The sequence below is a fragment of the Grampus griseus genome (genome assembly GCF_964374135.1).
Source record: "Grampus griseus genome assembly, chromosome: 19".
Classification (NCBI taxonomy): domain Eukaryota; kingdom Metazoa; phylum Chordata; class Mammalia; order Artiodactyla; family Delphinidae; genus Grampus; species Grampus griseus.
In genome coordinates this window covers 54199397-54342738 of record NC_139013.1, presented here as the reverse complement: position 1 = coordinate 54342738, position 143342 = coordinate 54199397, and the positions used below count along the sequence as shown (strand labels likewise).

The 143342-nt window shown below is 49.0% G+C and overlaps 2 protein-coding genes across 2 annotated transcripts; one reads left to right on the top strand and one right to left on the bottom strand.

The window, feature by feature from the left end:
* Window positions 1-11847: 11847 nt before the first annotated feature.
* MEAK7 (MTOR associated protein, eak-7 homolog) lies at window positions 11848-41013 on the top strand. The gene is made up of 8 exons (XM_082677977.1): window positions 11848-11878; window positions 19577-19754; window positions 22980-23210; window positions 23578-23722; window positions 33701-34123; window positions 38422-38540; window positions 40161-40340; window positions 40780-41013. Exons 2-8 carry the CDS (start codon window positions 19602-19604, stop codon window positions 40891-40893), a joined length of 1365 nt encoding a protein of 454 aa, XP_082534103.1. The 5' UTR covers window positions 11848-11878; window positions 19577-19601; the 3' UTR covers window positions 40894-41013.
* Window positions 41014-54849: 13836 nt separating this feature from the next.
* ATP2C2 (ATPase secretory pathway Ca2+ transporting 2) lies at window positions 54850-127929 on the bottom strand (the record flags this gene model as incomplete). The annotated part of the gene is made up of 27 exons (XM_082676385.1): window positions 54850-54991; window positions 56453-56594; window positions 56682-56780; window positions 58961-59108; window positions 60311-60427; window positions 60504-60572; window positions 61017-61183; window positions 62947-62997; window positions 63094-63191; window positions 63974-64144; window positions 65439-65595; window positions 67338-67439; window positions 68370-68459; window positions 69610-69711; window positions 70316-70413; window positions 70562-70686; window positions 76841-76907; window positions 81051-81126; window positions 81459-81527; window positions 81606-81755; window positions 86371-86479; window positions 90356-90417; window positions 90522-90557; window positions 91843-91932; window positions 98895-99011; window positions 100417-100527; window positions 127831-127929. 27 exons carry the CDS (start codon window positions 127927-127929, stop codon window positions 54873-54875), a joined length of 2841 nt encoding a protein of 946 aa, XP_082532511.1. The 3' UTR covers window positions 54850-54872.
* Between the last annotated feature and the right edge of the window lie 15413 nt (window positions 127930-143342).

The window sequence follows — 143342 nt, the reverse complement described above, 5'->3', positions numbered from 1 at the left end:
GGACCTGTGATGACACTGGGCCCACGTGGATAATGCAGGATCATCTCCCATCTCAAGATCCTTAATGTAATCACATCTGCAAAGTTCCCTTTGCCATGTCAGCTCACATATCCCCGCAGGGTCTGGGAATTAGGACCTGGACGTCTTTGAAGGCTGCTGTTCGGCGTCCCACGGGAAGCACGCTGGCTTCAGGTCATCTGGGCCTGGCCCATGTTTTGAGCTGACTTTGATCTCATGGTCACCTCTGCGCATCCTTGGGAGGCCTCCTTGGCCCCTGCAACTCCCCTGACTGGGCACTGCCTGCCCTGGGCTGGCTGATGCCCTGCAGCCTGTTGTCGTGGGGCCCTGGGGAGACTCAGTGTGATTCCAGGCGTCTGCGCCCAGGGTGTGTCCTGAATCCTGTCCCAGATCCTCTTCCTCTGACGGGCTGCTGGGTGGCAGGGTGGTGACCGCCGGGAGCAGAGCCCGCTCCGCTGCCCTCACACCTCAGCTGTGGCATGTGTGATGTGGCCATTGGCTGGAGCTCTCAGAGGGGCACTGTAGCCCCAAACCCCCAGGGCCTGAGGTCGGAGGCAGGCTCCCCCCTCTCCTTCCGGGGAAACAGACTCGGCCCTCCAACAAGTCTCTCCCCAGATCTCCCCTCATCTCCATGACATTGACCCTTTTACACCTTCCTGCTGTGAGGGGTTGAGCCTCCCTGCAGTGGAGATGTGAGCTCACGGGAGGGAAGAAAGAAGGCATGCCTGGTAACAGGAGAACGGCCGGTGAGCCTGGGAGAGATGCAGACTGGGCGGAACGTTCCAGAGAAAGCGGAAATACACAGGGGACCAGGGGGTTGAGGGTCCCCGGCCTGCAGGCCAACTTCATAGAGTGAAGAAGCTGCCTTTGCTGGGTCTGTGATGAGCTGAGGGCTCCCCAAACCAAGGTCACAGAAGGTCCCATTGTATCCATGTAATTTATGACTGTTGATGTCAGCTGTGATCATCTGCGTGCGGTAGCCTGGTCAGTTTCCTGCCCTGTATGGTTCACTCCGGTCTCCATTTCCATTCTGATCTCTCTGGAAGGAAGTCGCCGTGTGCAGCCCAGGCCCAAGGAGAGGGAGTCATGCTCTGCCTCCCCCACTTGGGAGCCTCTGCATAAATTACTGGGGTACTTTGGAAAGGGAGATGTACCTTCTCTTCCACATTTATTTAATCCATCACATATATATGAACAAGGTTTATTAGCTTTGCTTTCAAGATTGCTTTCATGAAGCAGCAGCAGCTGTATGAGTAGGGAAAGCCTTAAGCCTAAGGCTACGTGTGACAGAGATTCACCCAAATTGCATTACATGCTACAGTCCAGAAACTGAAAAGCCATTTATGCCTTGGTTCCTTTGGGATTTATTCTAAAGGCTTTAAGATTGTTCTGGAGTTGAGAATTTTTAAGCACAAAAAGTCCAAGTGGTCACGTAGAATGTCGGCACTGAAGTAGCCCAAGGCCTGTTTCTTGGTCATGCGCATCACCGTATTGATGATGTTTATTTCAAATCTATTCTTTCAATGCAGCGGGGGCTGGAGACCCAAACTGCACCCTGAGTGACCTCAGAAAATTCCAGGTGTTTCAAACTTGCTCTTGAGTTGAATGCCTGTAGCTGTATCCATGTGTGTTGGGGCCAGATCTATAACTGGGTGTTCTCCAAATAAACCCAGTGTTTTAAAAAAGTCTACTTTTTATTGAAGTATAGTTGATTTATAATATTGTGTTAGTTTCAGGTGTAAACTGATTCGCTTTTATATATATATGTGTATATGTGTAATGTTTTTCAGATTCTTTTCCATTATAGGTTATTACAACATATTGAATATAGTTCCCTGTGCTATACAGGAGGTCCTTGTTGTTTACTTTATACGTGGTGGTGTGTATCTGTTAAGCCCATGACCCTTTTTTCCCCTTTGGTAACCATAAATTTGTTTTCCTTGTCTGTGAGTCTGTTTTGTAAATAAGTTCATTTGTATCATTTTTTAAAGATGCCACATATAAGTGATATCATATATTTGTCTTTGTCTGACTTAATATGATAATCTCTAGATCCATCCATGTTGCTGCAAATGGCATTCTTTCATTCTTTTTATGGCTGAGTAATATTCCATTGTATATATGTACCACATCTTCTTTATCCATTCATCTGTTGATGGACACTTAGGTTGCTTCCGTGTCTTGGCTATTGTAAATAGTGCTGCTATAAACATAGGGGTGCGTGTATCTTTTCGAATTATAGTTTTGTCTGGGTTTATGCCCAGGAGTGGGATTGCTGGATCATGTGGCAACTCTATTTTTAATTTTTTGAGGAAACTTTGTACTGTTTTCCATAGTGGATGTACCAATTTACATTCCCACCAACAGTGTAGGGGGGTTCCCTATTCTCCATACCCTCTCCAGCATTTGTTATGTGTAGACTTTTTAACCATGGCCATTCTGACGGGTGTGAGGTGGTACCTCATTGTAGTTTTGATTTGCATTTCTCTAATAATCAGTGATGTTGAGCATCTTTCCATGTGCCTATTGGCCACCTGTATGTCTTCTTTGGAGAAATGTCTCTTTAGGTCTTGTGCCCATTTTTCGATTGGGTTGTTTGTTTTTTTGTTGTTGAATTGTATGAGCCATTTGTCTATTTTGGAAATTAAGCCCTCGTTAGTTGCATCGTCTGCAGAGATTTTTCTCCCATTCTGTAGGTTGTCCTTCCGTCTTGTTTATGGTTTCCTTCGCTGTGCAAAAGCTTGTAAGTTTGATGAGGTCCCAGTTTTTAATTTTCATTTTTATTTCTATTGCCTTGGGAGACTGACGTAAGAAAACAGTGGTACAATTTATGTCAGAGAATGTTTTGTCTGTGCTCTCTTCTAGGAGTTTTACGGTGACCTATCTTATGTTTAAGTCTTTAAGTAATTTTGAGTTTATTTTTGTGCATGGTGAGAGGATGTGTTCTATCTTCACTGATTTACATGTAGCTGTCCAGCTTTCCCAACATCACTTGCTGAAGAGACTGTCTTTTCTGCATTGTATATTCTTGCCTCCTTTATTGAAGATTTATTGACCATAGGTGTGTGGGCTTATTTCTGGGCTCTCTGTTCTGTTCCATTGATCCATATGTCTGTTTTTGTGCCGACACCACACTGTTTTGATTACTGTAGTATTGTCTGAAGTCTGGGAGGGTTATGCCTCTGGCTTGGTTCTTTTTCTTCAGGATGGCTTTGGCAGTTCTGGGTCTTCTGTGGTTCCATGTCAATTTTAGGATTATTTGTTCTAGTTCTGTGAAAAATGTCATGGGTAATTTGATAGGGATTGCATTATATCTATAGATTGCTTTGGGTAGTACACCATTTTAACGATATTAATTTGTCTGATCCAAGAGCATGGGTTATCTTTCCACTTCTTTGAATCATCTTCTATCTCCTTTATCAGTGTTTTATAGTTCTCAGTGTGTAGGTCTTTCATTTCGTTGGTTAGGTTTATTCCTAGGTATTTTATTATTTTTTTTGATGCAATTTTAAACAGGATTGGTAAACTCGGTTTTTAAAGAAATGTCATAAAAATGTACAGTTTGAAGCTTATGTAAATATTATAAATATACATGAAAATATATAAATAAAAAATATAAATATTATTAAAACATAAGCTTCTTCAAGCTCACTAATTCTTCCATATGGTCTGCTCTATTTCCAATGCTTTTTTTTTTTTTTTTTTTTTGCGGTATGTGGGCCTCTCCCTGTTGTGGCCTCTCCCATTGTGGAGCACAGGCTCCGGACGTGCAGGCTCAGCGGCCATGGCTCACGGGCCCAGCCGCTCTGCGGCATGTGGGATCTTCCCGGACCGGGGCACGAACCCGCGTCCCCTGCATCGTCAGGCGGACTCTCAACCACTGCGCCACCAGGGAAGCCCTGTTGGCACATTTGAAGTAGCAAACAGCTTTCTTCTTTGGGTAAAGTTTTTTTTTTTTTTTTTTTTTTAAATTCTAAGAATTCATCCTGCTAGTAAAAAATAAACCAACCAAACAAAAAAAACCGTAACAGTAACTGCAGTCCAGCCACTGTCTGCTTTTATATAGCCAGTGAGCTAAGAATGACTTTCATACTTTAAACAGTTGGAAACAAAATCAGAAGAATAATATTTTATGATGTGTGAAAATGATGTGAAATTCATATTTCTGTGTCCATAAATGTGTGACATAAACAGCCATGCCCAACTGTTCTTCTATTGCCTGTGGGTATTTTGGTGCCACAAGAGCTGTGAGTAGCTGTGACAGAGATGGTATGGCTTGAAAAATCAAAAATATTTACTGTCGGGCCCTTGACAGAAAAAGTCTGCCAACCCCTGGTTTTGTGCTTAGCCCAATAAAAGGCTTTTTCAGGGAGGAGAATGATGTCACTTGATGTTGCTTAGAATTGCTGGTGCTTGGGGATAAAAAGCAGACCGACTTTTAGTTGGTTTTATTGTCGGTATCTCTACAGCCGGGGGGCCCCCGCTGCCCCCCACTGCCTGCACCTGGGACCACCATAGCCCCCTGGCCCCCTGCCCTGGGCATGCTCCGGCCTCTAGGAAATTGCCTTTTTGCACAGAATGCCACCACCTCGGATATTCCTGAAAGTATACTCACGAGGTTTGCACGCATAAGTACAGGGGATCTTATCCTTCCACTCCCTTGGCTGCAGGCGGCAGAAACCTGAGCGAGCGGAGACGAAGAGCTGGGGTTACTCCCTCGTGCCCAGGAGGGTGAGGGCGCCTGGGCTGCGGAACACTTTGCTCCCACGGGACAGCCTCGGTGCTCAGACCCATCTCTCCACGAGGGCCTGTGCCTTGCGGGCCTGAAGCATCCAGGCAGTCCCCAGGCAGCAGGCGAGAAGGGGCTCTGGCCAGGAAGCACCCGATTGGCAGGAACGGCGGGGACGAGGGTGAACAGAAAGAGTCTGGAAGGCAGTAGTCCCTTGACACAAAAAAGGAAAATGTTCAGATGGCCTCTGAGTTTTTTTTTTTTTAATTGAAGTACAGTTGACTAAAATGTCGTGTTAGTTTCAGGTGTACAGCAAAGTGATTCAGATATATATATATATATTCTTTTGCAGATTCTTTTCCCTTATAGATTATTACAAAATATTGAGTATAGTTCCCTGTGCTATATCGTAGGTCCTTGTTGGTTTTCTATTTTATATATAGTGGTATATGTCTGTTAATCCCAAACTCCTAGTTTATCCCTCCCCTCCCTTCCCCTTTGGTAACCATAAGTTTGTTTTCTATGTCTGTGTGTCTATTTCTGTTTTGTAAATAAGTTCATTTGTACTTTTTTTTTTTTTTAAGATTCCACATATAAGCAATATCATATGATATCTGTCTTTCTCTGTCTGGCTTACTTCACTTAGTATGATAATCTCTAGGTCCATCCATGTTGCTGCAAATGGCATTATTTCATTCGTTTTGTGGCTTAGTAAATTCCATTGTATATGTATGTATATGTATATATGTACACTACATCTTCTTTATCCATTCCTCTGTTGATGGACACTTAGGTTGCTTCCATGTCTTGGCTATTGTAAATAGCGCCGTTATGAACGTAGGCATGCATGTATCTTCTCGAATTATAGTTTTCTATGGATATATGCCCAGGAGTGGGATTGCTGGATCACATGGCAACTCTACTTTTAGTTTTTTAAGGAACCTCCATACTGTTCTCCAGCTCTGAATTCTTTTTAAGCCTTGAAGTCTCTGTGTATTTTTTAATATCCCATCTATTTTCCCGCCGTAGCTTCTCACCGTCCTGGTTTTTCTCCCTCTTATCTTCCCCAGCCTCTCCTCTGCAGCCAGAAACCCGCCAACCATCCCCTCCCCTCAATTTAATCATGCTCCTCCCCACTCATTCAGCAGGTGGAACTGAATGATAAAGGACTAGAAGACTGAGGGCAGGGACTGTAATGCTCACTGCTGTATCACCAGGCCTGGCATGTGTATAGCAGGTGCTCAGTACGATCTGGGGACCTGTGACCAGCACTGCCCTTGCCCTTGGGACCTTACAGCTGTCCTAGCCCCACAGGCCCAGGACCACCAAGGTCAACCCGTAGTCTGACAAATCAGGCCTGTTCACCCAGCACACTGGGAGCCCTGGGCAGCTCAAACTGACAAAGGCAAAGACAGATTTCATAGGACTTTGTGGAAAGGTGGGGTTTGGGTGAAACTTAAGAGAAGCAGCGTTTCAACAGGCTCAGGGCCAAACAGGGCTGTGTGGGAAGCGGCCAGCATCTGGCCTGGGCTGCAGTGTAGACTCGGCTCCTGTCCCCTTGGGAACCACAGAGTTAGGAGGGCAATGGACCATCATGTCCAGAAACCATTTATATGGATCTGCACCTGGGTTGAAAATCCAGGCTGCTTCTCCATCAAAGTTGACTTAAATTCTCAGGCGGGAGCAGGAAGTTTCATTCTGAGTGATATAATTTCAGTGAAGTTTCTGCTCATCTATGATTTTACAGTTCAAAGTTCTTTTTGAGTAAAACAGTCACTACACAAAAAAGGGGGTGATTATGACACTTTACAGCTGCAGCTGAGTGTCCTTGAGAAATGTTGTTCCTCGTGAACTTGAGGACAGCAAAACCCACCAGCTGGTTTCATCTGTGTCTGTTACTCTGCTTGATCCTGTGCTGCCATTTCTCAGTCTTGGGGGCAGGAGGAAGGTTTCTGTGCTAACTGTTCCATTGGTTCTGGCTGGGAGATGGGTTGGAGGAGGCAAGGAGGCTGTTATTGGGGTCTGGCCCAGACAGGGGGCCCTGGGGACATGGAGGGAAGTGGGTGGATGCAGGCCAGATCTTGGGGGTAAAACAGATTTAGTAAGTAATGGAACATGGAGAGAGAAGGAGGAGGAAGCATCCAGGATGGTTCCAGTTCTCTGACTTGGGCCTGGAAGGTGGTGGACGGCCCTCAGGAAGGAAGTAAATAGGAGATGCAGTTTTGGAGGGAAGAGTTTGGATTTGGCTGGGCTGAGTTTGAGATGCAACCTGATGGGTGTTAAGGGTCAGAGTGCAGTCTAGACCACCAGGTGGACGTGCAGGTTTGGGGGTCAGCAGAGCAGACAGGTGGGAAGTGAAGTCACCAGGAAGACAGGAGGAAGGAATTAATCTCAGGGAGGATGCGTAGCGTGAAAACTACCAGGGAGGGAGGGGAGAAAAGCCAGGGCTGAGTGACCTAGATGCCCAGGAAGGAGAGTTTTAATAAGGCTGACTGTGAACCCCTGCATGTAAGGACTGAAAGTGCCCCATGGATTTAGTGACAGAGCCCCTGGGGCCAGGTTTCAGTGGTTTGGGGAGCGAATGGAAGGTTTATAAATCCGGACAACAGTCCTGAGACATTTTGGAGTGAAGCTGGGGTCGAGGGGTTGAGGATGGGATGGGAGAAGCTGGAGAAGGCCTGAGGGTCTAGGTGAGTTTATTTATCTAGACTGGACAGACTTAAGCACGTTGAAATGCCACTGGAAAGGACTGGGGGTCAGAGAACCAAGACAGAAGTGAGGGCTCCCAGGAAGAGAGAGGGGCTGGGCTGCGGAGGGGCAGAAGCGGGGGTGGGGGGTAGGCAGGAGCCCGGGCCCTGGGATGCGAGGCTGCGCCCAGATTATTTGGGGAAGGGAGAGGGGTGCCAGAGGAGGGTTGCCTGGGTCTTAATCCATGGAGGCCTCAGTAGTGGAGGGTCCCGCGGCTGGGTTACCTGCCTTTCTCGTCTCTCGCTGGGTCTCACTTAGGCCCGCTCTCCTCTCTCCCAGCTCCGTCCTCATCCCGGCCACACCCCGTACTCCCAAGGCCCAGCTACTTTACCCGAGGCCAGACAACCCCTCCCTCCCCGGGTGCTCCTCCCTGGCTCCTCCCATGAATCCTCAGCCACTCTCTTTCCCAGTTCCGCCTCTAGCGCCTTTTCCAGCTCCTCCCACGGCGGCTCCCCAGGAATCCCACCTCCTTCCTTCCTGCATCCGGCCCCGCCCACGGCCCCGCCCTTACCCTTCTGCGCCTGGCCGGCTCCCCATGAGGTGCATATCCATTGGCTGAATTCTTTATGAGGCTCCGCCCCTAGACTTCCGCTTCTGCGATTGGGGCAGATAGCCGTCCGTCAGCGCTGTCGCCTGGCAACGGGGTGGGCGGCTCTAGAGGAGCACCTGTGGACCGCAACCGGAAAGGCAGGTCGGGTCGGCTCTGGGGCTGAGGGTGACGGCTTCGGTGGGAGGAAGGGTGGGGGTGTGGGAGGGGGAAGGTCGTTGGTCAGGAGGCCTGGAGGGAGCAGCCTGGCCAACTTAGGGTTGGGGGCGATGACCCTGGTCCTGGGAACGAATGGTGCCAGAGTGGACCTGGGCCCTGCCCCTCCCTGGCAGCCCGTGCCTCTCTGCCCAGCGGCGGGGTGGGGAGTGGTGGGGGGGATAGCTGCGAGGGAGGAAGAGTCTCTCCGCGTGTTGGAGCACAGAATCACTCCTCACATTCTGCTTGCCGTGTGGTTGAGATCGGAGGGTTCCGGCAGATTCTTACCCGAGGGTTCTCAGGGTGGAGGCCCGCTGTCAGAAGGGAAAGCGAGAGAGAGCTGTAGAGACGCAGGAAGAACTGGGGAGCGTCGGCGGGAGGAGGCGAGGCAGGGGGCTGTACTGGAGTGTGTGCCGGGCTGGGGCGGTCTCTCTAATGACCACAGCCTACTCACTTTGTCCCCGGAGAGTGGAGCTGATGGCTAAATTTAGGGCAGAGGGGAGAGAAGAAAGTGCTCCTAGGCTGACACCCTGCAGATGAGCCACTGGGGCTCCCTGGAGGGAGGGAAGCCAGCACAGGGCAGGAGCGGGACAGGTCACCTTCTGGCTAGCAGGGACTCTGCACAGCTGGCGGCTGGCCCAGGCTCAAGCTGACCCTTCGCGGAAGGTTCTGGGATGTAAACAAAGCTTGAAGCAGATGAGGGGCTGGGAGTCTTCGCAGAAGGGGCGTACTGAGGGCCAGATTGCTGCTCCCAGGACTGTGGCCCCTTGGAGGTGGAGAGTCCAGGGTGTCCCTCGAGGACAGGAGTCCTCAGAGAGGCTCTGAAAAGAGGTGCCTGAGCCATGCTAGGATGCCAGCAGGAACTGCGGCCGATTCTGCAGAAAAACAGCTCCTGGCTCCCTCCCTAGCCCTGGGGAGTTTGTTCCTTCCAAGCTGGCCTGTTTTGTTCCAAGGCAAGAAACCTTCTGTTGCCTTGGGCTCATGTGTCTCCTCCTCTGGCCTCCAGAAAGCCGAATTATTGATAAATGCCCGATGCTGCCTCATTTAATCCTTTCCCCTCATTACAGGGCTGGTGGCACTGGCCCTGTTTTACTAGGGTTGGAAAAGCCTTCATAACTTGCCCTCAGTCTTAGCACCGACCAGTGTCAGAGCTTGGACTCGGATCTGTGCACCTTTGCTTACACCGCCTGGATACCAGCGCACTTCAGTGCCCACCCTCCCGCTCTGCCCCACGGCCCTGCATCTTTGGAAGCCAGTTTCTCATTCTCAGTCCTACTCACATTTGGGGCCAGGGACTTCTTTGTTCAGGGGGGGCTGTCCTGTGCGTTGTAGGGTATTTAGCAGCACCCCTGGTTGTTATCCTCTAGATGCCAGCAGCACCCCTCTCCCTGGTCGTGACAACCAGACATCATTGCCAGCTGTCCCCCCGGCAGACAGAACCGCCCCCAGTTGAGAACCGCTGGGGTTAGCAATCTTAAAGGAACACTGAGGCGCGTCCTCTTGAAAGAGAATGTGATATATGTAAACCTGCAGGAGACTCAGGCCAGCGTTGGGTTGTTTTATGCACAGCTTGCCCGGAAAAAAAAGCCTGTGGCACATATCGAGGTGCACCCAGGACAGTCCCGTGAGAAAACCATGGCCAGGGACTGAAAGAAAGTTCAGGAATATGCATCTGGGGAGAAGTAAGGACGCATCAAAGGCCTTCAGTTCCTCCCCAAAGTTGATTAAAGAGATTTCAGGCCTGATAAAACGATGGAGTCCAGGCTGGAGGAACTTGGGGACGCTGTACCACTGCCATTACTTCATCCCGCCGTGTGGAGCTCTTTAACAGGAGCGGGCTGTCCTTGGAGCTGTCTATAGATGTGTCCTCTTACCAGCGCCCTGCGGACACCGAGAATGGTGGGCCAGGGGCCTGGGGCATGGTCTGAGAGGCTGCCCTTCCTTCCACCTTTTGTTGGCTCCAGGCCGGTGGCTCCTGCTTGAGGGTGTAGCAGTTCCTCCTCCTAGAAGAAAAGCCAGTGTTGCCAGCTGCCCTGCTTCTGGGCCTTCCCTGGCATCTCTTCCAGGGGCCGCCCTGAGCCTACCGCATGCATGCCGATGGGCCGCACGTCTCCTGTGCATTTCTGCCCTATGGTCCTCCCTGTGGGCACCTCGCCCAGCTCTGGTCCTTTCTCGAAGGCATTTGGACCCTGAGGAGGCCAGGCTGCTGTTTCCAGACAACAGTGGAGGAGCCTGTTTCCGGTGGGACAGAGGAGGGGGCTGGGATGGGCTGGAAGTGAGTGGCTGGGTGGAGGCAGATGAGGCCGCCTTGCTCTGTAGACCCCTCTGGCTCCCTCCGCACACCAGACCTCGCCTGGACGATGTCGGTGTCACCCTGCACCTTTGTGTGCACTGTCCCTGCTTCCTGGGTGAACCACCTGTGGGTGCCGGAAAACCCAGCCAGAACATGTCCTTTGGGACATTTTCCACTCTCGCTCCATCCCTGCCGATCCCCGCAGCATTTGCTGGACGGGACGCTCCTGCAGGCCCTGGGCCTTTCTGAGGCTTCTGTCTGCTTTCCCTCTGACGGGGCCTGGCCTAGGAGACACTGAGTTATCTGTTGAAGGAATTAGATGCATGTGCTGATGTCAGGAAGGCCAGTGTGCTGGAGGGGGCAGGCCCCGTGACCTCTCAGTGCACTGCCCCTGGTCGCCCTGATTGCTCAGTCATGGAGCATCTGGGAATGACTGAGGAGAAGCATTTACGTGTTGGCAGCCTCTTAGCCCCAGACGTGCCCCTAAAAGAGGCTGGTATCCCCCGGTCGAGCGATTCCTTGGTTTTGAGAAGGAAGGATGTTTTCCCAGGATGTGGGGAGTTTGAGGTGCGGCATTTAGATGGAGCCCCTGTCCTTGCTGTGAGCTCTCCCTGGTGGCCCAGGCCTGGTGGGCCATGGGGTACAGAGGTGGGCAGGGGACTGGTCATGGGTGGTGGAGTGAGTGGCACTGATCCAAGGGGCCCTGAGTGCCTGGGGTCTGGGAGTGAGTCCCAGGGGGCCCGAACGTGAGGGACCCAGGCAAGGCCGACCTCCTGGAGTGAGCACACGGGATCTCACGAGCTGGTGAGAGAACAGGCCGTCCACCCGAGGGGTGGGTGGGGAACAACATAGCCGTTGGACCGGCACGTCCCCGTGCCTGCGTGTACCAGGCTGACTCAGGTGCTGGCCAGGTGGCCGTGCGGCCGTCTCTTTAATGGCATTCCGATTCTGCGGTGGGTGAGTCAGGCGTGCAGGTGTGGGTGCCGCGCAAGCAGAGTGGGTAAGGAGGGACCTGTGTCCCCGTCAGTTAAGGCAGCAGTCGGTTCTAGGAAAGTCAGGAATGCTGGGTAGTCGTGGAACCTGAGGCTGAGTAGATGATGAGGGCTGCAGAGGTGGACATGAGGGTCCTCTGAGCCAGACAACGGGCAGAAGGGAACTGTCCACAGAGACTGGTGTCTGACGTTCCGAGGGGACCACACGCATCCGCCAGGTCGGCCTTGGGAGCCCACCCGGGTGGGCACGGCTGTCACCGGCCTGGAGGGTCCAGCTCTGATATGAAGCTGTGCTGACATCTCAGAAACCTTTCCCCGCAGGTGTTCAAAAGGCCGCCATCTCTTCCAGAGTTGAGGTGAGTCAGGGGCCTTCTCATGTCACAAACCTTAAGGTTTTCTAGATGAAGTGAAAAAACGTGGTGATCTTTGCTAGGAAGACCCTGAGAACGAAATAGATTTCACTAGGGTACATTTTAATTCATTTACCATTTCCAGGATTTCAGCAGGATAACAAGGGAGGGACGCAGGGAGAGTTGTGTGACAGATCTTTTGGTGACTTGACAAATTAACACAGATTTTGAGAGAATCTTGAATTTCCCTGGTTGGAAGGGTATGACTCTAAAAATACTGTTGACTAAAGCTATCGTGATGTATCGCTAATGGAAGCAAAGCGGGGGTGAACCCAGTGAAAGCAAAATCATGCTGTGTAGACAGATCAGGTCACTGTGCGGGGTCCCAGGATAACCTGCGGCCTGCTTTCGGGTCCACAGAACAGTGCAGCGTCCTTCTTGATTATCACCCTAGCCCTTCTCTGTTCCTCCTGCATCCTCGATGAGAAGGATTAAGCTACCCAGTCACTGAATGGCATCAACCCCTTCTTTGAGCCTTCCAAGAAAGCAGCCCCCTTCACACTCTCACCGAGACCCCGCGCTTCCTCGCTGCCTTGGGTTGGAAATGCAGCTCTGACCACACGCGTACTCCTGCTTGTCGATAGCCAGGGGGCACCGACCTATTTTCTATTGTGATTTCTCTTAGGCGTGGCTTTCAGACACTTAATACTAAGAGCATGGCTTGGCAGTTGGCAGAATATATTAAATTAACTGCAGTGTCAGTGATGTTCGTACCTTCTTTCTGCCTTTGCTTGGCACTCTTTCCTACTCTCTTCCGGAAGTGGCAGGTACTTAAAAATCAAATGATGATGGCTCGTCTCCTCATCCAGTCCTACGTGATCAGGTTGTTTCTTGGGGCTCTTAGAAAAGTTGACAAACAAGACGGGTCTGCCTTGGTATGGCTGCTTGGGCTGTGCCCCCTGGAGGGGACCAGGCACCCGGTGGTGCCACTCGCTGTATCTTAGACATGAAGACAGCCTCACGCAGGCTGGACCTTGAGCCCCGGGCTGGAAGTTTTCCTTCTTGGCTCTTAGGCTGCTGAAAAACTTGAGAATTGGAACCAGTTAGATCAGGTGGCCTGTGAGTGATAGCCCCAAACTGGGCTGCACAAGCACCCGTTTCCAGCAGCCTTTGCAAGTGTGCTACAGCTCCTGTCCAAGGAGCCCTCTGCTGGACGCTTCCTGTTTGGGGCAGATGGGCACCCCTGCCAGGATGGCTGGATTAAAAAGCTGGAAAAATAGCAAGAATGTCAGAGAGGATATGGAGAAATCGGAACCCTCATGCTTTCCTGCTGGGAATATAAAACAAAATAGTTTGGCAATTCCTCAGAAAGTGAACATCAGATTATACAAGCCAGCAATTCCATTCCTAGATATAGCACCTGCCGCTCCCAAATTTGAAAGCAGGGACTCAGACAAGTACATGTACACATATGTTCACAGCAGCACTGTTCACAACACCCAAAGGATAGAAACAGCCCCCAATGTCCATCAGCAGACGAATGGATAAACCAAAGACGGCATCTCCATCTACCATAATTATTATTCACCCATAAGAAGGAGTGAAGTACTGATCGTGCCACCATGCAGATGAAATTTTAAAACATTATGCTGAGTGAAAAAAGCCAGACCCCAAAGACCATGTACTGGATGATTTCATTTACATGAAATGTTCGAAATAGGCAAATCCACAGAGAAAGCGCATTAGTGGTTGCCAGGGGCTGAGGGATCGGGGATGGGGAATAACCGCTCATGGGTGTGGGCTGTCTTTTGGGGTGATGGAAACGTTTTAGAGCTAGATAAAGGTGGTGGTCTCACAATGTTGTGAATGTCCCAAATGCCACTGAATTGTTCACTTTTTTTTTTGGTACCTGGAGTTTATTTTTTTTATCTTTTGATTTTATAAATAGATCTTTTGGGGGGAATAATCGCTTTACAATACAGTTTCTGTTGTACACCAAAGTGAATCAGCCATATGCATACATATGTCCCTATATCCCCTCCCTCTTGAGCCTCCCTCCCACCCTGCCTATCCCACCCCTGTAGGTCATCACAGAGCACCGAGCCCATCTCCCTGTGCTATGCTGCTGCTTCCCACTAGCTATTTTACATTTGGTAGTGTATATATGTCAATGCTACTCTCACTTTGCCCCAGCTTCCCTCTCCCACCCTGTGTCCTCAAGTCCATTCTCTATGTCTACCTCTTTATTCCTGCCATGCAGCTAGGTTCATCAGTACCATTTTTTTTTTTTTTTTAGATTCCATATATATGCGTTAGATTACAGTATTTGTTTTTCTCTTTCTGACTTACTTCACTCTATGACAGACTTTCGGTCCATCTACCTCACTACAAATATCTCAATTTCGTTTCTTTTTATGACTGACTAATATTGCATTGTATCTATGTGCCACATCTTCTTTATCCATTCTCTGTCGATGGACACTTAGGTTGCTTCCATGTCCTGGCTATTACAAATAGTGCTGCAGTGAACATTGTGGTACATGTCTCTTTCTGAATCATGGTTTTCTCAGGATATATGCCCAGTAGTGGGATTGCTGGGTCATATGGTAATACGATTTTTAGTTTTTTAAGGAACCTCCATACTGTTTTCCATAGTGGTTGTATCAATTTACATTCCCACCGACAGTGCAGGAGGGTTCCGTTTTCACCAAACCTTTCCCAGCATTTATTGTTTCTAAATTTTTTGTTAATAGCCATTCTGACCGGCGTGAGGTGATACCTCATTGTAGTTTTGATTTGCATTTCTCTAATAATTAGTGATGTTGAGCATCTTTTCACGTGCCTCTTGGCCATCTGTATGCCTTCCTTGGTGAAATGTCTGTTTAGGTTTTCCGTCCATTTTTTAATTGGATTGTTTGTTTTTTTGATATTGAGCTCCATGAGCTGTGTGTATATTTCGAGATTAATCCTTTGTCTGTTGTTTCATTTGCAAATATTTTCTCCCATTCTGAGGGTTGTCTTTTTGTCTTGTGTACTGTTTCCTTTGCTGTGTAAAAGCTTTTAAGTTTAATTAAGTCTCATTTGTTTATTTTTGTTTTTATTTCCATTTCTCTGGGAGGTGGGTCAAAAATGATCTTGCTGTGGTTTATGTCAAAGAGTGTTTTTCCTATGTTTCCCTCTAAGAGTTTTATAGTGTCTGGCCTTACATTTAGGTCTTTAATCCATTTGGAGTTTATTTTTGTGTATGGTGGTAGGGAGTGTATTTCATTCTTTTACATGTAGCTGTCCAATTTTCCCTGCACCACTTATTGAAGAGGCTGTCTTTTCTCCATTGTATGTTCTTGCCTCCTTTGTTGTAAATTAGGTGCCCATATGTGCGTGGGTTTATCTCTGGGCATTCTGTCGTGTACCATTGATCTATATTTCTGTTTTTGTGCCAGTACCATACTGTCTTGATTACTGTAGCTTTGTGGTATAGTTTGAAGTCGGGGAGCCTGATCCTTCCCACTCTGTTTTTCTTTCTCAATATTGCTTTGGCTATTCGGGGTCTTTTGTGTTTCCATACGAATTGTAATGGCATTCTAATTCTGTGAAGAATGCCACTGGTAGTTTGATAGGGATTGCATTGAATCTGTAGATTGCTTTGGGTAGTATAGTCATTTTCACAATATTGATTCTTTCAATCCAAGAACATGGTATATTTCTCCATCTGTTTATGTCATCTTTGATTTCTTTCGTCAGTGTTTTATAGTTTTCTGAGTACAAATCTTTCGCCTCTTTAGGCAGGTTTATTCCGAGGTATTTTATTCTTTTTGTTGAGATGGTAAATGGGATTGTTTCCTTAATTTCTCTTTCTGATTTTTCGTTGTTGGTGTATAGGAATGCCAGAGATTTCTGTGCATTAATTTTGTATCTTGCAACCTTACCAAATTCATTGATTAGCTCCAGTAGTTTTCTGGTAGCATCTTTAGGATTCTCTATGTATAGTATCATGTCATCTGCAAACAGTGACAGTTTTACTTCTTCTTTTCCAATTTGTATTCCTTTTATTTCTTTTTCTTCTCTGATTGCCGTGGCTAGGACTTCCAAAATATGTTGAATAAGAGTGGTGAGAGTGGACATCCTTGTCTTTTTCCTGATCTTAGAGGAAATGCTTTCAGTTTTTCATCATTGAGTATGATGCTTGCTGTGGGTCTGTCATATATGGCCTTTATTATGTTGAGGTAGGTTCCCTCTTTGCCCATTTTCTGGAGAGTTTTTATCATAAATGGGTGTTGAATTTTGTCAAAAACCTTTTCTACATCTGTTGAGATTATCATATGGTTTTTATTCCTTAATTTGTTAATGTGTGGTGTATCCCATTGATTGATTTGCATATATTGAAGAATCTTTGCATCTCTGGGATAAATCCCACTTAATCATAGTTTATGATCCTTTTAATGTGCTGTTGGATTCTGTTTGCTAGTATTTTGTTCAGGATTTTTGCATCTATATTCATCAGTGATATTGGTCTGTAATTTTCTTTTTTTGTGATATCTTTTCCTAGTTTTGGTATCAGGGTGAAGGTGGCTTCATAGAATGAATTTGGGAGTGTTTCCCCCTCTGCAATTTTTTGGAAGAGTTTGAGAATGATTAGGTGTTAGCTCTACTCTAAGTGTTTGATAGAATTTGCCTCTGAAGCCATCTGGTCCTGGACCTTTGTTTGGTGGAAGATTTTTAATTACAGTTAAAATTTCATTTCTTGTGATAGGTATATTTTTTATCAAAAATAGTTATGTTTTTTAAGATATATTTTCTAATTCTTCCTGGTTCAGTCTTGGAAAATTGTACCTTTCCAAGAATTTGTCCATTTCTTCGTGGTTGTCCATTTTATTGGCATATAGTTCTTTGTAGTAATCTCTTGTAATCCTTTGTATTTCTGCAGTATCAATTGTGATTTCTCCTTTTTCATTTCTAATTTTATTGATTTGCATCCTCTCCCTTTTTTCCTTGATGAGTGTGGCTAAGGGTTTATCAATTTTGTTTACCTTCTCCAAGAACCAGCTTTTAGTTTTATTGATCTTTGCTCTTTTGTTTGTTTCTATTTCATTTATTTCTCCTCTGATTTTTATGATTTCTTTCCTTCTACTGACTTTGGGTTTTCTTTGTTTTTCTTTCTCTAGTTGTTTGTTTTTTTTTATTAATTAATTAATTAATTAATTTAGGGCTGTGTTGGGTCTTCGTTTCTGTGCGAGGGCTTTCTCTAGTTGTGGCAAGCGGGGCCACTCTTCATCGCGGTGCGTGGGCCTCTCACTATCGGGGCCTCTCTTGTTGCAGAGCACAGGCTCCAGACGCGCAGGCTCAGTAGTTGTGGCTCACGGGCCCAGTTGCTCCACGGCATGTGGGATCTTCGCAGACCAGGGCTCGAACCCGTGTCCCCTGCATTGGCAGGCAGATTCTCAACCACTGTGCCACCAGGGAAGCCCCTCTCTAGTTGTTTTATGTGTAGGGTTAGATTGTTTATTTGAGATTTTTCTTGTTTCTTGAGGTGAGATTGAATTGCTATAGACTTCCCTGAACTGGTTTTGCTGTGTCCCATAGGTTTTGGGTCGTCATGTTTTCATTGTCATTTGTTTCTATGTTGTTTTTTTTTTTTATTTCTTCTTTGATTTCTTCAGTGATCTCTTGGTTATTTAGTAGCACACTGTTTAGTCTCCATGTATTTGTGTTTTTTACAGTTTTTTTCCTGTAATTGATTTCCAATCTCATAATGTTGTGGTTAGGAAAGATGCTTGATACGATTTCAATTTTCTTAAATTTTCTGAGGCTTGATTTGTGACCCAAGATGTGATCTATCCTGGAGACTGTTCCATGTGCACTTGAGAAAAAAGTGTATTCTGCCACTTTTGGGTAGAATGTTCTATAAATATCAGTTAAATCTAACTGTTCTATTGTGTCATTTAAAGCTTGTGTTTCCGTATTTATTTTCTGTTTGGATGATTTGTCCATTGGTGTAAGTGGCGTGTTAAAGTCCCCTACTATTATTGTGTTACTGTTGATTTCTGCTTTCATGGTTGTTAGCATTTGCCTTATGTATTGAGGTGCTCCTGTGTTGGGTGCGTAAACATTTATAGTTGTTATATCTTCTTCTTGGATTGATCCTTTGATCATTATGTAGTGTCCTTCCTTGTCTCTTGTAACAGTCTTTATGTTAAAGTCTATTTTATTGGATATGAGTATTGCTTCTCCAGCTTTCTTTTGATTTCCATTTGCAAGGAATATCCTTTTTCCATCCCTTCACCTTCAGTCTGTATGTGTCTCTAGGTCTGAAGTGGGTCTCTTGTAGACAGCATATATTTGGGTCTTGTTTTTGTATCCATTCAGCCAGTCTGTATCTTTTGGTTGGGGCATTTAATCCATTTACGCTCAAGGTTGTTATTGATATGTATGTTCCTATGACCATTTTCTTAATTGTTTTGGGTTTGTTTTTGTAGATCTTTTCTTCTCTTGTGTTTCCCTCCTAGAGAAGTTTCTTTAGCATTTGTGGTAAAGCTGGTTCGGTGGTGCTGAATTCTCTTAGCTTTTGCTTGTCTGAAAAGCTTTTGATTTCTCCCTTGAATCTGAATGAGATCCTTGCTGGGTAATCTTGGTTGTAGGTTTTTCTCTTTCATCACTTTAAGTATATCCTGCCACTCCCTTCTGGCCTGCAGAGTTTCGGCTGAAAAATCAGCTGATAACGTTATGGGAATTCCTTTGTATGTTATTTACTTCTTTATTTTTTAATAAATTAATGTTATTTATTTATTTTTGGCTGCATTGGGTCTTCGTTGCTGCATGCGGGCTTTCTCCAGTAGCGGCGAGTGGGGGCTACTGTTTGTTGTGGTGTGCGGGCTTCTCATTGTGGTGGCTTCTCTTTTTGTGGAGCATGGGCTCTAGGTGCACGGGCTTCAGTAGTTGTGGCATGGGGGCTCAGTAGTTGTGGCTCGTGGGCTCTAGAGCACAGGCTCAGTAGTTGTGGCGCACGGGCTTAGTTGCTCTGCGGCATGTGGGATCTTCCCGGACCAGGGCTCAAACCTGTGTCCGCTGCATTGGCAGGTGGGTTCTTAACCGCTGCGCCACCGGGGAAGCCCTGGTCTCACGGCTTTGGCCAACCATGATCACAGCCGCCTGAGGTTGGGCTGTGATCATTCCCATTTTACAAACGAGGAAACTGGGGCACAGAGAGTTTTGGTCGCTTGCCCAAGACCGTACCGCCAGCCAGGTGGAGCCAGGATCACAAAGGGAAAAACATGTCTAATAGCACGTCTGCTCTCTAGGTGACATTTGCAGGGTGTTGATTTGTTTAAAATGTGTGTGATCATCCAGCCTTATAGATTATTTTTTCAACTCAGACTTTTAAAAAATAAATATTTAGATTGAAATCCTGCTTCTTCTACATTCAGTTACATTAGCTTAGAAACTGTTTTCGAATAAGGACTTTTGGTGGCAATTATGAGCAGGCCTCAGGCAGTCAGAAGAATTAGAATTGGGTTTTCCCACTTTATTTGTGTCGACCATTAATTTCTGCCACACTGAAACAACATTACATAGCTCTGACGTGTTGTAGCTGCATTTTGCAAGGAGGTCAGTATTGATTACCTTGACCATGTAATTATCGATGCTTATTTTCTGTGATGATTACCTCTCGATTTCCCTGCTAACTGGGTGTGAACTTTCCTTCTGCAGAGACTCCTGCCAGCTACCAGGACAGATGGGGAATAGCAAGAGCCTCTCGGGGCAGAGTCTCTCCCCGCGGTTTCTTCCTGCGGAGCAGGCCGAGATCGACAGATTGTTTGATGCTCTGTCGTCGGCGGAACTCCGCTCCAGTACCTCGCCCAGATCCTTCTCTCTACAGGCACTGAAGGCAAGAGTAACAGTCAGAAGTTCATGTTGAGTTTGGGGAGGGGTCAGGCCAACATTGGCTGTCTGTTCCCATAAGACAGGTGTGGGAACACGGAGGGGTGTGTTTTCTAGAAAGGGAGAGATAGTACCTATTTTCAGCTTTGTGGGTTCCGTGGTCCGTGTTGTAGCTGCTCTGCTCAGCCTTCGTATCACAGTGTTTGGGGGACTTTTCCCACTTGAGGTTGACTAGAGGGGCTGGCCTCTTCCTGTCTCTTGAACCACTGTCACCGGTTTCCCTCCAGACGAGTGATAGGCTGCCCTTAGCTGTATTTGTGGGTCCAATAACTGCAAAGTTTCAAGTCCACCTTGGCCTTTAGGATTCGTAAGCGTTTGACGTCCTGGGAGTTTGGTGGTTTTCCTAACAAAATAACGAAGTTTCAGAGTCAAGATTCACCTGACAACGAGTGAGAACTGCCCATTTACCCATCTTTTGGCCCCGTTCCATGGGGCTCTTAGCCACGTGTTTGGGTGGTTTGGGTGCTCAGACAGAGCGAGACAACAGCAAAGAGACCTCATCAGCCCATCCCCCTGGGCAGTGGGGAGGCGGTGCAATGTGTGAAGACATTTCAGAGCCTCCTCTTTCAAATTTAGTTTTTTATCGAACTATAGTTGATTTACAACGTAGCGTTAATTTCTGCTGTACAGCAGAGTGACTCGGCTATACACATATACACATTCTTTTTTATATTCTTTTCCATTTTGGTTTCTCTCAGGATATTGAATATAGTTCCATGTACCATATAGTGGGACCTTGTTGTTTATCCATCCTATGTATAATAGTTGACATCTGCTAACCTCAAACTCCCACTCCATCCCTCCCTGACTCCCCCTCGGCCTTGGCAACCACAAGTATGACCTCTTATGTCTGTGAGTCTGTTTCTGTTTTGTAGATAGGTTCTTCTGTGCCATATTTTAGATTCCACATATAAGTGACATCGTATAGTATTTGTCTTTCTCTGTCTGACTTACTTCACTTAGTGTGATAATCTCTAGGTCCATCCATGTTGCTGCAAATGGCATTATTTCATTCTTTTTTATGGCTGAGTAGTATTCCATTGTGTATATGCACCACATCTTCTTTATCCATTCATCTGTCGATGGACACTTAGGTTGTTTCCATGTGTTGGCCATTGTCAGTAGTGCTGCTGTGAACATAGGGGTGCAGGTATCTTTCTGAGTTATAGTTTTGTCTGGATGTATGCCCAGAAGTAGGAGTGTGGGATCATATGGTAGCTCTATTTTTAGTTTTCTGAGGAGAGCCTCCTCTTTTAGGACATGCAGAATAGGAGCGGATGGCATTGGGGATCCCCCCAACATACTCACGTTATAGTTGAGGAAACTGGCCAGGGAGGTTATTGGGGTTACAGCGTGTGTGTGTGTGTGTGTGTGTGTGTGTGTGTGTGTGTGTGTGTGTGTGTGTGTGTGTGTGTGTGTGTGTGTGTGTGTGTGTGTGAGATGTGTATCTCCACTAGACCAAAAGCACCCCAGTCTGCTGGGTCACCCACTAAGCTGGAGCAGACGGAACAAGACAGGCCACTTAGGGACTTAACTGCTGAGTTCGTGACAACGTTCACAGGTGTTTATCAAGATAAATAGGGTGGGGCTTCCTTGGTGGCACAGTGGTTAAGAATCCTCCTGCCAGTGCAGGGGACACGGGTTTGAGCCCTGGTCCGGGAAGATCCCACATGCCGCAGAGCAGCTAAGCCCGTGCGCCACAACTACTGAGCCTGCGTTCTACAGCTCGTGAGCCACAACTACTGAGCCTGCATGCCACAACTACTGAAGCCTGCACGCCTAGAGCCCATGCTCCACAAGAGAAGCCACTGCAATGAGAAGCCCGCGCACCACAACGAAGAGTAGCCCCTGCTGGCTGCAACTAGAGAAAGCCTGCGCGCAGCAACGAAGACCCAATGCGGCAAAAAAAAAAAAAAAAAAAAAAGATAAATAGGGTGAAAAGTTGGTCAGAAAACCTTGGCAACCAAATAAAGGTTCGTTTGGGAACGAATTAGAGGTTTCTTTTTCAGTGGAACTCTGGAAACACCGACAGAAATAGGAAAACTCTTTTTGAGCAATGAGGGTGGGGACTGCTTTACAAGAAATACAGAATATTGATGTTGTCACAGACCGTGTAGACACGGGAAGTTGTTACAGGAGAGTTCCGTTTTCAGACCTCGCTGATTTAGTTCATGGTTTGCTTTCTCTCCCCCTGTATTTATGATCCCTGGACAAAATCAGATTTGATGCTGGAGTCAAAGAGAAGAGGATATTTACAGAACGTTACTGGCAAGACGATTAAGAACTAGATTTTTTTCTTTTAATTTTTTGGCCTTGCTGTGTGGCATGTAGGATCTTCGTTCCCTGACCAGAGATTGAACCCATGCCCCCTGCATTGGCAGCGTGGAGTCTTAACCACTGGACCGCCAGGGAAGTCCCAAGAACTAGAGTTTTAAAATTTTAAAAAATTTTTATTGGAGTGTAGTTGATTTACAGTGATGTGTTAGTTTCTGCTGTACAGCAAAGTGAATCAGTTACACATATATCCACTCTTTTTTAGCTTCTATTCCCATATAGGTCATTACAGAATTTTGAGTAGTTCCCTGTGCCATACAGTAGGACCTTATTCGTTATCTATTTTATATATGGTAGTATGTATATGTCACTCCCAATCTCCCAATTTATCCTCCCCCCCCCCCTTCCAATGCATACTGAGCACAAAGAACTCGGATTGATAACGCTAGCTAATATATTTGGAAGTCCATAGTATAGAGCATGCCAGTTTAGCACTACACAGACCGTATGTTCCATATGGAAATAAATTTAGACATGCAAATGACAGCTACTAGAATCTAGAATTGAGGAGATGTTGTAAGCAGAGTGAAGAGCAGACGATGGCCAGAGGCAGGAATGACACAGCCAGTCTGGGGAGACTGGGAAGTCTGGAGGGCAGGATGGGAACAGATGATGGAAGAGTCGGACGGCCAAGATGAGCCAAGAGCCAGGACGCGTTAGGTGTGTGGGTCCTGCGGTGTCATGATGCCCTTAGGTGGGGAGAGATGGTGCATTTGGGGATCTAGGAAGGTTATGTGCTGGTAGCAGCGGTTGGTCTTTCTCCCTTAGCTATATTTCCATCATCCTGCCTCATTTGACTGGCACCCTGTCTGACCTCTTCACCTACCTGTCCCCGCAGAGCCATGTGGGGGAAGCTCTTCCCCAAGAGATGGTCACCAGACTGTTTGAGGGCATGCGGAGGGTGGACGTGACTGGGAAGACCAAGGGGCCCAGTGAGCGCATCTCCCAGGAGCAGTTCACAGTGTCCATGTCCTACCTTTTGAAAGGAAATGCTGAGGAGAAGAGTCTCGTGATCCTGAAAATGATTTCTGCCACAGAAGGTCCCGTGAAAGCAAGAGAGGTCAAAAAGGTAAGAGGCCACCAGGCCCTTTGCAGCCATCCCAAGCAACCTTGGTATCCTTTGGTGGGGGACCTAGGACGATTAAGCAGCTGATGGAGGCATTGCGCACAAGTCCACCCCGGGGGGCGGGTACCTAGACCATGTCACTGGTTGAGGTCAGAACTCCTGGACAAAAAGGCACTGGCAATCTAGACCAGCCAAATGTGTCATTGGAAAAATGAGTAACTACCCAAGTTACATGATCTGTTCCAGATACATGATCTGTGGTCCATCACAGCTGGCCTTAAGGACATGAGACACCCTTCCCCATGTTGATATGATGTAGGTCATAGGTGACAACGGAAATGCGATTAATGGTAAAATTGCGGTCTTCAAGTTTACAGAGGACCTGGTTGGCTCTGTGGCACACGTGCTAAACTACAGACAGGAGCTGAGAGGCTGGACTCAGAAGCAAGGCCCAGGCTCCCTGTCCAGGGTGCAGGTGCTGGCTGCTCAGCTGTGCTCCGAGATGAAGCTTCAAGGCAAGTGCCCTGCCTCAGTCCTTAGACCTTGGCCTTGTAGAGTGGTACCACGCCGTCTCCATTACTGTAGGCTTGTACTGAACCTTTGAAGCCAGCAAATGTGGGTCTTCCAACTTTGGAGGACTATTTAGATTATTTAACCGTGGGCAGTCGTTCATAGTATTCCCTTATAATCCTTATTTCTGCAGGGTCAGTAGTGACGTCCCCACTTTCATTTCTGATGTTAGCCATTTGATTCTTCTCCTTTTTTCTTGGTCAGTCTAGCTAATGGTTTGTTCACTTTTTGTTATTTTCAAAGAGCCAACTTTTGGTTTTATGGGTTTTCTCTGTTGTCTAATCTCTATTTCATTTATCTTCATCCAAGTCTTTTATTTCTTTCTTCTGCTTCTTTTAGATTTAGTTTGGTTTTCTTTCCTTTTTTTAAAAAGAAATTTTATTGAAGTATAGTTGATTTACAATGTTGTGTCAATTTCTGCTGTACAGCAAAGGGACTCAGTTATATATATATATATATATATATATATATGAATATATACATTCTTACTCTTTTTAAAAAATATTTATTTACTTTTGGCTGCGTCGGGTCTTAGTTGCAGCATGCAGGATCTTTCATTGCAGTGTGCGGGCTTCTCTCTAGTTGTGGCACATGGGCTCAGTAGTTGTGGCACGTGGGCTTAGTTGCCCCACGGCATGTGGGTTCTTAGTTCCCTGACCAGGGATTGAACCAGAGTCACCTGCATTGCAAGACCTGCATTGCAAGTGATTCTTAATCACTGGACCACCAGGGAAGTCCCTATATTATTATTCTTTTCCATTATGGTTTGTCACAGGATATTAAATGTAGTTCCCTGTGCCATACAGTAGGACCTTGTTTATCCATCCTATATATACTAGTTTGCCTCTGCTAATCCCAAACTCCCAATCCTTCCCTCCCCTCCCCTACCTCCCCCTTGGCAACCACAAGTCTGTTCTCTATGTCTGTGAGTCTGTTTTTGTTTCATAGATATGTGTCATATTTTAGATTCCACATATAAGTGATATCATATGGTATTTGTCTTTCTCTTTCTGACTTACCTTTCTTAGTATGATAATCTCTAGGTCCCTCCATGTTGCTGCAAATGGCATTATTTCATTCTTTTTTATGGCTGAGTAATATTCCATTATATATATCTGCCACATCTCCTTTATCCATTCATCTGTCCATGGACATTTAGGTTGTTTCCATGTCCTGGCTCTTGTAAATAGTGCTGCGGTGAACACTGGGGTACATGTGTCTTTTTGAATTATGGTTTTCTCAGGGTGTATGCCCAGTAGGGGGATCACTGGGTCATATGGTAGTTCCATTTTTAGTTTTTTAAGGATCCTCCATACTGTTCTCCACAGTGGCTGTACAATTTACATTCCCATGAACAGTGCAAGAGGGTTCTCTTTTCTCCGCACCCTCTCCAGCATTTATTGATTTTAGATTTTCTGATGCTGGCCATTCTGACTGGTGTGAGGTGGTACCTCGTTGTAGTTTTGATTTGCATTTCTTTAATAATTAGCGACCTTGAGCATCTCTTCTCTTTTTGGCCATCTGTGTGTCTTCTTTGGAGAGATGTCTGTTTACGGCTTCTGCCCATTTATGAATTGGGTTGTTTGTTTTTTGTTGTTGTTGAGTTCTATGAGCCACTTGTATATTTTGGAAATTAAGCCCTTGTTGGTCATATCATTTGCAAATATTTTCTCCCAGTCTGTAGGTTGTCTTTTTGTTTTGTTTATGGTTTCCTTTGCTGTGGAAAAGCTTTTAAGTTTGATTAGGTCCCATTTGTTTATTTTGGCTTTTATTTCTATTGCCCTGGGAGCCTGACCTAAGAAAACATTGGTATGATTTATGTCAGAGAATGTTTTGCCTATGTTCTCTTCTAGGAGTTTTATGGTGTCGTGTCTTGTATTTAGGTCTTTAAGTAATTTTGAGTGTATTTTTGTGTGTGGTGAGAGGGTGTGTTCTAACTTCACTGATGTAAAATGCAGCTGTGCAGCTTTTCCAGCACCACTTGCTGAAGAGACTGTCTTTTCTCCATTGTATATTCTTGCCTGCTTTGTTGAAGATTCATTGGCCGTAGGTGTGTGGGCTTATTTCTGGGCTCTGTCTTCTGTTCCATTGATCTATATGCCTGTTTTTGTGCCAATATCATGCTGTTTTGATTACTGTAACTTGGTAATATTGTCTGAAGTCTGGGAGGGTTATGTCTCCAGCTTTGCTCTTTTTCCTCAGGATTCCTTTGACAATTCTGGGTCTTTTATGGTTCCATATAAATTTTATTATTATTTGTTCTATTTCTGTGCAAAATGTCATGGGTAATTTCATAGGTATTGCATTATACCTATAGATTGCTTTGGGTAGTATGGCCATTTAAACAATATTCTTCCAATCCAAGAGCATGGGATATCTTTCCATTTCTTTGAATCATCTTTTAAAAAATAAATAGTTAATTAATTTATGGCTGTGTTGGGTCTTTGTTGCTGCACACGGTCTTTCTCTAGTTGTGGCAAGCCAGGGCTGCTTTTCATTGTGGTGCATGGGCTTCTCATTGTGGTGGCTTCTCTTGTTGCAGAGCACGGGCTCTAGGCATGCGGGCTCAGTAGTTGTGGCCTGCGGGCTCAGTAGCTGTGGCTTGTGGGCTCTAGAGTTCTAGTAGTTTTTGTGTGGAGTCTTGAGGGTTTTCTATATATATTATCATGTCATCTGTGTATAATGATAATTTTACCTCCGCCCTACCAAGTTGAATACCCTTTATTTCTATTTCTTGTCTGATTGCTGTGGCTAGGATTTCCAATGCTATGTTGAAGAGAAGTGGTGAGAGTGGTCACCCTTGTCTTGTTCCAGATTTTAGCAGGAAGGCTTTCGGCTTTTCACCATTGAGTATTATGTTGGCTGTGGGTTTGTCATAAATAGCTTTTATTATGTTGAGATACGTTCCCTCTATACCCAATTTTGTAAGGGCTTTTATCATGCATGGGTGTTGAATTTCATCATATGCTTTTTATGCATCTATTAAGATGATCATGTAGTGTTTGTCCTTTCTTTTGTTGATGTGGTATATCATGTAGATTGATTTGAATATGTTGAACCATCCTGGTGATCCTGGGATGAATCCAACTTGGTTGTGGTGTATGACTTTTTTAATGTGTTGTTGGATTCGGTTTGCTAATAATTCGTTGAGAATTTTTGCATCTATATTCATCAAAGGTATTGGCCTGTAATTATCTTTTTTGGTAGTGTCTTTGCTTTTGGTATCAGGGTGATAGTGTCTTCATAGAATGTCTTTGGGAGTGTTCCTTCCTCTTCAGTTTTTTGGAAGAATTTGAGAAAGATCAGTATAAGTTCTTCTTTGTATGTTTGGTAGAATTTGCCTGTGAAGCCATATGGTCCTGGAATTTTATTTTAGGCAGGTTTTGTTTTGTTTGCTGTTTTTTTTTTTTTTTTTTAACAGGTTTGATTTCTTTTCTAGTGATTGGTCTGTTTAAGTTGTCTCTTTCTTTGTGATTCAGTTTTGATGGGTTATATGTTTCTAGAAAGTTGTCCGTTTCTTGGAGGTTGTCAGATTTGTTGGCATATAATTGTTCATAGTATTCACTCATGGTTTTTTGTATTTCTGTGGTATCTGTTGTGATTTCCCTTCTTTCATTTCTTATTTTGTTTATTTGGGTCTTCTCTCTCTTCTTTTTGGTGAGCCTGGCCAAAGGTTTGTCAATTTTGTTTACCCTTTCAAAGAAACAGCTCTTGGTTTTATTGATTTTTTTGTTTGTTTTTTAATCTCTCTTATATTTATTTCATTTCTGATTTTTATTATCTTTCCTTTGCTTTATTATCTTTTCCTTTAGGTTTTGTTTGTTCTTTTTCTAATTTTTTTAGGTAGTGTGTTAGGTTGTTTATTTGAGATATTTGTTGCTTTTTTAAAAAAATGTATTTATTTATTTAGTTTTGGCTATGCTGGGTTTTCATTGCTGCGCGCGGGCTTTCTCTAGTTGTGGCGAGCGGGGGCTACTCTTTGTTGCAGTGTGCAGGTTTCTCATTGCAGTGGCTTCTCTTTGTTGCGGAGCACAGGCTCTAGGCACGCGGGCTTCAGTAGTTGTGGCACACGGGCTCAGTATTTATGGCTCGCGGGCTGTAGTGCACAGACTTTGTAGTTGTGGCACACGGGCTTAGTTGCTCTGTGGCATGTGGGATCTTCCCGGACCAGGGCTCGAACCCGTGTCCCCTGCATTGGCTGGCAGACTCCCAACCACTGCACCACCAGGGAAGTCCCGAGATACTCGTTTCTTAAAGAAGGCCTGTATCACTATGAACTACCCTCTAAGAACTGCTTTTGCTACATCCCATAGTTCTTGTATGGTTGTGTTTTCATCGTCATTTGCTCAAGGTATTTTTTAATTTCTTCTTTGATTTCATCATTGACCCATTGGGTTTTTTAAATTATTTTTATTTTTGGCTGCATTGGGTCTTCGTTGCTGTGTGTACGCTTTCTCTAGTTGTCGTGAGTGGGGGCTACTCTTCGTTGCAGTGCACGGGCTTCTCATTATGGTGGCTTCTCTTGTTGTGGAGCAGGGCTCTAGGCTCGTGGGCTTCATTTGTGGCATGTGGGCTCAGTAGTTGTGGTGCATGGGCTTAGCTGCTCTGCAGCATGTGGGATCTTCCTGGACCAGGGCTCGAACCCATGTGTCCCCTGCCTTGGCAGGCAGATTCTTAACCACTGCGCCACCAGGGAAGCCTGACCCATTGTTTTTTTAGTAGCATGTTTAGCCTCTATGTAATTGTTTTTTTCTTGTTTCTTTTTCTGTGGTTGAGTTTTAGTTTCATGCTTTTGTGGTCAGAAAAGATGCTTGAAATAATTTCTTTACTCTTAAATTTGTTGAGGCTTGTTTTGTGCCCAAGTGTGTGGTCAATCCTAGAAAATGTTCTGTGTGCACTTGAAAAGAATGTATTTTTTTTAGATGTAATGTCCTGAAGATATCAATTAAGTCTAACTGTTCTAATGTATGATTTGGGACCTCTGTTGCCTTATTGATTTTCTGTCTCAAAGATCTATTCATTGATGTGAGTGCGGTGCTAAAGTCTCCTACTATTACTATATTCCTGTCAGTTTCTCCCTTTATGTCTGTTAGTATTTGTTTTCTGTATTTGGGTGCTCCTATATTGGGTGCATATATGTTGACAAATGTAATATCCTCTCCTTGTATTGATCCTTTTATTATACAGTGTCCTTCTTTATCTTTTTTTATAACCTTTGTTTTAAAGTCTTTTTTGTCTGATATGAGTATTGCGACCCCTGCTTTCTTTTCATTTCTGTTTGCATGCAGTATCTTTCTCCATCCCCTCACTTTTAATACACGTGTGTCCTTTGCCCTAAAGTGGGTCTCTTGTAGGCAGCATGTTGTAGACTCTTGTTTTTTATCCAATCTACCACTCAGTGTCTTTTGATGGGAGCATTTAGTCCATTGACATTAAGGTAATTATTGATATATATTTATTTCCATTTTAAACCTTGTTTTCCTGTTGATTTTATATTCTTTTGTCCCTTTTTTCTTTTTCCTTTTGTGCTTTGATTCTTTTCTTTTGTATTATGCTTATAGTTTTTTCTTTTTGATTTTTGTGAGTCTGTTGTATGTTTTTGATTTGTGGTTGCCCTGTTTTTCAAGTATGTTAACCCCTTCATTTATCTACTTGCTTTAGACTAGTAGTCACTTAGGCTCAAACACATTCTAGAAAAATAATTGTGACTTGCTCTTTCCTATAGCTTCTTACTACTTTTCTATTTAGAGAAGACCTTTCAATATTTCTTTTAGGATAGATTTAGTATTGCTGTATTTTTTTAGCTTGTGCTTGTCTGAGAAATTCTTTCTTTCTCCTTCTATTCTAAATGATCATCTTGCCGGGTAGTGTCCTAGGTTGCAGATATTTCCCTTTCAGGACTTTGGATATATCTTGCCACTCCCTTCTGGCCTGCGACGTTTCTGTAGAGAAATCAGCTGATAGCCTTATGGGGGTTCCCTTGTCGTTAACTCTGTGTTTCTCTCTTGCTGCCTTTAGAATCCTCTTTCTCATGTTTAACTTTTGATATTGGTGTAGGTCTTCCCGGGTTTGTCTCGTTCAGGACCCTCTGTGTTTCCTGTATCTGCATATCTGTTTCCTTCTTTAGCTTTGGGAAGTTTTAAGCCATAATTTCTTCAAATACGTTTTCAGTCCCCTTTTCTCTTTCTTCTCCTTCTGGGATCCCTATTATGTGTAGATGGGCATGCTTTACGTTCTCCCATAGGTCTCTTGTATTGCTTTCATGTTTTTCACTTGGCTTTCTGTCTGATGTCCTGATTGGATGATTTCCTTTACTGTATCTTCCAGATCACTTATTCGTTCTTCTGCATTATTTATTCTGCTATTCATAGCTTTGGTTCTGCTCTCATCTCAGCAAATGAATCTCCTAATGTTTCTTGACTCCTCCTTATAGTTTCTAGTTCCTTTTTTACAGTAATCTGCATTTCTATCGATAGCCTTTCTTAGTTCCTTCAGTATTTTCATTATCTCCTTTTTGAACTCGGTATCTATTAGACTGAAGAGGCCTGTTTCGTTGTTTGTTCTTTCAGGGGAATTCTCTTGATCTTTGCATTGGGAGTGGTCCCTCTGCTTCTTCATTTTACTTATATTTCTCTTGCTGTATGAGTTTAGGAGAAACAATTATCTACTGTGGTCTCGGAGGGCTATTTTTATGTGGGAGTGTCCCTGCGTAGCCTGCATGGGTTTAGTATTTTTTTGGTGCAAGGGCTGTTTTCAGTATGGATGCCTGCTGCCTCTTTCCTCAGTGTGTGCTGGCTGTTATCCCCTTGACAGGAGGTGTGACTCGTGTTGCGATGGCCAGAGCCAGCACTGGCCAGTGAGTGGGGACTCCTCTTCCCTCTGTGGTTATCACTGCCCTGTCCAGGGCAGGGTCTGCTCTCTAGCTGTTGGTGTAGAAGGCCCTAGCTCTGTTTCTGATCTGCAGTGCAAGAATAGGCGGGATTGGAGCGCTCCCACTGGGAGAGGAGCCACGGAGTATTGCTGTGCTGGAGCTGTTCCCCTGTGAGTGTGTCACCTTTCACCTGCTGTGCGGGCTCACAGAGTACACTGTTGTTGGCACTGCCCTCAGCCCCACCTCAGCTCTGGGCGTGCTGGCAGTCAGCCCTGGTGCCTCTCAGGCTCTGTTTTCACAAGGCTACCAGCGCAGATCCACTGAAGTCAGGTCCCAGGACTGCAGTCGTTACATACCTGGACCCACTGTGGGAGCTGTGGATGCAGCTCAGACCCTGGCCCAGCCCCGCCCCCGCGTGTACGCGCCCACAAAGCCCACAACTGCTAAGGCCAGACCCGTCCCAGCTGCGGGAGCACCAGCTGTCTGGTTGCTCCACAGGCACTGAATTTACAAAGTCGGCCGTGGAGGTATAGATCCAAGGTTCACGCAGCCGTGGGGAGAGATTTCAGCTCTGCTTCCTAAGTCACACGGCCCGTGGGCCTCAGCTGTGATTTCAGCCCCACCTGTGCGTGTGGGCAACCCACTGCCGTCTGCTTCTGGGGGCACAGGGCAGTGGCTGGGGCACACGAGCCTGCCCAGGCAGGAGGGGACCGGGGTGGCCGGGGTGTGTGACCTGCCTGGGCAGGAGCCTGTCCTGGAGCCTGCGTAGGCAGGAGCCGGCGGGTGGGGAAAGAGGCTGCGATGGCAGCCCCGCCTCTACCTTGGCCACTTAACAATGGCGCCCGGGGTTCTTCCGCAAACACTCCTGGTTGCTGCGCCCCACGCTCCAGCCCCTTCAGGCGTCTCTGCACAGCCAACAGCAGTCCTCTCCCTGGGTCTGTCCCCTAAACCCCGTATTACAGCCCCCAGCCCCCACCCATACCAGCGGACGTGCGTCTCAGGCTGGGGCACACAGGGCGGTGGCACAGCCATCCGTGTAGGTCTCTCTCTGTCCTGCCTGCCACTAACTGGCTGCTGTGCTCTCCTCCAAGCCGCTGAAGCTCCCTTTCTGTCCCGGCTGCTCTCCCCACCGGTGGGGCTTCCCTGGGTGCGGGAACCTCTCCTCTCCTTCAGCTCCACCCCCGCAGGGGCACAGGTCTCGTCCCACTTCCTCTATTGTTTTTTTCCTTTGTCCTGCCCAGTTACTTGGAGATCTTTCTTGTCCTTTGAGGTGTTTGAGGTCTTCTGCTAGTTTTCTGAGAGCATTGTTCCATTCATAGATGTATTCTTGATGTTTTTGTGGGAAGAGGTGAGTTCCACGTCCTACTACTGACCATCTTGATTCTGATCGCCAGTTTGATTTTCTTTTTTTCATTTCTCAAGTTAGAAGTTTAGGTTATTGATTTGAGATCTCTCTTCTTTTTCATATAGGCATTTATGACTATAAATTTCCCTCTAAGCACTGCTTTAGCTGAAGCCCATAAGTTTTGATATATTGTGTTTTTGTTTTCATTCATCTCAGTTTTTTCTTTCTTTTTTTTTAAAAAATATTTATTTATTTATTTATGTGGTCGTTCTGGGTCTTAGTTGTGGCAGGTGGGCTCCTTAGTTGAGGCTCGCTGGCTCCTTAGTTGTGGCCTGTGAACTCTTAGTTGTGGCATGCTTGTGGGATCTAGTTCCCTGACTAGGGATTGAACCTGTGTCCCCTGCATTGGGAGCGTGGAGTCTTATCCACTGCGCCATCAGGGAAGTCCCCATCTCAGTATTTTCTAACTTCCCTCGTGATTTCTTCTTTGGCCTGTTGGTTGTTTAGAGGTATAGTCTTTAATTTCTATGTGTTTGTGAAATTCCCAAATTGCCTTGTTACTGATTTGTAATTTCATTACGTTGTGGTTGAAGACCATACATTACATGATTTCAGTTCTTTTCAATTTATTGAGGCATGTTTTATGGCCTAACATATGGTCTGTTCTGGAGAATATTCCAGGTACACTTGAGAAGAATATATATTCTGCTGTTGTTGGCTGAGAAACAGTATATAATTAAATTTACTTGCGATTTAAAAATACCTTGTGGTGAATCTCTTTGCAAAGTAGATTCGTTTTATAAAAGTGTTACTGTTTTATTATAAAGTTGGATTTTTAAACACAGTTTGAAAAATTAAGTGAGGTATTTGGAACTTGGAAAGAATAATGACATAATATACTATATAATACTGTTATATATATATATACACACATATATATGTGTGTATATATATGTATATACATATATATGAATGAAGTACCGACAGCTCATCTCTTGGTATCACCTCCATGTCACCTCTGTTCTTAGTAGATAAGAGATGGAAATCAGAATGATGGGTGCTGGTCGGAAACAATTAAGTATAATTTGTAGTTAATGATATCCGTTCTCCCCAGATAAACTAGAGGGGTGCCCAGGAAGTAACCAACCACTACCCTGCCATAGCTGGAGGAGAGCACACTTTCTAAATCCTTTCCAAATGATTTTGTTAGGACTAGCGGCTTTTGGTGTAGCCCTCTCAGGAGGGATTGCTGGGGAGTCTTGGGGCCCTGGGGTGAGGGTGTAGCTGTCTCCTGTGTCTCTGAAATGCAGCTTGGAGCAGAGAGAAAAGATAAGAGTGTCGATATTGAATTGTTTAGATGAGCACTGTCCGATAGAGACAGAATGTGAACTCCGAAGCCAACCACATATGAAATTTTACATATTTCAGTAACCACATGGAAATACCAAAAAGAAACAAGCAAAATTAATCTTAAGAATATGTCCAAAGTATACTTTAACATTCGCAATCAATGTAAAAAAAAAATGAGATATTTTACGTTCATTTTCTTTTTCACGCCAAGCCTTTGACATGGGGTGTGCCTTTTACACTTATGTGCATCTCAATGCAGACAAACCACGCGTGCCTCCCCCGCTGGACAGAGCAGGTTTAGGTAAGTAGAGAAGAGGCGACGTCCTCACCCACTAATACTGTTTTCTCCTCCCCTAGGCGGTGAGAAGCCTCTGGGGCCTCAGCGGCTGGAATGTGACCGAACCACAATTGAGGACTGGGTGTTCAGGGCTCCCCACGTGGCCACGTTTCTGAGCGTGGTCATCCACCAAGGCTTCCTCCTCCTGGGCTCGTCCCTCGATCTGGCCACCCTGGTCCCCGAGCGCCAAGTCGACCAGGAACGGGAGTTTGCGAGCGTCCTGGATGTCCTGTCCGTCATCTACATCAACTCCCACCTGCCCAGGGAGCAGAGGAACCACTGGCGCCTGCTGTTCTCATCCGAGCTCCACGGGCACAGCTTCGCCCAGCTCTGCGGGCGCATCACACACTGCGGGCCCTGCGTGGTGCTGCTCGAGGACCACGACGGCCATGTGTTCGGTGGCTTTGCTTCCTGCTCCTGGGAGGTCAAACCTCAGTTTCAAGGTGAGTCTTGGCCACCAAAACCCCACATGGTAGCACCAGTGCTCGTTCTGGTCAGACGGCTGCTGTGTGGAGACCTCCGAGCCCCGCCAGGGGATGTGCGTGTTTCTTCCATCTCCTCCCGCAAGTGTTTTGCGAGACGTGTTTGGGAGGTTAGTGAAACGGGGTGTTTCTTTATGATGCTTTAACTTCATGGATTTCTCTATAGATTCTGGCTGCAGGGTCAGGTGAGCAGGACAGCTGTCCTCACCCCTGGCCTTCAGGTGAGGAAACAGCGGATCAGCATTAAACGATGCCAGGTCCTGACCGCGGGCGAGGCTGGGCCGTAGGTGCTGCATAGGGGACTGGGAGATACCGGCTCTTGCAGGTGGGGTGTGTTTTCTCGGAGGACCGTCTTCCTTTCCTGGAACCCCCTGTGTGGGTCTGCTTTGCTGCTTCTGCCCGTAGTTTTTCGGTTTTGTGATTTTGCTGGAGATTGGAAGCTCTTTGCTAGACCTTGAATGCCCTGGATCAAAGGCCCTGATGAAATACTTCCCTTCCTCAAAGAACTACTCTGATAAACGCTCTTAAAGGACTCTTTTTGAAAACGCTCATCTCCTGTCAGTGGGCTGTTCTCGTACTCAGAGGTGAACCTGTCTTCCCAGGATTGAAGTCACGGTGTGTCCCCTGGGACCTGCCCCGGGCTGCCCGAGTCTCTGTTCTCAGAAGGTCTCCTGGGGGCCAACAGCTGTGAGATGGAGGCCTTTTCCTAGTGGCTCTGAGCAGCCGGATACAGGCCTGTCCTCACTCCCCTCAGCTAAATGGGGCAGCCTGGCCGACGCAGTTCCGGGGAGAGTCCCTCCCAGTGAGGGGGCGAGGCTAACACCCTCCCTGGCTGGGTCAGTGGAAGGGAGAACCCAGGGTCTTGAGATGCGAAATACGGGGGAGAAAGGCCACGTGCTCCTCTGGGATGGGGGCTGCACATCGTAGCCAGACAGCTGTCAGCTGCATGCACTCTGCCTGCGTCCCCGCTCCCTCTTCTCTCCACCCCACGCTCACCTGCATTGCTGCGGGTGCCTTCTGCCTGGCCCTCGCCTCCTGGTCTCACCCGTCCAGTTCATTTGCCACATCCCGGCCCACCTGCCATGGTGCTTGTCCCCTGGAGACCCTTGGACGGACCCCCCGTGCACTCAGAATGGTGCATCCTTTATCTCCAGCCTGACGACCTCTCCTGTGCCCTGGGCCCTGGGCTCAGTCTCACTGAATTACCCAGAGTTTCCAGAACAGGCCGCGCTCTCATCTCAGGACTTGCCACATGCTGCTTTTTCTCCCTCTTCCACCTGTGCACAGTCAGCTCCTTGTCGGGACTCAGTCCACGGTCACCTCCTTCAGGAAGCCTTCCCGACCACACGAGTGCCAGCTACTCCCCGCGGTCCTCTACGGGGCTGCACGCTTCTGGAATTGTTCCCATCTTCCTTGCACCAGGGAAGCTTCTGCTGGTTGGGGAGCCGTGTCCAGGTGCAGAGGTGCCATTACAGGAGGGCTTTTAGCAGTGGTGGGGTGGGTGGAAGGGACCATGGTGTGAAGGCTGGGTGCCTTCATCCCCGAGATCCTGTTGCTTCCAGGGTTTGGTTCTCTCTAGGTTTTAGATTGTTCTAGATCTTTAATCCAGCTGTTGCTACCAGCCCTTCCCCACTGTGTCAGGGTCCCTTAAGACCACCCACATATCAGTGAGTCACTAGGAGGACTCGGGAACGCAGCACAGCGCTGTCATCACAGCTGATCTATTACAGTGAGAGGATGCAGAGCACGATCAGCTCAGAGGCTGGGTAGGGGTTGGGGGGGTGAAGTCCGGGGGAGCCAGGCTCCAGCATCCTCTCTAGTGGGGTCGCACAGGACGCGCTAAATTCCCCCAGCCGCGAGCTGTGACAGCACGTGTGCAGTGTCGTCCATCAGGGACACGTTAGAGCTTCAGCGCGCGGGGTCTTTATTTGGGGGGCCGTTCACACGAGCACCCTCTGACTGACGCGCACCCAAACCCCAGACCCCCAGGAGGACAGCAGGAGTCCGGCACCAACGCCCCTGTCTGTACACACAGCTTAGCCACAGGGAGCCGCTCATCAGTCCTGGGAGGGGGGGACCCTCCCCAAATCCACCTTCCCAGACGCCAGCCAAGGGCTGACCCTGGAAGGCGGCCCTTCTGGGGACCCCAGTCTCAGGCCTGGGCTTCCACACACCCAGGTCTCTCCGTCACGGTGTCACGGGGAGGGGCTCTGGGGGGGATGACGAGCTGGGTCTCTGTGTGGTTGGAGGATGTGGAAAAACCCTGAGAATCATTATTATAGACGGAACTTCCGCTTCTTCCAGCTCCTTTAGTATTAACTCCAGGTCAGCTCTGCTGCGTCTTCATGTTTTATTAACAAGCAGAATTCATCTTCTTGAAGAAGGGTGGAAAAATGAGATTACCAAGTTTTCAAACTTGAGCTCATTCTGTTCTGAAGCGTGAGGACAGAATTCCAGCAGGGGGCAGCCTAGCATCACAGATTCCAGTCAAGTTCAGGGCGTTCCTGTCCATTTGTCCCGGGAAACAATCACTCCAGAGTATTTGAGCCTTGAGATGGTGTGACAGCCGCTGGGTCACTTCATTTTCGCCTCTGTCGTCCATGGGGCAGCTACAGGCCCGCAGCTCTGAGCTGAGTCCGGCTCTGTCCTGGGCAAGTTGCTTACCCTCTCTGGGCCTCCGTTCCCCAGAACCACAGGAATGGCAGCTTGTAACGCACTGGGCGATGGGTGGTGGTGTCACTGTGAGAGTTGGGTGAGGAGCCCCTCTGTGGAAGTGATGTTTTTACGGGTCTTATGACTCCTTGGTCCTTGCCCTGCACCGTCGAGGGTCATCTTCCCCACGGGGCCCTTCTCCCTGGGCACAGACCGCAGGATGGACTAGAGTGGGGTCCGTTGTAGCCAAGGGGCCCACGCTTTGTGGCCCCATCACCTCACTTAGCATCCGGGACCCAGTAAATGTTGGTTGAAAGGCAGCCTTAGGATGGCAAGGCAAAGTGATGCTTAGGCCCAGTGCCCGGGGCCACAGGTGGGACCAGGCAATTCCTTGAGGCTAAACCCAACCTTCTGAGGCACATGGACTCAAGCTGGAGTCTTTAGCCTGGAGGGGAGCCCTGTGCCACCTGGTCCTGGTGACCTCCCCAGGCTCACCTCCCCGTTTCCCCAACCAGGGCTCACACCCTGCACTATAGCCGAGGGCCCTGCTGTTTCCCCCATGCCCTGCCGTGTCCCTGCGGGGTCCCTCCTCCCTGAGTGGCTCTCACCCAACCGTCTCCACCTCAGGACGTCCTTCCCGACTTTGGGGGAGCTAAGTCCCCGCAGAGGCCCGAGCGTCACTGGTCCTGACTCGGCAGGTCCAGGCCCATCTGTGGCCGAGGGCTGTCCTCCCCAAGGCCCCTCTGGGGCTCAAAGCCCCCTTCCTGTCCGCCCTCCACATTCGGGCTCCCTGGAGCTTCCTGGAGCTTCCTTCCCACCTGACGAATGGCCCGACCCCCAAGTACCCGAGCTCGGTCCTGTGTCAGGTGCCCTCACGCTGTCACCGTCAAGGGGCGGTCCTTCCGGCCAAGGTCTCACAGCTGTGGGGAGCATCCCTGGTCTGGCTCCGGCCTAGCCGGGAGTTCCCTTGGTGAGGTGCAGCCTCCGTCCCCTCCCTAGCGAGTGCGTCGGGGAGGGCAGGAGTCTCTGAGATGGAGGGTGCTGTTCATTTCCAGGATTTTGACCGGTACCTTCTCTGAGTGGTGGCATGCCCACTCCTGTGCCCGGGCAAAGGTAGAGGGTCCCCTTTCCCTGCGTGTCCCCGCCCCTCCCTGTGGGCAGCTGTGTCTACAGGTACCCTGCCTTCTCCGCTCTGGGTGATGTGCCTGCTTGAGGCCACGTGAGTGCCCAGCCAATACGTGGAGTGGCCGCCTGCCCCTTGCTCCTTAGTTGAGACGAGGCTGCTCTTGCTGACTCTGGGGCGGTGGGGCAGGGCTCCCATCTCCCCGGGAGAGCGCTAACAGGTGTTCCCAGCAAGCAGATGTCACATTCCTTTGTAACGGTCACTCTCAGCCTGCACCCGCAGGTCATCCTACGGTCCCGGGCTCTGCCCGCTGGCCGGCCGGCCGGCCCTGCCCCCAATGCACAGGAGCCCCGCGCATGCTGAGGACCCAAGGGGAGCCCTTCCTGCTCAGCCATCCGAGCCACGGCCCATTTCCGTTTCCTGCTTCTCCCCGTGCCCAGCGCCGATGGCTGACCTTGCTTCTTCTTGCTGTGATCGATTTCAGGGGACGACAGGTGCTTCCTGTTCTCCATCTCCCCCAGCATGGCCGTGTACACCTCCACGGGCTACAATGACCACTACATGTACCTGAATCAAGGGCAGCAGACCATCCCGAATGGACTGGTAAGGACTTGGGCGGGCAGGGCACGTCCCCCCCGTGGTGATGCACTGACCCCGACGTGCCCGGGGACACTCCGCCCTGCGTCAGGGCAGCCGTACGCGCTCAGTTCGTTCTGCCCGAGTCTCAGGGTGGTGATGCGATGAACGACAACGAGGACAGAATTTCTCTCATGGAAAAAAGGGGCCTCTATTGGGGCATTTCCGAGGTTTGTATGCAAATGACAGAGTCGGCCAGTGTTCCTGGCCATCAGGTGGTTGGTCTGTGGCCTTCATGGCTGGAGATGCTGCCCTGCCTGGGGTACCACCCGGGCGCGGGACCGGGGCTGGGCTCCCCAGACCCTTTGGACCCACGGGGGGTTGTCTGCTCTGTGCTCCAGCCGGAGCACAGGAAGAGGAGGACGTGGGGGAAGGCCGGGGGCGGTGGTGGGGACGGGCGCCCGCACAGATGCTTAGCTTGGGTGAGGAATGTGTGTCCTGGCAGCACCAGCCTATTTCTTTCCCCTGCTTCTTAAAAAGCCCCTCTCGGGAAATTCCAGCCCTGTCTCTGCAAAGCCAAGGGCCGGAGAGGCTGGTCCATCTTGTCGGTGTGGAGAGGGCCCTGTGCTCCTTCCCAGGCTCACTCTGAGGCTCCCACGGGGCCACCTGATAACCTCGGACGCCTTTCAGAAAGGACAGTTTGGGGCTTCCCTGGTGGCGCAGTGGTTGAGAGTCCGCCTGCCGATGCAGGGTACACGGGTTCGTGCCCCGGTCCGGGAGGATCCCACATGCCGTGGAGCGGCTGGGCCCGTGAGCCATGGCCGCTGAGCCTGCGTGTCTGGAGCCTGTGCTCTGCAATGGGAGAGGCTGCTGCAGTGAGAGGCCCGCGTACCGCAAAAAAAAAAAAAAAAAAAAGGACAGTTTGGTGATGACAGGGGCGAGGGCCTTGGCCTCAGGAGCAGCACCCAGTGGGTCTCGGTGGTGGTCAGTAATCGGCCCGAGGGGAGAAGCAGCCCCGAGGTTAGCTGCGTTTCCTGCCCTGGTCTCTTGCTTGGCGTTAGCTCCAGGCTCCCCAGGCCGGGCGGGGAGGCACTGGTGGAAAGGGCACCTAGAGAAAGGGATCAGAGAGGTTGAACAGCAGTCTGTTCCCATCGGCCGCTGGCTCAGAGCCGGCCGTGTGCCGAGTGGTTCCCGCCTTCCCGGGGCTGCCTCCTCCTTTCCCTCCTTGCTGTGCTGAGTGAACAACCTGCCTGCTTGAGCACCGGGTCCTGGGCCGGGTACGGATCGGCATCCCTGTCCGGGAAGTGCTGTGTAGACCTCTCTCCTTATTTTACCGATTGGGGTCTCTAGGCCTGAGGGCCTCTGTTCTTTTCTCCTCTCTTGTCCCTTGTGTTTCCTGCCAGTGCAGCCCCGTGAGAAAGGGCCATGGCGTACGAGTCAGGACACCTTGATGAGTGTTCTAAGAACTTGTCATGGGATACTTAAATTGTATCAATCTGTGAATATGTATTTCACAGTTAAAAAAAAAAGGAAGAAAGGAAGAAAATTGCGTTCACTTCTCATACGCCCCGGTGGCATGACGGCTGGGGTGGGCTTCAGGTGTCTGGTGCTCCAGACCGAGGCGGTGCTATGCCCCTCCCTCCGCAGGGCATGGGAGGGCAGCACAATTATTTTGGCCTGTGGATCGATGTCGATTTCGGGAAAGGACACAGCAAGGCCAAGCCCACATGTACCACGTACAACAGCCCTCAGCTCTCGGCCCAGGAGGACTTCCGGTTCGAGAAGATGGAGGTGTGGGCGGTGGGAGATGCTTCGGTGACACAGCTGGTGAGCATGGGGGCGTTTCTCCCCTTTCTCGGCTTTGTCCCTTTTACTCCTCCATCTGGAGATGGTTTATTCCAGTTTGTTTCCAGCAGCCGTTGCTGGCCAGAGGGATGCCAGTGGGTGGAAGTTTAGTAGAAAGAACCACCCCAGGGAGGTGGGATCCCGGGGGGGGGGTGGGGACTTGTCTGCAAGATGAGGAGGGTCTGGGGTTCCTTCTAGTTCCAGGGTTTGACGATGAGTCACCGTTGGGGCCCCTGCGTCTTGTCACCTCCCAGCGATGGCTTCCCGGGGCGGGGGGACTCAGTGGGGCTCGGGGGAGAGCCTCTACCACATTTCCCTTGTGGCGACAGTAGGAAATTCCCCTCTGATAAACTTGACAGCAGCAGGACGTCACTGCCTGGTTTTGGTCACTGAACACACCCATCCTTCCCTTCTTCCCAAGGCCAAGAACACCAAGAGCATTCTGGACGTGGACCCTACGGCCCAGGCCCTGCTGGAAGTCAGCGGGCGGATGCGCCACAGCGAAGGGCTCCGGGAGGTGCCTGAGGACCAGTGAGGCGGAGCCCCCAGCACGGGCCTTCCTGGAGCTGGAGCACAGCCTGCAGACTGTGTTTACTTTAATCCAGAGCGTGCTGGTCACGTCTAGGTGGTCCTGGAGGTGCCTAATTGAAACAGAGTACAGTCCCTTTGATGCTATATATCGATTGGTGGGTGTGTCTCCCCGAAATATGTCCGATTACCAGCTTGATTCCTGGACTTCGCTCGTTTTGTACAGATGAAATCCGAAGACGATGCTGAGACGTTTGAGGCCGACTGCAATTAGCAGTGGTTGGGGATTTGAGTTCTTGCTGGGGGGGGGGGTCCACTCACTGAGGGTCACTTGGCCTCTGCACAGGCCTCCCAGCTAAAAGCCTCGATGTCCCATTTCTACTGGTAAAGGGCAGAGGTGCTCAGATGGGAATCTCAACCCTTTGGGGAACAGCTTCCTCTGACATGGAATTTTTGTATTTTGGAAAAAAAAAAAAGCACAGGAGTGTACTAACGGGGGTAACAGCTGGAGATTTTGAAGATAACGGTGATATGGGTCTTCAGTAAGGTTCAGTATCTGCCTTTCTCAGATGTTTTTAACACATTACTGGCCAGAGACGTATTACTACGTCGTTTGTTACCCAAACATCATTGACCAGAGACATTTCAGTATTCATTTACCTAACAAATCGCCGTCCACAGGCGTTAGTTTCTGCAAAAATCCCCCAGTCAATGATGAGTTAAGTGAGTCTGTGCTATGAGCAAATGGGAAAACCAGGAGGTCTACAGAGAAGCAAAGTTGTGGTTCTCTTACTAATTTAAACGTGGGGCCATTCGGGGCCCTGAGGCTAAGATTCCTGTTAATACACGTATGGCCTGTCGCAGGAATTAGTGGTGAGTAACTAGACTGACCCGGGCTCCTGACCTCCCAGCATCACCCCCACCCCGTGCTGCTTCCCGAGGGGACGTTAGGTACTTTGACAGCATGGACTTGCTTTAAACGAACAGTGATCCTGAAGTGCTAGCAAAGATGTTGGTGGGCTGGACCTCAGGCAGAGCTGCCGTGTCCCTTCCAGTCCCTGCATCCCTCGGAGGCGGCCTGAAGAATCTCCGGACACTGAGAATCCCGCTCAGCGGAGCTTTGCCCTTTGCTACCCATTGCCCTTCTGCAGATCTGACGAGATGCTGCCTTGTTATTGAGTTGCCCCCGATTATAAGCCATAGTAAACCGAGCTGTTTGCATTTAACAGGCTCTGCATTTTCCACCGGGAGGCTCGTCAAACTCTGCGCTGAGCCCTGAGCAGAAGGCCTTGCACATGGGCCTTCGGAAGAGAGGTGCTCAGACAGTGACATGCACGCTCGGTCATGATCGATTTTCCTTATAAAAAGCCAGTTTTTAACAGCTTCTCAGGTACATTTTGTGACTTCTTAATTGATGGGAAGCAGATGCAAGATATTAGGATCCTCACATATCCTTACCGTAATCTGAAGAATTAGGCCCTGAGTCTTCAGTGTGTTACAGAATATTTTTTTAGAAAAATGCAATGAAATAATGCCTCGCTAATAAAAGGTCCGTTGAAGACCACTTCCTACGGCCTCTGTCTGTGGCTGTCAGAGAGGCTGGATGTGTCTGCCGGCCTGTTTTCTGCCTTGTGCCTCTTCTAACAAGAGTGCAGGTCATACCTGGGGGCCTGACGGTTTCCTAAGACAGCACACCTCCTCGAGGGAAGCTGGGCGCCCAGCCCAGGCGCTTGGTCACCTGGGGTGTTCGGCCCTCGCAGGGGGTGTGGGGTAGCCGTGTGATTCCCCAGCACGTGTGGTCCCGAGTACACAGACCAGTTTGGTGTCAGCCGTGCCCGGGGCCACAGGACCCGAGGAACCACGCTCCTCCTGGGCCTGAGAAACCCGTGATGCTAGTTTTAACATGTGATGAGTTTGTTCTTTGATAAAATGGGAGTAAGAATTCAGGTTGTAAGGACTAGCGGTCTCCCTGGAGGTGAAGACTCATAAGGGCCCCTGATAGGTGCTGGAAGGAAGGGGTGAAAAAACACTGTTCATGGTACAGCATGGCTGTTGTTACTTTTCTCCCCCACCATATTTTTTTCTGGAAATTTTTTTCTTTTATTGAATGAAAGAGTCTTTAAATTCTCCAGTGCTTTACAATTTTAAAAGGTTTCACACACGTGATCTTATATAATCCCATAATCCCCCCCCCATGTTGCCCCTCCCCACTGGTAACCACTAGCTTGGTCTCTGTATTTGTGAGTCAGCTTCTTTTTCGTTTTATTCACTAGTTTGTTGTATTTTTTAGATTTCACATATAAGTGATATCAGACAGGATTTGTCTTTCTCTGACTTATTTCATTTAGCATAATGCCCTCCAAGTCCATCCATGTTGCTGCAAATGGCAAAATTTCATTCTTTTTTATGGCTGAGTAATATTCCATTATGTATATATGTACACACACACCACATATTCATATGTACGTATATATATGCACACCACATATTTATCCATTCATCTGTTGATACACACCATATTTTTTTTAATTAAAAAATTAGCTTATGCATACACAGCAAAAAAGTTCAAAATACAAAAGGATGTAACTTGAAAGCTAAGTCTTCCTCCTGACTCCGCTCTAGCATTTTGTTCCCAAGAGGTAATGTGCTGTACACACTGGTGTGTCCCTCACCTTTTTTTGGGTGGAAATTGCTCTGTCTACCCATTTATTGTCATTGTCTATGTAATGCCCCATGAGATGGACGCCCCATCCTTTCTGGTGGTCAGCCATCCCCGGCTGGGGAACGGTCTGTTTGTAGCTAATTGGTAACGGAATGAATATCGTTTATATACATCTTGGTGTGGTTTTGTCTGGCGAATAAACTCTTTGAAGCTGAATCGCTGGATCAAAAGGTACGTGCGTTTTTATTTAGGTATTAACAAATGAACCTCTTTCAAGCTAGATTTATACTTTTGAGACCTGGCATGCCTGTTTGCCATGTTTTCACCAATACTATATTAAAATTTAGTTTTTGTTTACTGGATGCTTGAAAACTAATTTTTTTTTCTCTTATGAATGACAGTGAAGAGCTTCATTTTTCAAGAACGGTGTGTGTCCTATCCCTCACCTGGTTTCCTAGGGTGTGGGTGTTATTGGTTTGCAAAAGTGCTCTTTTTAAAAAAAAAAAAAAAAAATTATTTATTTATTTATTTATTTTTGGCTGCGTTGGGTCTTCATTGCTGCACGCGCAGGCTTTCTCTAGTTGTGGCGAGCGAGGGCTACTCTTCGTTGCAGTGGCTTCTCTTGTTGTGGAGCATGGGCTCTAGAGGTGTGGGCTTCAGTAGCTGTGGCACGCGGGCTGTGTAGTTGTGGCTCGTGGGCTCTAGAGCACAGGCTCAGTAGTTGTGGCGCACGAGCTTAGTTGCCCCGCGGTATGTGGGATCTTCCCAGACCGGGGATCGAACCTGTGTCCCCTGCATTGGCAGGCAGATTCTTAACCACTGCGCCACCAGGGAATTCCAAGAGTGCTCTTTTGAATTAAGCAAAATGGCATTGGCCGCGTGTGGTAAATGTTTTTTCCAGTTTGTCTGCCTTTATTTTTCCATACATAAATTTTGCATTTGATGTCATCATATTTCCCAGCTTCTGAGATGTGTGGTTTGCTTAGGAAGTTTTTCTCCACTCTGAGATTAAACAAAAAGAAATACCGTGTTTTCTTCTACTACTACTGTGCTTTCCACTTATACTTCTGAATCTTTGATCCATTCAAAATGTATTTTAATTTTTTATTTGTTTTTTTGATTCTCTTTAAAAATTTTTTTATTTTATATTGAACTATAGTTGATTTACAATGTTGTATTAGTTTCAGGTGTGCAGCAAAGTGATTTGGTTATACATATATCTGTTCTTTTCCAACTTCTTTTCACATTTATGTTATTATAGAATATTGAGTAGAGTTCCCTGTGCTGTATAGTAGGTCCTTGTTGGTTATCTATTTTACACATAGTAGTGTGTACATGTCAATCCTAAACTTCCAGTTTATCCCCCCATTGCCTTTCCCCTTTGGCAACCATAAGTTTGTTTTCAAAGTCTGTGAGTCTGTTTCTGTTTTGTAAATAAATTCATTGGTATCATTTTTTAAAGATTCCTCATATAAGTGATATCATATGATATTTGTCTTTCTCTGTCAGGCTTACTTCACTTAGTATGATAGTCTCCAGGTCCATCCATGTTGCTCCAAATGACATTATTTCATTTTTTTAATGGCTGAGTAATATTCCATTGTATATATATACCACGTTCTTTATCCATTCTTCTGTCGATGGACACTTAGGTTGCTTCCATGTCTTGGCTTCTGTAAATAGTGCTGCAATGAACATTGGAACTATGGTTTATAAACTATGGTTTATAGCTTCCGAACTATGGTTTTCCCCGATGTATGCCCAGTAGTGGGATTGTTGGATCATATAGCAAGTCTATTTTTAGTGTTTTAAGGAACCTCCATACTGTTCTCCATAGTGGCTCTACCAGTTTACATTCCCACCAGCAGTGTAGGAAGGTTCCCTTTTCTCCACACCCTCTCCAGCATTTATTGTTCGTAGGCTTTTTGATCATGGCCATTCTGACCTGTGTGAGGTGTTACCTCATTGTAGTTTTGATTTGCATCTCTCTAATAATTAGCGATGTTGAGCATCTTTTCATGTGCCTGTTGGCCATTTGTATGTCTTCTTTGGAGAAATGTCTGTTTAGGTCTTCTGCCCATTTTTTGATTGGGTTGTTCGTGTTTTTGATATTGAGCTTCATGAGCTGTTTGTGTTTTGGAGATAAAGCCCTTGTCGGTTGCTTCGTTTGCAAATGTTTCTTCCCATTCTGTGGGTTGTCTTTTCATTTTGTTTATGGTTTCCTTTGCTGTGCAAAAGCTTTTGAGTTTAATTAGGTCCCATTTGTTTATTTTTGTTTTTATTTCTGTTACTCTAGGAGACAGATCACAAAAGATATTGCTGCGATTTATGTCAAAGAGTGTCCTGCCTATGTTTTCCTCTAAGAGTTTTATAGTATCTGGTATTACATTTAGGTCTTTAACTCATTTTGAGTTTATTTTTGTGTATGGTGTTAGAGAATGTTCTAATTTCATTCTTTCACATGTAGCTGTCCAGTTTTCCCAGCACCACTTGTTGAAGAGACTCTCTTTTCTCCATTGTATAGTCTTGCCTCCTTTGTCATAGATTAATTCACCGTAGATGCGTGGGCTTTCTATCCTGTTCCATTGATCTACATTTCTGTTTTTTTGTGCCAGTACCATACTGTTTTGATTACTGTAGCTTTGAAGTATAGCCTGAAGTCATGGGGCCTGATTCCTCCAGTTCTGTTTTTCTTTCTCAAGATTGCTTTGGCTCAAACTGTATTTTAAAATATACCTCTATCTTACCCCCAAATAAATTCCAGTACATTTTATATTAAACTGTGTGTCTCTTTCCCACTGACTTAAAATGCTACTTTCTCACTGAAGGTTTCTGTCTCATGTTTTAATTATCAGAGTTTTGTGATAAAAAGATGTAAGAGCTGGGCTTCGCTGGTGGTGCAGTGGTTGAGAGTCTGCCTGCCGATTCAGGTGACACGGGTTCGTGCCCCATTTCCGGGAAGATCCCACATGCCGCGGAGCAGCTGGGCCCGTGAGCCATGGCCACTGAGCCTGCACGTACGGAGCCTGTGCTCCGCAAAGGGAGAGGCCACAACAGTGAGAGGACCGCGTACCGCAAAAAAAAAAAAAAAGTAAGAGCTATTCCTTTATTACTACTGGGTTTTTTTGCTTGTTTGTTTTGTTTTGTTTTGTTTTTCCTTCAAATGCTTGCCTGCTTATTTTGTCTGATCTTTGGTAGCACTTTGACTACTTCTAAGAAGTTTGATAGTATTTTCTTTTTCTTTTTGGATAGTATTTTCAAGATGGCATTAAGTATCGATGAACGTAGGCAGAACTGACATTGGCTAATGCTGATTCTTCCAAGAACAGGAACATCTCAGTTTGCTATGTAAATTTTTGTTGTCATTGCTGGCACTGTGAGTGGACTTACCCCTCCCCCCCACCCCAACTGATGATTCTATGAACATTGGAAAGCTCTTGATTTTTCTACATAGTGTTGTACCCCGTTACCTTACTGAATTCTTTTATCCAGCGGTTCTCGACCTTGAGCCCGCATCAGAATCACCTAGGGGGCTTCTTAAAGTACAGACTGGGGACCTCCACTCCCAGAGTTTGATTCAGTAGTTCTGGGGAGGGACCAGAGAATTTACATTGCTAATACATTCCCAGGTGATGCTGCTGTGGCTGGTCTGGGGACCTCACACAGAGAACTACTGCTGTTCATTGTTTCTGATAATCTATGAATTCTCTGGGAGTTTGCAGCTATTATGATTCTTTTTGTCTGAAAAAAATTTTTGCCTTTATTTTATTTTGGCTGCGTTGTGTTTTCGTTGCTGCGTGTGGCTTTTTCTAGTTGCTGCGAGCGGGGGCTACTCTTTGATGTGGGCTTCTTATTGCGGTGGCTTCTCTTGTTGTGGAGCACGGGCTCTAGGCACGTGGGCTCAGTAGTTGTGGTGTGCGGGCTCTAGGGCGCATGAGCTTCAGTAGTTGCGACGCGTGGGCTCAGTAGTTGTGGTGCATGGGCTTAGTTGCTCTGTGACATGTGGGATCTTCCCGGACCAGGGATCAAACCCGTGTCCCTTGCATTGGCAGGTGGATTCTTAACCACTGTGCCACCAGGGAAGTCCTTCCCTTTATTTATTTATTTATTTATTTTACGGTGTGTGGGCCTCTCACTGTTGTGGCCTCTCCCGTTGGGGAGCACAGGCTCCGGACGCGCAGGCTCAGCGGCCATGGCTCACGGGCCTAGCCGCTCCGCGGCATGTGGGATCTTCCCAGACCGGGGCACCAACCCTTGTCCCCTGCATCGGCAGGCGGACTCTCAACCACTGCGCCACCAGGGAAGCCCGAAACTGTCACTCTTAATGTGTTCATTCAGTTGGCCCATGTTTAGTGTTTTTGTGGCAGTGTGTATAAATGAGTTGGTCTGTGGTTTCTTGTTTTGTTTTGGTCAGATTTTATGTAAGTCACGCTTTAAAATTGTGCTGGCCTTACAAAAATAATTTAGAATCTTTCTTTCTTCCAGGTTCTAGAAAATGCAAATGAAAGGAGTTCCTTAAAGTTTGGGTAGAATTCATCTGGTATTTCTTGGTTTGGTGGTGGAGGGAGGGGGTTAATTATTGATAACCTTATCCTTTTTTTTTTTTTTTTTAATCATCTGGGTTGTCTGAAATCTCTGCTGGGATCAGTTTTGATGATTTTTTATATTTCTTAGTAAATTTTCCACATCATTTAAGTCTTCAAATTAATTTACATAGATTGACTGAAATATTTGAAATTTTTTGTAGTTGTAGATTTTTCCTGTGTTTTCCTTTCATTTTTTTCCCTAGGTTAGGTTCTACCAATTTTGTTTTGTAGTTAATATTGTTTTTATATTATTTTTGCTGCTTTTTTATATTTATTTTTCATTTTCATTTTTTTTGAGTTGATTATTAAATGACTAAATAAAAAGAGAGTAAATGAGAATATATGGGGCTACTACTGTTTTTCTGTGAGCTCTGCTTTACCTTGCGGCGTGACCATTGTATTTACAGATTCTGATTGGCGTGTGTGTGATGAGCTTCCAGGTTTTCTGTAGTTCCATTTTGATTTTTTCTTGGGCCCAAGAGTTTTACAATTTTGGTGTGCTAGAGAATTTCTCCACAGCTTCTTTTGTGGGTTTTTTTTTTTTTTTTTTTTTTTTTTGCAGTACGTGGGCCTCTCACTGTTGTGGCCTCTCCTGTCGCGGAGCACAGGCTCCGGACGCGCAGGCCCAGCAGCCATGGCTCACGGGCCCAGCCGCTCCGCGGCATGTGGGATCCTCCCGGACTGGGGCACGAACTCGTATCCCCCGGATTGGCAGGCAGACTCCCAACCACTGTGCCACCAGGGAAGCCTCTTTTGTGGTTTTGTTGAACAGTGATTAGAGAGGTCGACTGTATCACATCTACTTCCTGGAATCAATTGAGGTTTCAGTGGTGTCCTTACATGGCAGGTTAGTGATGAGTGAGGTCACCTGTATCTACTTTTTGAGATCAATTTATTTCCTTGCTTGTGGTCAGTTAAGAGTCTCCTAGTGAAGTTTCTGTGTTTTTCCTAAATTTCCTCTACTGTGCTCTATGAATTTGGATGTTGTGTTGGTACATACCGAGGCCTATTAGATTTTTGGTGGTGGTTATGTCTTATTAAATTCCCTTCTTTGTCTCACTGAATGCTTGTGGCCTGGATTTTTAAAATCTCATCTGACATTAGTAGTGTCACCCCTGTTGCGTGAGTTGTTGTCTGCATTTGCCTGGTATATTTTTGCTCAATTTTTTTGAGTCTTTTTTTTTCCTTGAACTTTATTTTGAAATAATTTTAGATTGACATAGAAGTTGTAAAAATAGTGCAGAGAGTTCCTGTGTACCCATCACCCAGCTTCCCCCAGTGAAAACATCTTAAATAACCACAGACCAAATGATCAAAACCAGAAAATCAGAGTTAATGCAGTACTATGAACTAAACAGCTCAAACCTTACGTGAATTTTACCAGTTTTTCCATAGTACCTGATTTGAGGCCTACTTGAAGTTAAGGGCACAGTCCTCCAGATAGCAAAGTCTACCCAAGACTTCTGAAACCAATTGCAAGTTCAGGGAATTACCCAAACCACCCTCAGGTTGGATAATTTGCTAAAAAAAAAAAAAAATTCATGGAAACCTATCATACTGATGGTCATATTTATTACAGGGAAGGGATACAAATGAGAACCAGACAAAGGGAAGATTCTGGGAGGGTTCAAAACACAGAGCCTCTGGTTGTCCTCTTCGTGTGAGTCCTTCTAGAGAATCACTGAGCCTGAGGGTAGTCTTGGGGACCCCTGCCACAAGTTATATGAAATTTTATTACACGTGTAGATCAGTGAAACCACCACTACAATTGGGATACAGAACTATCCCATCACCCCTAAACTCCTTCAGGTTCTCCCTCGACAGTCACACCCTCTTAATCCTACCCTTAGCAACCTCAAATCCATTTTCCATCATTATAATTTTGTCACCTTGGGGGTCTCTGTAAATGGAACCATTTAGTATGTAACCTTTTAAGACTGGATACTATCACTCAGCATAATACCCGTGAGATCCATCCAAGTTGTTCTGTGCATGTTCCTTCTCATTGCTGGGGAGAATTCCAGTGTATGGTTGTACCAGTTTCTTTATCTGTTCACCCTCTTAAGGACATTTGGGTTATTTCTAAGATTTGGCTCTTGTAAATAAACCTGCCATGAACTTTCATGCATAGATTTTTGTGTGATAAGTCATCTTTAGGATCAATACCTGGGAGTAGGATTGATGGGTCACGTGCTAAGTGTATGTTAAAGTTTACAGGATGTTGCCAAGTTCTCCAGAGAGGCTGTAGCATTTACATCCCCATCAGCAACATATAAGAGTTCCAGATGCTGTGCATCCTTGTCATCACTTAGTATTGTCAGTATTTTATTTTAGCCACTTTAATAGGTGTGTAGTGTATCTCATTGTGGGTTAAGGTTGCCTTTCCCTACTGGTTAATGATGTTGAACATCTTTTCTTGTGCTTACTTATCGTGGGTATGTCCTCTTTGGTGAAGACTCAGTTCAAGACTTCTGCCCTTTTTGTAAAATTTAACTGTTAAGTTTTGAGATTTAAAAAATATTCTGGCTCAAGTCCTTTGTTAGATATGATTTGAAAATGTTTTTCAGTGTGTAGCTTCTAAAAAATTCTCTTAATTGTAACTTTCATGAGTAAAAGTTTTTAAAGTTGTGAAATTCAATTTATCAGTTTTTCTTTTCTTTTACGGATAGTACTTTCGGTGTCAGGTCTAAGAACTCTTTGCCTAATCCTCAATTCCAAAGATTTTCTCTTTTGTTTTCTTCTATGGTTTGGTCTATTGCCCATTTTTGGTTAATTTTTGTAGAAAGTATAAGAGTTTCTTTTTTGCTATGGATGTCCAGTTGTTGCAGCACATTTGTTGAAATGAATATTTTTTCCCCCTTGAATTGCTGTTGGCTTTTTGTCAAAAATAAGTTGGCTATACTTGTGTGGGACTATTTCTGGACTCTATTCTGACATTGATCTGTGTGTCTGTTACTTTACCAGTATTGCCCTGTCTTGATTACTGTAGCTATATAGTAAGTCTTAAAACCAGGAAATATGTTTCTTCCAACTTTTTGCCTCTTTTTCAGAATTGTTTTAGCTATTTTATAGTTCCTTTGTCTTTTCATATAAATTTTAGAATAAGATTGTCTATGTCTTAAAAAAAGATCCTGCTGAGATTTTGATAGAAATTGTGTTAAATCTATAGACCAATTTAGGGAGAACTGATATCTTTACTATATTGAGCCTTCCAAGGCATGAACACAGTATGTCTCCCCATTGTTTTAGGTTTTCTCTGATTTCTTTCATTGGCATTTTGTAGTTTGCAGCACACAAACAGATCCTAAACATGTTTTGTTAGTTTAAGTATTTCAATTTGCTTCATTGTAAATGTGTATTATGTTTAAAATTTCAGTTTCCAATTGTTCATTGCTAGTATATAGAAATACCAGTGATTTTTTTTAACCTTGTATCTGTGGCTTCCCTAGACTCACTTATTGGTTCTGGAAAGGTTTTTGTGTTTAGATTCCTTGGGAGTTTCTACATACACAGTGTCATGTGAATAGGGACAGTTTTATTTTCCCCTTTTAAATCTCTTTTCCAGTGCCTTTTAATTTTCTTTTCTTGCCGTATTGCACTGTCTAGGAATTCCAGTATTATGCTGAATAGGAGTGGTGAGGCTGGACATCTTTGCTTTGCTCTTGATGTTATGGGGGAAGCATTCAGTCTTTCATCATTAAGTATGATGTTGACTGTAGGGTTTTTTGTTTTTTATTTTTTCTAGATACTTTTCATTTGGTTCAAGAAGTTTCCTTCTATTCCTAGTTCACTGAGTTTTTATCATGAATGGGGTTTGAATGTTATGCTTTTCCTGCTTCAGTTGATATGACCATGTGGTTTTCCTTCTCTAGATTATTAATATGGTGGATTGCAGTGATTATTGAATATTGACCTAGCTTTTCATTTTTGGATTAATCCCACTTGCTCATGGTGTCTTGTACTCTTTATATATGGCTGGATCCAATTTGCTAATATTTCATTGAGGATTCTTGTCTCTGTGTTCATGAGGGATGTTGGTCTATGGTACTGTGTTTGTATGGTTTTTTTAAATTTTTTATTTTATTATTATTTTTTTGCCATACGTGGGCCTCTCACTGTTGTGGCCTCTCCCGTTACAGAGCACAGGCTCCGGACGCACAGGCTCAGCGGCCATGGCTCACGGGCCCAGCCGCTCTGCGGCATGTGGGATCTTCCCGGACCGGGGCACGAACCCGCGTCCCCTGCATCGGCAGGCGGACTCTCAACCACTGCGCCACCAGGGAAGCCCTGTATGGTTTTGATATCAGGGTGATGTTGGCTTCATAAAATGAGTTGAGAAGTGTTCCCTCCTCTTATATCCTGGAAGGGATTGTGCAGGATTGTTATTTCTTTAAACGTTTAGTAAAATTTACCAGTGAAACCATCTGGCTTTGGTGATTTCCTTTTCAGGGGATGGTTTTAATGATAACTTCAGTGTCTTTGCTAGTTATACAACTACTCAGATTATGTATTATTTCATCTTCAGTGAGTTTTAGTAGTTTGTGGTTTTCAAGGAATTGGTTTATTTCATCTAACTTGTTGAGGGCATAAAGTTGTTCTCAGGGTTTCTTTATTTTGGGAATATCTTGAGGGATCTGTATGATATACCATCTCTCATTCCTAATATTGGTAGTTTGTATCTTTTTTTTCCTTGAATGAACCTCTAGCAAGACTGACACTTCCATTGATTTTTTTCAAAGAACTGGTTTTGATTTTTTTTTTTCTATTTTTGCCTTTGACTTCATTGTTTTCTGCTCTTTCTTTACTGTCTATTTTGGTGAACGGCCCCCTGCTGTTGATGGGTGGAGTTCTATAAAAATAAATGGAGCTAAGCTGCTTAATGGTCCTGTTCTATTACATCCTTGACGAGAAGAGCGTCTTCACTTGCATGCAGTCCAGTCGATCCAGTATATATAACACTTAGTGGCTAGCTCTTTGTGTCTTATTTGGTAAAAATTTACCTATCCCTATTTTTTCTTTCAAAAACTTTACTGTTTTACCTTTTACATTTGCAGTTTATCCTGGCTTGTTCTGTATGGTATAAGTAAGGGTTAAGAATACTTTTTTGTTGTTTCTATTGCAAGTATGAATCGACCCTAGTTATTATTTTAATGAGAAACCTATTGCTTGGGCCAGCAACTTGCTGAAGAATCCTGAAAAGGGAGGGAGCCGCAGGGAGTGTCCCTGACTCAGAGAGAAGCCCCCGTAGCAGGCTGTGTGTGTGTGACGTTATTTGGCTTTATGTCTAGGCAGTCGCTAAATGTTGGTAGCTGTGGGCAGGTATCACCCCTGCCCCAAAGGGGTCTTCTCCAGCCAGCCCCTCCCCTCTTCTTGTGGGGATGGCTTATGTGTGTGTCTCCTCATTCAGCTCTGCTGTCACTAGGGGCCAAGGAGCCTAGTGAGGCTGTGAATCTTACTTTGGAGGAACGTGGGCTTTGCCTGGGAGCTTCAGGGGTCCACTTTGACCTTCTTCGCCCTGTCTGGCCTGGGTGTTACCACCCGGGGCAGCCTGTCTCACAGCTCCTGTGGCTGGGTGTAGTGATTCACTTTTGTGTGTCAGTTTGGCTAGGCCATGGTGCCTAGATGTCTCTGGGATTTTTTAGATGTGATTAACATTTCAACCAGTAGACTCCAAATGAAGCAGATGACCTTCATCATGTGGGAGGGCCTCATCCAATCAGTTGAAAGCTAGCAGACTGAGGTCCCCGATAAGAAAGGAACCCAGACCCGAGCCCTGCCGTACCAACTCCTTCCTGAGTCTCCAGCCTGTCGGCCAGCGCTGGAAATGTCGGACTCCCTGGCCCCGACAGTCACGTAAGCCAACTTCTTAACACAACCGTCCTTCTCTTTCTCTCCTCTCCATCCTGTTGGTTGGATTTCTCTGGAAAGCCCTGCGTCGGGGGTGGGGGGAGGGGCGGGTTATAGCTGTGGCCTCATTTCATGAAAGATGGAGTTGCATTTCTGGTTCTCCGTGGTGGTATTCGCCTGGCCACAGACATCCCTGCTCTGCCATCTTTCAGCTGGAAGGGCGGACACGTGTTAAGAACAGCCCTGGGGCCAGTGGGAAAGAAGCCTCAGGCTGGGGGGACATATTCGGGTTCCTGATTCTGGAGGGCAAGGCCACGTCTTGTTCAGCCTCAAAAGCAGAGGCCTTTGCTTAGCCTGTTCAGGATGTGACTGCCTCTTGCCACATACGTGGTCATGAACTTGAGGTTGTGCGTTTCCCACCCGGCCACGTGTAGGAAAGGGCTGATTAAATCCATCAAAATAATCATCATTAAAAATACCGAAAGCCCCCCTTTTACGGATGATGAGAGGGGGCCTCAGTTGGGCAGTGCGACCAGAAGCCTGGGTCCTGCCCTCTCCCCTGCCCCCACCTTCCCATCCTACCAGGGGCTGCACGGCATCAAGCTATGGCACAGATATGTAGCCAGACGTGGTTAATAAAAATCATTGTGATTTAATAAATAGTGAGGTGTTTCTGTGCAGGTCCTTCACTGTCCCAGGGCCTGGTGGGACACAGTGGTGGATGGACGCAAGGCTGAGCCCAAGCTCCCCGCCGGTTTCCCAGGAATAGCCAGGTGAGTGACCTGACGCCACGGTGTCCTGAAAGCACCTCTCGGAAGAGGCGGGGCAGGGGGAGGGCCACAGTCACATAAAAATATAGATTTAGGGGAATTTTACATGGGTCGGGGTCCACTATACATCTTCCTGGTGGATCTGGGCTTTCTGGGCTCTGGAGCAGAATTTTTCACATAGTTTGAAGAGCTCTGACAAAATGAACACGGAGGAGGCCAATCCAGTTAAAAGCAATAGATCTGCCAACAGGTGAAGAGAGAAAAAGGTCAGAGTGCAAGCTGGCCCCTCTGGTCCCCAGCCCTGTGCTGCCCAGCACTGGAGCCCAGGGGGCCGCGGAGTTCCGTTCTCCGTGCTTGGTTCGTTCTGAGTCACAGAGGCGAGGGGCCGGGACCCGGGAGCCGAGGACCAGACTTTCCACTGTCCTGATGGGGCAGAGATTTCCCCAGCCCAGCATCCAAAACGCTGCAGAGCCAGCTCCACCAGGACCAGCTGGTCTTTGCAGGCAGCTCAGAGCTGGGGGGTGGGCAGGCTGCAAGCCTCAGCTGTAAGGAGACCCTTGCTTGGGCAGACGCCCCGGCCACGGCTCAGGCTCCCAGTCCTGCCCAATTCCGGCTAGTTCTGACCCCTACATTCTCCCCGAGCCTTTTCTGGGCTCCCTGCTGTCAACGGTGTGTGACGGACATGGTGCCCGGCACAGGCCCTGCACTTCCTTTAGACTTGGGAAGCTTCCTGAATTCCCAGTGGATGGAGACATCTGTAAAAAAACATTTTTAGGTTTTTTTCCTTTCTCCGTACCCTCAGGGACCCTGCTTTTTAGATTTTGGGGAAGGAGAAGCTGGGGGTTCCCAGTCTTGCCCAAAGGTTTTCAGTGCCCTTGTCTCCACCACCTCGGACGCTGCTGAGCATTTCATGATCCTGGGAGGTACCCCGCACTGTGCTCTGCCTTGGAGGCTGCCCTGGGGGGCTGCCTCCCCAGCCCCCTCACCCTCTGGCTCCCCGGTGGGGTCTGGGATTGCCGACGGAAAGCTGGGTCGGCGGTCACCCTGGTGCTCTCCCTGCACTGCTGCTCTCCAGGCCCCCTCCTCTCACTTCTGGTCCCCGTCACCACCGTTTCAGGCACAGGAGGCCAAGCCACCCGGCGCAGCTTCCGAAGAGAAGCCTGCTGAAGATGCAGGGCAGTCCCCGGGGTGCCCCACGTGGCATGTGTGCTTGGGGCCCAGAGAGCTGTGGTCATCGCATGTGGCCCTTTCAGCAGGAAGTGCTTGCTGGCCCACTCCTGCCTCCAGGTAAGCGGGTCCCAGTGACACAGGCCCTGTTAAAACCCCCAACAGGGTAAACTCACTCCTAAGCTGGGGCAGCACATCACAGGCTGAGCCTAGACTGTGGTCCATCCTGGCGCTGCCCCTGGGCCTCGCCGTCCCTGCTCTGAGCCTCCTGCTGTGGGGCGGGGAGGGGGTAGGCCGGGACGTTGAGACCCCTGTGCCCTCCCTTGACTCCTAGGAGGTACCCCCGTGTTTGCCGCCTTCTCCACTCCCCCCATCACATCGCCCCCTCCTACCCAGTGCAGATGTCCAGGAACGAGCCCAGTCCTTTGGGGACAGGAAGGCCCCATGCGGGGACTTCACGGCCCAGAAAGGTCTGCAGCTGCCCCGTGCATGCGGCGAGGACGGCTGCGGTCCCGGGTGACCCCTCCCACTCACCGAGCGCCCCCAGGTTCTCCGTCTGGAAGACCTTCTGCAGGGGCGGCAGGTATATCACCGCTAGCTGCCCCAGGACAGACCCGAGCACAGAGTAGAGGAAGGTGCGGTTCCTGAGGAAGCCGATCTCGGATATCAGCTTGGTCTGCGGAGAAGAAGGTCACAGTTGGGGCACAGGAGCCGCCTAGAGACGCGGGCCGGAAAAGCGTGAGCCGGGGCCGTGGGGGCTCACCTGGGAGCGGCAGGTCAAGGCGTTGAAGAGGTCAAAGAGCACGAAACAGGTGAAGGTCATGGTTGTGGTACGTGGGGTGCTTGCCTTGTCTTCGGGCATCTGGAACACGAGTGCACAGGGTGAGAAGGTGTAGGGGAGGCGGGGACCCCATCCTCAGGACCCCTGTGTGAGAGCTGACAGATCTGTGCCTCTCTCTCCCGCCTGGCTGAGCACACGCGCTGGACAAACGCGGGGCCTCTTCCACCTTCCGGGCCGTTGAGGATGCAAGAGCCCTGCTGCTCCTCGGGGGTGGTGTGGGGAACACCTGAGAAAAACAGAGCTGGGGGCTGTCCGGTGCCCCATCCCGCCTCCCGCACATGGGCGAGCTGGGGTTTAAACGCCTAGACGATCACCTGCCTAATTCTCTATCTAGCTCCCTGGCCATGTCAGCACAGGGGCTGTCTGAACCTGCAGGCCATGGAAAGGTGACGCATACGAAGAGCCCCTACAGTGAGAACAGACAGCCTCTTCAGTGAGTGGTGTTGGGAAAACTGGACAGCTACATGGAAGACAATGAAATTAGAACACTCCCTAACCATACACAGAAATAAACTCCAGATGGATGAAAGACCTAAATGGAAGGCCAGACACTATAAAACCCCTAGAGGAAAACACAGGCAGAACACTCGGACATAAATCAGAGAAATATCTTCTTTGATCCACCTCCTAGAGTAATGAAAATAAAAGACGACCCACAGAATGGGAGACAATATTTGCAAACGAGGCAACTGACAACGGCTTAATCTCCAAAATATATAAACAGCTCATACAGCTCAACATCAACAGAACAACCCAGTCAAAAAAGGGGCAGAAGATCTAAACAGACATTTCTCCAGAGAAGACATACAGGTGGCCAAAAAGTGCATGAAAAGATGCTCAACATCACTAATTATTAGAGAAATGCAAACCAAAACTGTAAGAGAGAACACCCCACACCGGTCAGAATGGCCATCATCTAAAAGCCTACAACAATAAATGCTGGAGAGGGTGTGGAGAAAAGGGAACCTTCCTACACTGTTGGTGGGAATGTAAACTGGTAGAGCCACTATGGAGAACAGTAGGGAGGTTCCTTAAAAAACTAAAAATCGAATTACCCAGACAAAGCTATAATTTGAAAAGATACCTGCACCCCTATGTTCACAGCAGCACTACTTACAAAAGCCAAAACATGGACGCAGCCTCAACGTCCGTCAACAGAGGAATGCGTAAAGAGGAGGTGGTACATACACACAATGGAATATTACTCAGCCAGAAAAAAGAGTGGAATAATGCTCCTTGCAGCAACATGGATGGACCTGGAGCTTATCATACTAAGTGAAGTAAGCCAAAGACAACTATATGCTATCACTTATATGTGGAATCTAAAAAAAATGATACAAATGAACTTATTTACAAAACAGACTCACAGACTTTGAAAACAAACTTATGGTTACTAAAGGGGAATCGTTGGCAGGGAAGATAGATTGGGAGTTTGGGATTAATTTATACACACTACTACATGTAAATAATCAACAAGGACCTACTGGGTAGCACAGGGAACTCAGTATTCTGTAATAACCTATAAGGAAAAAGATTCTGAAAAAGAATGGATACGTATATATGTATACCTGAATTACCTTGCTGTACACCTGAAACTAACACAACATTGTAAATCAACTCCACCCCAATATAAAATAAAAAGTAAATAAAAAATAAGATCTCGGGCTTCCCTGGTGGCGCAGTGGTTGAGAGTCCGCCTGCCGATGGGGACACGGGTTCGTGCCCCGGTCCGGGAGGATCCCACGTGCCGCGGAGCGGCTGGGCCCGTGAGCCATGGCCGCTGAGCCTGCGCTCCACAACGGGAGAGGCCGCAGCGGTGACAGGCCCACGTACCGCAAAAAAAAAAAAAAAAAAAAAAAGATCTCCCAAACAGTCACCTCCTGAGAATAAGACAGGAGTTTCTTTTACTAGATGTCAGATTGTTTCCTGGGGATAATACAAAGCAGGAGAGGCACTGTGTCCCGTTTAGGAAAAAACCTGCCGCCTTTTCTCTGCCTGTGAGGCCTCACCTCCCTTCCGCCCGGTCCCACCTCTGCAGCGTCAGCTCGCAGTCCCTCCCCACCCTCTGCTGCCCCCTCCCCTGCACGTGTGTTTGTCTCCCCCAGCCACAGCGCCTGCACCCCTGGGGGCCGGGACCACACCCCTGCCCCGCGTCCGCGACCACACAGACCCGCTGGCCAAGCCCATGAGGACTCCCCCACCTCTTTCCAGAAGATGAAGAGGGTCCCGCTGATGATGGTGGCGGCCGACAGGAGGATCTTCAGGATGAGGGCTCTGCCGAGTATCACGTCCTTGACGTTCCGTGGCGGCTGCCTGAGGGTGTCCCTGTCCACCGGCTCTACCCCCAAGCTGCTCGGAACAAAACCGGACGCTTTGAACTAAACCACTGAAAAGACGTGCAGTGGTTAAATGCGCGAGGCCACCGGCAAAGTGACGCACAAGGGTCCACAGTGAAGGCCTGGACGGGCGTGGGCAGTGCCTCCAGGCTGTCCCCGGCCCCTCCTGCCTCACGTCCTCTGCTCCGCCGCCACAGCCTGGACCCCACCGGCAGCCTGGCAGCTCCCCCGCCCTCCTGCATCCCCAGCCATGAGTGCGGTGAGAGAAGACCATGCCTGTGGCCGACCACGTGGTCCTGAATGGCGCCCGGTTGTTCCCCATCACCTCGGAGACCCCCGCCCCCAGCTCAGGCCTGGCCTCATCCCCGCTGGCCTGGAGAAATGGGATCCAGGCCCTGCCCACGGAAGAGCCCCCCAGCAACTGAGGGGTCCTGCCTTCAGCCAACTCCAAGGCAGCGGGATCGGGGCCAGGCCCGCAGTGGACGGTGTGGGGCACCCAGGAGGGAGCAGGCTGGGGGATGCCCACGCTGGGCAGATACGGCTGGGTCCAGCTTTGCTCATGGCCCCGTTCCCAGGGAGAGCACGTATAAGAGGTGGCCCTCTCGCTGGGCGTGGTGGGGGGAGCAAAGCCATCACTGGTGGTGATTAGATTAATAACTAACAATTCAGCTGCACCGAGAGCAACACCGCTATGTGCTCAGACACAGGGAGATGCCTTGCTTGCTCACATCGGCCTCCCTGCCTCCAGAGCCCATCCTTCCTCCTGCAGCATTCATTCCGTTAGCCTCACGCTCCCTCCTCATTCACCCAGCCAATAACGTCCTGAGCACCTGGTGTGTGCCGGGCACCATTATAGGAGTCGGGGATCCTACAGGGAACAAAAAAGCCTTGCCCCAGGAAGCTGACGTCCTAAAGGGAAGATGGATTATGACCAGATAAACAAGGAAATATGTTCCCCTCTGGACAAAAATAAAGCAGGGTAAGGTGACTGGGAGAGAGGAGGCTGCTGCTAGAGAAATCAGGGAGGACTTCTTGGAGGCAGTGACCTGAATGAAGAGAGGGCTCGAGCCATGCAGGTAGCTCAGGGAGAGCATTCCAGGCAGAGGAGCAGAAAGTTCGGTCGTCCCCCTGCCCGCCCACCAGACGCCTCCTCCTGCGCCTGGTGCATTCCCCTCGCCATCTCCCCTGCACGCTCCCGCCAGCCCACTGCCTTACCTCTGCGCCGGCGGCCCATCCATGATGATGTTGATCCACAGGATCTGCATGGCATTGAGGGGGCTGGGCAGGTTGCACACGGTGGACAGAGTGATGAGGCTCAAGGCCGAGATGCTCCTGCAGGGCACACACAGGGCACTGTCACGAGCTGCTCCCAGACCTGGCACGTGGGGGGACGCCGGCGTCGACTTACGTGCTCAGCTGAAATCGGACAAAGTTCTTGATGTTATGAAAAATCCCCTTGCCTTCCTCCACCGCATTCCTGCAAGAGAGGAGAAAGCATTTATTCACCAAGGCGGCCGGGAGAGAAGGGTCAGCCAGCTCCGTCACCTGCTAAAGGAAGCGACGGTGTCAGCAGAGGTCACGATTCTCCTTGCTGGCATTCTCGGGGAATCACCGGTAGAGGATGCTCATGTCCTAACAGGTGCCTTCAGCCACTGGGGGCTGGTCGCCAAGCCACGATCGCCCTTCTGTCCAAAGACTGTAGACCATTCTCTCGTCCGAGCCCTGGGACCCCAGCCCTCACCCAAGGCTCCCGAAGTGCCCCCTGCCCCTCGGTGACCCACCAAGGAGACGGAGCCCCCGTGGCCCTGCTTTCCATGGGGGGAGTGGGCCTGGGGACACCGTGTACATCCACCACAGCAGAGGAGGCGGCTGCCACCCCAGGCATTTTTGCCACCAAAGAAACACCTAAAGAGCAAATTACATGATGGCTGAGAAGTCGTCGTCCACCAGGATCATGTTGGCGGCCTCCTTGCTGACGTCCGTCCCTGTCCGCCCCATGGCAATCCCGATGTCCGCCGACTTCAGGGCGACCGCGTCGTTCACCCCGTCCCCCGTCATGGCCACGATCGCCCCCGACTCCTGCAAAGCCTTTGGAAAGAGGAGGCCAGTGGAGGCCTGCAGCCTGAGGACCTTCCTTCCAGATCCTTCCCTCCTCCTGCCCCGCCTCTCACACAGAGTGGTCCACGGCAAAGGCCCCTCTCTAGAGGGCACTGGGGTCAGCTGGCCCGGGTCTGAATCCCAGTTCCCCCCGTATGAGCTGTGGGCACTGGGCAAGCCCTGAACCTAACCTCAGCTTCTCTATCTGCAGAGTGGGAGCACGGTCTCTCCTTATCAGGGCTGTTGTGAACCCTAAACTAAGAACACAGAGGGAACAGTGCCCGGCACCGAGCGCAGGCGTGAATGTGTTATCCGTCACCACGCCAGCTAAAAACTGTCGCTTGCCGTCTGGTTCTACAAGGTCGAAGTCACTGGCCACTGCAGCCGCTGACCTTCCACACCCGCTGAAAGGGGTTCAGGGCGGAGATCGGGAACGAGGGAAGAACTGGCAGAACAAGCCTCAGATGGTTAGCTGTTTCCAGGAGCAGATTTTATGCGCCCAGATGCGTACAACTTTTCGTATCTAGAAAAGCACTAAAATCACTAACAGAGACGTCTGCTCCTCGTGGCCAGGAGCAGCCTTCTGCCAAAGCACGTGCATGCCTGCTGGTACCGCCTTCACTGGAGTCACCTACATAGCCCACCCCTACCTCTTCGGAGTGGCCCCTCAGAGCCCCTCAGAGCTGAGACGCTGTCTCCCCAGCTGTAGTTCTCTCTCTTTTTTTTTTTTTTTTTGCAGTACGCGGGCCTCTCACTGCCGTGGCCTCTCCCGTTGCGGAGGAGCACAGGCTCCGGACGCGCAGGCTCAGTGGCCGTGGCTCATGGGCCCAGCCGCTCCGCGGCATGTGGGATCCTCCCAGACCGGGGCACGAACCCGTGTCCCCTGCATCGGCAGGCGGACTCTCAACCACTGCGCCACCTTCAGGGAAACCCTGTAGTCCTCATTTTGCCCCCAATAAAACTTAACTCACAACTCTCACGGTGTGCTTTCTTTTTCAGTCAACAACCATTAATAATAATCAGCTCGTCCCCTGAATCCATGTGGTACCCAATAAGGATTAATATTTTCTTTGAGGAATGACTGGCACAGAGGTTTACTCTGTAGAACTAAAAAACCCCAAAATGACACAAAAGAAAAAACACAAGTGTTAAAGAACAACTTTTCAAAGCATCCACGTGTGGGAACCACACAGGAGTCTCTCGTTCTAGTCGTTTCGTTTTTGATGCGCCATCAGAAGGCACCTGCGGTGGGCCAGGCGGCGGCCAAGGGCTTCACAGGCCCAGCTTCGTTTCTTTCTTTTTTTTTTTTTGGCCGATCCCAAGTGGGATCGTAGTTCCCTGACCAGGGATTGAACCCGCACCCGCTACATTGGAAGCGTGGAGCCTTAACCACTGGACAGCCAGGAAAGCCCCCTGGCTTCGTTTCGTCCTCTCCTGCCTTGTGAATTAGCTGGTGTCATTCTGTCATTCATATTATCCCCATTTTACAGATGAGGAAACTAAGGCCTGGAGTTAAATACAGGAATACGCCAAGGAGCACCCGACTAACGAAGGCTGGCCTCTGCGCTTCTCCCTTTGCACCACCCAATTCCCGCTCCCCGCTTTTGGTACACGTGGCACGGGGCCCCCAGTTCTTCCCTCCCCAGAGGCCAGTGCAGAGGAGGCGGCCACCGCTGGGCCCTGGACCACCTTGTGAGCAGAGCCGCCACCGCCCTGGGCTGTGCCCTGAGGGACCAGAGAGGCACACAACTGACCTTGATGATTTTGAGTTTGTGCTTTGGGCTGGTCCTGAAGAAGACAGACACCTGGACACGGAGACGGGAGAGGGCCGGGCATCAGTGAATGAGGAGGTGGCACCTTCACCCCGTGCCCCTCGGCGGCGAGCCTCGGGAGGGCCCCACCTTCCCGACGCGCTCGGCCAGCTCGCCCTGCTCGGCGCTTTCCACCTCTTCCCCGGACATGGCGCTCAGCTTCCCGTTGCACAGGCCGATGTTTCTTCCTGCAAGGTGTGGACAGTCCCTTCTGAGGGCCTGAGACTGTGGTCCCTGCACTTGCCCCTCACTCCACCTACCTGACATCAGGCCCCGCCTTGGCCACAGGGAAAAACAAAACCACGGTGGGCCCAATGAGAGAGCCCCTGCTATGGTATCTGACCTTAATTCCATCCACAGAATGAACTGGCAACCAAGGCCTCTTATCCCCACTCTAAAGATGAGGAAACAGAGAGCGGTGACTTTCCCAAGGTCATAGGGCTAGTAAGTGCTAATCCTGGAACTGACATGGTTCTTTCTGTCTGATTCCAGAGTCTGTGATCTTTCCATGGTGCCAGGCTGCCTCAAGACAGAGGGGGAAGAAACCCAAGGTGTGGCAACCGTGCTAACAGTAATAAAAAGAGTAGGAGGAGGAAGGTTGCTAGCCCTCTGCTGATGAAAAGCCTGAGGGTCAGAGTGGCTCAATGATTTGCCAAGGGCCCACCGCTGCTGGCAGAAGCCAGACTGGAAGTGTGCACTGGCAGTGATGCTGCCTGTGGAGATGAGGTGAGATCATGGATGGAAGGCCCCAGGGCAGAGAAGGTTCTTGGTGCACACGAGGTCTTTTCCTCTTTGGGAGAACCTGCCAACATTTTAGAGACAAACACCCACTCGGAAGGTGGGATGCTGGTCCTCGAACCTCAGAGTCTCTTCCAAGCACGTGGAAGGTAGGCGTGAGCTCTCCTGACCAGGTCCCTCGAGGAGTAAGCAGTGGCAGCGACCCTCACCCTCCACCCCATTCCCTGGTTACCTATCGCCAAGGCCGTCTCCAGAGCATCTCCCGTTATCATTTTCACGGACAAGCCCGAATCAGAGAGAACGTGGACCGCTTCCTCCACGCCAGCCCTCGGAGGGTCGATGATTCCGATGAGACCCAGGAACGTCAGCTCCCCCAGCTCAGGCCCAGAAGCCAGGGCCAGCACTGCGGACAGAGCAAGACCCACAGAAGGTTCAGAAGATTTTCGTCCCCAGTCAGCCCCAGCCCCACTGTGTCCCAGACTCTCTTCTGTCCGCGAGGGGCTTGGGCACTAAGTCCCTGGACCACAAAGGGGAGGGATGATCTTTCCGATGGTCGTCAGGCCCGTGCAGGGCAGCGGCTGTTGACGGCTCACCCACGATGGAGAGCAAGGGAAGTAGCAACAACCTGCCCAGCGGGAGATGGGCCTCTGTCTGCTGGTGGTACAGTCCCCACGGGGAGTGGCCACGAGCACACCTGTGGGCTAGCACATAAGGGCACATTTCGGATGGCCTATCTGTCATTGCTCTGCCCTCCTCTGTCATTGCCAGCAGACTGGGGGCGACAGCTACCAAGGTCAAGAAAAACGTGCAGGAGGCAACACGGGTCAGAGGACTCTGTTTCAGGGGCACAGAAGCCAGACCCGGCTCTTGGGGACAGGTGCTCTGAGAGGGGGTGGTGTGAGAACTGACCTTACTGATACTGGAGGGGAGCTATGGCCAACAAGTTCCAGCTGTGACCCCTCAGTCATGACACTGTACCAGTGATGCAGGGGGGTGCGCCAGCGATGCGGGTACCATTCCCCCCTTTCTCAAAGCAACCCTCCCTGCCCTGCCAAGCTCAGCTCTGTCCTGACATGTCCTCACCTTATAGGCTCGTCAGTTTATAATTACTGTCCCTTGAAGGGGAAAACTAGGCCAACTGAAACCAATACAGGAAGCCAACGCTTCTCACTTTCCCCTGAGGGAATACACGTGTTCCAGAGTGTTTTCAGACATTTTCTCCGAAAACGGACAGGCTGACATATGACACTACGGGAAACGTGAGGTTTAATGTTCAGCCCATCGGGGAAGGCGTTGGCCCTGGTGCAGAAAATTGGAAATGGCCAGGGAATGAAATGTCTGTATTAATTTACAAGAGCTTTGGGTTCTCCTGACAGCGAGCCGTGAGCAGGACGACCAGTCGGGAAAATCATCGTTTCAGGGGCGGCCTGTCCACCTGTCTTAGAAAACTCAGAACCTCTCCTTGCACGCGTGAGCTGCGTCTGGGATAACGGGTATCGTCTGGCAGCTGAGATGGGTGGGGGTCTCCCTATCTTTCATCTGTCCAAGAGAGTCCACCCTGGCTTTGCTTGCATTCGCATCCTGCCTGACACGACTCTGATCATCACTGCGTTGACTCGGGACCCTGCGTCAATACACTTGAGAAGTCAGTGTTAGGTGCAAACTTAGAGCTTGGGGCTGGGACCACAGGCACTGACCCCGCAGGCCAAGTGACCCCATCCTCTTCTCCTCCTGCTGGCAGAAGGCTCGCTGCTGGGGCGTCAGCGGCAGGGGGATACCCCCATGGTTGTACATGGTACAGTAACGAATCACTTCCTCGAAGGCCCCCTTCATGAAGTAGATGTCTTCCTGCTCCTTGGAAAAGACAAAAGGAAAAAAATGGGCTGACACTGGCTACTTCAGCTCTTGGTGACCGTCACCTCATCCACACAGAGATGTTCACGGCGGGGTTATTTACCCCGGACCGTCACTGTTCACCAATACAGGACAGGTTAGAGAAGTTACAGGAAATCCATGTGATGGAATACCGATCTCTGACCCAACCCAGGCCTGCCCTACATCGGGCTCCCTGGTTAATGTCACTCAGAGCATCTGCACGTTTCACGAACTGGTCATACCCAGCCATTGCTGTGTCTTTAAGTGTGTGACTGACCCCTAGATGTCTATTTCAGGGAGGCTTTCAAGCAAGGCAGGCACCATGAACTTGGCCCATAAGAATGAACCCAAATGAGCAGCTGACCCGTTTCCTGTGCATTTGTGAAGCGCCGTCTCCCTGAGAGAGACCGTAAGCGCCAGGTGCCTTGTCAGTGTGGGTCACGCTGTAACCCCGGCACGAGCACAGCACCTTCCTGCTCGCAGTGGGCAGCGAGTGAGCCTGTGCAAACTGACACGGAAAGCTGTCCAAGACAGCACTTCAGGGAAGAGAGCAAATTACACACACTGTATACGGCATGGCCTTCTTTTGAAACTACTACCCCCCGTGTTGCATTCGCACATTTAGAACCTGGAACACTCTATCTCTGACTGCTAAGGGGTGTCAGCACGGGTGGGGAGTGGGGAGGGAGAAAAGAGGGGCAGAATTGTCGTGAGCTTGCGTTTTTGAAGTTACATTTCTATAATTTTTTTCAATGAAAATATATTACCATTGCCTTTGGGGGGAAAATAAGATTTGAAGGTATTAAAACATAAAAAAAAAAAAATCCAAATCCCCTCTTAAGCACCCGGAATTTATAGGCCTGTCCACTCAGGGCAAAGAGCTGGGATAAGCTGGCCGAGGTACCCGCCACTGTGAACGAGACGGGAAATCTCAGCATGGGTAAGACGTGACATATTCCAGAAAGAGCAGAAAGTTTGGAGAAAAAGGAAGAAGGCGATAAAAATCTCTTAAAAAAAAAAAGTTTCTTCATTGTAGAAAATCTGAAAAGCTACAGAAAATTTAAAAAGAAAAAAGGGGGGGAAAAACGGCTGAATCCCCCCACCCAGGCACAGCTAGTAGGAATTCGGTACCTGTTCCCCAGGTGGCCTAGAACCTATGCGTGCACACACGTGTGAGCCCACCGTCCGCACCATCTATGGTGGATGCTGGGGTGTGTGTCCTGGATCCCCCTTCAGGATGGAGGCTCGTTCCCCCGTTAGGACAGTTACGTGAGGTCATGTGTGTAAAGAACTCAGCACAGGGATGGGAATAAAGGACCCTAAGTTAGCAGTGGGGTCAGTGTCATCAGTAGGGACATGCAGTCACTGCAGTGGTAATTACTCAGTCATCGTACTGTAGGCGAGTCTCACACGTGAACTTGCATCAGAATCCCCGGCAGACACAGATGACCGGGTCCCAGCCCTGGAATTTCTGAGTCAGTGGGTCTGGGGTAGAACCTGAGAATCTGCATTTCAAACAAATTCCAAGGTGATGCGTCTGCGGGTTCAGGGACCCCACTTTGAGAACCAGAGATTCAGATGACAATCTCAGAAGAGGACCCGAGGTAATCAAAGGTTTATACTTTCACGTATTTGGAAGCTCACAGAAGTAGCCAGGAACTTTAAACTCTTCTGACGTCTGCATTTTGCTTTGCTGGAAAGGGGCAGAGAGGCAGACTCACCTCATTCCTGGGGCTGCATTGAACCGCCATCCACTTCTGTTCCGAACTGAATGGAATCTCTTTTTTTCGCATGTATGAATCTTTAATATCACTTAAGCCCATCTAGGAAAATAAAATGGGACGTTTTCAGTGAGTCATCCTAAACCAATCTCTATGCAAAGCTCAGTCCCTTTAAATGATTCATTATTCAAACCACCTCAGGCAGATGAGAAATCCACGTGTTTAGCACACAGAGAAAAGCCATTTGCTTTCAAACGTCCCACGGGAAAAGAAATCAATCTCTCTTTTCTCTTGTCCCAGGGGCAGAGCCTGATGGCCTCTGTCACAGCGTCTAGCTGGAACCCTGTGGGGTTTCTTGCCGGGACGAATGTTTCAGACTTGAAGAGGCGGCAAAAGGAGCCCTGGGAAGTGGGGCGCCTGCGGTCACCACCTGGGGTCCCTGCCAGGCCTCACATTCACTCGCTCTTTGATGCTTTCAGGCCAGTTCCTTGACAGCTCTGAGCCTTGGTTTCCCCAGTTGTAAACCAATCCTAACCCGTGCATCCCATCGCCCCCCAAGGGGTGAAAATGGGTTCTTAGGGGGTGAAAAAAATCTCCTTTATGTATAAAGCACAGACACCCATACAGTACAGGAACAGATACATACTATTGGGCTGACAAAAAAGTTCGTTTGGGTCTTTCCGTAACATCTGCAGTATTAAAATCCCATGGGGGGAGTGATTAGGGAAAAAACATCTAAAAAGGGGATGTTTAGGGGAGTGTCATCGGTTGCACTGTGTCCCTCAAAGACTTACGGAAGGTGTAATTCCCCAGTGCCTGCGAACAGGATCTGATTTGGAAATAGGGTCTTTGGAGGTGTAACGAAGTTAAGATGAGGTTGTTGGGGGAGCCCACGATGGCATGACCGGTGTCCTTCCAAGAAGAGGACAAGGCCACGTGAGGACCTCCCTCACTCAGACAGGACCTCGAATTGTGCTGCCAGTGTAGCTCCGAGAGAAGGAATTCCCCACGCAGACGTCACAGACCTCCTACCTTCATTGCCAGGGCCACCAAGGCGCCCTCCGTGGGCTGCCCCATCATGGCGTTCTTTCTGATGGTGGCGTTGTTGGCGACACAGCCTGCCTGGAAGGAGCGGTGTCCGAAGGTCGTTTGTTAGTATTTGGAGCTGCACCCGCCGGGGTTCCGGGCTTACTCAGGCACGTGAAAAGGTGCCTGAACGCTGCACCCATTTTCAGAGCTGGGGCTGGCATGGGGGCCAGGGACAAGTTTACTCTTCAAAATACATCAGTCTCAAAACCCACACGATTAATATTCACTGACTCTGCTGAATGTGGGTCGTCACACAGCTGTCACGAGGAACTACAGTGGGGAGGCAGGCAGACTGGGGGGTCACGCGTGTGGGGTGATGGCCAGTGCCTGCTAATGGGGACGGGGTTTCTGATTGGGGCGACGAAGCATCCTGGAATTAGATAGCGGTGAGGGCTGCCCAACCTTGTGAATATACTAAAACCCACTGAACTGTACACTTTAAAAGGGTGAATTCTGTGGTGTGCGACCTACATCTCAATTTAAAATAATAACTGAAAAAAGAGAAGTACAAACAAATAGACAAAAAGAGCACGGGGGTGAATCCCGGCTCCCTCCCACTCACTGGGGGACCTTGGGCACTCACGCTACCTCTCTGGGCCCCCGTTTTTTTTTTGGCCGGCGCTGTGCATGCCAGCATGCCGTATCTTAGTTCTCCAACCAGGGACCGAACGTGTGCCCCCTGCATTGGGAGCGCTGCGTCTTAACCACTGGTCCGCCAGGGAAGTCCCGAGCTCCTGTTTCTTAATCTGCACAACTGAGATAATGGGGCGGCCCTCTCAGGGCTCTGTTAATTGTCACCGTGGAGGTGGGACCTGCGCGGAGAGGATGGTGGTCAAACTTCCTGTGGGGAGGGGACGTGAGCTCCTGCGAGGACAGGTATGGCTCACGTTACAAGTACTGATGGTCACAACAGGCAGCGTTCATCCCGTGCTTGTTTCCCAACATTCACGGAGCCCCTTCCCTGTCCAGCAAGCAAGGGGGGAGGAAGGGGATCCCAGCTCTTCCCTTACGTCCCATATTTCCATCTGTATCTGGGCCACCGTGACAACCTGACCCCTGGGCCGTGGCCCAGTCATCACCGAGAACCAGCTGGTCCAACTGCTGCCTCTCTTTCTGGAGAGAGTCCCCATTAGCTCTGTTTTAAATGCATGTTTACTTTCACGGTGGCGCTTTTGACACTTACCTCCACTAATTTCCCCACTGAGATGTTGGAAAACTGCTTAATGACTTCCTTTGAGGGTAAAAGACAGACAGTCCCTTGGCCGTTGTAGCCAACTCCGCTGACCTACAGGGCAAAGGCAAAAAACGGGGTGTCACTAGGAGGCAAAAAGACGCTTCCCCGGTTGACCCCTATCCCTTTCTGGGGATCCATCCCTAAGGACACGGTCCCACCACGAACACGTCTCCAAGCGTGAAGTGTCCCCCGCAGGATTACGTATTCATCAGACACCTCACCAAGTGCCGTGCTTCAGTAAAATGCAACGGCATTCTTCAGCCGGTAAAAATTATGGTTATGAAAACCAAATATTAGCATACAAGGGTGCTTATGTTCTAGAACCGGGGCGGGCAAGCTCGCTCTTGTAGAGCCGGTAGCAAATATCGTAGCCTTGGCAGTAATCTCTGCTGCGATTACTCTGTGGCTGTGATATGACAGGAAGCACGGACAATGTGAACATCCATCCAATGTGGACATCCTCTGCCAGCCAGAGGGTGGCTGCCTTCCACCAGTCGTGTTCCTTGCTGCTACTGGTAGCAAGGAGATTGTCCAATAACCCATATTTGCTTCTTCCTTACTGTTCTCCGGAAGACTCCGTGTGCTTTCTCTGGGAAGGAAGGGGTCTGGCAGGGCACAACCTGGACTTGAACCTTATAAATTCACACAGGCTCACCTCGGCGTGGAGCCCGTCCGACGTCACAAGTTGGGTGACAGTCATTTCATTGGCAGTCAGAGTCCCCGTCTTATCAGAACAGATGACATTGCAGCAACCTGGCACAAGAAGACACCAGAGTTTATAGGAACAAGAAGTTGTCACCACCAACTCTCAGGCTTAGGAAACACCCAGGTAGAATCAGCACGGCACTAAAACGCCCACGCAGTCCAATTCGTAAGAATCCAACCAGCTGGGTTCCCTCACCTAAAGTCTCCACGATCGGCAGCTTCTTCACAATGACTCGCTTCCTGGCCATCCGCAGCACTCCCAGGACCAGCGTCACTGTGACGACGATGGGCAGACCCTCGGGAATGGCGGCCACAGCCAGGCTGGATCGAAAAGGCCAGGCGGATCACCTCGAGCACGCACTTAACGATGACGTGCATCGCACCTGGCGTTGGCAGCATGTTTACCCGGTGAAGCTTGTCCGTGGTTCCCCCACCTTCTCTGCTCTGTTCTCTGCTGCCAATCCCATGACACACCTGCCTCCTCCTTCAGCATCCATTGCGCTGAGCTTTCCCGCTGCGAAACCCTGCTTTCCTACCAGACATCCACACTTTAGTGTGAATTAGTCTGTCCCTTGTTTTGCCTATTTAAGTGCTTTTGCATTTAAATTGTTGTCATCTATTAGAGACAAAAGTCTTGGGCCCTATGAAAGCAATCTCCGGAATCAGGCACTAAGTGGGAAGCGGAATTATTAGGTTTAGAGGGTCCTCCCTGGGTCCCTTGAATTTTACTCTAAATTGGTCTAATGGTTTAGACATTTGCTGTGAGAAAACCACACAAGGAAATGAAAGTTGGGGGAGGTGAAGTGACACGGCGAGGCCTTTGCCTAAGCAGGCTGTTGTGCTATCTGCTCATCTGCTTAGGACGCCCCCCACCCCCCACCACTCTTTCTGTACCACGGGGCCCCGCCCTCCCACAGCCAACGTTGATTGGGTTAGAGAAGAACATGTGACTCCAGCTGAACCAATGAGCTCCTCCCTTGGGAATCTGCATTGGGACTGAGCACAGGATCCCCTTCCTGTGGGCAGGGTTTGTGTCTTGCCAGTGACCTCAGGCCGATGGGGGAGGGAGTGCGGGGCAGACTGTGCAGAGCTGTGGGGTGAGCATTACCGTGCCAAGCCCCAGCGTGGTTCACCCTTTGCAGAGCACAGTCCCGCAGGTAGTCAGTAAATATTTGCTGAGTGAACACACAGGAATGAGTGAACACATGGCAAGTGCAAGAGCCTGGACCCACCCTGGCCTAGCACACAGTGAGCGCTCTACATAGGTTGCTTAATAATCAGAAAGCCCCGCCGCTGCCGCCGCCGAGGATGAACCGAAGCCACGCATGGCTACCGTATTTCATCAGATCTAAGGCGCTGCTGATTGGGAAGGGCACCATTATCCTGCGCACCTCTAAAAACATACTGCCCATTAACGGTGCCGGAATGCTTTCTTATCACCTCACTTGTGAGAAGCAGTCTGACTTCAGAGAAGGTAGAAGGTGAAAAAGAATGTGTGTCTTAGAATCAAAGAAATACGGTATATGAACGGCGGCCTTTCACCTGGAGGCCATGGAGCATTCAGGGGTAAGTTATATAAACCAAGGTGACGGAATTTGGTCAAGGGACTGTGCCCGGTTTCTACGGTGACGGCAAGAAGGTTTCCCTGGTTTTATGGCACAGGCTGACAAGGCCAGCTAAGCAAACATTTGCAAAGGGTTCTCACGGGCACTTTCCTCCTACATGGCATGAGAAGGGCATTGTGTGTGCCTGGATGTTTTCATAATAATAAAAAAGTAATTGGCAAACTAATAAAGATTAGAATAGACCAGGAAAAGCAAGTAGACCTTGGGTCATCTTGAATGTCGCTCAAGGCACAGGGAAGTAGGATAAAGTTTCTAAAAGAATGATTCTCTTGCTATTTATTTTGGAGAATCTCTTCCTCACCAGCTATCCTGCCATTTCTACCTTATGACTGAGAGGTGTTGAGTGATTTTCTTCTGCTAAAAACTGAAGAACCTCATCCTTTCAAAGTCACAAGTGAAATGACCACAGTCAGTTTTCTTTCAATTGCAAGTTTCCCATGGACCGAGTGGGATGAGAGAGATGAAAGGGGCTGTTAGACACGAAATCAGAAATGACCTTGGGGAAGTAGGGATGCGGTGGACACAGGAGCCTTTTCTCTTACTGACCTGGAAATAGTTAACAGTCTTTTTGCCTCATGGAACTTTCTGTGGTTTACAAGATGGGATGGAACGCATCCTTATTTGGGGGAGGTTCTCATGCATCATGGCCTCTGAGAGCTCTGCTTTTTCTGGGAGACCCTCCTGGCTGAGGCTCCACCCTCTGCCACCACCCCCTACCTCTGAAGACCCAGTCACCTGAGCCTTCTTTCTGGGGCTCCACCTTCTTCCCTAGCCCCACCTCTTGCTGGAGCCCTGACTAGGGTAATTGTAGCCATGGCCTCACTGCTCAGACTGATGCTTCCTGAACCGGCAGCATCCCATCCCTGGGGAGCATGTTAGGAATGCAGAATCTCGGGCCCTCCCCCCAGACCCACTGTCAGAGCCCCGGCAATCTGTGTGGGACAAGCTCTCCCAGGGACCCTTGTATGGTGAGGTTAGTTACGGTCAAGTCCAAGACCCCCTGCTCTACGGCGTCCTCCTCTTGCGGGAGGCCCTGCCCTCACCTCAGACTCCACCGTCCACAGTGCAGCCAGCTGCCCACTGCCCTGTTCCCTCTTCCCCCCTCCCTCCTCAGAGCAAGCCAGGGTTCACACCTCCCATCACCATTCCAAGAATGGCCAACACTTTTCATCTCTCTGCTCCAAAAGAATAGTAGAGATGGCCTGGCACAGCGTGCTGAGAAGGGTTCTGAGGATGTGATTAGAATTCAGAGAAAAAGGGGCCCATGAGTTTCCGCGTGATCAGCCCTGTCATCTACCGTCTGGTCTTATCACCCAGCCCGACCACAGCCTCCCCGCTGCTTCCACAGATGCGCTAGGCTCACTCCGCCTCCGCGCCTTTGCCCCTGTCATTCCCCTGCCTGAACGCCCTGCCCACCCTTAGCAACATCTCTCCAGCTTCAACTCCTCAGAGAAGCCTCTCCCGGCCCCCTTTTCCGGCCACATCCCTTCCCACCTCCCTTTTAATCTCTCTCAACCATCGTTTCCTTTGTAGCTTTGATCATAAGTTGTGATTATTTTGCTAACATTCACTTAAATTGTTCACGTTTACTTTCCCCACCAGCCTGCAGACTCCGTGTGGTCCAGCTCCATCAGCACTGGACGATGCAAGTACATAGTAAACAGGTGCTCAAGAAACATGTGTGGGGCAAATAAGCAAACCAAGCGCCATGGCCGGGGAGGGTAGGGAGAGTCCCCGCCCTGCCCGGGAGGTGGCCAGGGGCACTGAGCCGGACCCTGGCTTTGGATCAGAATCGTGCGGTCTGCAGTCTGTCTCCTCCACTCCCTGATCCTGTAACTGCAGGCAGATGTGTCGGCCTAACCCTCAGCGTCTCCATCTGTGAAACGGAGACCGGCCTGCCTCTCGGAGCTGTGCCTCGATGAGCGAGGTCACCTGCTCCTCCCGAGTCCTTCCCCCCACTCCACTCGGCATCAGCAGACCCTGGCTGCGCCCCCTTCACGTTCTCGAAGATTCTAGAACCGCCTCACCTAGCTGGTCAACACTCCGACACTGACACGGAAGGATAAACGGCCAATGAAAGCTCTGGGTCCTATTTTCCTTTATACCATTCACGGCACGTAGCTCAGGATATAAAGTCAGGAAACCCCCGCTCCACTTGAGATCATGACCTCGTCCACTCAAAAGAACGCGTTGGGCTCTGTATCTAGAGCTCTGCAAGCTGTCTGCTGTGGCCACCACCCAAATGTGACGATGATGATCCGGGTGTGTTTCAGGGAAAAGACCTGAAATCCAGCAGGAACATCTGTACAGCACAATGGCCTGATCTTCATGGTCCCAAAGAGTTTGGGGGGAAGACCCAAGCCCTGGTATCAATCCATTTATTTATAGCTTATATAAATGAAAACCTAAAGACAATTGCTGTTAGGGTATCTTTTCGTTTATACTCAGAATTAGTCTGAGGTGGCGTTTTCCAAATGTTTGCCATTTGTATCTTGCTTTTATGGTTTTTGTCACATAATATTCTAACTGCATAATAGTCTTTAAACCAACTTTTCCTTTTCCTTTTTCATGTCCCCAGGAGTTGGCATTAATGAGATTTTGTTTGTTAAGGAATGGCAGAGCTTCTAAAACCAGACACAGACTTTTCCAGTTTCCATTCAGTCACAAAATAGTCACGGAATAATAGGTACACACCTGCCCGCAGGTGGATTTTGCTGGCCTGCCTCTCAATGCACACAGGGCACTGACACAGGGCAATGACGCAGTTGAAAGAATGTATATATATATGTACAACTGAATCACTTTGCTGTACAGCAGAAATTAACACAACATTGTAAATCAACTATACTTCAATTTTAAAAAGGGAGGCATTTGGAATTTTACAAGACCTGCATTTGAATTTCTTCTATTGCTAATTGCCAGGTAATGGTGTCCACTCATTTCTACACAGACAGACTTGACTCTGTACCAGAGACGTGTACACTCAACCCCCTAACGCAAGGTTCTCCTGCCCACGCTGGCTGGCCCTGTGGGAAGCAGCTCCCCGCAGCCTCCGTCCTACACTGGGATGCCCCGAGCCATGGTGAGGCGCGTCACTGTAATTTACTGTAATGACAGTTACAACGTGGCTGTCTGCAAACAGTTCACTTTTTATATATAAATTAGAAAGGATCCAAGGATCCCTGTAATAACAGCTTTCCTAATTACCTGCTTTATGTTTTCTTTATTGAGATGTCATTCACGTACCGTAAGATTCGCCCTTTCAAAGTATCTAATTCAGTGGTTTTATATGCAGAGTTGTATACCTATCACTACAATCACTTTAGAGCCTTTTCATCACCCCCAGAAGAAACCGCATCACTGCTGGGGTCCCTCCTCGTTCCCCGACCCCAGTCCCTGGCAGCCACTAATCTACGTTCCGTCCGTATGGATCTGCGTGTTTGGGGCATTTCATAGAGACCAAGTCACATGGCATGTGGCCATTTCTGTCTGGTCTCCTTCTCCTAGCCTCATGTTTCTATGGCATCCACACCGTAGCACGTGTCAGTGCTTCACTCTTTTTTTTTTTAATATCTTTATTGGAGTATAATTGCTTTACAATGTTGTGTTAGTTTCTGCTGTACAACAAAGTGAGTCAGCTGTACGTATACATATGTCCCCATATCCCCTCCCTCTTGCGTCTCCCTCCCACCCCCCCATCCCACCCCTCTAGGAGGTCACAAAGCACCGAGCTGATCTCCCTGTGCTATGCACCTGTTTCCCACTAGCTAGCTATTTTACATTTGGTGGTGTATATATGTCCGTGCCACTCTCTCACTTCCTGCCAGCTTACCCTTCCCCCACTGGCTTCCCTCCTTCTCGTGGCTGAATAGTATTCCCCTGTACGCTGTTTATCTGTTCACTACTTGACGGGCACCTAAGTTTGTTTACATTGTGGGTTTGAGGTACTAAGTATGTATTTTCGCTCACCGACATTAATCTTCCACGTAACACCTGACCGTCTTACAGACAACAACACAAGGGGGCGTCACCCTGAGGAAACCATGAGGGGCCTGACGTGGGTCCTCCACGTCCCGGATTACCGGCTGCCCTTCCGCTGGGACATGCCCCATTAGGGACAATCCCCAGCACCCCGTGTCCCCGAGCAGCCGTGGAAAAGCTGTGGCAACTTCACGCCCCTGCACAGAGCCTGCCTTCTGTCTGCCTCTGCTTCTCCACTGGGACCCAGGGTGGGGCGGTCACTGACGAGCACCACCAGGTCGGGGAAGGGCAGTTTCCCGGGGCTTAAAGTCAGGGCCCCGATCCCCAGCCCTGCAGTCAGCCGTGCGGCCTCGGCTACACGGTCTCTGTCCTCTCCTGCAGCTGCCTCCTTAAATCAAGGGCCGAGTTCCAAGTGCGTAATGAGAACACGCACCCACTGCGCGTTCCGCGTGGCCGCAGGCACCTGCGCAGGGCACCCGGGGCATCCTCACCGCGCCCCTCGGAGGGCTGACATCACACCCATTTACAGAGGAGGAAAAGAAGGACCAGTAAATGAAGACGCTGGGCCGGGGTCGCATGGCTAGCAAGTGGCAAAGGCAGAATCTAAACGTGGGTTGGCTGGCTCTGGAGTCTGCGCTCAGCCAGGAAGACCCAGACCCACGGGCCAGGGGGACAGTGACAGGGACTCCGAATCGTCAGCTTTCCTTCCTTTTGCAGACATTCGCTGGGCACCCACCTGCCAGACAGTGTGCTACGGGGAGACTGTGGCTTAGGGGGAAGGGCTGCATCTTCCCCATGCCATTTATGCCCCCCATCTCCCCACCTTCTCTTGTACACAGACGAGGGGGGGGATGGCCCAGCGCCCTTACCTGACCCCGATGGTGAACATGCTGAGGAGATGCTTCCCTTGCAGCCAGCCCGTGAACATGATCAGGCCTGGGAGGAGATAAAAACATACACGTATGTATGTACACACACACACGCACACACGTGCACACACACACACACACGCACACACACACGCGCACGCACGAGTATGTCCTCCAAAGGACGAAGGCATTCCAAACTCATTTCCTTAAAGAGTTTCCAGTAATATAGACACAGGACGGTTATGAATAACCTCAAACACGTGCCACCTCTCCCCTTTTTCTTTTTAAGAAACAACTCCCCTGCCTACGAAAAAGAGGATGGCTTTACTTTTTCAGGAGAAGATCAAGCCAGCTCAAGTAAAAGAAACAGCCAACCAGTTTATTTGGGGCTGTTGTCAACATTTCTGTATTATTCCACAAGTTCCCATGGGCTGCACGCCCCCAGGACTTGCCCCAAGGTGTCTGCTGTGCTCCCGTGATGCACAGATTGGCCGCTGTCTCTTGACTGACTTTATCCTGCGTGTTCATGATTAAATACATTCCTTTTTCCATTTTTCTCCTTCGTCAATCGTTGACCCAACGTCTTCTAAACGCCAGGCACTGTGCTATGCATGGGACACACAGTCAGTCAGAGACGGACCCTCCAGGCACAGGAGTGGCATGAGTTGCTGGGACCCGTGAAAGTGCTGAGACGTTCTGACAATGGGGAAAAGTTCAGGGGCCGCCAGGCGTGACCTCAGTTTCCTCACCTGCAAAGTGGGTACAATGACCATGTCTTCCTCAAGGACTTGTTTCAGGATGTAAGATGTGACAATGCACTTGGAGTGCTTAGCACGGCTCCTGGCCCACAGTAGCACCCAGTCGTGAACTGCTGGGGCCACGGTTACCAGACAGGTGAAGGGAAAAATGTGTGAGGTGAGAGGAGTCGCCTGTTGACACGTCCTGGGAGATTTGCTGAAAAGCACTAGCTTTGTTTTGCAGGGAAAGGGGAGTCAGCGCAAGCTTTCTGCTGGGTAGTAGCGGTGTGCGTGTGTGCGTGTGTGCGTGTGTGTTGGAGTACGGGGGTCAGAAGAGCTGATTTATTAGGGGCTATTTTCATACTATGTATCTTTCTAATTAATTTATTTATTTTTGGCTGCGTTGGGTCTTCATTGCGGTGCGGTGGCTTTCATCGCGGTGGCTTCTCTTGTTGCGGAACACGGGCTCAAGGCGCGCGGGCTTCAGTAGCTGTGGCTCGGGGGCTCTAGAGCGCAGGCTCAGTAGTTGTGGCGCACAGGCTTTGTTGCTCCGCGGCATGTGGGATCTTCCCGGACTAGGGCTTCAACCCGTGTCCCCTGCATTGGCAGGCGGATTCTTAACCGCTGCACCACCAGGGAAGTCCGTATTTTCATACTATGATTAGCAACAGGCTTCAGTAGTCAAATAAAATCTTAGCTGCCATCCAAATGAACCCAGTTGCAAAAGACTGGGTGGGAGGGAACTCTATTAAAAATAGGTGCAGGTCGCACCCACCAGGACCCGCCCCTACCCTGGGGGCCTCCCTGCAGTAGGAGGCTGAGCTTGTTCCCCAGGGGCTCACAAGAGCTGACTGTGCTCATTTCTTCCCAAATCCACGTTCAGTAACTTCGCACTGGTAGCTTGAAATGGGCGGCTGTGACTACTGATACCATGGAAAGGGGCAAACACCGCTTTCCGCTGGAGCTCGCTGTTCCCCTGAATCTCCTCCTTGGACCCTCTGAGGGTTCAAAATTCCCACTCTGCCGAGCAATTCTTCAAATATTTATTAAAAAGAAAACACGTCTGAATGGTATCATGGGCCTGGCCATGCACATGCTAATTTACTTTCTCATTTAACTTGAGGAATAATGGCTGATACGAGGCAATGACCGTGCAGGACCTCTGACTTGGATTTTTTTTTTTTAAACAAATTTCGTCTTGTGGAAAGGCCTGCTAAGAGCATCTATTTGACGATGTGCCTTGAAGCACATCTACTTGGTATTTGCTCTTGGGGCCATTATTACGGCCCAGTCTCCTTCTGGCAACCGCAATGTCTAGAGCAGGTGGTGGAAAGGTCTTCATATAACAGATCAGATAGTAAACAGCATCGGCTCTATGGGCCATATGGTCTGTTACAACTCAGCTTGGCCATTGCAGTGTGCAAGCAGCTATAGATAATACGTGAATGGGTGTGGCCGTGTGCCCATAAAACAGATGTGTGAACACTGAAATTTGAATCTCATATAACTTTAATGTCATAACATATTCTTCTTTTTCTATTTTTTTCAGTCATTTAAAAATGTAAAAAAAATTCTCGGCTTGTGAGCCACACAAAAACAGGTGGCAAACCCGATTTGGCCTGGGAGTCATAGTTTCCATCCCCTGCTCCAGAGTGTAAAAGGGTCTCTGGCCAGCTGGGGCCACGTGGGCATCCATTCTAGCCCAAAAGCCTGATCAGTGTAACCCCGAGGATGGCAGGTGAACGGCGATGCAGAGCCACTTTCCCCTCCTGCGTCCATGACAGACATCACTAATCCATCACAGTTCTCTGCCACCAAGCCTGAGCATGGACTCCAAATCCTCTCACAAGCACAGAGCCCCCTTAGCTGGGATCAGACCTGGCAGGTTAAGGTAAAACCCATTTTCCATAACTGCTCCAGGACAAACTAGGGTGGAGAGGAGGGAAGAGGACATAGAGTTACATGAAAACAGTAAAACTACTGACTGAGCAAAGTCTGAGCACTAAATCCAAAGTTGACATTTGGAAACTGGATACTAGAAGGTTGGGATGGGGTGGCCAGGGAGGAAAGGGTGGGCAGGTCTGTCCCCAGCATGACAGAATTGAGAGCTTTGACTTCAGACCATATCCTCTTAACACTTTGCTAAATTTACCACCTCTTACAAGTTGTGAAGGAGTGGGAGATACCTTCCATGCCTTTGAATCTACCCTTTCCTCTGTCTGGAATTCCCAATCTCTTCTTTTTTTTTTTTTTCACTTGGCAAACTACCCATCCTGCAAGACCCAACTTAATGTCACCTCCTCCTGGGAGCCTTCCCAACTCTCCCATGCAAAATTAACTGCTGCCTTCACATTTCATATTTGTTCAGGCGTCTCTCTCCTATTTCCCTGGGGTCCTTCAAAGGTCACAAGCTGTGTCTGACTCATCTTGGTGGCTCCAGACCTATCATAGGGTCTAGCATGTCACAAGATACTCACTAAATGAATGAATTGCATCTAGATGCCCAGAAGCACAACAAAACTGCTGCTAGGAGGGACAGATGTTTCTCCCAAGAACATTACTGGCTCTGCAGTTTAGCCAGATTCTCTAGTACTTCCTCCCATCACTGCTCATGCTATGAGCAGTGGTTGGTTGGCTTGTTTCTTTATTCACTCATTCATTCAACCAACATTTATTGAGAATCTACAGTGGCCCAGGCACTGGTTGATCCTGAAAGCTGGGAACGAAGGACACAGACTCAAAACCAGAGCTGGAGACAGCAGGAAGGAGCAGGTGAAGGGACCAGGGCAGCCCCATGGGGATCTTCAGGAGTAAGACCTGAATTTAGCTCTGCAGCATCTGTGGATGCTGTTTGGTGTGTTGCCAAAGACCAGGACGCACAAGCCCAGGCACGACCTGCTTAGTAGAATAGAAACATGGCTGGGTGCACCACCAGACTACATTTCCCAGTCTCCTCTGCAGTTAGGTAGGCCATGTGACTTCATTCCAGCCAATCGAGAATAGGCAAAATTGATGACATCACTTCCTGGTCCCTGCCTTAAAAATTTTCCCCCACAAGCCTCCATATTCTCTCTTTCCCTACCTGCTGGCTACATAGAATTATGGCCCACCTCCCAGGACCTGCATGAAGGCAGAGCAACAATACAGTAGGGGCCTGGGATCCCAAGTCAGTGTTTGGAGGTGAGCTATCCAGGAAAGCCATTTCACCAGGAACATGCCCAAGGACTGTGGTGTGGGCAAGAAATAGATTTTGACCATGTTAGGCCATTAAAATGTGGGGGCTGCTTGTTACAGCCATTAGCTTGTTCTGATAGAGAAACCTCTTGTTACTGTCCAAGAACCTCTGATCCCAAACCCTGATTCTCACCCAGGTGAGTAGCAGGGTATTTGAGAAACAGCTGTGGGTGCTCCGGACGGCTCCCTCCACACACCCCATCCCCTCTGGGACCCCGTGCAGAAATTGCTTCACCCACCAATTATGCCGAATGAGAAAAGTGTCAATTGCTTCCCCAGTTTGTCCATGCTTTTTTGTAGAGGAGTTTTAGGCGTCTGAAAGGATGAGAACAATGGGTTTGTTAGATGAGATCCCAGCAGCATCCCCCAGTTTCTGCCTGGATTTTTTAATGTCTTAAGCTGAGTGACGATTACACAAGGACACATATATAAAACTTCACTGACTGCTACATTTCAGATCTGCGCATGTCACCGTAAGTTATCTTGACAAAAATCCGAATAAATGTTTTAAAAGAAAAAAATTTGAAAAAGCGTACTCACGTTAATCATATCATCCTTATTCCTAAGGAGCAGGCAGGGCTGGTGTCACCAGCTGAGCATCATCTCAAACCCCAGCTTCCACAAACCCAGAGCCCCACTGCCCTCACCTCTTCAGCCTGCATCATCTTAAACACTTCTCCGAACTGGGATCTTTCTCCTGTTCCGATCACGACGCCCTGCGTACAGGAGAGAGGAGCTTGAGTTCTGAGGCTGAAAGCCTGCAGATGACGGAGGCCAGGGCCCCCAGGGCTTACCTGTCCCTTCCCGTACTGCACCAGGGTCCCCATGAAGACGATGTTGCTCAGGGTGGTGAGGTCGCCCCCGCCCGTCAGCGGGGTGTCCGTCTTGCTGCTCGGCTCGGCTTCTCCCGTGAAACTGGACTCGTCCACCAGGAGGTCTGTGACCTGGGGGGGCAAAGCGAGAAGGCGTGGCACCCACCCTCCCACCTGTGAGCTGGTGTTCAAAGCCCAGAACGGTGTCTAGCATCTTAGTGTCATCGCCAGCAGACAGCAAACAGGAACGTGCTGAAAGCAGGAAGCGAGGATCAGAACGCAGCCTCAGATGCCTCCAGGAAACAGAAAAGCTTTGAATGTACGGCCCCTTTCAGAAAGCAGAAAGGTCTCATATCCTATTTTAACATTATTTTAAATTTTAATATTGTTAAAAACTTAGGCAATGGTTAAATTAGAACAGCCCTCTCAGAGCATCCTGTCTTTCCCTTAACACTCCACATCCCACCCGCCTTGGAAGGTCCCGTACAATCTGTGTAGTCTGAGTAGCACTGAGCCGTGTTATGCAGTGACAGCCTAAGGTCACGTCAACACCCAAAACACATACTCGGGCACAGATACGCACACACACCCAGACGTTTCCAGGGTGACACTTCCAGAACACCTACCATGCGCCAGGCCAGGCGCGCAACACTTTACAAGGCTTATCTCTTTTTTTTTAAATTTATTTTTTATCTTTGGCTGCATTGGGTCTTTGTTGCTGCGCGCAGGCTTTCTCTAGTTGCAGCGAGCGGGGGCTACTCTTCGTTGCGGTACGCGGGCTTCTCATTGCGGTGGCTTCTCTTGTTGTGGAGCACGGGCTCTAGGCGCGCGGGCTTCAGTAGTTGTGGCACGTGGGCTCAGTCGTTGTGGCTCACAAGCTCAGTAGCTGTGGCGCACGGGCCCAGCCACTCCGCGGCATGTGGGATCTTCCTGGACCAGGGCTCAAACCCGTGTCGCCTGCATTGGCAGGTGGATTCTTAATCACTGTGCCACGAGGGGAGTCCCACACGAGGCTAATCTCTCAATCCTCACAGACTCCATGAAAGATGCTAGTATTTTCTCCTCTCTGCGTTTGGGGTAACTGAGGCATGGACTGATTAAGAAATGTGCTCACGTTTCCACGGCTAGTTAGTGGCAGAGCAGAGGGTCTGAGCCAAGGCGACGGCTCCAGAAACTGCACTCTTAACCACCTTGCAAAACTGACCACAGGCCCGGTAGGTAGCATTCAAGAGGTGAGTCTCCTGTGGCCAGAACTGTGCCAGGTACCACCGAGGACATGCAAGGCATCAGGGTGGGCTCTGCCCCTAAGGACCTTCTCATTTAAGCAAAAAAGAGGGCTTCCCTGGTGGCGCAGTGGTTGAGAGTCCGCCTGCCGATGCAGGGGACACGGGTTCGTGCCCCGGTCCGGGAAGATCCCACATGCCGCGGAGCGGCTGGGCCCGTGAGCCGTGGCCGCTGAGCCTGCGCGTCCGGAGCCTGTGCTCCGCAACGGGAGAGGCCACAGCAGTGAGAGGCCTGCATACCGCAAAAAAAAAAAAAAAAAAAAAAAAGTCTAATCAGACAAGTCCCGATTGCGGCACATTCTACAAAATACCTGACCAGCCCTCCTCACAACTGTCAAGGTCATGAAAAACAAGGCAAGTCTGAGCAACTGTCACAGCCCAGAGGAGCCTAAAGAGACATGATGATTAAATGTAACGTGGGACCCTGGAACAACAACAACAGGGCATTAGGGAAGAACTAAGGCAATCTGGTGAAAGTATGGACCTTAGTTAATAATAACGTGCCTCGATTGGTTCATTAATTGGAACAAAGGTACCCTACTAATCTATGATGCTGACATTACAGGAAAGGGTGTGGGATCTATGGGAATCCTCTCAACTATCTTCTCAATTTTTCTGTAAATCTAAAATGGCTCTCAAAAATAAAGTCTGTTTTTCTTAAAAAGAGGAAACGAAGAGAGAGATGAGACAAAGGTGCCTCTCGGAAGGCAGATGGCCAGAGAAGCAGGAAGAATGGGGCGCGGGGCTGGGAAGGGAAGGGGACGCAGGTGCGAAGGTGGGTGTGGGTTTGGATGTACTGGAATGCAGGTGGCCAATCTGTCCATCTGTCCATCCATCTCCTACGAGGGGCCAGGCATTCTTCTGGGCCCTGGGAATCCAGCAGGGCCGAGACAGACAAACCCCCTGACTTTGTGGAGGGACAGGCAATAAACATGAAAGCAAACAGACATTGGAAAGAGCAGCAGGTACCCAGGGCGGGGGGGTGGGGTGATGCCTCAGGAGAGGGGTCAGGGGAGACCAGTGAGAAGGGGACAGTGAGTTGAGACCTCAGGAATGAGAAAGGCTGTAAGTCATGCTGGTGGAAAGTGGGTTCTGGCGGCAGAAATGGCCCTCCTGAGTGAAGACACCCTGCAGGCAGTTGAAAGCATCAATGCGCCTGGCTTCTAAGTCAGGGCTGGGCATACAGCTTGGGCCTCCTCTGCCTAGAACAGCTGATTCACGTCCATTCCAGGACGGCTCAAAAGCCACTGCCTCCAGGAAGCCCTCTGTGACTGCGTTGGGCCAGGCAAGTCTGTCCTGTTTGGGAAACCCAGAGTTCCCGGGGCTTTTCCCTCAAGCCCCTGCAGCAATCGTTACCTGTCATGAGTAGATGTGGTTTGTGTGTTACTCTGGGCAATAAACCCATGAGCACAGAGATCTCGTCTGTTTTCTCCACTGCCTCCTCAGCACGCAGCACAGTTCCTGGCACATAGTAGGTGCTCAAGAAATATCTGTTAACTGAATGAGTGATGAGGATATGGGGAGGGGTGCCCTGAGGCAGGGAGGGAGGGCAGAGAGGCTTAGAGGAGGGCTTTGAGTGTGCTGGGCTGAGTAATAGCCCCCGCCCATCCGATCCCCCAAAGACACCCAAGTCCTAATCCTTGGAACACGTGAAAGTGTTACCTTAATGGCAAAACAGCCTTTGCAGATGTGACTGAATTAAGGACCTTGCGATGCGGAGATTACCCTGGATGATCCTGATGGGGCCTAAATGTCATCACAAGGGTCCTTTTAAGAGGAGGATCAGAGAAGTGTCTGAGAGAAGGAAGTACAAAGACAGAAGCAGCGGTTGGAGCAATTTGAGGCCACAAGCCCAGGAATGCGGGCGGCCTCTGGAGGCTGAAAGATGCAAGGGAACCAATTAATAGCTTAATGTGGTTAATTGGAACTAATTAAGAGCTTAATAGTGGAGAAGAATATTCCACTGTGAGTAAACAAAGCTATTGATTGTTCACTGGAGTTGCAAAAGGACAAAAAAGGAAACCTGTAGAGTGTTGGCGGCTCGCAGCCTTGAAAAAAGTCCTCGTGGTGGCAATGACCAGGCACAATTTCATTTGACAGAAGCGGGGCAGGAAGAAAACCAGCTGAAGTAGGAAAGGAGTCATTTGGGGTTTAAAAAATTGTTTCAAAGAACTGTTGTAGAGCCTGGGACTGATCAACAGTAAAATCGATTGCAGATATTTGTGACTCTGTCCCCCCATCAGGTGCTGCACGAGCAGGCAGCAGGTCTTAGCGTTTCAGCTTCAGGAGAACCCCACGAGGTGGGAATAAACATTAACCGCTTGGGTAGATGAGGAAACCGAGGCAAAGAGAAGGTAAGCAACTCGCTCCAGGTCACACAGCTTATGAATGACAGGATCCGGCTAATGCCCAGTCCCAGGGCACTAACCACTCAGCAACACTGCCTCTCTGGAGAGACTGTAGTATATGCGTATCCTCCCTATCGGCATGTGGACTCCCCACTCCGTACCTGGGGACTCCCTCACATTGTGGGGCAGAGCCCACCCCTAGGGGAGGCATGGACAACGTCACACTGGCTTCCCCAGCCTTCCCGCACGTGGGGCTTGGCCACTGGACGATGGTTCCTCTAATGGGACCCACCTGCCCTGCCTGGAGATCTGAAAGCCAGAGGCAGAAGGGCTTGAAAACCTGGGTGCCCTCTGGCCTCTGCCTCTACTTCAAAGACTGTCTCAGGATGCTGTAAACACAGCTCCCGGGGGTTAGCTCCCAGCCTCTTTGCCTCTCTCCATCCCCCCACTCCAGGCCACCCTTCGAACAGCCTGCTGTGCATCCTGAGAACATGTCCTCCTTAAATAAATAAATCAGGCTGATATTCTTAAGTATTCCAGGGATCATAAAATAGATTACTCCCATCGACGGATCCCTCTGAACTTGATTTAAGCTTTTCTCGAGAATCAAATGTATCTCGGAGAGCCTCAGGAAAAGTTCTGTGAAGCTGTGACACCCTGAGACCCACAAAGGTTGGGGACAGAGCTTGCCCCACACCCGATGTCCCCAACTGCGCTCTTGTAAAATCTTGCGCTACTATTTATGGCTGTACCGGTTGTTCCCATCCTCGTGATTAAGCAGTCAGATAGCGTTTCTCTCCGACATCAGCGTGGCCGTTTCCAGAAGCAACTTTTCCCTCATTCCTCAGCCCCACCCTGGTTTAATTGCCACTGCAGTTTCCTGTAAACTAGAAAAATCACATAACCACAGTTTGTTAGGCTTATACTTAAATGAGAAGAAATAATTTGTGAAATGCCATTGGAGGAGGTTTATGCTTAAAATGAGCTCGCTTGCTAACTTCCTGTTTGTGTGCACACGTGCCTGTGTCTGTGCAGTGCACGAGACAGAGAGAACGCCTGCCTCTGAGAAGCTAAGTGTCTGCATGGCCCCTGGACCCAGGGTCTGGGGCCCCTCACCTCTGTGAGACGGATGTCTGCAGGGATCCGGTCTCCGATAGAGAGAGACACGATGTCTCCAGGCACCAGGTCTCGAGCAAGAAGGTGATGGAGTTTTCCTTCTCTTATGCTGTGTTTGAAATGGGAAAAAGCAAAAGCACCCATGTTGACATCTCATTTTTAGGCACTTTGATAACCTTGAGCAAAGATTACAGAAACACACTTTCTCTTTCCCTTACGGACAAACCCTTGTGCCTTTACGGTTTTATTATTTTTTAAATTCACCTATCCTAAAAGACTTTTGGGAAAGTGTATGGCTTCTAGGAGACCCTGAGCCTCATTTGAAAAGTGGGGTGACTACTGTTCACTCTGCCTGGAAACAAGGCTGGGCCACACGGCCTCCAGACGCTTCTGCTGGTCTAGGGAAGCAATTCCTTAATGAAGCTGGCAGCTAGCGGCACTTCTGTCCTCAGAGGACACAGCACTCTGGTGTGCAGAGCCCGGCTCGGGACCTCAGGGATGGCAGAGGCTTGCCAAAGCTGGGAGGAGCATCTTAAGTGCTCGAGAAGCTGGGGACACCCCCTCCCACAGGGCCTGGACTGTTCCTCACGGCCATCTGCCGTCTAACGTTAGACACGGATGTGCTTCTGTGCATGGGCTCCCACTGGAATCCCACCACACACTGCCCCTTGCCCGACATGGCAGGAGCCTCCCAGATGGACCTGTGCCCACCCCACCTCCGACCTCCTTCAATTCATCCTGTACGTGGCAACCAGAGAGCTCTTAACGCACAAAATCGGATCACAACTTCCTCCTACTCCAACCGTCTCCAGTCACCTTGGAGTCAAACCCAGAGGCCCTGCCTCCTGTCACCCCGCCCCCGAATGCACCCAACTCCTTCTAGTCTCAAGGTCTTTGCTGACCTGGAATGCTGGAGCAGACATTCCCCTCTTCCCTGTTAACAGAATTCAATCTTATTCAGGTACCGCCCTTCTCCCCACTGCGCAGTGCTCTAGCGGGTGGGTCCTGAGTGGCTGAGACCATCAGGGTGATCCCAGCGCCTGCCATGACCGGCATAGGGACAGGCATGATCTACAATACTGGCCTAAGAGACAGGAGTGGATATTTCCTGGGGGCTTGAGAGAAAGTTTTTTTCACTCTGTACACGTACACACACACACACACACACACACACACACACACACACACACACACACACACACACACACACACAGAGATGGCCTCTTCTTCTGTTGGACCTTTTTATACCTGGCTGTGATGCCCGGAGCTGTGGCAGCCATTTTGGGATCATGAGGGAAGCTGGCCCAAGAACAAAGCTAACAAGCTGAGGATAAAAGGCACCAGGTCCTTGGTACCATCTTGAATTAACTAACCCCAGCATCCACCCCCCTACTCAGATCCCTTACCATAAGACAACACAATTTCCTTGTGGTTTGCACAGCTGAATTTTCTGGGTTTTGTATCCAAGAGTGCCTATCAGATATACATCTGCTCTTCCCTCAGCTCTTCCCATGGCTGGCTCCTGCTGTTTCTCAGTCCTCAACCTAAAGGTCAGCTCCTCCTTAAATGTCAGATCAGGGTGGGCTGACAGCCAGTTATTTAAGGTAGTTCCCACACCTCCCCTCGTCACTACCGCATCTCCGTGAGGTTCTCTTCCTTCTAATTTTTGTGCGGCTTTGGGTTTCAGGGGGTCTTTTTGGCTTTAATGCACCTGCCACATTCCAAAATCATCTCATCCTTCACTTCATCATCTGGCTCCCCTGTTAGAAACGTGAGCGCCCCGAAGGCCAGGGCCTTCCCATCGCTTCGCTTGGGACAATACCTCCCTGCACACAGTAGGTGCGTAGTAAGTATTTAGTGAATGCATAAAGGATGGAGGTAACATAGGAAGTGTCTGCAGGGCAGATGCTGTTCCCGATTTGTGACACGGGTCTCAGGGACTCGGGGAGTGAGGCTGTGTCCCTTCAGTGCTCTTTCAACACTACCAGCCTGTCTGCCTCCGCTGCTCTTGAAAATAAAAATATCTTTCAGAAGTGACTTCCAGGGACATCAATAATGCACACTATTCATCCAAAAGGCCAAGACTTGATATTTAAACTTAAGATCAGCTCATCAAGCTGTTTAAATCATAGATACTTCCGTCCGCTTATAGGATTACGTCACACATCACACGTCTGGATTTCTGACAGCCTTGTTCATCCAATCATTAGGCCCAGACGTTTTTACTGCCCCCTGATGAACCTTCTAGAATTGACTCATCCTCTCTCATGCTTTCACATCGTGCTCTTCTGGTCTCTATTTTGTTACTCATTATTCTCTGCCTGTTCCCACACACACACACACACACACACACACATGCACACACACATGTGCGTGCACACACATGCACACACATACTCTTTGCTTGCTGTTTCCATGAGAGGTGGAACTCTGTCTCACTAGATTTTTCTATCCCCCAGCCCTATGCTCCATTTTGCCAAATACACGTTAAGGTTCTTTCCCCCAAATTATCCTTCAGGTAATAGAGAGTTACTGTATGTTTAAATCCTTCCAAAGTACCTCAGATCACGAGATACTTTCAGTTACTTTCTTTTGAGCAACAATGTCTATTTGGGAAAGACACGTGACTTTAAAACAACCTCAACTGATGCTAGCAGTGGTAAGGGAGAAGACCTGGGCCTTTTCCAAAAGAGTTTCATTTTTACAGGGAAAATAACATAGGCATTACTGATACACTAAAAAATTAAATGGACAAAAAAAATCAAGCCTATAACATTCTCCCGGGGCTTCCCTGGTGGTGCAGTGGTTAAGAACCTGCCTGCCAATGCAGGGGACACGGGTTCGAGCCCTGCTGGGAAGATCCCACATGCCGTGGAGCAACTAAGCCTGTGCGCCACAACTACTGAGACTGCTCTCTAGAGCCCACGCACCACAACTACTGAGCCCACGCACCACAACTACTGAGCCCGCGTGCCTAGAGCCCGTTCTCTGCAACAAGAGAAGCCACCGCAGTGAGACGCCTGCGCACCGCAATGAAGAGCAGCCCCCGCTCGCCGCAGCTAGAGAAAGCCCGCGTGCAGCAACGAAGACCCAACACAGCCAAAAATAAATAAATAAATTAAAAACCAAAAACAAACCTTCTCCCTTCTGCCTCTGCGGCTCCCTTTACCCATGGCGGCAGCCCCTGAACATCCTCTACGCTGAGCTGTCCGAGACTGCAACCACTAGCCTGTGAGGCTATTTGAATTCAAGTTAAATAAAGGGAAGACTTCAGTTCCTCGGGTGAAGTCCTCAGTAGCCATACGGGACTAGTGATGCGTCCCAGGCAGCACACATGACAGAACATTCCAGAAAGTCCTATGGCGCAGCACTGCGCTAAGCAGACAGGCCCAGGAGGAATGGGGAGACATTTTCGTCTTCCTTTTTTCCTTTTTAAATGTCTCTGGGGAGGGCTGTGTGATAACCAAATGGCAAAGCAGGAATGTCCGGGCAGGAAAGAGGCTGGCGGGCAGCTGAGCAAATGACCGGAGTTCATTACTGAGCTGTCCACCCCCTTCAGCCAGAGTTCTGATGCCTCAGCTCCTTCAAGCCCCGCCTCTCAGCCTCTTCCGAGCCCCCCTTTGAGAATCCAGTGAAAATTCCGAATGCCTCCCTAGGAAAAATGCACACGTTTTTGCACACTTCATCACAGGTTTTGTGGGCCACCCTCTCCCCAAAGCCACTCCCGTCACCCGTGGCCCCCAGGCCGGGCGCCCTGATTAGACACCAGTGACAGCGGAGGCCCAGAGAGGTTGAACGACACACCCAAAGACATGTAGCAATCGGCCGGCGGGGCAGAGAGACCAGGTTTCCCAACCCCCAGTGAGACATGCTTCTCCCATATCACATTACAAAGGATATAAATATTGCCAACCTTTTTGTCAAACTCACCAGCCCCCTGGCTCCTCTGAGGAACCAAAAAGTCCCAGGGGGGTCTCTGACTTACCAGTTACATTCGGGAGGCACCAGCTTGGTCAGCTCTTCCAGAGATTTCTCTGACCTGTACTCCTGGTAGGAAGCATGTGAAACGTGGTGTTTAAGAGGGAGGCTTCCACGGAGCTCCCATCAGCCCGGGCGACCCCGCCCAGGACTTCAGGACACACATTACACACCTGGATGAAGGCGACGGTGACCACCATTAGCACGGCCTAGGGGGCAAACGGGAGGGACGTTAACACCCAGCTGCCCAACGAGCAGGCGAACGAGCCCGGGGGAGGCAAGGAGGGGGCATCGTCCTGCAAAATATTATTTCCTTTTTTCTTGCAAAATAAGAACACTGTGCAGAAATTTAGAAAACAGACGAGCCAGAAAAGCACCTCCAATTCTGCCACCTAGAGGTTCACATCTGGGGGTTATCCTTCTAGATTTTTCAGCATAGATACACGTACAACACAGGATCAGCTAGTACAGAGGTAATCGTTTATATCTCAACAGCAGCTAATAAACATCAGTCCACATCAGAAGATGCGGACCTAGCCTCAGGCTTTCGAACAGAAGCATCGAATTCCACGGCACGGAAGGAGTCTGTTTTTGTAGGAAGGAGTCTGTTTTTGTATTTTAAAAGACGGCACTTGACAGATAGAAGGAGGCAGGAACAAAAGTCATCAGAATATGTTCAGAGCCACATTTAGAAGGTCACGTACTGTATGAGTCCATTTATAGGAACTACCCAGAACAGGTAAATCCGTGGGGACAGAAAGCGATGGTGGTTTCAAGGGGCTGGTTGGCGGGGGGGGGGGGGCGGGGGAGGAGAGCATCTGTGTAATGGGTAGGGGATCTCTTTTAGGGTGAGGAAAACATTTTGGAACTAGACAGAGGTGGTGGTGGCACAACATTGTGAATGGAGTAAATGTCCCTGAATTATTCACTTTAAAACGGATGATTTTTAAAATTAAAAAAACATTTTTTTTAAAGGTGCCCAACGGTTCTCTCTGTGTAATGATTACGAACGATGATTCTTGTTTTGTTTTGTTTTTGTTTTTTTGGACGCACCACACAGGATGTGGGATCTTAGTTCCCTGACCAGGGATCGAACCCACGTCCCCTGCGGCGGAAGCGCAGAGTCTTAACCAGTGGACCGCCGGGGAAGTCCCCGAGCAATTATTCTTTGTACTGCGCACACAGCCAGGATCCGGCAATTCCACCCACGGGTCACAGGGGAGGAGTGCATTACAACATTGTTCCTGACGGCAAAGAACCAGAAGCCACCAGCATAACCGCCAAGAGAGCGACGGCCAGGGAACCAGGACGCCCTATTTGGGGGTAGAGAAGGATGTGGATTTCCTGTCCTTTCTTTCTGTTGTGTTTTCTTTTTCTAAAAAAATCTACAGCCAAACTCTTTTTTCCTTGCATAACAAAGACAAGCACAGACTCAGCAAGCCCCTTGGCAGCCGGGTCTGGGATGGGGCACTGCCCCCCACGGGGTGCACTCACCATGGCGATGCTGATGGCATCCTCGTACTCCTTCGTGAGGACGCTCACCAAGGCAGAGGCCAGAAGCAGTAGGATCAGGGGGTTCTTAAACTGAAAAATGAACACAGGGCAGGGGGATCTTTTCTGGGCTCACAGAGATCAGAGACTGGGCTTTCTCCCGTGTAGCAGCGTGAGCTCTTCACTCACAGCCCGCTTCCAGGCCAACCCTACAGTGATGCGCGGGCTGGGAGACGAGGACCACCGCCACCCGATGGTTCTCCACCACCTGAAGACCCACCATTGCAGTTTCACTGACATCGACTTCCTGGGGTCATCCTGACACTGTCCCTGTCAAGACGCCAGCCCCGGCCCTGCCTTTGAGTTCTTGGTCTTGCTTTGCCACATCTCCACGATGCTCAGGTCAGAATCCTCCCCTCTGGTGGGATGCCAGCCCTGGCCCAGCATGGCCAAGGGGTCCCCTCTCACCACACCAGGGCTGCAATCCTGTGTGTCCCAATCACAACGACTCACTCTTGTAACTGCCTCTGGGAGCTCCAGAGATGTCCCTCCTGAGAAAACGTGTTCCAGAAACTTCCCAAAGGATTTTTACTTTATGATTTTATGTACAGTGGTCTTCTCTTATCGGTGGTTTTGCTTTCCACAGTCTCAGTGACCTGCGGTCAACTGTGGTCCAAAGCTATTACATGGAAAATTCCAGAAATACATAATTCATAAGTTTAAAATTCTGTGCCATTCTGCGTAGCATAATGAAGTCTGTGCTATCCCATTCCATCCTGCCTGGGATCCCTAACCAAACACATCCCCTGCTCCTGGCATCCAACCGCTGACACCCTCGTGGCTCAATGATCCAGGATGACATGAAGCAGATAAGCTTCCTTCTATGTCACAATGCCTGCGTCACTCCCGTCACTTCAGCTCTTCATGTAGGCATTGTACCGTCTCACATCATCACAAGGAAAAGAAAGGTGAGTACAGTACAATGAGATATTTTGAGAGAGAGAGAGAGATTAATTCACACGGCTTTGATTACAGTATATTGTTATAATGGTTCTATTTTATTATTACTGCTGGTAATCTCTTGCTGTGCCTAATTTATTAATTAAACTGTATCATAGATATGTATGTACAGGAAAAAACATAGTATATATAGGGTTTGGTACTATCAACTGTTTCAGCCATCCTTTGGGGTCTTGGCATGTACCCTCCACAGGTAAGGGGGGACTACTGTATCTGTCTCATTTCACACATACATTTCAATGGTTACAGACAAGTGAAAGGAAGCATAAACACAAACATATAAAGACAGGATCGGAGAGAGTAGACCAAAGATGAGGATCAGGGTGGGAGTCAAAATATCAATAAGCAAATCATGGTTGTTTAAATTGGGGCTGTACCTCTGGCTCTGAGCTTCCCAGCAGCAAAGGCAAAAAGGGAAATGTGATCAGATGTGTGATTCGTACTGCTGACAGAAAGAAGCACATCAGCATCATGCCAGTGTGGTACATGAAGGGATTTAATGCCTCTCACCCCAGAACTGCTGTGCTTTAACTCCTCTGAATGAGGGACAGGGCACTTTGCGGTCAGCTCACGGGCCACCCGGTGTTAGCCACCGCATCTATTGTGAATCCTCAAGACTGGGCAACTCGAATGTATTTCACCTTCTTAGCTACAATTTTTCTGCGTCTGTATCAAATTATTTGTCTCTATTCTCTGCTAGAATGTAATCTTCCTAAGCATACAGGCCATGCCCATCCTGGGGTCCCCAATCCCTCCAGGACCTAGAAGGGGATCTGAGCACATGGGGAGGCAGGCGAGAGCTCAGGAATCTGATAGAATTCCAGCTGTCTCCACCATGAGCTCATTGACAGACCTCGAGCGAGCCTCTGACTTCTCCAGCCTCTCTCGGCTGATGGGAGGACTAAAGGGCATAAGGAGGATAGAGTGACCTGCCCAGTGGGTGGCACACAGTGGATGCTCGGTACACGGGAGCCAGAAGGACCAAGACTGATTCCAAAAGGCACTGGATAAACACTGGTCAAAGGGAGGAATCGTGGCTGCCTGAGCTCCAGAAAACGGTCCCTCTTATCAGGGCTCTTGATCCAATAGCTGGCCCTCAGGGAAGCTTTCCCATCGATCCTTGCCAGGGCTGGGCTGGGCTGGGGTGGGGGGGGTCACCACACCTTCAGAGAGAACCACACCTCAAAGCCAGCTTGCCTGGGAGCCCCGGTGCTCCGGTCTGAGACACACGGGTGGGAGTCAACCCCGGGAGACCCGCGAAAGAGCTTCCCACAAAAACTTGAAACCTGCATCAAAGTTCCTGAGATGGACCTTATTCAATTAGCTACAGGCTTCTTCCCAAGAGCGATGTCTTCAACATGTAAATAAACTATCCATCCATTTTACGGATCTTATAAGCCATTCCATGGGCATGAGTCCACAGATTAGGAAAAGAGATTCGATTTAAAGGGCACTAACAAATCAACTGTGAAGAGGTGCCTTTGAGGCATGTGGGGAAAACCAGCTCTGAACCAGGCACTGGATGATGTGAAAGAAGCGCACATGGTCTTAGTGGGATAACAGTATTGTTGTTATGGTTTAAAAAAAAAACAACAAAAAAAGACAGTCTTCCCTGGTGGTCCAGTGGTTGGGACTCTGAGCTTCCACTGCAGGGGGCACGGGTTCGATCCCCGGTTGGGGAGCTAGGATCCTGCGTGCCGCACAGGGCGGCCAAAAATAAATAAATAAATAAAAAATAAAAGAGAGAGAGAGAGAGAGAGAGAAAGAACAATGTCCTCCAGGGCAGAGATACACATCAAAGTATAGATGGTAAAATGATTCAGTATCTAGAATTTGCTTTAAAATGCTGCAGAGGAAAAAGGGGGATAAAAAATGGGGCAAAACGGGTTGACAATTAGTGAAACTAGATGCTGGATACATGGGGTTTATTATCTTATCCTCCCTCCTAATGTATCTTTTTGAAATTTTCCCTAATAAAAGGTTTTGGTCAGAGAAGTTCCAGTTTTGGTCCTGAGAGCACCTGGAAGCACCGGAGATGGGGGTAAGGGGATTGGGGGCAGTTTGCAGAGGGAAGGGGCTGCCGAGAGTCCTTGGGCTAGACTCACAGCTGCCCAGCAGAGCTCACAGCCACGGCCAAACACCACCACCCCAGAGAGGGACACACCCTTTCCTTGGAAGTCCAGGGAGGATGAAGGGCCAGATACAAGGGCAAGCCGGCTAACAGTATATTGGTGTCCTGGGGATGTGGTGATAAATGACAACCTGGGGGGCTTAAAACAAGACACTTATTCTCTCACAGTTCTGGAGGCCGGAAGTCCAGAATCAAGGTGTCGGCAGGGCCGTGCTCTCTCTGGAGGCCCCGGGGTCTCCTAGGGGAGGAACCTTTCCTGACTATTCCAGTTCCTGGTATTGCCGGCACTCCTTGGCTTGTAGACACATCACTCCACCTCTGCTGTCACAGGGCCTTCTCCCCTCTGTGTGTGTCTGAGTCTCTTCTAAGGACACCAGTCACTGGATAGGGGCCCACCCTAACCCAGTATGACCTCATCCTCACTAATCACATCTGCAGAGACCTTATTTCCAAATAAGACTGAGGTTCCAGATAGATGTGAATTTTGAGGGGATGCTATTCAACCTTGCACAGGGAAGGAGAACCCCTCAGTTCAGTGGAGTTAAGAATAAGATTTTATTTCAGCCCCGAGCCCATCATAGACTTCCCACCCGGTTGGACAGAAGTGAGCGGGGAGGGGGCACAAATACGCCCTGAACACCTGTCATGCACCTGCATTCTCCAGGCCACCTTCCGAGGCCGGGTTACCCCACATGCACCAGGCCTCTCCTCAGGGCCTTTGCACGTCCCCCTCCTGCCGCATCCTTCATCCAGACCCTACCACGGCTCCTCTCCTCACTTCACTGGGTCTCTGCTCAGACATCGCCCCCTCCAGACACCAGTCAGATGCCCCTGCTGACCACCCGGCTCCCCACTGGCACGTCCTCACTCCTGTCTTGACTCCTCTCCTCAGGCCACGCCCACTGGGTGCTGTATCACTCACCGAGTGTCTGTTTCCCTGAAACCAGAAACTCGGTTTAGGCCACTGCTCTATGCACAGTGCCTCGACCTGGCCAGGAGCACAAAAGGCGTTTATCTAGAATGAATGAACGAACAGCCAACGCCCATCGCTAGGTGGGCGAATCGGAGGCTTGGTGGGGTTGGAGCTCCTGACCCCGGTCACCCAGCACGGTGCGGATCAGCAGTGGGTCTGTACTGCCCCGGCGGCGCGTCCTCCTGGCCAGGTCACTGCTGCGCCGCCGCCTGGATCCCTGCCCTCACCTCTCCCGGCCCTGGCTGGCAGCTCCCTCCCTCCCTGCAGGCTGTACCCAGTGAAGACTCAGAGAGCAGGGTGCCTGTTTCTGCACAAGGGACCCCTCCAGCCATGGGCTCAGGGCTAGCTCATGGGTCCACAGTCCCGGCCAGGATGCTCTGAGAGCTGGGACCAGGTGCTGGCCTCACCCTGAACTCTAATCCCAAGCCCATAATCTCACCCCCTCCCCGTGAGGCTGGACCTGAGCAACCCTCCAGACTGACACTGATACCATCAGCCTCCCTCCCTCCTTGCCCTCCAGGAGACCATCCCAAGCACCTGCCCTCTCCCACGCAAGACAGGTGAGTCACCGTGAGACACGGCACACAAGTGTCAGATCCAATGGGAAGATCCCACCACGTGCCACTAGGGCTGCCCTGGCCACAGATAATCAGACTCTTCTGGCTCTTGGGGCCCCTTCTAAGCCCACAAGTAAAGGGGGACAGGCAGAAAGCGGTCTGTTGAAACCTTACTGTGCGGTGAAATGGTGGTACACGGGAGACGTTCATTACAATGAACAGTAACAACCGCAACAACCAGCATTTCCCGAGCACCTCCTCCAGGCCACGCCCTGCGCTCAGTGCTTTCCCTGCATCATTTCGTAGGCTCCTCCCAGCCCCATGACACAGGTACTGTTAAGGAGTCCTGCTTGATACATGACCAACCTGGGGCTCTGAAAGAAACTGAATTGCCAAGGATTGAATGAGATCAGGCAACTCCAACACCTGTGCTCTTAACAGCTACGCTCAAATCAAACCAGGGCTAACCGGCAGACACTGGGACCTGGGGCAAGCTTTACTAGGCACTCAATACGGGCTAAGCCTCTTCTTTTGTAAAACTCAGAACAGGAGGTACTTATTAGGCCTATTTTCTAGATGGGGACAATTGAGGCTCAAGGAGGAGTAACAGTCCCAAGGCTGAAGTGGGATCTGAACCCGGCTGACTCTCCTCTACCTTCGCTTCATGACTCCAGGACAGGGATCTCGGGTCACGCTAAGGTAGAATTCCTCATGGTGAGTCTCCTGAGACGGAGAAGCAGGGCTGCCTCGTGAAGTGGTTGAGTTCCCTGTCACTGCAGGTGACAGACAGGAGAATCACAGCATCTGGCATGCAGCAGATGCTCAATGAACAAAAAGAATTAATAAGTGAGAGCACGTGGACTTCCTGTGCCCATCAAGGGCGGGTAAACACGGCCATTGGGAGCTTCCTTCCAATCCCGCGAGGATTCCCTGAGATGGATTCCTGAACTGATGAGGTTAAGAAGAATAAGCACGTTTCCTGCTCTTAGAAACTGAAGAGATTGCATTCCCGGAAAGGCCCTGGCTGGAGGACAGCCCTTGGCGTGAGGTAGAGGCCAGGTGAGCAGGTCCTAGTGGAAGGGGCAGCCAGGGCAGAACTGACCAAGGCCCCACTCCAGAAGGGAGAATGTCCCTCACAGCCTGCATGTCTGCCCCCTTCCCTGAACTTCACCTTCCAGGAGCCTCTGCTGCCTCTTCCCAACACTGGGATTCCAGGAAGTTTCTGGGTTGCCCAGAACCACCTGCATACCTAGAAGCCTATTTTGGGGCCAAAATGCGTCCATGAATGACATCCCTAGGGCACTGAGAACCGACCAATGAGCGGGGTGGGAACTGGAGGAGAAAGGAAGGTGAGGATGCTGCAAGGAGGGCTGTGATTGGTCCCTGAACTGACCAATCGAGAGAGCCCTAAATGTGAGCCAGGGGAAGGCAGCTGAAGCCGGGCAGCCCTGAGTTAGGCTAAGAGGGAGGTGTCGGGGCTGGGAGAGGGTGCAAAAGGCCAGAGGGGACACTGAGGCAATCTGCATGGCTTCACGTTCCCATGGCTTCATGGGAAGTTCTGCCTGTTAACTGGAACTTTCAGAGCTGGTACTGGGGGGGTGGGGGGCTGATTTCTAGACGGGAATTTGCAGCCGTGTCTATTTCCATTTTTTCCCCCTTCCCAATGGCTTCCAGGCGTTTGACTCACGCACCACGCATTCAGCACCAATGGCAGAGGCTAAGGGGGCCGGGGCTCTGCAACCAGATGTCTGGCTTCACTTCCCAGCAGTGCCGCTACCTACTGCGTGACTCTGGGCCCTGGTTGCCAGATAAACTACAGGTCACCCAGTTAAATGTGAATTTCAGATAAACAAGGAACTTTTTTTTTTTAAGTATAAGTAGGTCCCATGCAACATTTGGGACATAGATTAAAAAAAAGAACAGTTTTTTTTTATGTATGTGAAATTCAAATGTTAACAGGGCATCCTGTAACTTTACTGGCTAAATCTGGCAACCCTACACAGCCTCGGGAAATAGTTCAACTGCTCTGTACTTCACCCTTCTCATCTCGAAGTGGGGATTAGGAAGATGATTAAGTAAGTTGATGCTTGCGGACTCACTCAGTCAGCATGTGCCTGGTACATGGTAAACCCTCCCTGAACGGAACAACTACTATTCATGGCCATGGTTGCTGGGGTAGTTAGTGATCCCTCCTGCCGGCTAAGAGCAGCCTGAATGGGGAGAGCCTTGTTTAACTTTGTAGTACAGTTGCTCCACACCCTGGGACTTGTCCACGGACACCCTCAATCCATACTTAAACAATGAATGTCCGTCCCCCACTCCTATCCCCCAGGCATACACGAGTTCATTCACGGAATGACACCTACAGTCCTACCTGATCGAGATATTTCTTCCACACGGGTTCTGTGTTATCAGCGACAAACTCATTCCAGCCATGGACCAGCCTGCGCTGTGTCACCGAGAACTCTGACAGTCCGTTCTGTAAATCCACCTGGAGGGAGAAGGATGGGCCAGTAAGGATTAAGAAGCCCAGGTCACAGGATACCCACTCTGGAAGGCAGCTGCTTCCATGATGATCAAGGAAAATGGGCTGTCCACAGAGGAGGGGGCACCGGTTCAAAGACACCGAGCGAAGAGGGGCAGAGACAGGAGGAAACCCAGAGTCCAATTCTTTGTCAGTTAGACCGCACTCTGCCCTCCAGATACTGCAGAAAAGACAGCCTTGGGCCTACATTTCAAGGAGCAACTGTAGTATGGACACCTGGAGATGCAGGAACACTTATGTTTCATCTTTAGAAAAATGCGTGGGCCTGGGAATGTAAAATGGTGCCGCTGCCGTAGGAAACGTTATGGAAGTACCTCAAAAAATTAAAAACAGGGCTTCCCTGGTGGCGCAGTGGTTGAGAGTCCGCCTGCTGATGCAGGGGACGCGGGCTCATGCCCCGGTCCGGGAAGATCCCACGTGCCGCGGAGCGGCTGGGCCCGTGAGCCATGGGCGCTGAGCCTGCGCATCCGGAGCCTGTGCTCCGCAACGGGAGAGGCCACAGCAGTGAGAGGCCCGCGTACCGCATAAAAAAAAAAAAAAAATTAAAAATAGAACCACCATATAATCCAGCAATTCCATTTCTGGGTGTGTATACCCAGAGAACTGGAAGGCCATCTCAGAGAGATATTTGTCCACCCATGTTCATAGCAGCATAACATACAACAGCCAGAGGTGGAAGCAACCCAGTGTCCACAAATGCATGAATGGATAAGCAAAATGCGGTGAGGACACACACACACACACACACACACACACACACACACACACACACACACCCCATGTGTGCTCAGTTATCTAAGTAAAGATAATTAAAAACATAAAGCAAGCAAAGTCCTTCAGCCTCAGAGGGGAGCCTCATGGAACGGAAGTGGTTTTTTGGTTTGGGTTTTGTCTTGTACTGGCCAGGAATTCAAATTCGCTGGAGAAACTGGTGAGATTTGTTTTCGGTCACTGGAAACACCATGGATTAGAAAAGATGAAGGGTGTGCACAGCACACGGTGAAGAGTTTGAGCTTTGATGTCAAAACACCTGGACTCAACTCTGGCTGTGCTGCTGTGGAACCGTGTGGGTCCCCTGAGACATCCTCTGTCTCCCATCAACAGGTACACAGAGAGCTGGGAGGATCCTGGCTGCTAGGAAGGGCCTTGACGATTAGCGCCACTGCCATTAATGTGGATGCCACTCCTGGTGGAAATCAGAATGGCTCAACGGCGATAGTATTTTCTAGCAGTGATGATAAAAAGGTACTATAGCACAGAATTCTAAAGCCACTTTCAGGACTTTGTACTGCTCTCTCCTTAATCTAAAAACCCTACCGCACCTGGCATCAGATACAAATTCAATTCTTACATAAAATGCTTTGGCCAGATCCTCTCTGTGGCATTTGCTTGCTTCCTTGGCGGGCAGAGCGACCACCGTCTTCTCTTTCTCGATGGCTTTCAACTCATTTTGTCCGTCAATCTGTGAAAAAAAGCAGGATTGCTATTAGGCACACAGGTTTTGTACTGATATGTCTTTTTAAAGTATAATATACAAAGAGAAAGTGTGCAGATCTTAACTGTACAGCTCGAATTTTCACAAACTGACCCATATAACCAGCCTCCATATCAAGAAACAGACATTACCAGCCCCCAGGAGATTTGTGTTGCTGGGGTTTGAACTCTGTGTAAATGGTAACATGCAATATATATGCTTTTGACTCAAGGTTATCAGTGAGATTCATGCATGATGTGTGTAGTGATGGTTCGCTAATTTTCATGGCTGCATAATATACCGCCAAATGACTACAGCACAATTTCTTTATCTGTTCTACTGCTGATGGATTGTTTCCAGTTGTTGGCTATTACAGATGCAAGCACCGGAACTCACAAAGCTGACAGAACAAGGCAACAATGCACAGGCTTAGAACCCTGGACCTTGAACGTCTGGAATTCTGTGACGTTTGCCCCATACTACAGAGAGTGCCCCCTGATGGTGACTGGCGATATCACAGCCTGTTCTAGGAGATGTCTGCAATAACCTAAGAAGGGGGGGGGAACCTGGCCAAGGTATGGGTGTCTAGCAGGTCTGGGAAGAAGCCACCTGAAACACCTGAAGGGTGTGGGAGGACACGGGAACACAGAGGAGACCTCATAATTAGGAAAACGCTGAGTATTTTTGCAAAATTATTCCTAGTATTCTTACCCCTAGAACATGATAATCATCTTTTCCTTTTCCACCAGGTAGTCTGGCACTGGGAAGGAGGAAGGGGAGTGGCATTGGCTAACCTCTTCCTTCAGCTGGAACAGAGACGGTAAATTCCTCTGTTACTTCTTGCCATTCCCCGCCCCCATCTCCCAAACGCCTTGTTTGCTTAGAAATGCACTGCTAACCACACCCATTTCCGGGGGGGTGCTTCTCACCGTGCCAGTGACCAGGAAGCAACCAATGATTATTACACATATCACTGACAGACTCTCTCTGCTTAAGTCAAGCTTACTTTCTTCACTGTGCAAGATCCACTTCCCAGAGAAATGCACATCACAGCCAAGACAGGATGTTTTTTCTGCTCTCAAGACCTGGTTCAGTGGTACCAAATCAAGTGCTCAATCCTTGATCACACTGCAGATGGACACAGTCCTGGGGTTACAGGACCTGCCTGCCTGGTGTTCTCCAGCTGACCATTTCTGTCTGGCATGACCACACTCAACTCACTTTTTATGCAGCATCTCAAGCAACCCTGAAGGTATAAATCTTGCCCCCTCCTCTCCCTTCTGCTCTCTGTCTCTTTCTGTCTGTCTGTCTGTCTGTCTCTCTCTCTCACACACACACACACACACACACACACACACACACACACACACACACACACACACCATGCTGGAAACATCTGGATAGACTCCAGTTACAGGGCAGTACCCAACCGTCTCCAATATGGCTGCAGCAGACCCTGCCTCACATCCACCCTCCATGCTCTCCTGGCCTCAGGTGGGGCAGCAGCATACTAGCTAAAAATTCCACTGCCCACTGGAGGAGTCCTGTGTCCCCAGGAGTGGACTGCTCCGGTGCCCCTGCAGAAGATGGTACACTCTCCCGACTGCCAAACCAAACTTTAAATCCAGGGTTCTCAACCAAGGGCAGTTTTGCCTCCTGGGGGACTCTGCCACTGTCTGGAGACATGTTTGGTTGTCATAATGGGGGTCAGGGGTGCTACTGGCATCTAGTGTAGAGGTCACTTGTGCTGCCAAGCATCCTACAAGGAATGACCTGGAAAAGAAACGTCTATCCAGCTGAGGGCGAGAAGACCTGCTTTAGAAATTGATGATGGGGGACTTCCCTGGCGGTCCAGTGGTTAAGACTCCACGCTCCCAATGCAGGGGGCCCGGGTTCGATCCCCGGTCAGGGAACTAGATCCCGCGTGCTGCAACTAAGAGTTCACATACCGCAACTAAAAGATCCCGCACACGGCAAGGAAGATCCTGTGTGCCGCAACTAAGACCCAGCACAGCCAAATAAATAAACATTTAAAATAATAAATATTTAATAAATAATAAATAAATATTAAATAAAAAATTTTTTTGAAGAAAGAAATAGGTGGTGGTCCTGTCCTGATGTCTTCCCAGACCAGCTGAGTTACCCTGCTCTACCCTCTCGGCACCCTGGAGGTCTCCTTGACGGCACTTATACAACTTTCATTTGCAACATGACCAGCAAGTGATTATCACTCGGATGCCTCCATCTGCTCATGACGCAGCCCCTCCAGAAGGCAAGACCAGGGCCTGGTACCCAGGGGCTGCTCCGCGAGCATCTGTCAGTCAGAGCTCAGGACACCAATCCAAGTGCACGTGCACTTAGCGCCACGGTGTGGATGACTGGATACGCACTCTCGGCCACAAGCCTCATTTTACCCTCATTGTCAGCACTGCCCAGGAGACAGTCCAGCTCCACTGGCCAGCATGTCACCTCGGGCAAGTGTTGACCTCTCTGATCATAATTTCCTCATCTGCAAAATGGGGATGATGATGGCTAGCTACCTCATCCTGCTTTTTTGGAATCAAGCGTGTGCCTGTACAGGGCTTGACACAGTCCAGACTCACCATGAACTCCGATTAAATGCTGGCCTGGTACCTGTCTCAGGGACCAGGCCTCCGACACTTGGTTGGAATGACAATGACGGTGACATCACTCGGGTGGCTCAGCCACGTTCAGACAACTCAAGAGCAGGAAGACGCCCAGAGCGACAGAAGGGGCACGGAGGTTGGAATCACACAGACCTGGGTTCAAATCCCCCTCTGTCACTGACCAGCCCCGTAACCAGGGATGATAATCTGTCCCAGGTAGTTTTGAAGATTTAAGAAAACCCAACTCTGTAATTGTGCCTTGCACGTGGCAGGTGCATTCAGTAAATATTTCACAAGCGACCAGCAGCCTAAAGAACCAGAGGGATTTAGGAGGTGTGGTGACCCCAGCACTGGAGGAGCTTCTCTCTGGGACTTTGTCTCTTTGGAGATGATATTCCCTGATGTTCTCTCAGAGGCCGAGGCTTCTACAAGTGGCTCTGGAAGATACATAAATATTTAAATCTGTGTGGTTTTATTTTATTTTTAAATTTTTATTCATTTTTTTGAATCTGTGTGCTTTTATTTATTTTTTAAAATTTATTTTATATTTGGCTGGGTTGGGTCTTCCTTGTTGTGTGCGGGCTCTGTCTAGTTGCAGAGAGCGGGGGCTACTCTTCGTTGCGGTGCGCGGGCTTCTCGTTGAGGTGGCTTCCCTTGTTGCAGAGCATGGGCTTCAGTAGTTGTGGTGTGCGCAGGCTCAGTAGTTGTGGCACGTGGGCTCAGTAGCTGTGGCTCATGGGCTCTAGAGCGCAGGCTCAGTAGTTGTGGTGCACGGGCTTAGTTGCTCTGTGGCATGTGGGATCTTCCCGGACCAGGGCTTGAATCCATGTCCCCCACAGTGGCAGGCGGATTCTTAACCACTGCGCCACCAGGGAAGTCCCGAATCTGTGTGTTTTTAACCAACACTGAAAGTACAGGCAGAAAAATTGTGAATTCTATTTTTTAAAAATCTCCTTTGATTTGCATTTGATGCTAGGCTCAAATGATTTCTCTACATTTCAATTTTTTTAAGAAAAGAGATCAGGAAACTTACACAAGCCTCTTAGATAGCCTCATTCACCAGAGGGCAGACAGCAGAAGCAAGAAGAACTACAACCCTGCAGCCTGTGGAACAAAAACCACATTCACAGAAAGACAGACAAGATGAAAAGGCAGAGGGCTATGTACCAGATGAAGGAACAAGATAAAACCCCAGAAAAACAACTAAATGAAGTGGAGATAGGCAACATTCCAGAAAAAGAATTCAGAATAATGATAGTGAAGATGAACCAGGACCTCAGAAAAAGAATGGAGGCAAAGATCGAGGAGATGCAAGAGATGTTTAACAAAGATCTAGAAGAAGTAAAGAACAAACAAACAGAGATGAACAATACAATAACTGAAATGAAAACTACACTAGAAGGAATCAATAGCAGAATACCTGAGGTGGAAGAACGGATAAGTCACCTGGAAGACAGAATGCTGGAATTCACTGCTGCAGAACAGAATAAAGAAAAAAGAATGAAAAGAAACGAAGACAGCCTAAGAGACCTATGGGACAACATTAAACACAACAACATTCGCATTATAGGGGTCCCAGAAGGAGAAGAGAGAGAGAAAGGACCCGAGAAAATATTTGAAGAGATTATAGTTGAAAACTTCCCTAACATGGGAAAGGAAATAGCCACCCAAGTCCAGGAAGCGCAGAGAGTCTCATACAGGATAAACCAAAGAAGAAACACGCCGAGACACACAGTAATCAAATCAAAAATTAAAGACAAAGAAAAATTACTGAAAGCAGCAAGGGAGAAACGACAAATAACATACAAAGGAACACCCATAAGGTTAACAGCTGATTTCTCAGCAGAACCTCTACAATCCAGAAGGGAGTGGCATGATATACTTAAAGTGATGAAAGGGAAGAACCTACAACCAAGATTAGTCTACCCAGCAAGGATCTCATTCAGATTCGATGGAGAAATCAAAAGCTTTACAGACAAGCAAAAGCTAAGAGAATTCAGCACCACCAAACCAGCTCTACAACAGATGCTAAAGGAACGTCTCTAAATGGGAAACACAACAGAGGACAAGAACCTACAAAAACAACCCCAAAACAATTAAGAAAATGGTAATAGGAACCTACATATCGATAACTACCTTAAATGTGAATGGATTAAATACTCCAACCAAAAGACACAGGCTTGCTGAATGGATACAAAAACAAGACCCATCTATATGCTGTCTACAAGAGACCCACTTCAGACCTAGGGACACATACAGACTGAAAGTGAGGGGATGGAAAAAGATATTCCATGCAAATGGAAATCAAAAGAAAGCTGGAGTAGCAATACTCATATCAGATAAAATAGACTTTAAAATAAAGAATGTTACAAGAGACAAGGAAGGACACTACATAATGATCAAGGGATCAATCCAGGAAGAAGGTATAACAATTATAAATATATATATGCACCCAACACAGGAGCACCTCAATATATAAGGCAACTGCTAACAGCTATAAAAGAGGAAATTGATAGTAACACAATAATAGTGGGGGACTTTAACACCTCACTTACACCAATGGACAGATCATCCAAAATGAAAATAAATAAGGAAACACAAGCTTTAAATGACACAACAGACCAGATAGATTTAATTGATATTTATAGGACATTCCATCCCAAAACAGCAGAGTACACTTTCTTCTCAATTGCGCATGAAACATTCTCCAGGATAGGTCACACCTTGGGTCACAAATCAAGCCTCAGTAAATTTAAGAAAACTGAAATCATATCAAGCATCTTTTCTGACCACAACGTTATGAGATTAGAAATGAATCACAGGGAAAAAAGTGTAAAAAACACAAACACATGGAGGCTAAACAATACGTTACTAAATAACCAAGAGATCACTGAAGAAATCAAAGAGGAAATCAGAAAATACCTAGAGACAAATGACAATGAAAACACGACGATCCAAAACCTATGGGATGCAGCAAAAGCAGTTCTAAGCGGGAAGTTTATAGCTATACAATCCTACCTCAAGAAATAACAAACATCTCAAATAAACAATCTAACCTTACACCTAAAGGAACTAGAGAAAGAAGAACAAACAAAACTCAAAGTTACTAGAAGGAAAGAAATCATAAAATCAGAGCAGAAATAAATGAAATAGAAACAAAGAAAACAATAGCACAGATCAATGAAATTAAAAGCTGATTCTTTGAGAAGATAAACAAAATTGATAAACCATTAGCCAGACTCATCAAGAAAAAGAGGGAGAGGACTCAAATCAATAAAACTAGAAATGAAAAAGGAGAAGTTACAACAGACAACACAGAAATACAAAGCATCCTAAGAGACTACTACAAGCAACTCTATGCCAATAAAATGGACAACCTGAAAGAAATGGACAAATTTCTTAGACAGGTATAACCTTCCAAGACTGAACCAGGAAGAAATAGAAAATATGAACAGACCAATCACAAGTAATGAAATTGAAACGGTGATTAAAAATCTTCCAACAGGGGCTTCCCTGGTGGCGCAGTGGTTGAGAGTCCGCCTGCCGATGCAGGGGACACGGGTTCGTGCCCCGGTCCGGGAGGATCCCACATGCCGCGGAGTGGCTGGGCCCGTGAGCCATGGCTGCTGAGCCTGCACGTCCGGAGACTGTGCTCCGCAATGGGAGAGGCCACAGCAGTGAGAGGCCTGTGCACCGCTAAAAAAATAAAAAATAAAAAATAAAGTCTACAAACAACAAATGCTAGAGAGGGTGTGGAGAAAAGGGAACCCTCCTGCACTGCTGGTGGGAATGTAAATTGATACAGCCACTATGGAGAACAGTATGGAGGTTCCTTAAAAAACTAAAAATAGAATCACCATATGATCCAGCAATCCCACTACTGGGCATATACCCAAAGAAAACCGTAATTCAAAAACACGCATGCACTCCAATGTTCATTGCAGCACTATTTACAATAGCCAGGTCATGGAAACAACCTAAATGCCCATCGACAGACGAATGGATAAAGAAGTTGTGGTACATATATACAATGGAATATTACTCAGCTATAAAAAGGAACGAAATTGGGTCATTTGTTGAGACGTGGATGGATCTAGAGACTGTCATACAGAGTGAAGTAAGTCAGAAAGAGAAAAACAAATATCGTATATTAATGCATGTATGTGAAATCTAGAAAAATGGTACAGATGAACCAGTTTGTAGGGCAGAAATTGAGACACAGATCTAGAGAACAAAGGAATGGACACCAAGGGGGAAGCGGCGGGCGGGTGGTGGTGGTGGTGGGATGAATTGGGCGGTTGGGATTGACATGTATACACTGATATGTCTAAAATGGATGACTAATAAGAACCTGCTGTATAAAAAGTTAAATGAAATAAAACTTAAAAAAAAACAAAAAAACTAATACTAAACTTTCTTTGGGTTATTTGTATAGAAATATGTTAATATAAATGTTTCAGGAAAAAAAAATCCATCAAGAGATAAATGGGTAAGCAAAGTGTGGTCTAGCCACACAATGGAATATTATTCAACCTGAAAAAGGAAGGGAATTCTGACACCTACCACATCATGGATGAAGCTGGAGGACATTATGCTAAGTGAAATACGCCAGTTACAAAAGGACAAATACTGTTATGATACCACTTATGTGTGGTACCCACCATAGAGAAATTCATAGAGACAGGAGGTAGAATGGTGGTTACCAGCAGCTGGGGAGGAATTAGTGGGTTTTTTGTTTGTTTGTTTTGTTTTGTTTTTGGCCACGTCGCTCAGCTTGCGGGATCTCAGTTCCCTGACCAGGGACTGAATCTGGGCCACGGTGGTGAAAGCGCCAAGTCCTCACCACTGGACCGCCAGGGAAGTCCCGGGAGTTAGTGTTTAATGGGGACAGAGTTTCAGTGGGAGAAGTTGAAAAAGTTCTGGAGACGGACGGTAGTGATGATTGGAGGACCACGTGAATGTACTTAATGCCACTGGACCATGCACTTAAAAACAGTTAAGATGGTAAATGTTATGTACATTTTACCACACACACACAAAATCCACAAGAAAAAAAAAAAGGATCAAAGGAATCCACTCCCTCTGCCTTTGTGGGTCACGATTAGCAGGAGTTCCCACCATTTCTCAGGAACTCCCAGTTTGTCCGAGCGCATGTCCCTGGGAACCAGCCAAGTGGCTGAAAGAGGCTTGGGTGTGTAAGGGGAGGGGCCAGGAAAGGCTGCCTGGACGGGGAGGGTCCACATTCCAGCTGTGTACTGTGACCATGACTGTGGGGACAGAGTCTGAGCCCAAAGTGGGAGGGTACCTGGCCTCCAACTGTGTTCTCTGAGTGAAAGTCATTGACACACTCCCAGGTATGTGAACAAGAGAACAGAAAACAGGGACTCAAATAACTACACGTTCGTGGACGTTCACAGCAGCTCAAAGGCCCATCAACGGATGAGGGATGAACGAGATGTGCTCTCTCCACACAATGGAATATTATTCAGCCTCAGAAAGGAATGAAGTGCTGATGGATGCTATGCTCTGGGTTGAACTGTGTCTTTTCAAAAAAGATACCTTGATATGGAAGCAACCTAAGTGCTCAGTAATAGATGAAGAGATAAAGAAGATGCAGTGTATATATATGTGTGTGTGTATATATATATATATGTAAACACACACTCACACACACACGATGGAATATTACTCAACCATAAAAAAGAAAGAAACCTTGCCATTTGCAACAGCATGGATGGACCTAGAGAGTATCACGCTCAGTGACGTAAGTCAGACAGAGAAAGACAAATACTGTAGGATATCACTTATATGTGGACTCTAAAAAACAAATGAACAAACATCACAAAACAGAAACAGAGTTACAGACGCTGAAAACAAACAAGTGGTTGTCAGAGGGAAGAGGGGTGGTGGGAGGAGAGAAATAGGTGAGGGAGATTAAGACGTACAAATTTTACAAACTGCAAAATAAACGTGTCGCAGGTATGAAATCGACAGTGTGAGAGGGACACATGCAGTTATTAAGTAATATCTTCGTATGGTGACAGATTGTCACTAGACATCCTGGTGATCATTTTGAAATATACAGAAATACTGAATCACTATGTTGTACACCAGGAACTAACATAGTGTCATAGGTCAATTAAACTTCAAAAAACAACATTTGATCTCATAGAAAAAGACATCAGATTTATGGTTACCAGAGGTGGGGAGGGTGAATTGGATGAAGGTGGTCAAAAGGTTCAAATTTCTAGTTATAAGATAAATAAGTACTAGGCATATAATGTACAAAATGATAAATATAACTAACAGTGCCGTATGTTATGTACAAAAGTTGTTAAGAGGGTAAGTCCTAAGAGTTCTCATCACAAGGAAAAAATATGAGATGGATGTTCGCTAAACTTACTGTGATAATCATTTCACGATATGTGTAGGTCAAATCATTCTGCTGTACACCTTAAACTTAGTGCTGTATGTTAATTATATCTCAATAAATCTGGAAGGAGGGACTTCCTTGGTGGTCCAGTGGTAAAGAATCGGCCTTACAATGCAGGGACGCGGGTTCGATCCCTGGTCCAGGAACTAAGATCCCACACGCCTCGGGGCAACTAAGCCCGTGTGCCACAACTACTGAGCTCTCGCGCCTCAACCAGAGAGCTTGTTGCCGCAAACTACAGAGCCCACGTGTTCTGAAGCCCACACACCACAGCTACAGAGCCCATGCACCCTGGAGCCTGCGCGCCACAACTAGAGAGAGAAAACCCGCATGGCGCAACTACAGAGAAGCCCACACACCACAACGCAGAGGCTGCACACCGCAACACAAGATCCCACATGGCTCAACGAAGATCCTGCGTGCTGCAACTAAGATCGACGCAGCCAAAAATAATAAAATAAATAATAAACAAATCTTAAAAAAAAAAATCTGGAATGAAAAAGAAGCTACCTTCAAGTTATAACCCCCAGAACGTCAGAATGCGACCTCATTTAGAAATAGGGTCTTTACAGAGGTAACCAAGTGAGAATGACGTCACTAGCGTGGGCCCTAATCGAATATGCCTGATGTTCTCATAAGGAGTGCTCTGGACACAGGGACAGACCCACATGGCGGGAAGACGATGTGAAGACAGAGCAAGGAGCAATGCCTCTGCAAGCCCAGGACATCAGGGATCGCCAGCAGGACTGGAAGCTAAGAGAATGGCATGGCACAGGTTCTCCACTACAGCCATTAGAGACAGCCAGGCCCTGCCAACACCGTCATCTGGGACGTCTGGCCTCCAGAACCGTGAGAGAATAAATTCCTGTTGTTTGAAGCCACCATAATTTAGAGCGCTTTGTCTCAGGAGCCCTAGGGAATGACGACAACCCTCCAACACGGATGAACCTCGAAAATTTCACGTTGAGTGAAGGAAGCCGAACACAAAAGCCACATATCACGTGATTCTGTTTTTAGGGGATGATCAGAACAGGTAAATCCACGGAGACAGAAAGTAGATGCATGGCTGCCAGGTGCCGGCGGCAGGGGGATGACTGGAGAGCGGCTGCTCTGGGTGTGACTTTTCTTTTAGGGGTGACCAAAATGTTTGGAGCCCTCCACTGGGGGTTCCGCTAGAAGCAGGGGTCACATGACATTAGGGATGCACTTGGTGCCACTGAATTGGTCACTTTAACGTGGGGAATTTTATGTTATGTGAATGTCACCTCAATAAATTTTATCTTTCAAAAAAAAATTTAAAAGCCACTTGGGGACTTCCCTGGTGGTGCAGTGGTTAAGAATCTGCCTGCCAATGCAGGGGACATGGGTTTGAGCCCTGGTCCGGGAAGATTCCACATGCCGCGGAGCAACTAAGCCCGTGTGCCACAACTACTGAGCTTGTGCTCTAGAGCCCGCGAGCCACAACTACTGAAGCCCGCGCGCCTAGAGCCTGTGCTCTGCAACGAGAAACTACCGCAATGAGAAGCCCGCGCACCGCAACAAAGAGTAGCCCCTGCTCGCTACAACTAGAGAAAGCCCGCGTGCAGCAATGAAGACAAAACGCAGCCAAAAATAAATAAGTAAATTAAATTAAAAAAAGAAAATATTCCTTCTTTAAAAAATAAAAAGCCACTTAGACTTGAACTCCCTCCAAAACCTTGACCTGTGTCCCCAACTCGCTCCTGGGCCCCAACTGCATCAGGTCTCAGACCTCTGCCCCACCCCTGCGGGTCTCCAATCCCTCTGCCGCATTTCCGTGTGGTTTTCCCCGTACCTCTAACCTCCGTTCTGGGCTTCACGCTGGAGACCACACACTCACTCCTCTCCTTGCCCACGATCGAGCTTGGGAAGAAGCCGTCTACACTTGCTGTCTCTCCTTTGTTAACGCCCATCCACTTCCCAACCCACTTCAGCCGGGGTCCCAGGACCCTCCTGTGTTCCCAGGCTGCTAGGACAGGGCATCCGCAGGGGCTCACCCCGCCTTACTGCAAGGTTGCCATTCTCAGAAAGCACAGCCCTCAGATGGGACTGCAATGTGGTCCCTGTTCCCACTGGCACGTGGGTGCTCTCGTGTGGCCCCCTCTACCCCTTAAGGACATGTGCTTTGTGGATTCTGCCGGGTTTGAATCGCGGCGTTTTCCTTCTGTAAAGACTGGCCCATCCTGACTCAGGTCAGGCACCCTCTGGGGCACCCCTGATTCTCCCTTCCTGTCCAGCCTGATTTGGGGGGCACCACCCCTCCTTTCTCCTTTGTGTCTTTTTTTTTTTGCGGTACGCAGGCCTCTCACTGTTGTGGCCCCTCCGTTGTGGAGCACAGGCCCCGGACGCGCAGGCTCAGCGGCCACGGCTCACGGGCCCAGCCGCTCCACAGCATGTGGGATCTTCCTGGACCGGGGCACGAACCCGTGTCCCCTGCATCGGCAGGCGGTCTCTCAACCACTGCGCCACCAGGGAAGCCCCCTTTTTTTTTTTCACAAAGTTCTTTTTCACTAAGGTGAAATTCACATAACATAAAATGACCCATCTTGGAGTGAACAATTCAGGGAGATTCAGAACATTCTCAGTGTCGTGCAATCACCCCATCTACCTAGTGGTAAGACATTGCCGTCACCCCAAAAGGAGACCTTGTACCATCATCAGTCACACACACACACCCAGCTCCTGGCAACCTCCAATCTGCCGTCTGCCTCCACAGATTTACCAATTCTACATATTTCATATGAATAGAATCACATAATATGTGACCTTCTGTGCCTCCTTTGTGACCCCCGAAGGATCGTTTGCTCACAGAGGACAGACCCACACTGGTGATGGTGAGTGGGGTCTTCCCGAGACCCGAGGAAAGAGTCTGGAACATATGAACTTCTTAGGGCATTTTCACCAAGCAAGACAGTCCAGGGCTGATGCTACCTGGCGGAGGCTTCCAAGGGAACCACAGAGGTAAACAGCATCGCTGAAAGATGAGCTGTGAGCTCACAGCAGAGCAAGCGACCACATGGCACCTGGGGGTAAACCGTCTCCTCTGAGCAGAGCCCGGCTCCCTCTGCATCCCATCCAGCTCTGGTTCACCTCAAACACTTACTGAGTTAGACCCCAATGCTTGCTTCCCTCTTTAAAGGGTTCACGCAAACATTTATTTCTGCAACATATTTGCCCCAAACCTCCCCCGTGCCTCGATTTCCCCCTCTGCAAAGTGGGGGTTATAACAGCAGGGATTCCATAAGCTGCCGTGAGGTAACAGGAAACCAGGGACTCGGAGCCCCGAGTTCAGGGCCTGGCACCCGGGAAGCATAAGTGAACCTAAGCAATGGGGTGATGAACAGGGACAACAGAGGGCAGGGATGTCCTCATCCTCCAGCAGCTCCAAGAACACAGTAGGGGAGGGGGTTCCTAATAGGGCCGCCAGAATAAGCAAAAAAAAAAGAAAAAAAGAAAAAAAGTGCAGGATGTCCAGTTACTTCCGAACTCCAGATAAACAATGGATCATCTTTCAGTATATGTGCTTGGCAAACACTGCATAGAACTCACATATACTAAAAAGCGATTCGCTGTTTATCTGAAAGTCAAATGCAGCTGGACGTGCTCTGGGGATCTGGCAACACCAGGAAGGAACAAGCCAAGAGATGCCCATGACCCGTGCGGCAATACCGTGACGGGGACACCTCGCCCTACGAAGGAGCCACGGGGCCCCGGTTCAGAGTGCGGGCGCTCAGGAATCGCGAGAAAACAGCCTTGAAAAAGGTGCAGGAGTGAGCTCCCATGGAGCAGAGGGGGACTTCAGGTGGAAAGGCCACCGGAAAGAGCCAGCAAGTGGCCCACTTGGGAGTGAGAGTCTGCCTGCCGATGCAGGGGACGCGAGTTCGTGCCCCGGTCCGGGAAGATCCCACATGCCGCGGAGCGGCTGGGCCCGTGAGCCATGGCCGCTGAGCCTGCGCGTCCGGAGCCTGTGCTCCACAACGGGAGAGGCCAAACAGTGAGGGGCCCGCGTACCGAAAAAAAAAAAAAAAAACCCTATGATAAGCCATAATGGAAAAGAATATGAAAAAGAATGTGTGTGTGTGTATATATATATATACATGTGTGTGTGTGTATATATATATATATACACACACACGTATATATATATATAACTGAATCACTTTGCTGTACAGTAGAAATTAACACAACATTGTAACTCAACTATACTTCAATAAAAGAAATTTTAGGACAAGTAGAAACAAAAGAAACCACTGAAGTACTAGAAGAAACTATGGACTACATTTCAAAAACATCTCAGAGTAAGAAAGGGCGTTCTGAGTGCCAGATGAAGCCAGACGCCAGGAAGGAAAAGACTGATAAATTCACTACATAGAACCGGGTTGTCTTCTGCAAGAAGCACCACACGCTAAGTCCCAAGGTAAACACCACACTGTGGAACATATCTGTAGCTTAGAACACCGATGAAAAACAATTCCCCAAACAAATGAAGGGCTCTTACTTATGAAGAAGGGAAAAAACTAGCAGCTCATGTTTTTCAAAAATGGGCAAAAGGGGGGCTTCCCTGGTGGCGTAGTGGTTGAGAGTCCGCCTGCCGATGCAGGGGACGCGGGTTCGTGCCCCGGTCCGGGAAGATCCCACATGCCGCGGAGCGGCTGGGCCCGTGAGCCATGGCCGCTGAGCCTGCGCGTCCGGAGCCTGTGCTCCGCAACGGGAGAGGCCACAACAGTCAGAGGCCCGCGTACCGCAAAAAAAAAAAAAAAAAGGGGCAAAGGACATAAACAAAGAGGTCACAGAAAGGGAATAAAGATGAATAACTTTGAAACATGAAAGGATCATCAAACTCATTTAAAATCAGAGATTCGCATTCAAGAGACTCCAGTACACCCTCCGCCACCTATCTGATAGGTAAGGTTCCAGAAATTTGTAACAGGAGAGCTGGTGCCAGGGGGTGGGGATGGAGCCTCTCATCGAGGCCGGGAGGGGCAGGTGAAGCCAGATGAGCCCCAGGGGAGGGCAGGCGGCAGCATCAAAGTTGAAAACGGACCTGCTCTCCTCATATCGTTTGCAGATTTATTTACTGCAGAATGGCTTCTGTTCAGTCATCCATTGCAATATTGTTTATAATAACGAAGTACTAGAAACAACCCACGTGCTGCTAATAAAGGATTGGTTACATTAATTACGGTAGCACCATACCGTGAAACCCTTTGTTGCCACCCAAAGAGCGTAAGCGTTTATTTTTTCTTTGCCTACATGGAAAATGTGAAATATATATGGCAGTATAACTTACACACAGTCCTGTACACAAATCCCGCGTGTGCCTGGACGCACTTCTGCGCATGTGTACAACAGAGTAACCCCACCAGGTGCCACGTGGAACCTCTCCAGCTCCCAAAAGGCTCCCTCGGGCCCTCTCCCGGTTGACAGCCCCCCAGAAGATGACCGACACTGGGGCTTCTATCAACGTGGATTTCTTCTGCCCGTTAGGGAACTCCACACAAAGGAAACCGTACACATGTACTCCTGTAATTGGCTCTTAGCAAGACTCATCCAGCTTGTTCCATGGTCTGTAAGTCACTGTCTTTTGTTGCTGTGTAGTATTCCCAGGATGCCATTGCATGGATATGCACGATTCATGTAACTCTTTGCATGCGGTTGGGTGTTCAGGCTGTGCCCAGTTTGGCCTCTTATACATAACACTGCTGGGACCACTGTGCGCACGTCTTTTAGCAGACAGAAGCCCCCATTTCTCCTGGGCACAGACCTAGAAGTGGACCGCGGGGTCACAGGGTGGGTTTACGTGCTTTTAGTGACAGTAGACACTGCCCAAGAGCTTTCCCAAGTAGTGGTACCATTAGCAATAGTTTGAGAAGAAAAAAAAAAAAGGTGCAGCATGTCATGAGCAATACGCTAGCCTATGTATAACCAGAAGAAGAGGATGGATTTGCTAGTCGAATCAGGGCACACCTCCAGCAGAAGCCACAGAGACCGGGGGCTGGGTCGCCTTTGGGGCTGGGAACAAGGGTGGTGGAAAACCGAGGCAGTGACAGACTCCTACTGGACCCCCTTTTGTATCTTCTTAAATCTTGAACCACGCGTAAGAATTGCTGATTCCAAGGGGGAGAAACCAGTCCCGACCAAGCCTGGGGGCAAAGCTGGTGCAGGAGGGAAGGGGCTTCCTGGGAACAGGGATGCTTGGAGAATCAGACTGGGCCGGTGCTCACTTGGGAAGGAGGGGCAGAGGCTGTGACCAGAGGGACCCATAAGGAGGCCGGTAGGGCTGGGCGCACAGAGCAACAGGAGGCTCCGATCCTGGGGCAAGAGTGATGTAATGAACTCAAAGGGCCTGCCCACTGCTTTCTTTTTTGTCCCTTTTCTTTTCCCTCTCTTTTTTTCCCCCTACTACTTTTTAATACTTGTGGGGCGATGTGGGGGGAGGAACCCTCACTGCAGAAATTGGGTGGAGGCCCACGTCTCACTGATCTGGGCTCTGATTCTAGTTCCCCCAGCTACCAGCTGTGCAACTCTCAGCAACTCCCTTGACTTCCCTGAGTCTCAGTGTTCTCCTCTGTAAAACGGGAATGATACCACACACGGAGCGTTGCTGAGGCGGGCGTTCTTAAAGTCCAGCCTCAGGTCAAGGTGGGTTTCAGAGGTGTTTTCCAGTCCCTAAAATCACATCTAGGTAGTGTCTGTGGTCTGTGAGTGTGTGTGTAACGGTGACCCCAGACAGCAAAGAACTGCCAATAGGACATGAGATACTCAAGAAAACATATGTTGTTGGGGGGGGTGGGGTGCAGTGCAGTCGAGGGGCCAAGAGAGAAGACAGCAGAGCTAGGAGGTGGCCAGTGGACTGGGGACCAATAGGTGGTTGGCAAGGTGAAGAGCCTGCTTACACACAGGGAGACTGGCAATAAGTAAACATACCAAAGGTCCTGGGAGCTGGCGCCCTCCCTGTTGGTGAAGGGACTTACAAATATACAAAGAGCTGGCACCAGCCCTGTGGCATTTATTGCATTGAACTCTGTGATCAAGTATATTAAAAATATGTATGTGTACACATACACACAGGTATAAAACTAAATATGGCTCTAACAGTGTACACGTACACACACACCTGCTCTGAGGGCCCAGAGGCCGTCATGCCCCAACAGCATGAACACACATCATACCAGATCTTGATTTCTAAAGACCATTCTTCCAGTGAAAAGACAGCCAAGACTCCTGGGAGAAATGGCTGATTCCAGGGCTGGGGCAGGGAAGGTACCCAATGAGTCTGGAATTTCTTGGGATGCCAGAGAGCAGGCAAGTGCTCAAAGAAGGATGGAAAAATGTCTAGAGGATGCAAACGTCACCACGAGAAAAGGCTTCTATTGGCCAAATCTGGGCAATCTGGGCATCAGAATAAAAAAAATTGATGGTAACCAGTTTTAACCCACCTAATAGAATAGGAATTTGTGAGCTCATAACGATACGTGAATGAATACACAAGCAACTACGTGAAGAGGGGAAAGGGGCAGCTCTTCCTGATATCAGAACACAGGTAATAAATGAGGGAGGAATGATGAAATTGGAAATTTTCTGTTTAGCAAACATTATAAAAGTAATGGAAGATGGCCAACAAACACATGAAAAAATGCTCAATACCACTAATTGTTAGAAAAATGCAAATCAAAACTACCATGAGGTATCACCTCACACCGGTCAGAATGGCCATCATCAGAAAATCTACAAACAATAAATGCTGGAGAGGGTGTGGAGAAAAGGGAACCCTCCTACACTGTTGGTGGGAATGTAAATTGATACAGCCACTACGGAGAACAGTATGGAGGTTCCTTATAAAACTAAAAATAGAACTACCATACGACCCAGCAATCCCACTACTGGGCATATACCTAGAGAAAACCATAACTCAGAAAGACACATGCACCCCAATGTTCACTGCAGCACTATTTACAATAGCCAGGACATGGAAACAACTTAAATGTCCATCAACAGAAGAATGGATAAAGAACATGTGGTACATATATACAATGGAATATTACTCGGCCATAAAAAGGAACGAAGTTGGGTCATCTGTAGAGACGCGGATGGACATAGAGACTGTCATACAGAATGAAGTAAGTCAGAAAGAGAAAAACAAATATTGTGTAATAATGCATATATGTGGAATCTGAAAAACATGGTATAGATGATCTTATTTACAAAGCAGAAAGAGACACAGAGTGAACAAACATATAGATACCAAGGGGGAAAGTGGGGTGGGATGAATTGGGAGATTGGGATTGACACATAAACACTATTGATACTACGTATAAAATAGATAACTAATGAGAACCTACTGCATAGCACAGGGAACTCTACTCAGTGCTCTGTGGTGACCTAAACGGGAAGGAAATCCAAAAGAGGGGATATATGTATAATTATAGCTGATTCGCTTTGTTGTACAGGAGAAACTAACACAACATTGTAACGCAACTATACTCCAATAAAAATTTTAAAAATAAATAAATAAAAGTAATGGATTCAGGCAAGGATCACCAACAGAAAATGAGAAACAGGCTATTGACATAGCCTTAATGCGACTCGTCATAAAATACCAGTTGATTACAATGGGGAAACAGTAACTTTACAGCAGAGAAACCTGGCCAGTAGGAGTGGAGAATTCAAGCACAGAAATCAGGCAGACCCAGGTCCGAGCTCCTGGGCAAGTTACTTCACTTTCCAAGGCTCAGATTCCTGCAGGGATTTTTGTAAGGATTCAAAGTAATGTGGTGCTTCCACACATGTTCAGTGGAACATTGTTCTAAAAATTAAAGAGGGGAAACTACTTAAATGCCCATCCGCTGGGGAGGGAGGTTAAATAAAAATGGCTACACGGCCACTAGAAAAGAATGTGCTGCTATTCACAATAGCCAAGACATGGAAACAACCTAAATGTCCGTCGACAGATGAACGGATAAAGAAGATCTAGTACATATATACAAGGGACTATTACTCTGCCATAAAAAGGAATTAAATTGGGTCATTTGTAGAGACATGGATGGACCTAGAGACTGTCATACAGAGTGAAGTCAGAAAGAGAAAAACAAATATCATATTAACACATATATGTGGAATCTAGAAAAATGGTACAGATGAACTGGTTTGCAAGGCAGAAATAGAGACACAGATGTAGAGAACAAATGTATGGACAGCAAGGAGGGAAAGGTGGGGAGGGGGTGGTGGGATGAACTGGAAGATTGGGATTGACACGTATACACTAACATGTATAAAATAGATAACTAATTAAAAAAAGAATGAAATAATGTCATTTGCAGCAACAACGGATGGACCTAGAGATTATCACATTAAGCGAAGTAAGTCACAGAGAAAGACAAATACCATATGATATCACTTATATGTGCAACCTAAAATATGGCACGAATGAACCTATCTACGAAACAGGAAGACTCACAGACATAGAGAACAGACTTGTGGCTGCCAAGGGCAAGGGGAGGGAGAGACGGAGGGGTGGAGAAGGGATGGAGTTTGGGAGTTTGGGATTAGCAGAGGCAAACTGTTACATAATAGGACAGATAAACAACAAGGTCCTACTGTAGAGCACAGGGAACTACATTCAATACGCTGTGATAAACCATAATGGAAAGGAATATGAAAAAGAATACATAAGTGTATAACTGAATCACTTTGCTGTATTGAAGAAATTAACACAACACTGTAAATCAACTATACTTCAATCACATTTAAAAAAGAAAAGAAAAGAATGTGATTGATTGGGATGTATTGCAGGGATGTGGGGAGAGTGGAGGAGTTGCTGACGGTGTGTGCAGTAGGACCCTATGTATGTAAAAAAAAAAAAAAAAGACTTATGTTGTTGTATATAAATAACAGTAACTACTGTGATCAGGTGCTGCCCTGAGTACTCCGTTAGTACTGAATCATTCCACTCCATAACAGATCTCTGATTTGTGTGCACTTGACACCACTGGAGAGAAAACAGAGGCACTGGAAATATTAAGAAATTTGCTTAACATCTTCCGCTGGCTGCGGAACTGGACTTTGCAGCCAGGTATCTGGTGCTGCAGACTCCAGTGTTCCTAACCATAGCCTCTCTAGAATTGCATAGAAAGGGGGCCAGGACCACCCAAGCAAACGGTAATCTGATTACTGCAAACTGATTAGCTGGCAAACGGTACCTCCCTCCTCCCCTCACTAAGGAGGAAAGTTAAAGCAAAGAAGTGGGGCAGTGAAGCAGGAATCTCAGTCTCCGCAAACTTTTACTGTGGTTCATGAAAAAACAAACAAACAAAAACTAAGACAAGTTTCGAAAGGGAAAAGAACAAAGGACAAAGAGGGAGGCAAACAAAGAAAAAAACCATGCAGCGTTCCTGGTTCATAAAAGACAGTTGAAAAATAGCAAGGTAACGTTAGCCTAATTCAGTGGTCAATGAAGGCGAAACTGTCACTCAAATTTCAATATGCAGGTACTTGGGGGAGGGAGGGGCAGAGAGAGGGGCAGCCCAGTAGGTTGATTTCTGAAACTGGAGATGAGGTGCTGCTGAATGAGACCAGCGACCGGCAGGATCCCCCAGGCAGAGAGGTACCTCCCAGATCAGAGGAGGGAGGCCACGTTCCAGGGCACGCATGACATGTGGCCCATGGAAACAATTAAAATGAGACTATGTCGCTTAAGTGCAAATCTCAGTTCGCCAAGTCCCTGCCACCTCCTCCAGGAAGCCTCCCTGGATTGCAGCAGTAGCGTCCCCACAGGTGACAGGCATACACAGGCGGTATCCAACTCCTTTCTTACATGCACTGCTTTCCTTCATGGGACTTATCTCATTTTGTAATTATATGCTCACTATATAATTACTTGATGACTTACCCCCCAGACTATAAGCTCCACTCAGTAGATGGGTGTTTTATTCACTGAAGGGGTCTGGCCTCAGGAGGACAGATGTCACAGGGATGGCGAAGCAATGGTTCTCAAACTCACTGAACATCAGAACCACCCGAGGGCTGGTTGCAACTCAGATTCCCGGGCCCCAGACCACATGTGAGGAAGAGCTGATCTCAAGGAGCCACAAAAGTAGGTGAGGGTCAGAAGGCTGTGCGGAGCCTGAAACGGAGGAAACCAGATGGCAAGAACTTTCCGGCATCTCCGACTACGGACCTCACGCAAAGACGCCCACCAGGCCGGCTCGGCAGGTGTGCTCAGGAGGGCGTGTGCTGCGTGCAACACCCTGCCGGCGCTGACCTGAAATTCTCAGTCATTTTTCACGACAGGAACCCACACTTTCATTTTGCAAATTATGTAGCTGGTCCTGCCCTCACCACTGAGCACCTCCCTGGGCACAGAGCTGAGCACCGGACCCGAGGCCAGACGACGAACAAGACAGTGATGATTCCTAATAAAACCCAACGTCACATGTTGAACTAGGCATTGTGCGGCGTTTTAAGCCGTTCTCTCATTTATTCTGTTTTGTTTTTAAAATTTTTTGGCCGTGCCTCGTGGCATGTGGGATCTCAATTCCCTGACTAGGGATGGAACCCGTGCCCCCTGCAGTGGAAGTGCAGAGTCTTAACCACCGGACCGCCAGGGAAGCCCCTCTCATTTATCCTTGTTTTGTTACTACGGTCATACTCGTGGGAGTATCTGCATATATCACCTAATCTAATCTTCACCAAGAGTCAGGGAACAGCACCCACGGGGAACCTCGAAGCCACTATGGGCACATCCCCGCTATCAGACAAAAACATTGATGTGGAGAGATGAAGTAAGTTTGCCCAAACTCACGTAGTCATAGTGATGGAACCTGGGCTCCACCTCTGGGCTTCTGGCCCCAGTCCCTTCCCTAAACCAAGACCTCCTGGTTAGGAGCAATCTTCTAGGCCAATATTCTTTCCCCCATATCCACAAGGTCCCCCAGATTCAGTGTTACTGGAGAGGCACAGACCGGAGGATACTGAGATGTACACAGGGTGATCCTGTGTGTCAGCTGTAAATCTATCAGAGCCCGACCACAGTAGTCCGGTTTCAGTGGTTTGAAATATAAAGAATACTTATGGGTAATGCCTGACTTTATTCTAGATGTTTCAAGTCTCTCTTACCCCGGGGACTCCAGAATCATGACCTTTGAGCACGTCTTCCTTGGCATGTACTTGAGTTTCAAGTTGGGTCAGGCACGTGCTCTGCTGGGCTCTGCTCCCTGCCCACGGGAAGTTCACGGGCAAGACGAGCTGGAAGGACACAAGCCATTTCCAGGGATTTGGGGCACACTGGTGGGGTCGATCAACACAACCTTAAGAGTGTCTGCAACCTCCACAGAAGGCTACATGTTTCCCCAGTGTGACCCACAGCTTTCCCCCCACCCCAAATACCCATCCAGATATCTTCTGCAAGGAACATAGTATTACAGGCTGAATCGTGCTCCCCTCAAATGCCTGTGCTGAAGTCCTAACCCCCAGCACCTCAGATTGTGACTGTGTTTGGAGACAGGGTCTTTGAAGAGGCGGTTAAGGTAAAATGAGGTCATTAGGATGGGCTCGAATCCAATGTGACTGGTGTCCTTGTAGGAAGAGATTAGGACACAGAGGAAAGACCAGGTGAGGACACGGGGAGAAGACGGCTGTCTGCATGCCTGCTACTCCCCTCCCCTTAGGAGCTCGGGGATCTAGGATCCGTTATCCTTACTAATAAGGCTCATGACATGGGACTGGGGCAGGGTTTCTAACAGGGCATCTTCAGACGTACTCTCAAGAGTCCACAAGTTTTCTGAGATCTTCCAAACTTTGAATACGTGTTTTAATAATTAGCCCACTATAATGCATAATATAGACCTTCGGGTGGCCAGTTTATAATGAAGAGCTGTGATGTGACCCTAGTGCCACACGTGCATCTATGCCAACAATCAGGTGACACATTGAAGGGATGCAAGTTTCTCAGGGGCTCAGAGAGAAGAAATGGCAGGAGAACGGAGCCATCGCACAGCAGGTGGTGTTGACACCGGCGCATCAGCTTTAAAACGTCTCACTTTTGAGGAGTGTCGTCTTGTTGCAAGTGAGGCCGTACACGCACCCAGTCTCTGCACGCAGCTGCTTGCCACAGGTGATGTGCAGCAAGTATGGTCATCGCACACAGAGAAGAAACATCCCTTCCACAATGGCCGGCACTCACCTTATCGTCAAGTGAGCCAGCAGGTTCTATGGTTATCAAATGAGAGCCTTTCCAACTGGCATTCACGGGCTGCCCGCTGCCAGTTGGGGTGAAGTATGATGCGGGTGGTCCTAATCTAGCAAACACATTCTTGATCAATTTAAATGCCGTTTTCTACATATGCGTGTAATTAGACATTCCCAGTATGAGCTTTATCAAGATCAAAATTCAAGAGAGTCTAAATAAAGACTGGACCTCAGGACTACTGAACACGCTAACACAACGAGACAGCTGTGCAGCAGACTTTGTGCCAGGTGTGGTTCTGTCATTTAAGGAACTATTCCTTTCTACCACTGTGGTCGGCAGGCTCTAAGACGCCCCCGATCACCCTGCCTCCACTTAATGACATCCTCGTGTAATCCCCATCCCTTGAGAACCAGCTAGATCTAGACTCCTTCCAATGAACAGAACATGCCACAAATGAGGAGATATCACTTCCAAAACTGGATTATAAAAAGGATCACTCTTCCTTGGGGAAGCCAGGTGTTGAGCCATGAGGCAGCCGCGAGGCTGCCCCTTGGAGAGGCCCATGTAGCCGGGGCCAGAGACCCGCCAACAGTCACAGGAGGAAGCTTGGAAGGGGATTCTCTGCCCTTCCACCCAGAGAGCCTTCAGATGACACCACAGCTCTGGCGAGAGCTGGACAGCCACCTCACGAGATACCTGGAGCATCCCCCAGATCTGCGACCCAAAGAAACTGGGAGAGAATCAACATTTGTTGCTTTCAGCTGTTGCATTTGGGAGTGACCTGCTACACAGCAATCCATAATGAACACAATCGTTCGACGTCACTGGTTGACATATTTTTTGTTGTTGTTTGTTTTGTTTTTTGTGGTACGCGGGCCTCTCACTGTTGTGGCTTCTCGCGTTGCGGAGCACAGGCTCCAGACGCGCAGGCTCAGTGGCCATGGCTCACGGGCCCAGCTGCTCCGCGGCATGTGGGATCCTCCCGGACCGGGGCACGAACCCGTGTCCCCTGCATTGGCAGGCGGACTCTCAACCACTGCGCCACCAGGGAAGCCCGACTAGTTGACTTTTAATGATACATCACCAGTCACATCAAAATGCACTTGCTACATGTGTACTTCCTAATTTTATTATAAACGTAGTTCGCTTTTATTGAGTTATAAGCACATGGCTATGTTTGTTGCAAATTTTAGGCTTCTACTTAGTTAAGTCACATTTTGATACAAATAATTTAAGACAACACTGGGGGCTTCCAATACATTTCTTCAAGATGACATATAATGGGCTTCCCTGGTGGCACAGTGGTTAAGGATCCGCCTGCCAAGGCAGGGGACACGGGTTTGAGCCCTGGTCCGGGAAGATCCCACATGCCGCGGAGCAACTAAGCCCGTGCGCCCAACTACTGAGCCTGCGCTCTAGAGCCTGCGAGCCACAGCTACTGAAGCCTGTGCGCCTAGAGTCCAGGGTCCACAGCAAGAGAAGCCACAGCAATGAGAAGCCCACGCACCGCAACGAAGAGTAGCCCCCACTCGCCGCAGCTAGAGAAAGCCCGCGCGCAGCAACAAAGACCCAACACAGCCAAAAAGTAAAAATAAATAAATAAAACCAAAATAAAATTTAAAAGAAAAAGATGACATATACTGCTAAATTTTGAGAGACACCAATGATGTGTGCATGTGTGTGTGTGTGTGTGTGTGTGTGTGTGTGTGTAAACCTCAGAACTCCTCTTCCTGCAACCCAAGTGTGATCTCTTAAAAACGCAAATCTGACTGTGTCTGCTCTGTTACCTGCATTCCTCATGTTCGGCACATCTTTGAATAAATGAATGACTACCATGCCCCGACGTAAAACGTGTCGGTGATTCCCTGTTGCGCTATGGATGGAGCCCAAACCCTTTACAAGGCCCAAAGGCTCTGAGTGGTCCACCTCGGCAGCCTCAACCTCTCCCACTAACCCTTGCACCTCACTCCCTTCTGCCTAGAACTCTCCATCAGCTCTGCCCTTCCCACTCACCCTAGTCTATGCCATTCCTATGAGTCTTAAACACCCCTTCTCATTAAACAGTCAACTATGATCTGTAGTTTGGGACCCATCTCTGCCCACCAGACAGGGCGCCGCGAGGGCAGGGAGTGTGTGCATCTTTTTCTCCACCCCATCCCTGGCACGCAGCACCACCCTAACACGGGGTAGACGCCCCATGAATCTGGGCTGAATGAATAACCAGGACACAGGTCTGCTGGAAGCCAGGCTTCCCCCTGCAGAGCCCCAGGAAGGTGGATCAGTTCACAAGAGGGAAGGCGGCACAGGATATGGAGCCGTGCCGGTCTCGGTTAAGAGAAGGGAGCCCTGAGGGTCAAAGATAACTTCCTGAGTTGGTACTGAGTCATCTGGGAAGCAGGTATTTCTGGTCCAACATTTTCCTTGTCCAAAGCTCAGATCAGCAGAGAGCGTTTTTCCAATAATGAAAGGGGATCTCCCACACATTTTTCTTTTCACGACACTGGAACTGCAGCAAGAATGAACCGTCTGCGGAGCCGTAAGAACTGTGCTGATTCAGCCTCAGAAGCTCCTAACTCTGGGTCCTCCCCCATCCCTGTCTCAACCACCTATCCCCTGCCCGGTCACTCTGCCATTTAAGATGGTTGGACCTTAAATTAAACTTCTCTTGGGGTCTCTGCTGTCAGCCTCCCCCACGAACTCTGTTTTGGATACAACTGTATCCTTACCACCTGGCCGACATGAGCGCCTCAGCAGCCTCATCTAACACACCGGTACAATAACACAACTCAACTAGGGGTGAAGAGACACAGCATGTTCTCAATAATAATTAGTATTATAACTGAGGTGACTCGGCAAAGTGGCGGGGAGGTTCAGGGCCCGCCCAGGACACCCCCTACAACAAGTGCTCATGAAAGAGAGTTACGACTATTACGGAAATGACCACGGTAAGCAAACTTTGCTTCTTTTTCAAATGTTTCTGAGGAAAAAAAAAAAAAAGAGTTCAAATTGGAGGATGTAAGCGTGAGAGCAAAGACTGTCAGCTGAGCTGGCAGGAAGCCGGTCACCTGGCCCGGCCGGTCTCCTCCCTCATCACACTCCCCATTTATCTTTATTTCAATTTCCTGGGTTTGATGAACTGCCTTTAAAGACAGGATACTTTGTTTCTCTGCCAGCCTTTGCGGCTGGCGGCCTGGGTCTCCTGTCTCGCCTCACGTCCACACTGCTAAGTCGTCACACACCCTTCGGGGTGCAGCTGAGAACATCCCGACCACACCAGGTGGGCAAGCCCCTGCCAGTGCATACCTATAGACGGGTTGAAGACCTGTCCCACTCTCGAGGGCCCCTCTGGGGGCACGAAGCCCACTTTGGTGCAGAGATCAAGTTCGCCCCAGCATCTCTATTCATGATACATCATCCCCATACCTGGCACACCTGGATACCTGGCAAACCTGGACATCCCATAAAATCTGACTGCAAGCAACTACATCAGGAGTGTTTGAAAAATACCTAGCTTGATGCAAAAATCAAAAGATGGAAAGAAAATAGACAAAGTAACATAGAACAGGCAACCATGTTGGCAAACTAACTTCAAACTCCTCCAACAGAATGAGTTACGTGGCATATAGGGAGAGAAATGGATGTCGGCAAAATATTGGAACTCTGCATCCAATCCGTGGTTAACATACATGTCGCTTCAGAATAATAGAGATTATCTGAGAACTGCTAGTTACACGGCACCGTGGTCTACCACCCTAGCACCAGAATTCTCACGTTAGCAACCATTTATAAAATACTAGTTTTTTAAATGCACAAATACTAAGACCCATACAACCAAAATGTTTTGACTGCTGTCAAGTTTTTCCAGCTGACCTCTTTCATTAAAAAGTAAATTTAGGGCTTTCCTGGTGGCGCAGTGGTTGAGAGTCTGCCTGCCAATGCAGGGGACGCGGGTTCGTGCCCCGGTCCGGGAAGATTCCACATGCCGCAGAGCGGCTGGGCCCGTGAGACATGGCCGCTGAGTCTGCGCGTCCGGAGCCTGTGCTCCGCAACGGGAGAGGCCACAACAGTGAGAGGCTTGCGTACCGCAAACAAACAAACAAACAAACAAACAAACAAACAAAAAAAAACCAGTAAACTTAACTTGAGGTTTCCCTTCAGCCGTGGAAAGGCCACGAGCACCTCCAGAGTTCCACATCAGGAAGTTTATTTTTGAATGACTGATTACATTTTAAAAAGTGCAGTGACCCAGAGATGCTTTTGCAGAAATTCCATGCTCTCTGCTCTTGTATCACGCACTGAGTTCTGCTTACAAGCTACGGAGAAAGTTGGGGGTCACCCGTTGACCCTGCTTCATCTCTGGGTCCTCCACATGGAAGGAAGGGCTTTTGGGGGCAGCTTTGTCAGTTTCTCTGCTGGTAAAAACTCCCCTGGCCCTAGAATCCTGTTGGCTTATCCTAGAGGGTCCCCTGGAGGCTGCAAAGTCAACACACAAATCTGGGTGTTTTCTTTTAAAGTGTCTCTGGAGATGTGGGAAACAAAGGTGGTAGGCATGGCCACTCTTACCTTGATTTCCACCATTATTCCTACTATTCAAGCTAAAACATTTGCACAACAGTTTTTGTTTTTACGGCGCTCTAATCCCCCCGCCCCATTCAAGTCACTTTAAAAAATCCGGATAGCAACCTGGTGTGGAGACCCGGTAATTTAAATTTTCTGGAGTCAGAGAAACCAAAGTTAAGTTCCCAGCTGGGTCATTTGCTAGACGCGTGTCCCTTAAGGGACATATTTCCCCTGTCTCGGCCTCAGTTTCGAGTCCGCAAAATGGGCTGGCAGGCGAGGGTTAAAAGGCGAGCGCCGGGCCCAGAACAGAAACGCGAGCTGGCGTAGCTATGAAGACATCGTCTTTCTAGAACCAGGGGGAGGCGGGCGAGCTGGAGGAACGCAGCCCGCAGCGCGCGGACGGGCTCTTGGGGTGGGACGGGGTGGGGGGTGGGGTGTCGGGTCTCACGCCCCGCGCCCGGACTCACCAAGGTTTCCAACTCGCCCCTCTCCAGCAGCTGGTACTGGTGGCCCCCGCCCGAGAAGGCGAGTTTCTTCAGAAACTTGGAGAAGCGTCCCTCGACCATGGTGAGCGGGCGGAGGCCCCTCGCCCAGCCTCCCGTCCCGCCGGCGGCCGCCCCTGCCTGAGTCCCTCGGTCCCTGGCGTGGCCGGGGCTGGCTGCGCGCGCCCAAGCCTCCCGGGCCAGGCCCACGTTACCGGGTAGCCGTCTACCTGTCCGCCGCAGCTGAGGCCCCGCCCCCTAGGCGGAGCTACGCCCGCGGCGGCCCTCGCGCACCTGGCCCCGCCCCGTCCGGCGATTCCGCCCGAGACTTTCTCGCCCTTAGGGGCCGCGGCGGCCCGGGGCGGCCCGGGAAGGCCCGGGGGCTGCAGAGGCGCCTAGCTGTTTCCCAAACTTGCCAGATGATGAGATGCATCTGGAGCGGGGCGCGGGGGGGGGGGGCGGAATGGGTTGGAGATGAGCGATAAACGCTTGTTTAAAATGTAGATTTCCACACCCCTCCCTACCCTGGGCCGGGAAGCTGGACTTTAGCAAGCACCCAGGTGATTCTCATGGGGAGCCACGTGTGGTCAACTAAGGTGTTGGGAGCACGGTTAGCGGGAGCTGAGTCAGACTCCTACAGCCGCTGCGAGGCTCGGGACCAGCCCCGTAGCCTCTCTGAGCCGCGGTTCCCAGTTTGTTATTGAAGGAGGAGAAAGCTAAGACCCCACCTCGGCCCTGGGAGTGAATCCCAGGAGCTGGAGAGTTTGAGGACCCCTTTGGGCGCCACCTGGTGCTGCATGATCTCTGAGCTCTCTTTCCTCACCTGCAGAATGGGCTCCTGGCACTCACTAATCGTGGGGCTTGGGGCAGGTTTCTAAAATGTTCAGAGCCTTAGTTTACTGATCTGTAAAACGGCCACCATGATTGCACTTCCTTCCCAGTGAAGTTGAGGGGATTCGATGGACCATGTAATGTAGGAAGAGCTCAGGGCAGGGCTTGGCATAGTGTGTGTGTGGGGGGCATGTTCATCATCATCCTCGTCATCATCATCACAGGGAAGTCACTGGGCTCAAACGGCTCCCAAAGTATGTGGGTGAATGTGCAGTGTAGGCAGTTCCCAGCCTCCAAGTGGATATACTGGAATGTATAAGGGCTTTGGCTTCACGTGGGACTGGAATCCAGAACAAGACCCACCGCTTAGTAGGGAGGTGGCTTTAGAGAAGGCTGTGCCACTCTTCTGTGCCTCAGTTTTCTCATCTGTCGAGTGGGGTTACTTAAGGACTATAGGACAGGGCATGTGTATATGTCCATTAAACTGTGCTGCCCCTTTGGAGCAAAGGTTTGCCACTTACCCCACCTGCCCCCCCCCCAGGGGGTGGCCACCTCAGCCCCACTCAAGCTGATAGGTTCTAGAGACCCTTCCTGTTTCTCCTGCCTCATCCCCCCTTTGCAGAAACCATGCTGCTTGGTTCCAGCAAAGGCTCAGAAGTGATGGAAAGAGCAAAAGTCTGGTGTGACTCAAATTTGAATCCCAGGCCTGTTCCTTTCAGATGTGTGACCTCGGGCAACTTTCACCACCTGTTTCCACCTCGGTTTACTCACCCACAAAATGGGAATGACGCTACCTATCCATCTGACTGAGGGTCCCAGCAAAAAACAGATGGTGCCTCACACTGAGTGCTTTGGGGAAAGTTTGATAAACAGACTATTTGTGAGCAGGGAGTGATGTGTTGGGCAAATGCCTTTCCCTTGAAAGCCCCACCTCCGCTCCAGCTCAGAGCTGTCAAGAATTTGTGGATCATGTATGAGAATGCCCAGGGCATTCAGGAAGTAAATTCTGGGTAGTGGATATGGTGCAACACCCAGACCTGTCGGGATGAAAAAAAAAAAAATGGAGTGGATCACAGCAAAAGCAGTTTAACAGACCAGCTTTGTGACTGGGATGGCTGAAGGGGCATCGTTAGGCTTAAGTTTGCTTAATTTTTGTCTTTGCTGCATAGTGATCAGAAAATGCAGCCTGCACACAGGTCTACTAACTTTCCTTAATTTATTGAGACTTTTTGCATACTGTGTATGCAGTATTTGTAAATATTTCAATCCCAGTAAGGCGAGTTGGTATATTCTTTGTACAAGTATTGGTAAGCTGTACTTTCTTTGTAGATTAGTTCTGTATTTATTCACTCTAACTTTATGACTCCATTGTTCATGTCTTTATTTTTGACTACCTGATCTGACACAGGAAGAAGAGTTTGAAATTTCCCAGTTTAATTGCTTTCCTGTCCATTTTCCCCTTTTGCCTTCAGCCTGTTGAATTCTCGAGTCCACTCTCAAGGAATTAACTCAGACAAGACAGCTGCTGGGAAACTTTCTGAGGTTGGCCGCTCTGGGAGCCATTGATCCTGACGTTCTGGCCTGACCTTGAGAGTCAAGGGCACGACTCAGCCCAAAACATCCAGCCTTTCCTTAAGTATCGGCTCTGGGCATCTTGAACAATGAGGTCACACTCGTCAAGGCCCATTCACTCTCTGTATGAAAGTGGTGTCATTTCATGAACCATAAATTATCTCCCCCAAACACACCGTGTTGGGAAGCCTCAGTGCAGCCCCAGGCACCTGAAATGTATTTAAACCTCACTGGCAAATTACAAGGTTAGAATTTGAAAACATCCTTTTCAGAAGGGGTATAGAATACAAAGGATATATATATTAGTTTTAGGACTTAGTTTGAAGTTGTCATGCCTTACCTAGACCCTCAATTCTGTTTTTTTTTAAATGGCTGAGCATACAAGTGATAATATAATCATTTTACAGATGAAGAAATTAGAGAAGTAAAGCCACTTTCATTCCTTCAGCAAATATTTTTAAGCACCTGCCATGTGGCCGTGGAGATCACCCCTGCTACAACAGACTCTATTCCCCTTGTCTTGTATCTTATCTCCTAGTGGGTGTGATAAGGTGCAAACAAAACCACCCGTAATGCAGTGTCAGGCAGTGAATGTAGTGGGTTGAGTAATGGGCCCCCCAAAAGCATTCGTCCATGTCCGAATCCCCAGAAGCTGTGTAATGTAACCTTATTGGGGAAAATAATCTTTGAAGACATAATTAAGGATCTCAAGATCATCCTGGATTAGCTGGGTGAGCCCTAAATCCAAGGACTGCTGTCCCTCTAAGAGACAGAAGAAGAGAGACACAGACACAGAGGAGAGGCTACATGAAGATGGAGGCACAGATGGGAGGGATGCGGCCACAAGCCAAGGGCCACCCGGAGGCACCCAAAGCTGGAAGAGGTAAGGAAGGATCCCCCACCCTGCCCCAGAGCCTTCTGAGGGAGCATGGCTCTGCCAACACCTTGATTTCAGACTTCTCGCTTCCAGACTGTGGGAGAATTCATGTTGCTTCAAGCCACCTGGTTTGTGGTCACTTGTGGCCGCCCCAGGAAACTAGCAGCGTGAGCAACGCTGTGAAGACAAGGATGCAGAGTGGGGACCGGAGAGTCGCTTGAGCAGTCAGGAGAGGTGACATTCAAGCAGAGGCCTGAACGAGGTGAGAAGTGACACTTGTGGATATCTGTGGGGGGGGGGGCAGTATTCCAAGCAGAGGGAAGGGACGGGACCAAGGCCCCAGGCGAAGGTCCCAGGCGAAAGTGTGCTTAGCTCGTGTCACCATTGTGAGACCTGCTTATGTGAAATGACTCACACATTTGCACCCAAACTCTGGCCACACTCACCCCACGCCCACACAGAGCCTTATTCCAGGCACTCTTCACGTCATGTTCTTTGTCAGTTCTTCCACAGTCATTGTTTGCTGAGTGATGGGGTAACACTGGCTGAGAACCTTCTGCAGCTGAGGGCATCTCTGGGTTTCCAAGGGGCTTGACTCCACCAGGCGAGCGAGGCCCAGCCCTATGGAACTTGATGCCAGGTGCCAAGTGATCGTGCCTTGGGACTTGCTAAATCCCGAGAGGGAAACACCTAGCACGGATGCCACCCATCCCACCTCCTGCACCCATGGCAGACATCACGTGTCAATCTCAGGGGTGACATTCCCCCGTTGGCTGGGACAGGCCTGGGAATCCTTCTACTTGTCAACTTTAAGTAGCTACCAACAATTCTTTAGGCCTGGCACGTGAACAAACCTGTTTACCGAAAGATTTTCAGAAGAGGAGGGAATGACCTTGGGTGGGGGCCGTTATAGAACCTTCTAGAAGGTGGTGGTATAGCCGAAGGTCTCCATACGTGAAATCTATCATTTACATGAGGGTTTACTCTTGGTGTTCTGTAGTCTGTGGGTTTTGACAAATGTAGAATGTCATCTAGCTACCATTACAGTATCACATGGAAGAGCTTCACTGCCTAAAAATCCCCTGGTCTTCACGTATTCATCCCTCCCTCCCCCCAAACCCTCGGCAACCACTGATCCTTCTACTGCTGTCGCTATAGTTTTGCCTTTTCCAGAATGTCATAGAGTGGGACATTTGAAAATGTTAACTGTCCAATTTCTGTTGGCTTTTTGATATAGTAAAGAGTTCAAAGTTCTCAGTGCCTGCCCTTTGAAAGTTCAGAAAGCCTCAGGGTCCCCCTGTTAGGTGGTGCTGAAGGGGTGGGGCTAGTTCTCAGTTAAGTGGCTATTAGAATGGCCCCTCTGTCAACCCCGGGCGCCTCCTGTCCCAGCACCACCCCCACCTCGGCCTCCTGGCTGTTTGTCAAACTAGCTGAGCTCAGCCCACCTTTGAACTTCACAGGTCCCTCTGCCAGGTGTGTTTCCTCCAGCTCCTCACAGGACCCAAAATTCCCTCCCTTCAGGCCTAGACTACAGTCCGGGTGTCCACTTTGTAATAACTCATGGAGCGGAACTTGCATTGTGTGTACTTTTCGGGAGGTAAATTTTGTTGCAATAAAAGATTCTGTTAAATAGAGAACAGACTTGTGGTTGCCAAGGGGGAGAGGGGAAGGGGGAGGGATGGAGTGGGAGTCTGAGGTTGGTAGGTGTAAACTATGACATTTAGAACAGATTAAAAAAAAAAAGGTTCTACTATTTAGCACTGGGAACTATATCCAACCTTCAGGGATAAACCATACTGGAAAAGAATCTAAAAAAAGAACGTATAGGGCTTCCCTGGTGGCGCAGTTGTTGAGAGTCCGCCTGCCGATGCAGGGGACACGGGTTCGTGCCCCAGTCCGGGAAGATCCCACATGCCACGGAGCGGCTGGGCCCGTGAGCCATGGCCGCTGAGCCTGCGCATCCAGAGCCTGTGCTTTGCAACGGGAGAGGCCACAACAGTGAGAGGCCCGCGTACCGCAAAAAAAAAAAAAAAAAAAGAATGTATACATATATATATATATATAACTAAGCCACCTTGCTGTACGGCAGAGATTAGCACAGCATTGTAAATCATCTATACTCCAATAAAAAGAAATTCTGTTAACATTTAAAAAAGGAAGCAGATGAAAGTTGAATAAGAAACAAGACGTTTACACCATCTTAAATGGGTCCCCACAAGATAGTTATGAATTACAAAGGGAAACAGTCACTTTAGTTGGAGAAATCTGGCAGACCCCAGCTGGACCAAGGGATCAGGGTCACCAGGACCACCGATGGGACAAATGACATCGTGCGCCTTGGATACGGTGCACGAAGGAAACACGGCTTCGCTTCGAGGGATTCCTGGCAAAGTGCTGAACGTGAGTCCCAGCGTGAGGAAGCAGCCCTCCCACTGCAGAGCAGCCTAGGAAGTAACTGGCTTGTGCCCTTCAGAAACGTCAGGAAAGGCCACGGGATGTTCCAGGGAGACTAAAGAGTCATAGTAACCAAATGCAAATGGAACCCTGGATCAGATCCGGAGCTGGGAAAAATGTCTTTACCATTTGCTATAAAGGACGTTAGTGGGACCAGCGGTGAATTTGAGTGAGCTCTGGAGATAATGGTATTGTACTGATGTGGACTTCTGATTTGGGTCATTGTTCTCTAGTTATAGGAGAGAATGTCCCTTTTGGAAGGGCACCCTGAGGTTCTTAGGGGTAATGAAGGGAGGGGAAGCAAGAAAGTGGGGGGGGAGCATGCACAAAGACTTGGGTAATCTGGGAAGGATATACGCACATCCGAAAAGGTCACACAGTGTATGATTCCACTTATAGAACATTCTTGACATGACAAAATTATACAGACGGAGGGCAGATTAGTGGCTGGCGGGGGTTAGGGATGGTGTGACTACAGAGGCAGTGAGAACGAGACCTACGTGGAGATGGAGCAGTTCTGTCTCTTGATGGAGCTGGTACTTACACCAATCTGTACCTGAGATCCGGTGGCTCGGAGACCACGCCCCCCCATACCATACCGTGTCAATTTCCTGGCTTCAGTATGGCACTGTGGTTACACAAGATGTGACATTGGGGGAGTCTAAGTGAAGGGCCTCGCTGTGTAATTTTTGTAGCTTCCTGTCAAGCTGTAATTATTTCAAAATAAAGAGTTGAAAAAGTAAGAGAAATAGCATATCCCACTCTGTCACCCTGTTCCCCTCCCCGCCACCCCCCCAATCCTTGCTTTGGGCCATTTGTAGCAGCCAGCCAGGACACAGAGAGACTTCCGATAACCAGCTTGGGCAGCCACGGTGGACCCGGTTTAACCAGTAGGCAAGCTGGTTCATTCATTCCACAAATATTTGAGAGCCTGCAGAGGAAGGAGGCTGCTCGGGCCAGGTGACAATACCGCCAGTGAACAGCACAGCTCCTGCGGTGCCAGGCTCTGCGCTCAGGGCTGTGTCCTCAACTTAATCCTCATAACACGTGCCTGATCTGCTGTCAGCACTGCCCGCACCCACCCTTTCACAGAAGAGGGACTCTAGCGGACGATGGGGTCCTCCACCCAGATACCCTGGCACTCCTTTTCCCATTTGCGGGCTCCCCGCTCTGACATCCAGCAGCTGCAGTGCCTGGAAATGTGCTTCCCCAGGTTTCCCTCCATGAGGACCAGCAGAAAGCCCACCCTGTGCCCCCCGAGAGGGACAACTCCAAAGCTCCCCAGGGGCCAGGCTGAACCTGGGACCCAGCCTGAAACCTTGCCCCTCTCGTTCCCTTACCAGGTTCTGCTGCAAAGACATCCTTAATAAACCATGAGTCCTGCCTCGGGCTCTGCTTCTGGGGAACCCGACCTGGCACAGAATCGGAGGCACAGAGTGGCTGAGTAACTTGGCCGCAGCCACACAGCTAAGAGGGTGAGCCAGAGGTTCTACCACTGGACTCTGATGCCGGAACCTGCACGTCTGACCGTCACGCTGCACTGCCTCCGGGGAGGGGCTCATTCATCCCTTCACAGACCTGCTCAGACCATCCCCTACTGCCAGGCTCTTAGCTGGCTGAGGGCAAACAGGATTCTCAGGCCGCTTCTCAGAAGTTCTCAGCGTCCTCAGGAAGGCAGACCCAACCTCACCCATGGGATCAGTCACCGATTCAATAATCCAGCATTTAGGGGCTACGGTGTACCTGCACCATGCTGGATATTGGGAGAGAGATGAGCTAGACGTGGCCCCTGCCCTCCAGGAGCTCTGAGTCCCGTGGAGAAGGAGGAAGCCACGTGGCATGTGTCACAACGTCGCCGCGTGCGGGACCCAGTGGGGGCGCATGTCAGTCTACCCGGATGACTCAGGGAAGACTCCCAAGGAGGTGATGTAGAGCCAGGACTGTGGAACACAGAGGAGCCAGGCTGGGGGAGGAGGGTGGAGACAGACAGTCTAGGAGAGGGGCAGTTGCATAATATCCGTGGCTCCTGGTTCGGGCTGAAAGGAGGACATGTAATCACAGCCAGCGTGCTGTTGGCTGGGTGGGGGGTGGCGCGTTCCCTCGGAGGTGGCCCCGTATCCCACCCTCCCGTGGGAAGCCCTTAGTGTGGGGTGCAGGCTCCACTACTTTGGGACCCTGGGCCACGTGTGTCCCCCTCTCTCATCTCTAAAAGGGGAAAATGGTCCACACCTGGCAGGTGGTTATGGAGGAATTATCTGGTGCTGAGTGAGCCTGACTGGGATCAGTAGGGCTGCCAAGTGGGCTTGGACAGGTCGTGCAGAGGTCCTGGGGGCACCAGTCACACCTCTGTAGATTTGAAGAGGCTCGTGGCAGAGGACAGGTGCCCTTTTTGAGCCCCTTACGAAGCTGTCGTAAGGACCAGCAGTGGCGCTGTCCACGGGAGCTGTTATCGCAGGTGGGGTCCCGCCCTGAGAACTGCCTGGGGAGGGGGCTTTGGTACCCACACACGATCCCCACAGCCAACAGCAGTTCATCAGAGCCCAGAGCATCACGCTCCTCCTTGGGTCTTTGGTCAAGCCGGGCAGTGGACAGAGCATGGGGCGCGGGAAGAGGGGAGGATTTCAGTGCATAGAAGGGTTGGCGCAGAGGCTTAGGGAAAGCAATTCACATGACCAATTTCTACTCTACGATGGACTTCCGGGAGCCCTGGACAAACGGCCCTGCTTTCTGAACCTCATTTCTTACAAGTTAGAACAGGAGAAGAATGCCCACCGTCATGCCGGTCAAGTAAGACCGAATTCTCAGCCACACCCCTGCACCCATGAAACCGCACCTTCCCGAGGTTATTGTATCAATCTCTATGTTTTGTTAAGGTTTGAAATATTTCATACACTTGTTTTAACTTTTTTAAAAAATTCTACTTACTCTTCAGAGCCTGGCGAGCATCATGGGATAGGATAACTTACCAAAACAAACAAACAAACCAATGAAAACCAACAACAAAAAAGCTTTTCTCCCTTGATGAACTGTCCACTTTTTCCCCAGCATTGAACTTTTGGTCTTAGCTGTCAGGAACCTCCGTGCTGTTTAGTGCTCAGTTAACGCTAAGCTTCACCTGGCTGTATCAGTTACCAACCTCCCGTCTGCGAGCAGCAGAAACTGACTGGTTATTTTAAACAGAAAGGGAATTTGGCGGAAGGATGTCAGGTCTGCCAAGACTATGAAAGGGGAGGGAGAGAGACCCGTTCTTCTCAAGTTCCCCAGTGGGTGTGGGATGGGCTCCCGGGCCACCCACCTATCCATCCAGCAGAGAGTTGTTGAGTGGGAGGAGGTGGGGGCGGGGCAGTGGTGGTGGGAGAAACTGTCAGGTAAAGGCTACAGGTGTTCTCTGTAACCAGGTGTTTTAGGGTAAACACCTCCTCCCACTTCATTAGAGTTTTTCTCAGTGTCTTGCTTTGGGTTCTCCCAAACCCAAAGATCTGAACACATGTTGTCTGAGAGGTGACCCCAGAAACGCTGGCAGAGGGGAATGAGGCAGGGCTGGGAAGGTGGGCATCTGGTCCTCCCTGATGGGGGCTGAGCGTGTTCCTGCAGTTGAAAGAGAGCCCTCGACGGGGAGTCAGGTGTTCGCGGGAGGCAGCTTTCCGCAGAGGAGGGGATGCTCAGGGTCAGGGGGCTGGAGACGCTGTCATGTCCGCTACCCCGGGCTTTATATGTACACTGCAAACATTTTCACACCCCATATTCCATGTGTTGGTAAGTCTGCTCTGTCCCGCTCCTTTGCATAATATAAGTTATGAGCCCCACAGACCTTTCTTTTCCCTTTGTGCCAATCGCTGTGCTGCTGGTGAAAGGAATGTCAGCAAGATCAGGAAAAGAAAACGTTCTGTCTTCAACAGCTCTGGGGAAGGAGATCCTCTTCTACCCCACGGAATCGTCCTTGCAACTGTTACGATCTTTACCTGGTTGAATGGAAATGAAACAGTCTTAGAGGACCACAGAACACAAAGGTACTGCTTAATGAATGATTACCAGGTGAACCCCCTTGGAACCACCAGCCGGGCTCCACCATGTGCCCCCACCAACGACAACCACCCCCTCCCCACAGATGTACCCATTCTCCTGACTTACGGTCATATGTTCATCACTTCCTATGTCCTGTACAGTTCTTTAACCAACACGTTTCCCATCTGCATTTGTTTCCTAGGACTGCTATGACAGACAGTCACAAACTTAGTGGCAACACAAATAGTTTCTCTTAGGGTTCTCTTACAGGTCAGATGTCTGAAACAGTCTTACCGAACTAAACTCAAAGTGTCTGCAGGGCTGCATTCCTTCTGGAGGTGCTGGGGAGAATCCATTCTCTTATCTTTTCCAGCTTCTAGAAGCCACCCACATTCCTTGGCTAATGACCCCTCTCTCCATCTTCAAAACCAGCAACGCTGGTTGGGTGTTTCTCATGCTGCTTCACCCTGCTTTCAACCCCTCTGCCACCCTCTTATAAGGACCTTGTCACCACCCTGGGCCCACCTGGACCATCCAGGATCATCTCCCATCTCAAGGTCCTCGGCTCAGTTACACACCTCCACAGGCCCTTTTGCCAGGTCAGATCATACATTTACAGGTTCTGGGGCTTAGGACGTGGATACATTTGAGAGGCCATTATTCTGCCCACAGCTCCATCCATCTTTTCCCCCTCCACCCCTTACATTTTATCTGTTGAGACACCCTTGGCCGTCTGACCTGTAGCATTCCCCACAGTCTGGATTTTGCTGGTTGCACACTCCAGGTGCAGTGCCGCATGGCCCTCCGTCCTGGGAATTTCGTGCAAACTGGCAGTGGGACCCAGAGGCTGGATCGGGCTCAGGCTCCGTCCCCTTGGTCTTGTGTGTTTCCATCAGGAGGCTCCTTGTGGCCAGTGGTCTCTTTTTGTGATGTCAGTATCACTGATGTTCCATGTCCTGAACCACTCATTCCCTGGGGATTGCAAAACTGTGATATTCCAATCCTATCAATTGCCTTTGTTTGTTTGTTTGTTTTGCGGTACGCGGGCCTCTCACTGTTGTGGCCTCTTCCGTTGCGGAGCACAGGCTCCGGACGCGCAGGCTCAGCGGCCATGGCTCACGGGCCCAGCCGCTCCGCGGCACGTGGGATCTTCCCGGACCGGGGCACGAACCCGCGTCCCCTGCATCGGCAGACGGACTCTCAACCACTGCGCCACCAGGGAAGCCCTCAATTGCTTTTAATGTATTAGTTGGGATACTTTCATCAGGAGACGCTTCCTCTCATCTATATAGAGTTTGTTACCAATGGAAACAGGAAGGCAGAATCACTGCTTGATTCCCTCCCTTGACCGATTTCAAGATAACAAGCCAGTTCCTATCAATCTCAGGAGATCCACTAGTTTTTAGAAACATTTTTGTGAACTCATGTCTGTAAACGTAGATGGGTTTCAATCCAGTGCAATGTTATCCTTCCTGAAGCTCCCATGGTCACGTCTTTGACCACCGAGAGCCTTTCCAAGCTGGCTTCAGAGTTCTTTTAGCATAATCCCCGGAGTCTCTCTTTGACAGTTCCCTTGCCATTTGGGAAAACAAAATATTCCAGCCTTCTCTTGTACATTTCCAGCCCTGGAATCAGCTATGTCTCTGAGAAACCCTGCTTTTTTAATTTTCCAAAAAATGGGAAATGGCATTTCAAGACCACAATCTGTGTGTCAGGCTACAGAGGTGACCACTTTTTCTGGGACTTTTAAGGGGGCAGAGTTGGCTAATGTAAGTGTATTTTCAAAATGAAACACCTCCGGAGTTCACACTGTGACCCTCTCCCACGTCTACAGGTGGACGGTGGGCTCATGTCATGACTTCTCCTGATCACATTATTTGATTGGTAGCTCTATCCCCTCAAAGGTTAAAACCTATGACTCTTCTCTCACATGCCTGCAGGTAAAAGAAACAAGGTTTCTATCCCTCTGTTAGATTTTTCATTTAAACCAAGGGTTTGAGAGACTGCATCCTATTTAAATGAACAATTCTTAACTGAAGTTGCAGAGCCTCGGGGACAACCAAATCTGGGACAATTGCCTCATCAGTGTTAGCTCAGAACCCGGCCATGACCTCCTGCGCCCCCAGCCTGCCTGGTGTCCAGGACTCCCCACGATCCTTGACTGTTCCTGCCTCCTGTCTCCCCACCGGGGCCCTGGGGGAGAGGAGCCTTCCTGAGGCTCCCAGCTGCATCACAGCTCTTGCAGCTCAGAGGCCCTCTCCCGCCTTCCCCCCGGGGGCTCTGGGGAACCCATCGCCCTGGGCAACCGTGAGCTCCTCCCTTACCATCTCTGGCCACGGCAGTGTCTTGTAGTCTCCCTGCCTCAGGGGCACTCCCTGCTCTTCCCAGCAGCCCCCAAATCTCCTTCCCGTTCTGTCCCGGGAGGCGCCCCCGCCCCAGCCCTGCCTGTGAGAAGCAGGCTCCCGTCGACGCGTTTCGAGCTCACTCGCAAGCATCCTACGATGGTGTGTAGGTTAGGCTATACTTCCCTTGGCTCTTCCACCCCTGTTTGGTCAGAACAGCCAGTCCTTCCGTAATACCCGCTGTGCACCAGGAACCATTCTAAGCGCTTAACTAGTCTCTCTGCACGGCCGGACTAGGAGGCTGCTGCTGTCGTCCATGTATTTTATGGAGGAGGAAACGCTGGCTCGGGGACACCTCGGGAGTGGGAGGGCTCACCCACTGACTGCTGGGCTCCTGAGTCGGCTGGAAGGCAATGCTGCTTAAGACCCACCCCCCAGCATCCTTTGGGGAAGGAGCCAGTAGCTACGTAAATAAGAAATCAACAATGCAAGAAGGGAAACACCTCCCTGGGCCGTCCCCCTCCTCAGGAGCAGCAGTTCTGGAGTTCCAGACGGCATCAGAGTCACCGGGAGGGCACGCTGAAATCCAGACTGCCGGGACTGACAAGGGCTTAACCTCCAAATATATAGACAGCTCATACAACTCAACAACAACAAAACAAACAACCCAATCGAAAAATGGGCAGAAGACCTAAACAGAAGACATACAGGTGGCCAACAGGCACGTGAAAAGATGCTCAGCGTCACTAATTATTAGAGAAATGCAAATCAAAACTACAATGAGGTGTCACCTCACACTAGTCAGAGTGGCCATCACCAAAAAGTCTACAAATAACAAATGCTGGAGAGGGTGTGGAGAAAAGGGAACCCTCCTACACTGCTGGTGGGAATGTAAGCTGGTGCAGCCACTATGGAGAACAGTACGGAGGTTCCTTAAAAACTGAAAATAGAGCTACCATGTGATCATATGATCCAGCAATCCCACTCCTGGGCAGATGTCCAGAGAAAACTATAATTCAAAAAGATACATGCACCCCTATGTTCATAGCAGCACTATTCACAATAGCCAAGATGTGGAAACAAATGAAATGTCCATTGACAGATGAATGGATAAAGAAGATGTGGTATATATATACAGTGGAATACTACTCAGCCATAAAAAAGAATGAAATAATGCCATTTTCAACAACATGGATGGACCTAGAGATCATTATACTAAGCGAAGTTAAGTCAGACAGAGAAAGACAAATAGCATATGATGTCACTTACATGTGGAATCTAAAATATGATACAAATGAACTTATCTACAAAACAGAAACAGACTCACAGACATAGAGAATAGACTTATGGTTGCCAAGGGGGAGTAGGGTGGAGGAGGGTTGCATTGGGAGTTTGGGATTAGTGGATGCAAACTATTATATAGAGGATGGATAAACAACAAGGTCCTACTCTAGAGCACAGGGAACTATATTCAATATCCTGTGATAAACCATAACGGAAAAGAATATTGAAAAATAATGTATATATATGTGTATGTATAACTGAATCATTTTGCTGTACAGCAGAAATTAACACAACATTGTAAATCAACTATGCTTCCAATAAGAAATAATAAAATTAAAAGAAAAAAACCACACACAGACTGCTGGGCCCAACCTCAGAGTCCCTCACTTGTTAGGGCTGGGGTGGCCTGAGAACCTGCATTTCTAATGAGTTCCCTGGTGAAGCTGATGCTGTGGGTCTGAGGACCCCCCGTTTGGAAACTGCTGCTCTAGTGAACTTGCCTGCCGTGGAAGAGCAGGACTTGGCTGGGACCGTGCTCCCTCCCAGGGCACGTGGTGTGGTGGTTCCAACTCGAACTTTCCCGTCCAGGCGGTCCTGTGATAATGACCTTATGATTATGTTAAAAAACATAGTCATCTGTTAGAGATGCAATTCTGAAGCATTCACAGGTGATGTATATGATGTCTGGGATTTACTTTAAAATACTCCAGACTCTACCTCTGCAAAAAGTTGAGGGTCTACATGAAGCAATGGTAGCTGGCTGATGCGTCCAAAGAGGTTCCTTCTACCACTTTCTACGCCTTGTTTATATTTGAAAGTGTTAATAATAAGCCTTTTGATTTCAGGTAGGAAGAAAGCTCGGGCTCCCCACTTAGTAACTGTTTGATCTTGAGCTAGAAACTTGCAATATCTGAGCCTTGATTCTTTCTGCTCTCAAGGCAGGTGGTGGCATCTTCCCAACCTGGATGTCGAGGACACAATGGATGTTAGATGTTCGCGCTCACCTTGGCATATAACCCATGAGACTTTAGTCCCCTCAATATACTCTCTTTAGTCTCCCTCAATATTCTCCAGCCTGGCCTGGCCAGGGCAGTGCCTAATGGGCAGGGGGATCGCCCATGTCAAGGCACCTGTTCAACAAGTTCCTGGGCCGAGCGTGGAACTTTCCAGAAGTCTGCCCACTTGGGATCAGGCGGTGTGGATGTGGAATGTGGGGTGGGGAGGCCACGCGTGTGTTCCCAGGACGTGAGGCTTCTGGGCGGTCACAGGCAGGACGGCCTCCCCACAGTGTGGCTTAGACCTGCCAGGGGGTTCTTTAGGGAGCCACCGGGTCTGAGGCAGGAAAGCCCCGGCATGCAGTTCAAAGGTGGTTCCAGGGGCTTCCATGGGGCCTTCAGCTTGCCAGACCATCTCCATCAAGGCGTGTTTCGGTTGGTGTTCTGTATTGGTTTGGTTTTGATTGCAAAACAACAGCAACAACAACCCATTTGTGCTAGCCCAGGGCAAAGTCAGGGGCAGCCGGCGACTGGGAACCACTGAGCTGTTTCCCTGAACCTCAGTACAGGAAGGGGACGGTGGCCAAGTCTCATATCAGTTGCAAGCAAGTCCTGGAAAGCGATCAAGAACCTGCTGGCTTCTCTCTCTCTCTCTCTCTCCCCTTCCCTTCCGTCTTCCCATGGACAAGGCAGGAGGTGGCCTCCGCACAGCCCCGAGTCCCACCCCCCTGTCCATACCACTAGCAGAGCCAGCTGATGCGTGCCCAGCATTTTCTGTGCGCCAGGGGTCGGGCAGGAAGCTTCAGCACCAGGACTTCCTGTAATCCCACAGCAGCCATGCCGGGAGGGGCTGCTTTCATCCTTCCGACTTCCAAAGAAGGAACTGAAACATCAAGGGGCTGGAGAAGTTACCTGAGGCCACGCTGTTGAGAGGAGGCTCCTGAGCTAGGCTCCTAGTCATGGCCATGCTACCTTCCGGCGTCAAACAGACTCAAGAGCATTGTGGGGGGAGGAATCTGACAGGCTTAGCTGGAGTCACGTGACCTGTTTCTCCACCAATCAGGTGTGGCCGAGGAGGCTGGTCTCAGAGCATCAACATGGCAACCCCCAGGCCCAACATTAGAGAACCGTTGTCAG

What these genes read in the sequence shown, in the direction of transcription:
- MEAK7 (XM_082677977.1), top strand. Translation starts at nt 19,602, where the DNA reads ATGGGGAATAGCAAGAGCCTCTCGGGGCAGAGTCTCTCCCCGCGGTTT. An exon ending in AAGCAAGAGAGGTCAAAAAG is followed by an intron (nt 23,211 to 23,577) that starts GTAAGAGGCCAC and finishes GCGGTCTTCAAG; the next exon opens with TTTACAGAGGACCTGGTTGG. An exon ending in GGTCAAACCTCAGTTTCAAG is followed by an intron (nt 34,124 to 38,421) that starts GTGAGTCTTGGC and finishes GATCGATTTCAG; the next exon opens with GGGACGACAGGTGCTTCCTG.